The sequence below is a fragment of the Telopea speciosissima genome, chromosome 2 (assembly GCF_018873765.1).
Source record: "Telopea speciosissima isolate NSW1024214 ecotype Mountain lineage chromosome 2, Tspe_v1, whole genome shotgun sequence".
In the NCBI taxonomy this organism is placed as follows: Eukaryota; Viridiplantae; Streptophyta; class Magnoliopsida; order Proteales; family Proteaceae; genus Telopea; species Telopea speciosissima.
Window position 1 is genome coordinate 62,488,095 of NC_057917.1, and position 143,622 is coordinate 62,631,716.

At 37.7% G+C, this 143,622-nt stretch overlaps 9 protein-coding genes and 2 pseudogenes across 13 annotated transcripts; 6 read left to right on the forward strand and 5 right to left on the reverse strand.

Annotated features, from left to right (window-relative positions):
• The first annotated feature begins 2,867 nt into the window (after positions 1-2,867).
• On the forward strand, positions 2,868-17,412 carry LOC122652753 (hydroxyproline O-galactosyltransferase HPGT3-like). Its single transcript, XM_043846595.1, has 12 exons — positions 2,868-3,058; positions 3,197-3,260; positions 3,358-3,407; positions 3,506-3,696; positions 4,751-4,811; positions 5,417-5,489; positions 10,843-10,966; positions 11,074-11,161; positions 15,471-15,521; positions 16,454-16,525; positions 16,737-16,849; positions 17,009-17,412. The coding sequence occupies exons 1-12, from the start codon at positions 2,910-2,912 to the stop codon at positions 17,029-17,031; spliced, it is 1,059 nt and encodes a 352-aa protein (XP_043702530.1). The 5' UTR covers positions 2,868-2,909; the 3' UTR covers positions 17,032-17,412.
• Positions 17,413-19,776: 2,364 nt separating this feature from the next.
• LOC122650969 lies at positions 19,777-48,677 on the forward strand (annotated as a pseudogene).
• A 1,214-nt stretch (positions 48,678-49,891) lies between these two features.
• On the reverse strand, positions 49,892-52,538 carry LOC122653236 (glycerol kinase-like). The gene is made up of 4 exons (XM_043847192.1): positions 52,408-52,538; positions 52,086-52,307; positions 50,856-51,843; positions 49,892-50,251 (listed from the first exon to the last, which is right to left on the reverse strand). The coding sequence occupies exons 1-4, from the start codon at positions 52,536-52,538 to the stop codon at positions 50,006-50,008; spliced, it is 1,587 nt and encodes a 528-aa protein (XP_043703127.1). The 3' UTR covers positions 49,892-50,005.
• Positions 52,539-65,813: 13,275 nt separating this feature from the next.
• LOC122649828 lies at positions 65,814-71,651 on the reverse strand. 3 transcript variants are annotated; one of them, XM_043843074.1, is made up of 5 exons: positions 71,419-71,651; positions 66,892-66,935; positions 66,442-66,754; positions 66,020-66,353; positions 65,814-65,889 (listed from the first exon to the last, which is right to left on the reverse strand). In XM_043843074.1, exons 1-4 carry the CDS (start codon positions 71,477-71,479, stop codon positions 66,049-66,051), a joined length of 723 nt encoding a protein of 240 aa, XP_043699009.1. In that variant the 5' UTR covers positions 71,480-71,651; the 3' UTR covers positions 65,814-65,889; positions 66,020-66,048. The 3 variants fall into 3 exon arrangements, with proteins under 3 accessions (XP_043699009.1, XP_043699008.1, XP_043699007.1); XM_043843073.1 differs by having other exon boundaries at positions 65,814-65,930; XM_043843072.1 differs by having other exon boundaries at positions 65,814-66,353.
• A 16,826-nt stretch (positions 71,652-88,477) lies between these two features.
• On the forward strand, positions 88,478-93,271 carry LOC122652803 (pyrophosphate-energized vacuolar membrane proton pump-like). The gene is made up of 8 exons (XM_043846660.1): positions 88,478-88,809; positions 90,246-90,820; positions 90,911-91,290; positions 91,398-91,484; positions 91,574-91,904; positions 92,020-92,430; positions 92,524-92,583; positions 92,692-93,271. Exons 1-8 carry the CDS (start codon positions 88,569-88,571, stop codon positions 92,896-92,898), a joined length of 2,292 nt encoding a protein of 763 aa, XP_043702595.1. The 5' UTR covers positions 88,478-88,568; the 3' UTR covers positions 92,899-93,271.
• A 7,466-nt stretch (positions 93,272-100,737) lies between these two features.
• LOC122650970 (myb-related protein Pp2-like) lies at positions 100,738-102,213 on the forward strand. Its single transcript, XM_043844322.1, has 3 exons — positions 100,738-100,926; positions 101,488-101,609; positions 101,835-102,213. The coding sequence occupies exons 1-3, from the start codon at positions 100,738-100,740 to the stop codon at positions 102,211-102,213; spliced, it is 690 nt and encodes a 229-aa protein (XP_043700257.1).
• An 858-nt stretch (positions 102,214-103,071) lies between these two features.
• Positions 103,072-111,148, forward strand: LOC122650327 (cysteine--tRNA ligase, chloroplastic/mitochondrial). Of its 3 annotated transcripts, none has more exons than XM_043843721.1 (9): positions 103,072-103,534; positions 103,923-103,986; positions 105,092-105,253; positions 108,514-108,684; positions 108,777-109,058; positions 109,207-109,332; positions 110,020-110,223; positions 110,319-110,420; positions 110,500-111,148. In XM_043843721.1, the coding sequence occupies exons 1-9, from the start codon at positions 103,128-103,130 to the stop codon at positions 110,734-110,736; spliced, it is 1,755 nt and encodes a 584-aa protein (XP_043699656.1). In that variant the 5' UTR covers positions 103,072-103,127; the 3' UTR covers positions 110,737-111,148. The 3 variants fall into 3 exon arrangements, with proteins under 3 accessions (XP_043699656.1, XP_043699657.1, XP_043699658.1); XM_043843723.1 differs by having other exon boundaries at positions 103,394-103,534; positions 103,919-103,986; XM_043843722.1 differs by lacking the exon at positions 109,207-109,332 and having other exon boundaries at positions 103,073-103,534.
• Positions 111,149-119,837: 8,689 nt separating this feature from the next.
• LOC122650330 (calcineurin subunit B-like) lies at positions 119,838-123,851 on the forward strand. Its single transcript, XM_043843725.1, has 6 exons — positions 119,838-120,135; positions 120,255-120,379; positions 120,557-120,653; positions 120,858-120,967; positions 122,416-122,490; positions 123,504-123,851. The coding sequence occupies exons 1-6, from the start codon at positions 120,066-120,068 to the stop codon at positions 123,552-123,554; spliced, it is 528 nt and encodes a 175-aa protein (XP_043699660.1). The 5' UTR covers positions 119,838-120,065; the 3' UTR covers positions 123,555-123,851.
• Positions 123,852-126,510: 2,659 nt separating this feature from the next.
• Positions 126,511-127,056, reverse strand: LOC122650971 (pathogenesis-related leaf protein 6-like). The gene has a single exon (XM_043844323.1). It carries the CDS (start codon positions 127,051-127,053, stop codon positions 126,511-126,513), a length of 543 nt encoding a protein of 180 aa, XP_043700258.1. The 5' UTR covers positions 127,054-127,056.
• Positions 127,057-127,704: 648 nt separating this feature from the next.
• LOC122650329 (heparanase-like protein 3) lies at positions 127,705-131,488 on the reverse strand. The gene is made up of 9 exons (XM_043843724.1): positions 131,004-131,488; positions 130,373-130,409; positions 130,096-130,276; positions 129,792-129,940; positions 129,035-129,265; positions 128,753-128,942; positions 128,543-128,668; positions 128,135-128,234; positions 127,705-128,054 (listed from the first exon to the last, which is right to left on the reverse strand). Exons 1-9 carry the CDS (start codon positions 131,247-131,249, stop codon positions 127,731-127,733), a joined length of 1,584 nt encoding a protein of 527 aa, XP_043699659.1. The 5' UTR covers positions 131,250-131,488; the 3' UTR covers positions 127,705-127,730.
• A 6,213-nt stretch (positions 131,489-137,701) lies between these two features.
• Positions 137,702-139,394, reverse strand: LOC122649471 (annotated as a pseudogene).
• Positions 139,395-143,622: the final 4,228 nt, after the last annotated feature.

The following is a 143,622-nucleotide window of genomic DNA, read 5'->3' on the forward strand; positions in this document are numbered from 1 at the left end:
TCACCACCTACCGCAATAAAACTCTTTGAATGTGGTACGGTGACACCAAGCACCATCATGGTATGAAGAACACCCAAATTCAACACAGACTTTACTGTAGGCATGATGCAAATCTCTCCTGATTGGGAGAACATATCCACCATGGATTGTGAAATAATGTTGTTACGTCGCCTCTCATCAATAATTAATATGGTTGTGCTCCCATTGGTTAGACGAACTCGGGTCTTAAAAACGAATGGAGGTAGGTCTTTCAGGGCTTGGTTGGAGCTTCCCTCAACCATAGATTTGATACCAATTAATGTAGTCCTAGATAGGTAGGAGACGTACTAGGAGCCAAACAACCGGATCAAATAACAAAAGGGGTTGCTGGTTCGAATGGGTAGCACTAGGATTTAGGTCAATTCCTAGGGTTTGGGTTGGATATTGGGAAAGGGGTTTTATAGGGTATTAATGGGTAGGTCTAAGGGGTCAATATGGTATAAAAAGGTTAGGGTTTGGATGAGTTTTGAAATTCGCACTCGGACAAAATTGAGTTGCGGGTTTTGGGCTTTAATGGAGTTAGGGTTTATGGGATTCAAACAAAAATAAAGGGGATCAATTGGGGAAAGGATTAGAGGATTAGAAGAAGAATTTTGGGCGCCAAACTTACTGGAGATTCCACTCGCGCGAAGCTTTGACAGTTGTGAAGGATAAAGCCACCTTCAAATTTGAAGAAGATCCTCCCACCGTCACGGCGTAAGGAGTCAACCGATTCCACCACCCTTTCCACCTTGATAGAACCATAAGGATGCACACTCACAAGGAGCACAGGAGTAGCAACAATGGCGCCAACAAGCAAAAGCTTTTTTCATTAATCAAATTCGTGTACAATCTTGGCCTCCCTTACAAACTTATATAGAAGACTAAAAAATAGACTTAGACACTAAAAAGGAATGACCTAATCCTATCCCTAACCTATTAGGTAATTTAAATTGACTAGGAAACTAAAATACTAAAGGAAATAGACTCAAAACATGGTTGGACTTATAGAGTCCTAATCCAGCCCAACTTACATCACATGACCACTTAAGTTGTCACATGACCACTTGACCAAGTCACATTATCATTTAAATTGAACCAATTGGATGTAACCAATTTGAACCGGTTCAATTAGAAAACATAAAAATAAACTAAGTATTGAGCTAATCCCGTATGCAACCTATGTACCCCTAGTTTAGGCTCATTAAAGTGGCCTAATACATAGAAAACCCTTGGGAACAAAGGCCCAACATGTATATAACCCAACCCTAGGCCTATTTCTAAAGAAATAAGCCAATATCTATGATGAACCTGCATCAGTTAGATTTGTAACAACTCAAACAAGGCCCATTTGATCAAAGGTTTAGGAAACCCTGATGCAGTTGATTATTACCAATGGCAACTGAGCTTCTCTGTATGTGAAAATAGGTAGTTTTTGTTGACCTAGCCATTTCTGGATTGGACAGAAGAGATAATCATTTGAGGGATTTGTTTTTGACGTTAACTTTGATCTCAGAGTAAATCCACCCAAGAAACAGAGAAATTTGAATTTGGATATTCCATTCTCTAGATGGTATGATCAGTTGATGAACACCATGGAGAATTTCTCAAATCTGTTTTGAGATCTTGACTCCATCTAACAGATGAACCCTAGGGTCATACCAAATGTATATAGAGAGCCCATTTCCAACTCTCCAGCAAACCAATTCTCATAAAAGTTCTAAACTTTCATCAAACTTTTCCAAATCAAAGTAGAGTTTGGTCGGTTTTTCGCCCATAGGAAGCTTGAGTTCTTGAAGTACCTTGATTTTAGGATCTGAACCCAAAAGACTTTATGCCTCTTTAATAATCCTCCAACATAGTTTCATAACCTACTATTATGGTCTCTGCTTAATCTAATTCCAAGGCCCCCAAACTTCTTGTGTCTACAGATGGTCTGCCATGACATCAAGTGGATTTCTTTTATTTTCCTTAATTTCTTTTTTAAGTATGGATCTTTTTTATTTCCACAGCTGAAGGATCTCTTTTATTTTCTTTAATTTCTTTTCATTGGCTCTACAAAAGATGAAACTGTGGCAAATAGGTGATGGAAAACTGATAGGGAAGATGAATAAACAAGGGGAATCAGAATCCTGTACCTGTTTTATGGGATGGGGGTGGGGGTGGAGGGAAGATGAGAATCAGGAGGCTTGAACCCAAGACCTCCAGTCCTACCAACTGCGCTAATCAGTTGTTCTCTCCTCAGCTCACATGTTAAAAGTTTCAATTTGAATAGAATTGGCCAACTGGTGTTTTCGCAATATAAAGCATTGAAATAGTATAAAATTTGACTTGTCGGGAAATATGGTTGAAATTGCTACATCAGTTTTCGCATAATAGTATACAAGGCCTAAGCTATGCATGTTTATTTTCACCACTTCTCTCATGATTATTTTAGACCTATGCTATCTCTTTTGGATCTTTCAATCTGAATCAAATCACGCCCGCCAAATAATGGAGTAACTTATTTTAAAAAGAGAAATTGAGATAAAGGGAAACAATTGCAGGTGCCAATGAAACAAGCGAAAAGGGTATCTAAGGGCAATAATACCACCTCACAGCGGTTTATTGTGATAAATGCTTCTAATTGCCTTTTCCCCTCATGTGATCTGATTAATCCCCAAAGGGATATAAATCTGATTTTTCTGTTTTTCTTAGGCAGGTTTTAAATGTGATTTACATAAATGACGTGTACCTGTAAGGAAAAGTCGAATATACAGGAGTAAGCAACCGTAAATTAAATGAGCGTTTCTGTGTAGAACCGGAACTGGAGAGCCTTCCTTCCCCACTGTGAGAATTGCAGCATTCTTCTTCTCCTCTCCTGTTTGTGAGCGAGATTTTTGATTTGTGTTATGGAGCGCGGCTCTACGTTTCGGGAGACCTTAGCAACGACTATGAAGCATGAGAGGAGATGGAAGTCGAAATCGTCATCGCAGACTAGCATTACTTCCCTCATCATGGCCTTGCTCTCCTGTCTCGCTTGTCTCTACGTCGCTGGCCGGTCTGTTTCTTCCCGTCGAATCCCTCATTTCGATCTATTTGAATGCATATGTTTACTTTCACATTTCTCCTCAATTTATTGCATTTCGTTGATCCTTTTGAATGATCTTGTATTTCGTTGATCTTTTTGAATGATCAGATTGTGGCAGGACGCAGAGAACAGGACGTTACTTGCTAACCTTCTTCAGAAGAATACAGGCCAAGTTCGTTTCGATTTCTAGTTTTTATTGTAACTGTTTTTGGAATTTTTTTATTCCATTACTTAATCCCGATCTCAAACTGCCTTCTTTTATTCCTTAGCCGCCGAAAGTACTTACTCTGGAAGATAAGCTTATGGTCCTTGGATGCAAGTACGTAATTTTATTTTCTTTATAAAATTTTAAAATTTTGGGAGGATCTGCTAGTTCGACAAGTGGTTTGTTGGTCTTATAGTTGGGTTGATTTCCAGAGATTTGGAGAGGAGGATTGTGGAAGCTGAGATGGATTTGACACTGGCCAAGAGTCAGGGGTACCTAAAGAAGCAGTTGGAGCGAGGTGGATCTTCTTCTGACAAAAGGTTTCTAGCTGTCATTGGAGTTTTTACGGGATTTGGTAGCCGCTTGAACCGGAATATGTACAGAGGGTCTTGGATGCCCAGAGGTCAGTTGGGGTTCTCAAGTCTCCTCCTTTAGTTTTATTTGTTACTTTTTTCGTGTAGGCTGTATCAGTTTTGAGATTGCGAGTTTTGTTCATTACATTGAATTTGAACTTTGTGATAATTTTTTTTTTCTGGTTTTTGACTGATCAATCTCCTAAAGAAATTTTATGTTGATTGCAACCATTGGAATATTAGAATTTTGTGAATGATTATGATGCATGATCAAATGAACGTGTGCTTCTCCTATTTGTGGTGGGTGATTTATTCTCAGCATCACTTAGTCCGGTAAAAATTAAACCCTCGAATTCCCATTTAATTAACCTTCTCCAAACCTTTACCAACAACCCTACTATTTCTGGGTTCTTGTCTGCAAGAACAGTTGCTATCTTCATTACCTATCCACAAAATTGAACCAGATTGAGGAACCAATAGCAACACAAAATTTTCTTATCAAGAGAAAGAAAAAATAAAAAGAAGAAAGCGTACTAGTAAAAATGCTATATATAGAGCACTGCTTGTCCTGCGTATAACTCTCCTACTTTGGCTCGAAGTCTAGAATTCCAATAATTGGAAGTGAACAAAACAAACGCAACTCCATCCCTGGTTTAGACTCAACATGACAATGCAACAGCTCATCTCTTAAGATACCCCCAGTTCAATTTCTATTATACCTGGTTTCATTACCAGTGATTCCACGAGTGTCTGACCTAGGCATCGACTTGGTTGATTAGGCCTGAATTGGCAGATTTTCACCTCATGGATTTGCTTCTGAATTTTGGTGGCCTGATCTCAGTCATTTATGTCTTCTCTTTTAGTCATAATTTCCTGTGATTTGGAATTTTCCTGTCTTGTTGATTTGGTGCCAAGTTGTTTTCCTTTGCTTTGCTCTCTTTCATATGGAAGCCTTACTGTCCCAATTTAGATTATCAAATTCTTACTTCTAATTCTTCAATTAATTTTTTATATCATTTTAATCTTGATCTTATCCAAAAATTGCTTAAATTATTATTACTGGTATCCATTTTTGAGATTCACTTTGTTGGTTCTTGCATTCAGGTGATGCTTTAAAAAAACTTGAGGATAGAGGAGTGGTCATACGTTTTGTAATTGGTCGGAGGTTATCCCAAACTCTTGAAACTTTGTCTTTCATTTTCCTATATTAAGTATTAATTGGTGTTGTTGTTAGGAAAAATGTTTCCCTATCTGGAAGACCATTACTTGCTTGGTATATTTTTTTTTAAGTCATTTGGAGAGCCAATTAGGTTATTCTTGATCATTGGATAAACGGGGTATCCTTTAGATATGCCACTTGTAAAATTTGGTGGCTCTCCATGTATTAGATTCTTCCCCTTGTATTTTCTGTGGTGTGACAAGCTTTTTTTTTTTTTTTTGAGATGGTGGAGTCCAATTTGTCTGAAACTTGATATGCATAGAAGATGACGTGGACAATATATCCATAAAGCTTGTGCGCCAAATGGATTGCCATATGAGATGTAGATTAGGAGGCTATTCCTCTTCCACTATAGAAAGAAAATCACTCCCGTATTATCATTAGCCTCATTCTCATCATTATTGTCTTTGTTGTTGTTGGTCTTTATTTTGGTTGTCATCATCATCATCAACCAGATTGATTCATAGTTTAACTGTTTTATTTTCTTTGCATTAACTGTAGCTTCTCATTGGTAATCTTGCATAATAAGTTGAATGCATGGAAATTGGCAGTGCTAATCGAGGTGATAGTTTAGACCGTAATATCGACGAGGAGAATCGCCGGACAAAGGATTTCTTGATTCTTGTAAGTAGTTGAATGCAACTGGTTGTCATGGTTTTGATTGAGTTGAACCTTGTACCATAATATGACAAGATTTTGGGTCCATAATTTAATGATATGTTGATACTTCCCTCCGTGCTCCAATTGCTGCAATTGTTTGCATATTATTAATAAGATTATGTCTTCCAATATTGCCCCTTTCTCAATGAATAGAGAGGACTCTCCTGCTTTAATTGGCAGGTGTCTTGAAAAGTATTTTTTATTTTATGAATTTTAGCCTGATTTCTTTTGGTCTTTTTCTTCACTCTTTTTTCTTAGTGAATCAGTATGGTTCATTTTGTTAGAATGTGTGATTTTTTAAAAATAATTTTATTGGTGTTGTTTGAGTATTTCTTTTATCCAATAAGGAGAAAGGACACATATTGAAAATCCCTTTTTCCAAGTACTAGTATTAATGTTCAAATACTTGAATTTCAGTTAGGAATCAAAATCTAATTTAACTTGTAACATGGTTGAGTATTTAGTTAGCTTAATCAAGTTATGCATCTAAATTTGTCAAAAGATTTGAATATTGAAATACTAAGCGTACCATTTTTAAAGGAAACATGTATTGGTTCATACCGTTCAAGTGGAAAAAGATTGAGCTGAGAAAACAATTTTTTTAGGAAGCTGAAAAAAAAGTTACTGAAAGAAATATAAAAATTCGAGCATTCAATACCAAAAAAGTATCTGTGTATGGAGGTGGGTTGAGTGCTGGGGCATTTCAAAGAGTTCAGAAAGCTGGAAAGTTTATCAAGTTCTTCAATATGACGCAAAATGATTTAATTATTTGTTTATATTTTCTACTAGTGTAGTTATTTCACATAGCAATGAGCCTTTTAGTGCTTTCCTTTGCAGAAATTTGGAATATGCATTGATTTGGAAATGGTGAAATCAATGAGCATTGAACAAATTTAAAATGTCATAATTCATGGATTTTTTGAATCTTTGTAGAATCAGTTGATCAAGTAGTTTTTTTTTTGGCTTAAAGAACAATAGGAAGTTAGGATTCATGACTAGTGGAAAAGATATTCATGTGTAAGAACAATAGCTTGGTAGAACATTTCTAATATGAAAACATGTGGTGATTCTGCCATGCGCTTTCATTGTCATGAGTTGAAGTCCTTTTTTTGAGGAGTTAGTAATGGTGTATGGAGGCCATATGATTAATGAAGGTTAGATCCATTAACATGTTAGTGTTGAAGGCATTGAACATAAATTATTATGTAATTTATCAAGGGAAAATTGTATAATATTTTTACTTCAACATCACATTGAAAGAATCTTGTTACTTTGGGTTTAGGGATTCTTGTAGGCATTGAAATTTGTTTTAGAAAGTAGTATTACACTAAATGTCATTAGTCCAAAATTCAACTATACAATCAATGCAAGCTGTGATTTCCTAAATTCACTTATTCAATCATATTTCATGAATTCATTTGGTTGCTAGGATCATCATTCAAATGTCACAAGTCACAGATATGTGATGAATAAAAAGAGCGTCCTAGTACACAAGGCTCCCACTACGGCTGGGTCTGGGAGGGGCAAATGTACACAACCTTTGTTGGATATTTTGACATTTGATGTGTGTCCATCAAATCCAATTTAATTGGATTAAATTAATTAATTATATTTTCATTATGTGCTTGTTATAATTTTATATTTTGTGTAACTGCCCATTATGTACCGTTACTTGTTCTCAACTATGGACAGACTTGGGCACTCTGTTCTAGGGTTGTCATACTGTATTATTCTCCAATGGAGATTGGTTGGAAATATAAATACGGTCACTTTAATGTGTTGAACACTGATCCATAGAAATTACCGAATGGTTCACCGCCAATTGTGTTTGGCAACAGAAATTTCTTTTAGTTACTTTTCCTGTACTTGAGAGGCACTTACCATTACATTTGTTTTGTGCGTCTGTGGTGTGCCAGTGGTTGATGTCTACCACAGGACTAACTACACATCAGCTGCTCAATGTTCACAATATAGATGATGATGGGGGTGTGATGCAGATCAAAGAAGGATCCGCTATGTTGGGATTGAAAGAGAATAATAGAAGAAGAGAAGGGAAGATAAGGGGCTGTTCCAGGGTTGTGAGCAGTACTTAGAAGAAAAGAGAGGACAGAGAAGAGGGGAGGGAGAGGAGATCACAATGTCACTTTAAAAAAAAAAAATTTCTATTCCATCATCACATCGTGGAAGCTGCTAGCTTTTACAATCATTTTATAATGCTGAAAATTGAAGAAAACATAATTAAAACTGAACTCTAAACTACCAATCGATGGGCTGATTTGACTGTCCTTTATTGACTAAAAAACGTATCCTTTATTCCTTCCCATCGACCAGCTGCTATGATAGGAATTTTATCTTCACTCAACCACCTAATAACAACCTAATCAGATAAGGTAATCTCCTATCTTGTGCAGGCTAAAAAAGGAGACTCCTTAATTGTTTCAAACACTAAATAACAAAAGGAATAAAAGTCCTAAACTGAAAGGAAACTATATTCAATTGACCTGTCTATGTAGGTGTCCTAATCTGATCATGAAACTGAATTAAGACAACTTAAAATATGGCTGGACTTACAAAGTCCCTAATTCAGCCAACTACTTGCAATAAAATAAGGTGAAAACAAACTTCTAAGGACTACTCTACGACCTGAACTGCTGACTGGACAGATTAGATAAGATCCCAGGTTCATTGAACCTAGACAATTAATCTAGGATTGAACCAAAAAACTAATTCGGAAGTTAATCGAACTAACCAACCCAAACCAAACCAATTTTGCATTAGGGTGACGCTCAATAAGGTTTCCATTGCCTGTTTAGGGAGAACATCCATGAGTAAGAATTGTCAGACTGTGACTGGTTATAATCCAGGGCTTGATAATTGTTTTGTAAAGAGTTTCCAAATTTTTTTATTTAATTATTATATTAAATAAATTTTATTTAAAAAGTGTTTTCAAATGCTTTTGTGTCCAATCACTAGTCATGGCATTCTCAATTTTGTGTACAATGGATTTGATTACATGGCGGTAATTTTATTCCATGTTTTGCTATGTCCATTGCGGATGTTGGTGTTGTGGGGGAGAAAATGTAATGAAATTTTCTACCCCTCAGGGTTTTCAGGTTACTCCTGTGGTGTCGTCCTTTAGTGCAATTAAGGACAACTTAAAGGCTACCCTTTAGGATCACACCAATTGGTGCGATATAGTCTGTCAGATTGTATTCTCCTAACTTAGCCTTTTCTATTTAAGAGAAGCTTCATTGAAACCCTAATTGCACAACACAATTAAGAGAGAAAAAATTGAAGAGAGAAAAAGAATTCTTCTTTTTAAGCAAGGGTTTTGGCCATTGGAGGTGGTGCACTTGACGGAGATCGTGACCTTGTGTTGCATTTCTTTGGAGGAACATGCCTCTTGTGTGTTCTAGTTAATCAACAATGTTCATATCTTTATCGCATGGGTCCATTGAGATCCTAGCTCTGTTAAACGTTGTAATGGATATTGTATTGTTGCGCTTCCGCCGCTACTTTAAGTGGTATCAGGGCAGGGTTCTTCGATGAATACATCGATCTAATTAAGTTTTTACCATTAAAATTCTGTTTTGGATCTCCGTATGTTCTTCCTCTTCTTCAGAAAACTCTGTTTTGAACATATATTGCAGCCCCATTGTGGGACTGTGTTTTGAAAGAGGAAGAGAGAGAGAATCAGAGGTGGCATGGGAGGATCGTGGGTGGGGGGCGTTGCTCGGCCGCAGGCAGCAAGCCGCATGGCTGCTGCCATGGGCAGTCGGTGATAATTAAAAAAAAAAGGAATCTGGGGGGGGGGGGGGAGGGAAAAGGGAAAGCAGGCCACCTTGACTGAGTGCTCCTTGGAGCGCTTAGCCGGCGGCAGCTCCTGCTCGGTTTGGTCTTTCCATCGACGGTTGATGGCCGGCCTTTGTGGTGGTCATCGGTTTCACTTTGCATCATCTTCTTCCTCCTCCTTTGTAATTATTTCTCCATTTACTTGAAATATTATTCAGAAATAAGCAAACACCCCCAAAATGAGTCTAATAAAAATAATTAAAAATTCAAATTCCTAAAGGACAAAAAGTCAACTTCCCCATTCAAGAACAAAAACTGAATTTTTGATTATAGGGGTAATTTTCAACTTTCAAATGCTCGAGTTTTTCTCAAATCTAAAAATTTCATAAATCTTATTATGATAAAACATCACTAAAAACCAAAAGAGTGTCAAAATCTTTTGTTTTGATGTCTAAAATTTTATTTCCATTCAAGGTGATTTTAAACAGCATTCGCACACACCAAATAAGGTTTGACCAGAACATAACTCCTTCAATATAAATCAGATTTAAGCAACCTTAGATTTGTTGGAAAGCTGGTTTTGTGCTCTACCTGATACCAAAAGTCTCATGTAAAAATAAAATCATTTGATCAGTCAAACTTATTAGATAACAAGAACATTTCTTTAAATCGAGAGCAATTTAATTATTTTCCATAAGATCATATTTTCCAAGAACAGTATAAACCAAATGTGAGACTAGGTATAGCTGGACAATGATCATTTCCTAGAATAGTGTAAACCAAATGTATGTTTTGATTGTTTCAAATTTTCAATAGCTTGCTTCTTCAGTTCTGCTGTCTTCTAATTCTATGTTGATTTTTGATGACTTGATTATATAAGATATATATTGTAGCATACTAAATAATGTTATAAAAGAGGGGAAATATTAATAACACTTGGACACCTTGGTCGCCTAAGCGCTTAGGCACCCCTCCTCCGCGTTGAGTCACCTTGTTGCTTTGACAACTATGATTGCAGCAGAAAATTGCAATAATTGCAATGTCTAGTTGAGTTTCAACTTTCAAGAGATTTTTAGAATTAAAATTGATCATCCATAGTTATAGGACTAATAGAGAAACTCAAAGTGGACTATTTCTAATTTCCGGAATTTCAACTGCTAACACAATGGTATGTGATAAACTTAAACTCCTATTAGCAGATGGAGATTCTTGACAGGAATCTCAAAAAATATTTCAACTCTTTTTCTGATTTTATAGTATATTTGTGATTTTTTAATACCTAATTTTCAGTGATATCTAGTATTGATGCATCAATTTGTTTTTCTACTTTTTTTGGTTGGGACCCTGCTTTGGATGTTAAATTCAACTCTGAATATTTTCTGTTTGAGGCTTAAGCTTAACATTATCAGTTACCATCATCTAATCTGTTTCCAAGAATTTGAGCTTGAAAAATTGAAGCTAAATAGGAACACTTTAGGCAGGGTAGTGAAACAAGGAATTTTGAGATCCTTCTTGTGATTGATAGGATGATCATGAGGAAGCTCAAGAAGAGTCGCCGAAGAAAGCCAAGTTCTTCTTCAGTACAGCAGTTGAAAACTGGGATGCAGAATTCTATGTAAAAGTTGATGATAGTATCAATCTTGAGCTTGGTTAGAATTCAGCATTCTCATGTTGTAAAGAAATGGAATCTATTATAGCACATGCTCTGTCTAGATAGGTTATTCACACATTATTGTACACTTTTATGTTCGATCAGAGGGCTTAATCGAAACTCTTGAAAGCCGTCGTGGCCAAAACAGTGCTTATGTTGGATGCATGAAGTCTGGGGATGTGATAACCGAGGAGTAAGTACTTCTTTCCTTTCTAATCCCAAATTGATAAAGAAAAAGAGGAAGATGATGATGATGAAGAAAATTCTCCCTTATTTTTTTTCTTGATTGTTACTGTATATGTATTGTTGTTTCATCTGTGAAAGACCATTTTTACTTTTGTTTCTTCTGGAATTCTATAGTTGTGGTGCATTGAGGTTTTCTTTCTTGCCATTTCCTCAATTCCTTGTGAAAAGGTTATATTTTTGTTCATTCTAGGCTTACTGATGCAGATCATAAAAGAGGAAAAGGGCCTGGTTCCTTGTTGAACCAATTTTACCCAAACCAGGCCAGATATGTGATCGGGATTCTTTGTAATTTTAATTATCTTATATGGGAGTTTTAGATAGAGTTAGATACCTAGGCGCCTTATTTCAGTCTCGTAATTCGAGTAGTTTCCTTGTTAAATTAATAATGGATATTGGTCTAACCTTACAATAAGCTTCAGAACCAGTCCAAGGTAACAGGATCTCAACACCCAAAAGTGATCAGAATTAAGAGAAACTGCAGATTTAAATAAGAGATCATGCACAAAAAGGAATATCTTCAACTAAACTTTAATTAAATGATAGAACAACTGAACCATTCTAAAACTTACTTGATATTTGCATGGACAGAATGGATGAAATAATATAGAAGAAGAAAGATATGACTTGTGTCTCACCTCAAGCCTAGGCTGGTATCTCGCCAATCATCCCAGCCTCTCACCAGGAATAGAATCTCACTGTAGCTTTCTTTCTCACAGAAGAATTGCATTAACTCAATTTCATTGAAATTCTTAAATTTTTTTTCTTTGAAATGCTTACAAGTTGCCCCTTTTGTAGAGTACCTGGGAGAGTTCTAGACTTTCATTGGGACTTTCTCCTAGACTTAATGCCTTTACATTTCCAAAGACTTATATTTGGAATCTTTGCAAGATATTTAATGAACCTCACATTTTCAAGGTCTTTCACAACCATATTATTTCGGCGGGATTTCGGATATTTTGACTCTAATGAGACAAAAAGCTACTTCGAAATGAAAAAATACAAAATTTCGGTCATTTCGTTTCGACAATTTTGCTCATTTCGGGCTAAAAAATTCACTGTTTTGTTGAAAATTTGGTTCGGTATTTCGCTCATTTCGGCATTTTGCACCCCGAAAGTAAAACTCATATAAAAAATACAATGTTTTGGCGAAATTTCGGTCTGGCCGAAATGGCCCTCCGAGACGAGATTTAGTACTATGTAATCATAACTAACAATGAAACAAACCTATTGACATCCCTAAGCACCTATTGATATCCCCAAGGCTTCACAACTTTAGAGACTAGATACAACAAACTAGTTAAATTCGTATGGGCCACTTAACCCTCATAAATGGGCTTTCAAAATAAGCCATGATAATAGAAAACATAAAAATACTAAGCACATAGCCCTTATAACCCATTAGACTACTTATTTAATCCATTAGACTAGGATTTGGGCTTATTCCAGCGTGAATACTTGTGGTGAAACCTCTCTTGATCTACATCAACTCTCAATGGCTTGAAAAAACTCGACCTCGAGTTTTGTAGAGATGACAGGGTAATAACATGTGAATAGCAGCTTTGACCAACCCCAAACAAAACTCTGGTGATGTAGGGTCTTTTGGAATAAAGTCTTCGACTTTAGGAGCATTTTCTTCAAAATATTCAGGTGGAATGATGAAGTCGATGTGTGCAATGATGCAATCATCATCTAGGGTTAAGGATGTACTCAAGTGGTCTCCCGTAACGGTATCATCGACTTCTTCACCCTCCGCTTCAGCTTCCATTGTAGTAGCAGACGCTGTAGATTTCTCATCACTGTCATCCTCAGTAATCTCTGTTGATGGAACCAAACATAAGACATTAGTGCTATGGGTTATCGAACCGTCCTCATCATCAGTAGGCTGTTCTTCAATCTCCTCCTCAGGAAGCAGTCCATCATAGAACTCCATCTTTGGATTGGGTTGAATGGCTTCCATGATAGCATTCTTTGGGCTTTGGAGGCAGAACTTAGCAAAATGCCCATATTTAGCTTCTAACTTGTACTCGGTAGCAATTATGCGGTTTGATAACTGCCTGATCATGTCAGTGATCTGGTTGAGAATTTTTGTTGGGTAAGAATTCCTTGAACTAGGTTTAGCCATAGCTCTGATTACCAAAATAACGGAGTCTGGTCTAACCTTATAATTAGCGTGGTCTAACCTTATAATAAGCTTTAGAACCAGTCCAAGATGACAAGATCTCAACACCAAAGTAATAGATTTAAGAAAAACTTCAGATTTAAGTAAGAGATGATGCACAAAAGGGAATATCTTCAACTAAACTTTAATTAAAAAACTTCAAAACTTACTTGATCATTGCATGGACAGAATAGAGGAAATAAGATAGAAGAAAGATATGACTTGAAGAGTCTCACCCAAAGCTTAGGCTAGTATCTCACCAACCACCCCGCCTCCCACCAAGAACAAAATCTCACTGTAGTTGTGTTCCTCACTGAAGAATTGTATGAACTCAATTTCATTCAAATTCTTAATTTTTTTTCCCAAAATGGTTACAACAGCCCCTTTTATAGAGTAGCTGGGACTCTTTTCAAGATATTTAATGAACTTTTATTTTCAAGGTCTTTCACAACTAACTATGAAACCAATCTATTGACATCCCAAGAACCTATTGATATCCCCAAGACTTGACAACTTCTCTCTTGATCTACATTAGTTAATTTTCTAGTTCAATTTATTATCTTTAAATGTGTTTTGTAGCCAACCCAACCAGTGGGACAGAAATTATTGAATTGAAGAATTGGCGTTGAGTTGCTGTGGTGTGGTGTGGGCCTGCTGGTGTCGTTTCCTTCTCTCTCTTGTCCGTCTCTCTTCTTCTTTCTTTCCCCTCCCCCATCGATCTATTACTTCTCCCTTCCCTTGCGCAATCTTTGCTACTGCTATTTTCTTCCTCTTTTTCCCAATCTTTTGTCCCTGTTTGTTTTCTATCTCCCATTTTATCTCTTTCCTTTTGCTAAATCTCTTCTCCCCCTTGCAGCGACTCAGTTTCTCCTGATATCTCTTCTTATTCCTTCTTTCTTCCCTGTTTATTGCTGTTTTCCCTACTGTTGGTGGGTAGTTTCTAAGCTGGGAAATTTGTTGGACTTGGCAGTGGTGACTGATCTTGGACTTGGCAGCAACTTGAAATTGATAAGAATACCCAAGAGATTGATGTGAACAACTTGCAGAGAATTTTCCGCAAACTTGAACAGCTTCTTGAGATCGGCTGGGGCAGAATTAGGGTTTGATGATAAAAATCGATAGAAGGGGATGGGGGAATGGAATGGGCATCTCACCCTAGGCCTCTCACCTATCCTATCTCAGGATTTGAACATTGCATAAGCAACATTTCTATTCATTCAAATTCGTGTACAATGCTGGCCTCTCTTACAAACTTATATAGAGACTCAAAAATAGACTTGGACACTAAAAAGGAAGGCCTAACCTTATCCTTAACTAATAAGGTAACCTAAATTGACTAGGAAAGTGAAATAATAAAAAAAACAGAATCAAAACAGGACTATAATTTGCAGAACAGAACAACCACCAAAGTACAGAACCCAACCTTGTCAGGGCCAACACTTAATTGAATTGTTGCATTAAATTTTCTATATGCTATTCTTTAGCCAACTTAGGTAGAGTTGGTAAAATCTAATTAGCTATGACCAGAGGGATGATTATGAGAACTTCATTTCTAGCACATATTATGCACATTATATACAAAGTTTTGCTCTGGTTAATGTGATAGAGGGCTTACGTGTAAGTTACTCTATTTTCTCCAAGGTTTATTAGGGTTGATGTATGGACTTAGTGACTTACGTGCTAATATGAAGAGAATTAGAACAAGTTTCTGCAAGCAAAACAGATTTGCATGTTGTAAACCAACAGCAATCTCCATTTCAAATTATAGCCAATCTAGAATATTTATCCTCTCTTTATTTGATTGCTCCTTCATTGGTCATGGTTCCTTGATCTGGTTTTGTTATGTGTTTGGATATAATGGTTTACATAACCTAAAGTCAAGGCACTTGGCTTGTAACTTTTGGTTGGTGTGGTCTGAGTTTCTTATTTATTCATTTCTGTGGTGTTTTAACCCAGTTCATGATGTCAACAATGAGTATGCATACTAATTTTTGTGAATTGTTTGGCAGATTTTTCTCTTTTACTTTTGCTAGCGCAAAAGCATTTTAAGTAGGTGAATCTGCTTTTTGATCACTAAATTCTTCTATGATTTTTCCAGGGGCAGGGCATGGTATGAACCTGACTGGTGGAAATTTGGGGATGAGAAGTCGTAAGTATCTCTCTGTTGAATGAGATTTATGTATGATGTATTACTGCTTATTTTTGGTTTTTCTTATATGTTATGTATTGTACGCCACAAGGTGTCCCATTTGAGTTCTTTCTGTATCTTCTGAATCTTGAATCTCCTTTTGTAATTGGAAATTGGAATTTTTGCTCAGTATTTTCTTATTGACTTTGTAAGATCAAGTGTTAGGAATATATTATTGTAAGATGAATTCTCAGGAGTTCAATAGTAGGTCTAGCATAACACCAAAAATAGTTGAAATGTTAATGGCTGCTAATTTAAATGAATGTGGTGCTGGTGAACTCATAAAGATATCCAACATTCAAAGTCCCAGGAGATTGGAATTCTAAAACAATTTAAATTTGAAACTTCGAAACCATCAATACTTGAACTAGGTGTTGATTAGACCATCGATACTTGAACTAGATGTAGATTAGATGTTTCTACTGTATTCTATTGATAGATGGCTATCACTGAGGAGGGTGGGGTGAATCAGTGACTGGAAATTCTTCCAATTTCTATTTCACACTGATACTGGTTGCCACTAATGTTGGTCTAATGATCACACATTCATGTCCATGCCCCAGTCTCTACTAGGTATGTACACCCATCCTACAACACACAAACTTCCAAACTCTAATACAGGGACATTACAAACATTCACAGCCACAACACAAAGTATATATGGCTTTGATGGTTAGTGTACTTCTTAAACATTATTTACCATTCAGTCATCCTAATGTGGTTTATTGTACATGTTTGGTCTATTTTGTCTGAATGACAGTTAATGTGCGGGTGGCAACATGGATTTTCTTATAAATTAAGGAATTCAGTTTTTATGTTATACTTGGAGTCAATTGCTCTTGCAGTAACAATTGCTATGATTTCTTAATCGATGACATCATATTTGCTTTCAGGTATTTCCGGCATGCTGCTACTTCGCTGCTTATACTGTCCAAAAATTTGGCTCGATATATCAATATAAACAGGTTTGTATTAAATTTTAAATTCGATATTGCTATCCTAACCAAGGAAATGGCGATTTATGAAACAGATGATACACATCGACATAGGCAGTCCCACTTAGTATCTTAATGCCATATCTTTACTTTCGAAAAATTGTAGCATTTTCGATTGTACCTTCTTTGGGTGACAATTTGTTTGTGATTGTGTTTTCTTTTCCTGTCACTCTATATCCAGTGTGTCTCTTCATGCTTTTGCTCATGATGATATATCTGTGGGATCATGGATGATGGGTGTCAACGCAACTTATATTGATGATACACGTCTTTGCTGCAGCAGCTCTAATAAAGGTGAACTTTCTCTCATGGTGTTATTGTAATGCCGGCATTGGGTTATAGAATATCTTGAATTTTCTTTGTTTCACTTTTTTATTTTGCTGCTCTGCTTGTATGGCAAAAGGTTACATCTTGAGTAATAGCAATAATTAATTTACCTTTGATACCTTGCAGACAAGGTCTGCTCCTTGGCTTAAGCAGCAGAGAATACTTTTTGCAACCTCAGTCTGTATCCTCTTACCCATCAAATGCCTCTTAGGCTCTTTCATGGTGGGTCTGCGACATTGGCATCCGGGAGACATGCATTTTGAAATGGGGTCTTTTTGTGTTTTTGACTGTGTCCAAAAGCCGTGGGTGGATATTGAACTGCGATGGAGTATTCTTTTTTCCTTGGAGTGAGCAGAGACAGATTTGTTACATGGATTCTGAAGATATTTGTGTTTTCACCTACTGAAATGTGCTCAAATTTTGCTGAGATAGACGCAGAGGCTAAACCATGAATCTTGGCTTGTGGGATTTGTTTTAATTCATGTTAGAAACAATAGGGACTCCTACATCATGAAATTAGTGTATCTGTTGAAAAATAATTCCTTTTTCATTTACTGTGTATATTTTATTCTCTTTTGGTGTTTTTTACCATAATAAACTATTGATTAGTGTTAACACAGTTGTCCATTATTGAAAGGTTCTCCTTTTCCTTCCTGGTGACCCCCTAAATTAAGATGTGACTTGGACTTAGTATATTTCATAGTCACTGCTCGCATTATACCATTGACAGGAACAGGATTCAAACGACTGGTTTGAAGGGTACCTGCACAATTATCATAAGCATTTGAGTTCAACTAAAAGGAGTCACCAGTAATCCCTGCAAGAATATGAACCCTTCTTGAAATGGTGGAATCGGCTCCGATCTTTGACGACCATCTCTATCAAAAAAATCATCCAAATGATCTTTATGGCAGAGTGACAATCAACTCACACCCTTAAGTTCTTCACTGCGTAGTGTAATCCCTTATTTCTTTTCCAAGCAAAATTTTATGCAGAAACAAACAGAGCCTTAATGTGTTTTTCAATTGGTCCCTTTTGACCCATAAATTTGATGGTCAGAACTCTTGGAATGGTGAACATCTTTGAAATTTAAATGGATGACATGACCTAGAGATCATGCTTGATCAAGATTGGTGATGATTAATTACATTTCACCTACAAACAGAGACAGAAAAACAAGTGTAAATAGCGGGTCGGTGGGTCCTAGTTGTTTAATGTTGGTCTCTGATTTTCCCAGTATTGAAAGAGATCCTCTTTCAAGCCCAACCAAACCAATTACGTGAAACTACTAACATGCCGCATGGGTTTTTGAATCCAATCCAATGGTCTACGAGTTAAGTCGACATGACTTGGGGTGTATATATAGAAAATGATGAGAGATTTCCCCCTTCCTGCTCCGATCAGTCATCGAACCACTCTTCTAGAGCTTCCCTTGTTATAGGAATCATCTTTTGTCTACGATCATGAAGTGGGAAGAAGATGAAGCTTACCTTCCTTGAAATTTCCATGCCCAAGACTTGTAAGTCATTGTCCTTAGCTACAACTTACAAAGAAGACTTGGAAGTCATGTATCAGAAATTTTTTTTTTTTTTTAAGAGGGGATTGGGGATAGGAAAAAAAAATTAGATACTCTCTCTCTCTTTCTCTCTCTTTTTCTCTCTTTCAAGTAGTTCTGAAAAACTACACAAATATTATCCTTGACTTTGACTTGAGCCTCAAGATCAGTCAATGGCAGTGGAAGTCATTCGGCTGTTATGAGCGTTAAATTAGGTCAGCCTAATATGAGCTAAGTTTAAGGGCTTAATTTAACGCGTTTCATCAGTTCTTATGCTTTTCACGTATCAATGAGATACCTAATTCCGACTTGCTTGAAAAAACAAAACATGGTTTTGGATGGAAATAGGGATGGGCAGAAGTGGCCAACCGGTCTTTTAGGTGTAGATCAATTTGACATCATCAATAAAATCCTGGTACTGAATACTGATCTGATCGGTGGCCACACCCAGTACAGAACGACCTCCATATTCCGATCACAATACATCAAATTCTAGTTTGGCTTCTGATGATGTACATGGATTGGCAGGAAAAAGGAGAGTACTTATAAACAATTAAGTAATAAGGATAATTAAGTATTGGAAACTGATAGAGAGAAAATATTATTAACGAAGGAAGAAATAATAAGTGCAATATACAATGATATTATTACATATCTGAAAAATAGAGACAATTAAAGAAATAAGAGACAAAGTTCAACAATTCATGAAGCATGGTGGGGGGTCATTGTATTTAATTAGCCAAATTAAGGCTGATTGGAAGAAGAAGAAGAAGCCTAACCCACCACGTTGGTAGGTTGGGTTCCAGTCCACCCTCCAGGTTTGAAAATAATTCAATGATAAGATATATATATATACTAAGAATTGATACAATACTGAAGGTCCAAATTAATTATACAAAGTTAACTCCCACACATAGGTGTTGATGTGATGGTTGGTGCAAATGCTCCCTTATTTAAACCTTCATTTAGTGCCGTTAATATGCAGAAGTAATAGAGGTGCGAGAAGATTAATTACTCTTCCTTATTGTAAGTGTTTCTTCATACTTGCTTTCTCGGCAGCATGGAATGGTCTTTGGTGAAGAAGTGGTTGTGGGTTTCTTTGCTGGTGTTATTGTTATTTCAAATTCATGGGTGTTTGGGGTGCTTGGAAGAGGAGAGGATTGCTCTCTTAGAAATTAAGGGTGTTCTAGATTGGAGTCAAGGTGCTCAAGATTATGTCAAAGAGAATGATTGTTGTGTTTGGGAGCCAGCACTCATCAAGTGTAATGCAACCACGGGACGAGTCATTCAACTCTCACTCAGTCTTATGAGTAGGGGATATATATATGAAAATGGTACGATGACTTTCCTAAATGGCACGGATTACCTAAATGTCACCTTGTTTTCTGCCTTTAAAGAATTGCAACACCTCGACTTATCTTCGAACTCATTTGATGGTTGGATAGAAGATGAAGGTACTTTCAATCTCTCTATCTTTAACAACAACTGCTACAACCTGCTTCATTCATTCCTAATTGCTGATTTTTTTTTTCTTCTTTTTTATTGGGTACTTTCTTCCTTGTTAAATTATTCTATTAACTAAGTGGTGGTGGAATGCATATATACTATAGACTTAAATTGAAATGACATTAAGCAAAAGAATGCCTAATTAAGCACTACTCCAAGCACTTGACCAATATCTATCTATCATCTTTCAGGGTTTGAAAGACTGGTTGGATTGAGGAAGCTGGAGATCCTTGACCTAAGTGATAATTTCTTCAACAACACCATCCTTCCATCTCTGGGTGCTCTCACCTCCCTTAGGACTCTATCTCTTGCTATGAATAGGTTGGAAGGATCATCCCATTGGGAAGGTGTGCTGGCTTTTATAGTTGATTAATGTTAGTATTATATATTATGTATGTATTGTTACACTCATGTGCTTCCCTTTCTTAATTTGATGCAGAACTAGCTAATTTGCATAACTTGCAATCGTTGGATTTGAGTTATAACTCAATTGATGCCTCCTTGCAAACAATCCAATGTAAGACTTAATGCACATATATTATTATTATATATACGATTAGATTGGAATATTCTTCTGTTTCTCTCTGTTTTATGATATTGTTTGTTATAAGTAAAACTTAGTCCGGCCCTACTCCTCAGTCTTGCATACCGAGCTAGACTACCTGCCCTGTTGCATCAAACCCAAAGGGAAACATAGGGAAACAACAGAAAGGAAGTTCTCTATTAATGAAAGAAGAAATGAGTGCAACATACAACCATATGAGAAATATCTGAAACAGAGAGCCGAAGAGCCAGATTACTACATTACTTCTCAAGCTCAGAATTCTCAGAGGAAAGTGTGGGAGGATCATTGTTTAATTATTCACTTTATTTCTTCAAGTTGAAGAGTCAAACCATCATCATAAAGTCATCCACTATAACATTCTTGTAGTCACAGTAGTCTTTCAAGATAGAATCACCAACAAGGTTTTAAAACCTGGAACTAGACATGGGATCGGCCTCCATCTATTCCATTTTCGAAATGTCACCATGTTTTCTTCCTTTAAGAAACTGCAACATTGACTTTTCTGATTAGTCGCCAAATGACCAATCATAAGCTTTAATTCGATGCCTATTGATAATGGATAAGGTTACCACTGTCAACAGAATTATGGGGGTGGGGGTGGGGGAGAGGGAAGGAGAAAGGAACACAGTAATAAAGTAGGGAGATAAAATTTCCACAATAGATCACATACTTATTGAGATCAAATGCACAGCCTTGCCTCAAAGGAAAAAAAAAAAATGGTTGTCTTACCCTTTGAATAATTGAATAAACGAACATTCCATTGACCATTTTTCTGTATCTAGCAGGTTTCAAAAGATTTGGTGAATTACAAAGTCTGGAAGTCCTTGACCTAAGCGAAAACCACTTCAATAGCAGCATTCTTCAATCTTTGGGTACTCTTAAATCCCTTGGGAAATTGTCACTTTCTTCCAACTATCTTGATGGATCTTCACATTTTAAAGGTACATTACTTCTAGTACTTCTACCATCCAGGTACTTTTCCTTCTTTTTTCAAGTAAATAACTGTTAAAGGCATATTAATCAAAATCAATTGAGGGTATGCCCTCTGTAGACCAAAGAATGCATTGACATTATTTCCCTGCACAAGTAGCAGTCATTGGATCTTATTAGTTTTAATTCGTCACTCAATGCCTCATCAAGAGAAGTCCAAGGTAACAATGAGTTGGACGATTTGGCTAATGTGCTTTTTTCAACAAGGATTTGATCAGGCCTTCAGTAATCTGTATTGAGATATTTATTGTCTTCATTTTCTTATGCAGACTTGTGTCAATTGAAGCGCCTTCATGAGTTAGATCTTAGTTGGAATAATTTTGAAGGGATTCTTCCTCCATGTCTCAATAATTTAACAGATCTCAGGAAATTAGATCTATCCCATAACCAATTTAAAGGAAATAACCCCTCATCTTTTATCTCCAGCCTTACATCCCTTGTCAACATTTCTTTGAGCTATAATGATTTTGATGGCGTGTTCCCATTCATCTCCTTTGCCAACAATTCCAATCTGGAAGTGATTGACCTTCGTTGTGCTGGAAACAAATTAAAGGTGGAAACTGAATATCCTTCCTGGGTTCCTCCTTTCCAATTGAAGGTGCTCTTGTTATCAAACAACAACCTTAACAATGTTGTTCCAAGATTTCTCAGTAACCAACACAACTTGAGACAAGTTGATCTCTCCAGTAACAACTTGAATGGTATGTTCCCCAATTGGTTGCTAGAGAACAATATAATGTTAAAAGTTCTAATACTGAGAAATAATTCATTGAGTGGTCATTTTGTCCTACCATCCAATATCCATCAGGCTGCATACAAGATAGACATTTCAAGCAATGGCATTGGTGGACTGCTTCAAGCAAACATCGGTAAGATGTTCCCAAATGTGTGGTACTTGAATCTATCACAAAATTACTTTGAGGGTCACATTCCTTCATCCATAGCTGACATGAAAATGTTGTCATTTTTAGATCTGTCCAATAATAATTTCTCAGGAAAAATTCCAGTAGGGATTGCCACAGCTTGCAATAACTTGGTTGTTTTAAGACTTTCGAATAACAGATTGCATGGTCAAATACTTCCTCTGTATTCTAACTGGACACAATTGATTTCATTACGTTTGGACAACAACTTGTTCTCCGGAAATATCATGACTGGATTGTCCAAATGTTCTGGATTAGAAATTCTGGATATTGGAAACAACCAGATAACAGGAAGAATACCTAATTGGATTGGTAACTTCACAGAGCTGAGTGCACTCATCATGCAGGGTAATACTTTACAAGGAAACATCCCAGTTGAGTTTTGTAACCTTCAGCAAGTCTACTTCCTTGACCTTTCCCACAATTTACTCTCGGGTTCAATACCATCATCAATATTGAACTCAACAAGGTTACAATATCTACACTTGCAAGGGAATAGGTTCACAAGGATTCCACCACCACCACCGACTGCACTACTTTTCAATGTTTCATCATCTCTTTTGACATTGGACATCAAAGATAATGAATTATATGGTGTTATCCCAAAATGGATTGGTTCCCTTTCTAATTTGAGAGTTCTTCTCTTGAAGCAAAATCATTTCAATGGTCCAATACCGAATTGCTTCTGCCAATTGGCATTGATAAACATAATGGATCTATCCCATAATGCCCTTTCTGGATCAATACCACGATGTCTGAATAACATATCTTTTGGGAGGATAGTAGCCCTAGATCTTGCATTTGTACAAACTGTTAATTCCTATGAATCTTTAGCTGATCCCAATGAAGATTCAAACCTCTCCTTTGATGAGTACAGTGGCCAGGAAATTGGTAAATCAGAGGAAGTTGATTTCGTTACGAAGAGTATATCTTATTCCTACAAGGGTGAAATCCTTAATTTTGTGTCTGGGTTGGATTTATCCTGCAACAACTTGAGCGATGACATCCCATCTGAAATAGGAGATTTAGATAGAATGTTTGCATTAAACTTGTCACACAATCAGCTTACTGGACCCATTCCAAGAACCTTGTCAAACCTAACCCAAATAGAGAGTTTGGACCTTTCCTACAACAAGCTGAGTGGGGAAATCCCTTCAGAATTGTCCATTCTATACTCATTGGGGGTCTTCACCGTGGCATACAACAACTTATCTGGGAAGACACCAGAGATGGAGGCACAGTTTGCGACATTCACAAGCACAAGTTATGAAGGCAACCCATTCCTTTGTGGTCCACCTTTACCAAGAAAATGTTCATCCAATTCGGAATCAACAAACACATCAGCAACAACACCACCTTCAATCGACATGGGCGTTTTCTTGGCAAGTTTTGTTGGTTCATATGTCATGTTCTTCTTGGGAATTGCAGCAGTTCTATACATCAATCCTTATTGGCGAAGAATGTGGTTTCGTTTCATTGAACAATGTATCGATTCATGTCACGAATTTGTCTGTGATACCTACTGGTACATTAAGCTAGTTATCCGTAGATGTACTGTAACTCCCTTCCTGCTTCTCCCTCTTGTTTTCTTTGCACAATCTTAACTGAATAAGAGTTGGTAAACCCCATGTAATAATAACCTGTGGGAATGGATGTCATCTTGGATCCAATATCTAATTCTCTACATGGATAGAAGATAGAAAATAAATTTATGTGTTGGTCCATCTTCAATTCCTTTTAACCTTGGCTTGTGAATTGTAATTAGCTTCCCACTACTTCCAGGGAGCTATTGTGCAGAAAGAAATATATTCCCCCCTCCCCCCACTACTACTTCCTGGGATCTTTTGACATCTATATATTCCATGTATGAAATGTTGTTGAGGGGATTGGCAAATTCAAATGGCATCACCAAGAAAAGAATTCATAGTGACTATGATGATGGGTCAGGTCATAATTAAATTCTGTATTGACGACCGAGACTCACATTTGATGACAATCAGACCACACTATATTCATTATCATAAGTGCCGGTAATCCACGCACATCGACCATGATCATATATATGACTGCAGATTGCAACATATTAAAAACCAGCCATTCAATTTCAGACTTCTGGAAATGTGGATACCGGTAAGATCGCAGAGATATTGATCTTCTCCTTGGAATAAGATTTATGTAATGATCTTATTGTGATCTTAATTAGGTAATGGCAACCCCTTAGTTTCTTTAAATTTTATGTAGAATTTGTAGTAGTTGGGAATTTACCTTTACCCATTTGAGTCGGTACATTGGATTGTGTTGGTACTCAACAAGAGGAATGCTCTGTCATCAAGGAGCTGAACCTTGACACACAAACACCATACATTCCATTACGAACATGAAAATAAGGGAAATCCTTGAGAAAATGTGGGGCTAAGTAACATTTTGCCCCCTCTCAAGGCAAACTATAGGGTGCAATGCTGTTCTGCCACTCTAGGGATTGCTGGATTGGCCTCAATGCTGGTGCAGGGTTACACAACCAGGCAGCGATGTCTTGCCCTTTTAAATTTTCTTTGCTTAGCACCCATCACAACCTTGCAATCACGATGATGACGTGCCACGTGGGTTTTTTTTAATCCAATCCAATGGTCTACAAGTTAAGTCTATATGAAATGGGTATATAGAAAAGGAGAAGGGTCTTTCCCTTCCTGCTCGATCAGAGTCAGCTAAACAACTCTTGTCTTTGCTTTTTCTTCATCGTGGGCGGTCTAACTCTAAAGACTTTGAGAGAGTTTCTTTTGTTATTGGAAGCATCTGTTGTCTACGATAATGAAGTGGGAAAATCCCCTGAAATTTCCATGCCGCAGACTTTTACATAACGTGTACAAGTAATTAACTCCGCTCTTATTAAGACACGTGTTATTATCCTATTAGTCAGTGATATTTTGACTCATAAGTCATGAAAAGAGAGAATGAAAATCTTTTTTGGTAGAAAAAAATGAAACTTGCTTTCATGACGCAGTCTCGCAGACTTGGAAGTCATTGTCCTTTTTACCAAAAAAAAAAAAAAAGTCATTGCCCTTATCTTCCCATTAATGTTATAGCCATTCCCCTCCAAAACAATGAGCTAACTACTTCCATAAAATTTCCACACGTCAAAGACTTGGAAGTCATGAAGAGAGAAGATGAAGCTTGCTTTCATGAAATTTCCATGGGACTCAATTTCTCTTCAATCATGAGGAAGAGAGAATCATTTCATCAAGAAGATCTTAGATATTTTTCATCTTATACTATAGGGGGTGGGAGTTAATGATGACATAGAAATCTAATCACAGGGTCAAATTAGTAGTGGTGAAGGGTTCGTTCTCCATAGTTGAAGGAAAAGCAGTTAGGGATGTAAACGGATCGGATTCGGCTTGGATAGTGTTATATCCGCATCTGCATCCGTTTAGTTTTTTAGATGGATTTGGATAGTGCTAAATGGATACGAACATGGATACGGATCGGATATTTTATCCGTTTACATGTAAATATAGTTTTTCGGATAGTTATAGTCTATCTATATCTGCATCAATTTAGCTTTCGGACGGATTCAGATAGTGTTAAACGGATATGAACACAGATACGGAAATAGATTTCGGCTATTCATTTACACCCCTATGAGCAGTAAAGAAAGACCCAACTGCAATAAAAAGAGAGAGAGAGTAAATATATCTAGGGTAGACCATGTGAAAATGAGATGTAAGAAAGTAAAATACTTAAGCTATAAAGTCACGCTTAATCATGAATTAATGTCTCTCACTATAAAGAGAGAGAGAGAAAGAGAGCTTTCCTCCACCCATAGAGAACGGTTCACCACCCATCCTAGGGTTTTAGCAGTTTCAAAAATACCCTCTCGATACCTCCATGGCAAATGTATTCCCTTTCACCGTGGGTGGAGGGAAACTCGGTCCAAAGAAGAAAAAAATGTAAATATGATTAACATAACTAGGATACACCCTGTGAAAAGGAGATGCAAGAAAAAAAAAAAATACTTAAGCCATAAAGTCACTCTAAAACATGAATTAGTGTATCTCTCAAGAGGGAGAGAGAGAGAGAGAGTTTTCCTCTACCCATAGAGGATGGTTCACTTCCGATACCTTCTCCCATCTATCACACACCCACGGCGAATGTATTCCCATTCATTGTGGGTGAAGCGAAACTCAGTCCAAAAAAGGAAAAATATACATCCGATTAAATTGGAATCATTTGTTTTCTATAGAATCGGTTCGTGCCGATGTCAATTCAAATCGGTTGAAATGGACTGGTCACGAAACAAAATTGATGGGAATCAACTAGATCAATCATCACCGATTTCGATATGAATCCAAGAATTAACCAATTGAATTTCACAATTTAGGGATATGAAAATTCACTTTCCAGGATCCTATCATGGATTTAGTGCACGCTATTGGATCAGACAAGTATAGATCAGCCTAGATGTGGAGCCTTTGATTTTCCTAACAAAATTGGGGTTTTGGACAGTTTTACCCCTATTTCATATCGTTCCCCATCCATATGGGAACAATCAGGTATTGGGATCAATGGTTAACGATACCAATTCGGATCACCCAACATGTTGATCCGACACCACCGATACCTCAAACTATGATTAAGAATGGATAGGATTGGCCAACCGATCTTTTAGGTGTGGTGGACACAATCACTAATGGCCACACCCCAGTAGATGAACAGGCATTGGCAGGAAAAGGAGAGAGTACTAAACAATTAAGTATGAATGTACGAAGAAATAAGTGCAATTAGCTTGGCTTGTGAATTGTAATTAGCTTCTCACTACTTCCTTGGTGAGGGGATTGGCAAATTCAAATGGCATCACCAAGAATTCATAGTGACTATGATGAGTTATAATTAAATTCTGTATTGACGACAGAGACTCGCATTTGATGACAATCAGACCACACTATATTCATTATCATAAGTGCCGGTAATCCACGCACATCGTCCATGATCATATATGACTGCAGATTGCAACATATTAAAAACCAGCCATTCAATTTCAGTCTTCTGAAAATGTGGATACCAGTAAGATCGCAGAGATATTGATCTTCTCCTTGGAATAAGATTTATGTATGGATCTTATTGTGATCTTAATTAGGTAATGGCAACCCCTTAGTTTCTTTAAATTTTATGTAGAATTTGTAGTAGTTGGGAATTTACCTTTACCCATTTGAGTCTGTATACATAGGATTGTGGTACTCACCAAATGGAATAGAGGAATGCTTTGTCATCAAGGAGCTGAACGTCGACACACAAACACCATACATTGCATCACGAGCATGAAAATAAGGAAAATCCTTGAGAAAATGTCGGGCTAAGTAACATTTTGCCCCTTCTCAAGGCAAACAAACTATAGGGTGCAATGTTGTTCTATCACTCTAGGGATTGCCGGATTGGCTTCAATGTTGGTGTAGGGGTTACACGACTAGGCTGCAACGATGTCTTGCCCTTTTAAATTTTCTTTGCTTAGCACCCATCACAACCCCGCCATCACGATGATGACGTGCCACGTTGGTTTTTTTTTTTTTTTTTTAATCCAATCCAATGGTCTACAAGTTAAGTCTATGTGACATGGGTATATAGAAAAGGAGAAGGATCCTTCCTTTCCTGCTCGATCAGAGTCAGCTAAACCAGTTTTGTCTTTGCTTTGCTCTTTCTTCCACGTGGGCCGTCTAAACTCTAAAGACTTTGAGAGAGTTTCTTTTGTTATCGGAATTATCTGGTGTCTACTAAGATAATGAAGTGGGAAGAATAAGCTTAATTCTGTGAAATTTCCATGCCGAAGATTTTTACATGACGTGTACAAGTAATTAACTCCGCTCTTATTGAGACACGCGTTATTATTCTATTAATCGGTGATATTTTGACTCATAAGTCATGAAAAGAGAAAGTTAAATTTATTTATTTTGGTAGGAAAAAAATGAAACTTACTTTCATCAAATTTAAATGCGTCCAAGACTTCGAAGTCATTGCCCTTGTTTTCCCGTTAATGTTACAAATAAGGACAGCCAAGCCATTCCCCTCCAAAAGAATGAGCTAACTACTTTCATAAAATTTGCACACGTCGAAGACTTGGAAGTCATGAAGAGAGAAGATGAAGCTTACTTCCATGAAATTTCTATGAGACTCAAATTTTCTTCAATCATTAGGAAGAGAGAATAATTTCACCAAGGAGATCTCAGATATTTTTCATTCTATACAATAGGGGGTGGAGTTAAAGATGACATAGAAATAGGGATATAAATGGATATTCGTAAATTCGTATTCGATCCGCGTTCGTATCCGTTTAGGAGAATCTGAATCCGTCTGAAATTAATCGGATACGAATATGATAATCCCCCTATCCGATCGATTATTATCCGATTCGTTTAGTAGTCCGATGGTAATAAAATATCTGAAATATAACTCTATGTTTATCTATCCTTTTAAGTTACCTTATTGGATTTTGTTATCTTATTTTTATAAATTTATCAGTTAAGATAATGTGATTCTTTTTCTAGCTTTGCTATTGGTTTATATATATTGTTTTATGTAATGTGATACATGGAATTACATAGGTAAGGGAATAAAAGACAAAGAAGAGTAAAAGAAAGGGCAGTTACTGAACTCTCATGTCTCAACCCTAACTCTCATCTTAAAAACGGTAAATATGTCAACGGATAGTCGAAAAATCATATTCGATCCGTATTCATATCTATTTAGGAGAAGCTTTATTAAAAAAATCACTATCCGAAAATTATCCGAATCCATCCGAAAATAGATAAGATATTATCCAAATTCGTCCGAATATAATCGGATACGAATATGATAATGCCACTATCCGACCGAATTTAATCCGTTTACATCCCTACATAGAAATCTAATCATAGGGTCAAATTAGTCGTGGTGAAGGGTTCTTTCTCCATGGTTGAAAGAAGAGCAATGAAAAAAGACCCAACAGACAGAGAGAGAGAGAGAGAGAGAGTGTGTGTGTGTGTGTGTGTGTGTGTTGACCCTGTGTGTGTGTTGACCCTGTGAAAAGGAGATGCCAGAGTAAAAATACTTAAGCCATAAAGTCACTCTTAAACATCAATTAGTGTATCCCATTACTAGAGAGAGAGAGTTTCCCTCCACCTATAGAGGATGGTTCAACATCCATCCTAGGGTTTTAACGTGTTTCAAAAATACCCTCCCGATACCTTCTCCCATCTATCACACAGCTTCTCCCATCTATCACACACCCACGATGAATGTATTCCCATTCATCATGTATGAAGGGAAACTCGATCCAAAAAAGGAAAAATATATATCCGATTAAATTGGAATCATTTGTTTTCTATAGAATCGATTAGTGTCGATGTCAATTCAAATCCGTTGAAATGGACAGGAATCAGATGAAAAACGAAACAAAATTGAATGGAATCAACTAGATCAGTCATCACCGATTTCAATATGAATCCAACAATTAATCAATTGAATTACACAATTTTTAAAACATTGGAATATGAAATTCACTTTCTAGGATCCTATCATGGATTTAGTGCATGGTATCGGATCAGGTATCAATACCTCAAAAACTGATATGATACAAGGATAGTTCATTCTGGATGGAACAATTTTGCCTTTGATTTACCTAATAAAATTGGGGTTTTGACAGTTTTACCTCTATTTCATATCTATCGTTCCACCCATATTGGGATTAGTGGTTAGTGATTACCAATTCAGATCATCCAATATGTTGATTTGACACCACCGATACTTCAAAGGTCAAACTATGATAAGAATGGATAGGGTGGTCACTTTACCCCATGTGTCTGGGCACAGCCTGCGCCTCCGACGTAGAAAACATTCTCCCTAAATATTACTCAAGGTCACGTCCATAGTAATCATATAATAGCTTAGCTTCCGTACGAACTACGTCTTTGATGTAATGGTCGGTGCTTTACCAAAAAAAAAAAGATGTAATGGTTGGTGCAAATGCTCCCTTATTTAAACCTTCATTTAATGCCGTTAATATGCAGAAGTAATTGAGGTGGGAGAAGATTAGTCTTCCAAGTCTCTCAGGCTTTCTCATCATGGAATGGTGTTTGGTGAAGAAGTGGTTGTGGGTTTCTTTGCTGATGTTATTTGTATTTCGAATTCATCATGGGTGTTTGGGGTGCTTGGAAGAGGAGAGGATTGCACTCTTAGAAATTAAGGGTTTTCTAGATTGGAGTCAAGGTGTTCAAGATTATGTCAAAGAGAGTGATTGTTGTGATTGGGAGCCAGAAGTTATCAAGTGTAATGCAACCACAGGACGAGTCATTCAACTATCACTCAATTTTATGAGTAGGGGATATAGATATGAAAATGGTAAGTTGACTTACCTAAATGTCACGGATTACCTAAATGTCACCTTGTTTTCTGCCTTTAAAGATCTGCAACACCTCGACTTATCTTCAAACTCGTTTGATGGTTGGATAGAAAATGAAGGTACTTTCAATCTCTATATCTTTAATAACAACTGCTACAACTTGCTTCATTCATTCCTTGTTGCTGGTTTTTTTATTTTCTTTCTTCCCTCTAAATTATTATATTAACCAAGTGGAGGTGGAATGCATGAAATGAAATTAAGCAAAAGAATGCCTATTTAAGCACTACTCCAATCACTTGACCAATATCTATCTATCTATCATCTTTCAGGGTTTGAAAGATTGGTTGGATTGAGGAAACTGGAGGTCCTTGACCTAACTGATAATCGCTTCAACAACACCATCCTTCCATCTCTGGGTGTTCTCACCTCCCTTAGGACTCTATCTCTTGCTGCGAATCGTTTGGATGGATCATCCCATTGGGAAGGTGTGCTGCTGGCTTTATATTTTGATTAATAGTAATATTATATAAATTATGTATGTGTTGTTACACACTTACACTCATGTGCTTCCCTTTCTTAATTTGATGCAGAACTAGCTAATTTGCATAACTTGCAATCATTGGATTTGAGTTATAACTCAATTGAAGCCTCATTCCAAACAATCCAGGGTAAGATTTACTGCACATATATTATTATATATACGATTAGATTGGAATATTCTTCTGTTTCTCTCTGTTTTATGATATTGCTTGCTATAGGTAAAACTTAGCCCCTACTCCTCAGTCTTGCATACCGAGCTAGACTACCTGCCCTGTTGCATCAAACCCAAACGGAAACATGGGGAAACAACAGAAAGGAAATTTTATTAATGAAAGAAGAAATGAGTGCAACATACAACCAACCATATGAGAAATATCTGAAACAGGGAGCCATAGAGCCAGATTATAACTTCATTACTTTTTTCGAGCTCAGAGTTAACTCAGGAAAGTGTGGGAGGGAGGGTCATTGTTTAATTATTCACTTTATTTCTTCAAGTTGAAGACACAAACCATCATCATACATACAGTCATCCACTATAACATTCTTGTAGTCACATTAGTCTTTCACGATAATTCATCGAAATGATCACCAATGAGGTTTTTAAACCTGAAATCAGACATGGGATCGGCTTCCATCTATTCCATTTCGAAATTTCACCATGTTTTCTGCCTTTAAGAAACTGCAACATCTCGACTTATTTGATTAGTCACCAAATGACCAATCATAAGCTTTTTATTCAATGCCTAATTGATAATGGATGAGATTATCACTGTCAAAACAGAATTAGGGGGGGGGGGGGGGAACAGGGGAACAAAGTAACAAAGTAGGGAGATAAAATTGCCCCAATAGATCATATACTTATTGAGATCAAAAGCACAGCCTTGCTTGAAAGGAAAGAAAAATGGTTTTCCTACCCTTTGAATAAACAAACATTCCATTGATCATTTTTCTGTATCTAGCAGGTTTCAAAAGATTTGGTGAATTACAAAGTCTGGAAGTCCTAGACCTAAGCGAAAACCAATTCAATAGCAGCATTCTACAGTCTTTGGATCTGAGTCATAATTCATTGGATGGAAAACTCCAAGGTAAGATTAAATTGATAGAATCTGGTGGCTTTGGCTAACATGGTTTTCAATTGTTCCCTTTTGGCCATAAATTACATGTTTGAGTCACTTTTGAGTATATGGGTTGTTGTACCTTTATTAGGCCTTCATAAATCTATATGTGGATGATTCACTTCGTTTTCTTATGCAGGCTTGTGTCAATTGAAGAGCCTTCATGAGTTGGATCTTAGTTGGAATAATTTTGAAGGGATTCTTCCCCCATGTCTCAATAATTTAACCACTCTTAGGGACTTAGATCTATCACATAACCAATTTAAAGGAAATATCCCCTTATCTCTCATATCCAGCCTTGCATCCCTTGTCAACATTTCTTTGAGGTATAATGATTTTGATGGCCTGTTCCCTTTCATCTCCTTTGCCAACAATTCCAATCTGGAAGTGATTGACCTTCATTGTGCTGGAGACAAATTAAAGGTGGAAACTGACTATCCTTCCTGGGTTCCTCCTTTCCAATTGAAGGTGCTCTTGTTACCAAACAACAACCTTAACAATGTTGTTCCAAGATTTCTCAGTAACCAACACAACTTGAGACAAGTTGATCTCTCCAGTAACAACTTGAATGGAATGTTCCCCAATTGGTTGGTAGAGAATAATATAATGTTAAAAGTTCTAATACTGAGAAATAATTCATTGAGTGGTCATTTTGTCCTACCATCCAATATCCATCAGGCTGCATACAAGATAGACATTTCAAGCAATGGCATTGGTGGACTGCTTCAAGCAAACTTCGGTAAGATGTTCCCAGATGTATGGTACTTGAATCTATCACATAATTACTTTGAGGGTCTCATTCCTTCATCCATAGCTGACATGGAAATATTGACATATTTAGATCTGGCCAATAATAATTTCTCAGGAGAAATTCCATTGCAGATGGCCAAAGCTTGCAATAACCTAAATGTTTTAAGACTTTCGAATAATAGATTGCATGGTCAAATACTTCCTCCGTATTCTAACTGGACACAATTGACTTCATTACGTTTGGACAACAACTTGTTCTCCGGAAATGTCTTGACTGGATTGTCCAAATGCTTTGGATTACAAATTCTGGATATTGGAAACAACCAGATAACAGGAAGAATACCTAATTGGATTGGTAACTTGACAGAGCTGAGTGCACTCATCATGCAGGGTAATACTTTACAAGGAAACATCCCAGTTGAGTTTTGTAACCTTCAGCAAGTCTACTTCCTTGACCTTTCCCACAATTTACTTTCAGGTTCAATACCATCAATATTGAACTCAACAAGTTTACAATATCTACACCTGCAAGGGAATAGGTTAACAAGGACTCCACCACCACCACCACCGACTGCACTACTTTTCAATGGTTCATCTTCTCTTTTGACATTGGACATCAAAGATAATGAATTCTATGGTGTTATCCCAGAGTGGATCGGTGGCCTTTCTGATTTGAGACTTCTTCTCTTGAAACAAAATCATTTCAATGGTCCAATACCGAATTGCTTCTGCCAATTGACATTGATAAACATTATGGATCTATCCCATAATGCCCTTTCTGGATCAATACCACGATGTTTGAATAACATATCTTTTGGGAGGATAGTAGACCTAGATCTTGCATTTGTACAAACTGTTAATGGCTATGCATTTACCTCTGATCCCAATGAAGATTTAAACCTCCTTTTTGATGACAACAATGACCCGGAACTTGGTAAATCAGAGGAAGTTGATTTCGTTACGAAGAGTATTTCTTATTCCTACAAGGGTGAAGTCCTTAATTTTGTGTCTGGTTTGGATTTATCCTGCAACAGCTTAAGCGATGACATCCCATCTGAGATAGGAGATTTAAATAGAATGTTTGCATTAAACTTGTCACACAATCAGCTAACTGGACCCATTCCAAGAACCTTGTCAAACCTAACCCAAATAGAGAGTTTGGATCTTTCCTACAACAAGCTGAGTGGGGAAATCCCTTCAGAATTGTCCATACTATACTCATTGGCGGTCTTCACTGTGGCACACAACAACTTATCTGGAAAGACACCAGAGATGAAGTCACAGTTTTCGACGTTCAATAGCACAAGTTATGAAGGCAACCCATTCCTTTGTGGTCCACCTTTACCAAGAAACTGTTCTTCCAATTCGGAATCAACAAACACATCAGCAACAACACCACCTTCAATCGACATGGGCGTTTTCTTGGCAAGTTTTGCTGGTTCATATGTCATGTTCTTCTTGGGAATTGCAGCAGTTCTATACATCAATCCTTATTGGCGAAGAATGTGGTTTCGTTTCATTGAACAATGTATCGATTCATGTCACGAATTTGTCTTGGATACCTGGTACAAGCTAGTAATCCGTTGATGTACTTTAACTCCCTTCCTGCTTCTTCCTCTGTTTTCTTTGCACAATCTTAACTGAATAAGAGTTAGTAAACCCCATGTAATAATAACCTGTGGGAATGGATGTCATCTGGGATCCAATATCTAATTCTCTACATGAATGGAAGATAGAAAATAAATTAAAGGATGATAGATGGCCTTTCCTTTTGTTAGGTGATGCTTCAAATGATCCTTCCATGATCTATCTAGTGCCTATGATGGGTCCTATATTATTCTGTTTTAAACTTGGGATGAAGGTTGACTTTGATGGTGGTGTAGTCTCCTTGACTTCATGTTGCAGAATTTGCCATTGAGGGAGATGTTTGGCCTTATAGAGGTGAGCAAGACCCACTGCAACTAAAAATGATTTAGGCTTTAAAGCTTACATAGCCACTGTAATGGAATCTTTTAAACCACTAACAAAGCAATTTACTTCTTGTTTAGCTGGCATCTTCTCTGACCAATTGAGTTTGGAATCTCTCATATAGGCTTAGTTTGTTTCAGCTTTGTAAGATCTTTGAAGAAGCTGTTGTAATTGGTAGGCCCATAGTGTGAGTGCATCCTCCCTTCAAAGCTTTCCAGGTAACTGTTGGATTTATTTGTCCATCAAACCCAATTCAAATAATTTAAGTAAATATTGATTTTCATTAATTTAATTTGGACAATTGGTTGTCCTAAGGTTAGTTGCTTGTCTTTTTTTTTTGGTTAAATGATCATTTGTATTAAGAAAAAATAAAATAAAATTACAACCTAGGCAAAAACCATAAAAACAAACTGAAACAGAATGCGAGGTTGAGACTCCCATCTACGGCAAAGCCATCAGCAGGAGAGACAACCCACCAAGAAAAATTAAAAAGTAATCCAATAACGATATCTCCTCACAGCGTCAACCTTCAGCTCTCTAATGATAAAAGGGGGGGAAAAGAGAATTTTTATCCTCTCCTGTTACTGCACGGTGCAGTAATGCATCGTGCGACGGCTGCAGAGGCCATGTGCACCATGTGGGGCCTGCTGTGCCACATGGCCTCTGTAGCGTCGTACGATGCAGTACTGCACCGTGTAGTAACAGGAGGTGATAAAGATCCGGGGAAAAGGTTGCATGACAAATGAAGCACTTCTCTTTGTTGTTTTCGATTGATAATCCGTAATCAGATTAGCCTCTCTGTAGTAGTGAGTGATTTTCCACTCAATGGACACCAAGAAGTCCTGAATAAAGAGCCAATCTTGGTGCACACACCAGTGAATAGACTTATTAGAATAGACATTGGTCACCACTGCTGCTGAATCGTATTCCACCCACAACTTTTGGACTCCCAAATCCTTGGCCAAATTCAGACCATGCATCAAGGCTAAAAATCCTGCTTCAAAATTTGTACGCTGGCCAACAAAAGTTCCAAATGAGTAAATAACTCTAGCGTTACAAATGTGAGTATTCATATTTGTAACTAAGGACAAAACTGGTATTATGTTCATATGATTGTCACATTGAGTATTTTCGCAATGAGATTCCAAATTACAAATGTGAGTATTCATATTGTATGTGTATTGAACAAGATCACTTGAGAATCTTTGTATGGATTATTGTCAGATATTTGAGAAACAAGACTCACTGCAATGGTACATTTTGCTCTCCGAACCCGAGAGGTCCTTACTGTTGTGGTCAAATATTATGTGTTTTGGTGTACCAATATTTGATGCCTCCCTAGCTATATATTGGTTAGTTGGATTCAAAATATTTGTTTGTGAATGTAGAGCTAGATGTTCAATAAGAAATCTATTACCCAAATAAGGTGAATAATTTGAGAAAGATACATGATTGTGATTGGAAGAAATTCTATGATCAATTGCATATTTTGTAAATAGTTTGCAAAAGATTTAAAATATTAATATTATTATTGGGATTTTCTTCTTGACACCATCTTAGGGTGTCAAATAATTTGTAACCTTACTTTTTTACTATTTTAGTATAACACTTTTTTTTTCAATGAGGGTAAAACCTGTCATTTCATATTTGTACTCGAAAAATGTACAAAATAGTGACATCTTTTGATAATGACATAATGATAAGTTACTTTCAAATTATTTTGAAAACTTTGTTTCAGTCCTGACCTAAAGAACTTTTGAGAATAAAACAAAAGGCAAACAAAAGATGTCAAGTTCTAAATATACTTTTAGAAGTGTCATTTAGATAGTCCCTTTATTGATAATTATATTTGACAAGTGTTTTATGTCCAATCAACAATCAAGATTCTCTGAATAATCTATTTCGACGAACTAGAGTAGTGACAGTAATTAATTCCATATCCTAAGGTTTGTCACTCACTATTGTTCAGTAGAGGGACTAAAATGCAATAAAACTATTTATTTGGGGGTTTATTATTTGTATCCATCTAAAGGTGCACTTATGAGTAAATATATTATTTATTAAGATTGAGTTAGATTCTTAAGTAAATAGTTCAAGTTTGACTCACATAAGGCTACCTTGATAGAATCACTTAATAGAATTCCACCACTTGGAATATAGATTTATCACATAAATTAGTATTTGGTATCCTATAATTAACACCAATAAGGGAAGGGGAAGTAGTAGTGGTCAACCAGAACAAAAGAGAAGTTTTAATTTTGATATCTTTTGCGATTTATCCAGTTAATCTCCTCCACTTATCATCTTCTTTCGTCTTCTTCTACTCCATCTATTGGTGAGTTAGGATTTTGAACCAGAGAGAGTGAAAGAAACATCCTACGTATTCTTTTCTACATCAAGTGTTAATTAAGGAATATGAGGAGTCTCCAGTTCAAGTGTTGTATTCCTTTGGAGATATCATTTAGTTCTTCCAAATTTAGATTTGGACAAGATTAGCTTGCAAACATTAGGTCAAAGTGATAATTTACTTAAGTATATCCTCACACATTCAAGGTAACAATGAGTAAGTATGATTTTCCCACCTCATCTTTTAACCTTAATTTTCCATACAAAGGGAGAAGACTAAGCTTGCTTCCATGAAATTTCTGTGTTGAAGATTTGGAAGTCCTGAAAAGAGAACATGAAGTTTACTTTCATGAAATTTAAATGCGTCAAAGAATTGGAAGCATGGATTTAGTAATTGGTATCAAAATGGTATCAGTCTCAGTTGATACCGATCCGATATTGATATGGAACGACTAATATTAGTTTAGATCAGGCAATTTTGCCCCTCTTTTTCATTAAAAATTGAATTTTTTACATTTTTTACCCTTAGTTTGATATCAATTCCTGATCAGAGATTGGCTAAGATTCACCAAGTGGAACAGAGGAATGCTCTGTCATCAAGGAGCTAAACGTCGACACACAAACACCATACATTGCATCACGAACATGAAAATAAGGGAAATCCTTGAGAAAATGTGGGGCTAAGTAACATTTTGCCCCTCTCAAGGCAAATAAACTATAGGGTGCAATGTTGTTCTGCCACTCTAGGGATTGCCGGATTAGCCTCATTGCTGGTGCAGGGGTTACACGATCAGGCAGCGATGTCTTGCCCTTATAAATTTTCTTTGCTTAGCACCCATCACAACCCCGCAATCACGTTGATGACGTGCCACGTGGGTTTTTTTTTAATCCAATCCAATGGTCTACAAGTTAAGTCATGGGTATATAGAAAAGGAGAAGGGTCTTTCCCTTCCTGCTCCATCAGTCAGCTAAACAACTCTTGTCTTTGCTTTGCTCTTTCTTCCTCGTGGGCCGTCTAACTCTAAAGACTTTGAGAGAGTTTCTTTTGTTATTGGGACCATCTGTTGTCTACGATAATGAAGTGGGAAGAATAAGTTTAGTTCCGTGAAATTTCCATGCCTAAGACTTTACATGACGTGTACAAGTAATTAACTCTGCTCTTATTGGGACACGTGTTATTATCTTATTAGTCGGTGATATTTTGACTCATAAGTTATGAAAGAGAAAATGAAATTTTTTTTTTTTGAGTTCGGTTCCTTTGCACGTACTATCAGGTGAACGTACATGTGAGAGCCAATCACATTTTAATTTTGTTTTCATATAAACCCCTCCTCCCATTGTAAATGGCAAAAATAGAACAAGTAGTTGGCTCTCATATGCATGTTCGCCTGTTGGTACATGCAAATGATCCATTCTCTTTTTTGTTTTTTTGGTAGAAAAAAAATAAAACTTATTTTCATGAAATTTAAACGCGTCGAGGACTTGGAAGTCATTGCCCTTATCTTCCCATTAATGTTACAAATAAGGACAGCCAAGCCATTCTCCTCCAAAAGAATGAGCTAACTACTTCCATAAAATTTCCACACGTCGAAGACTTGGAAGTCATGAAGATTGAAGATGAAGCTTACTTTCATGGAATTTCCAAGGGACCTAATTTCTCTTCTCTTCTATCATGAGGAAGAAGAGATAATCATTTCACCAAGGAGATCTCAGATATTTTCCATCCCATACAATAAGGGTGGGAGTGAAGGATGACATAGAAATCTAATCACAGGGTCAAATTAGCAATGGTGAAGGGTTCGTTCTCCATGGTTGAAGGAAGAGCAGTTAGGGATGTAAACGGATCGGATTCGGCTTGGATAGTGCTATATCCGCATCTGCATCCGTTTAGTTTTTAGACCGATTCAGATAGTGCTAAACGGATACGAACACTGATACGGATCGGATATTTTATCCGTTTACATGTAAATATAGCTTTTCAGATTGTTATAGCCTATCTGTATCTGCATCCGTTTAGCTTTCGGACGGATTCGGATAGTGTTAAACAGATACGAACACGGATACGGAAACATATTTCGGCTATACATTTACACCCCTATGAGCAATGAAGAAAGACCCAACTGCTATAAAAAGAGAAAGAGAGAGATAGAGAGTAAATATATCTAGGGTAGATCATGTGAAAATGAGATGTAAGAAAGTAAAATACTTAAGCTATAAAGTCACGCTTAATCATGAATTAGTGTCTCTCACTATAAAGAGTGAGAGAAAGAGAGCTTTCCTCACCCATAGAGGACGGTTCACCACCCATCCTAGGGTTTTAGCAGTTTCAAAAATACCCTCACGATACCTCCACGGCAAATGTATTCCCTTTCACCGTGGGTGGAGGGAAACTCGGTCCAAAGAAGAAAAAATGTAAATATGATTAATATAACTAGGATAGACCCTGTGAAAAGGAGATGCAAGAAAAAAATATATATACTTAAGCCATAAAGTCACTCTTAAACATGAATTAGTGTATCTCTCAAGAGAGAGAGAGAGAGAGAGAGTTTTCCCCTACCCATAGAGGCTGGTTCACTTCCGATACCTTCTCCCATCTATCACACACCCACGACGAATGTATTCCCATTCATTGTGGGTGAAGCAAAACTCAGTCCAAAAAAGGAAAAATATATTCATCCGATTAAATTGGAATCATCTGTTTTCTATAGAATCGGTTAGTGCTGATGTCAATTCAAATCGATTGAAATGGACTGGAATCAGCTGAAAAACGAAACAAAATTGATGGGAATCAACTAGATCAGTCATCACCGATTTCGATATGAATCCAAGAATTAACCAATTGAATTACACAATTTAGGGATATGAAAATTCACTTTCCAGGATCCTATCATGGATTTAGTGCATACTATTGGATTAGACAAGTATAGATCAGCCTAGATGTGGAGCCTTTGATTTTCCTAACAAAATTGGGGTTTTGACAATTTTACCCCTATTTCATATCGTTCCCCACCCATATGGGAACAATCAGGTATTGGGATCAATCATCAATGGTCAACAATACCAATTCGAATCACCCAATATGTTGATCCGACACCACCGATACCTCAAACTATGATAAGAATGGATAGGATTGGCCAACCAATCTTTTAGGTGTGGTGGACACAATCAATAATGGCCACACCCCAGTAGATGAACAGGCATTGGCAGGAAAAAGAGAGAGTACTAAACAATTAAGTATGAATGTACGAAGAAATAAGTGCAATACACAAAAGAGCAAGAGCAATAATTTGTAATTATACCATTAATATTGGTTATACATTCCAGTGACACCTAGTTGGACCAAGAAACCTAACCCACCACGTTGATTGGTCAGGTTCAGTCAAACCTCCAGGTTTGGAAATAATTGAATAGTAACATATATAAATGGGCTGATGTTCTCTGTGCCGTAGCGCAACCTGCGCCCAGATACATGGGCTTGCCATTCAGGGGGGCAAGGTGGTCATTTCACTCACTCCCATGTGTCTTGGCGCAGCCTGCTCGCCGGCACAGAAAACATTCTCCCTAAATATTACTGAAGGTCACGTCCATAGTAATCATATAGTAGCTTAGCTCCCGTACAAACTACGTCTTTGATGGAAAAAAAATTTGCTGCTACGCCCATAGCAGGAATGTTCCTGCTACAAGGCTAGCAGCCAAGGAAATAGAATAATTCACTTCCCTTTTGGGTTCATAAATACCCCCTTAGGTTTTGATATTTTCTAAAATACCCCTTAAGATCCCATTTCCTTGAACTTGTTATATTAAAATAGTAAAAAAAGTAAGGTTACAAATTATTTGACACCCTAAGATGGTGTTTATTATTTGATACCAAAAAAAAAAGTGTACCAATATTTGATGCCTCCCTAGCTATATATTGGTTAGTTGGATTCATAATATTTGTTTGTGAATGTAGAGCTAGATGCTCAATAAGAAATCTACTTCCCAAATAGGGTGAATAATTTGAAAAAGATACATGATTGTGATTGAAAGAAAGTCTATGATCAATTGCATATTTTGTAAATAGTTTGCAAAAGATTTAAAATATTAATTTTATTATTGGGATTTTCTTATTGACTCCATCTTAGGGTGTCAAATAATTTGTAACCTTATTTTTTTACTATTTTAGTATAATATATATTTTTTTAAATAGCGTAAATCCTGTCATTTCATATATGTACTCGAAAAATGTGCAAAACAGTGACATCTTTTGATAATGATATAATGATAAGTCACTTTAAAATTATTTTGAAAATGTCTATTTTACTCTTGACTTAAAGAACTTTTAAGAATAAAACAAAGGGCAAACAAAAGATGTCAAGTTCTAAATATACTTTTAGAAGTGTCATTTAGACAGTTCCTTTATTGATAATTACATTTGACAAGTGTTTTATGTCCAACCAACAATCAAGATTCTCTGAATAATCTATTTCGACGAACTAGAGTAGTGACAATAATTAATTCCATATCCTAAGGCTTGTCACTCACTATTGTTAAGTGGAGGGCCTAAAAAATGCAACAAAACTATTTATTTGGGGGTTTATTATTTATATCCATCTAAAGGTGCACTTATGAGTAAATATATTATTTATTAAGATTGAGTTAGATTCTTAAGTAAATAGTTCAAGTTTGACTCACATACGACGACCTTGGTAGAATCACTTAATAGAATTCCACCACTTAGAATATAAATTTATCTCATAAATTAGTATTTAGTATCATATAATAAACACCAATAAGGGAAGGGGAAGTAGTAGTGGTCAACCATAACAAAAGAGAAGTTTTAATTTTGATATCTTCTGCGATTTATCCGGTTAATCTACACCAATAAGAGAAGGGGAAGTAGCAGTGGTCAACCATAACAAAAGAGAAGTTTTAATTTTGATATCTTCTGCGATTTATCCGGTTAATCTCCTCCACTCATCATCTTCTCTCGTCTTCTTCTTCTCCATCTTTTGGCGAGTTAGGATTTTGAACCAGAGAAAGTGAAAGAAACATCCTACATATTCTTTTCTACATCAAGTGTTAATTAAGGAATATGAGGAGTCTCCAGTTCAAGTGTTGTATCCCTTCGGAGATATCATTTAGGTCTTCCAAATTTAGATTTGGACAAGATTAGCTTGCAAACATTGGGTCTAAGTGATAATTTACTTAGGTATATCCTCACACATTCAAGGTAACAATGAGTAAGTATGATTTTCCCACCTCACTTTTAACCTTACTTTTCCATACAAAGGGAGAAGACTAAGCTTGCTTCCATGAAATTTCTGTGCTGAAGATTTGGAAGTCCTGAAAAGAGAACATGAAGTTTACTTCCATGAAATTTAAATGCGTCAAAGAATTGGAAGCATGGATTTAGTAATCGGTATCAAAAATGGTATCAGTCTCAGTTGATACCGATCCGATATTGATATCGAACGACTAATATCAGTTTGGATCAGGCAATTTTGCCCCTACTTTTCATTAAAAATTGAATTTTTTACATTTTTTACCCTTAATTTGATATCAATTCCTGATTCAAGATTGGCTAAGATTCGATATTGGCCTTTGCCAATATTGATATGGATCGGCCAATCCAATACCAATTCTTAGAACCATGTTTTGAAGTCATTAACTTCTCATTAATATTATAATTTACAAATTAGTGCACCCAAATCATTTCACTCCAAAAGAATGAGCATACTTCCATGAAATTTCCACGTGTCAAAGACTTAGAAGACAGGAAAAGAAAAGATGAAGTTTACTTTTGTGAAATTTCCGTGTCTCCAAAGAATTTTTTTTTTTTTTGGGTAATAATGCCTGAAAGACTTGGAAGTCATGAAAAGAGAAAAATTCTTAACCTATGAAAGTCACTCTTAATGATGGAATTATTGTCTCTCTTTCTCACAATAATAAAGAAACGCACTTACGATTATATTGGAATCACCTCTTTTTTTTTTTTTTCTTTCTCTTATTTATGATTAGATTGGAATCATTATTTTTTTCTATTTCAGGATTAGATTGGAATCATCACCCTACTTTAGACCCTACTTGTTCATACCCTACTTTTATAAGTTGGGATTCGATTATTCTTCACACCCCACTTTTACAAATTGGGATTCGATTATGCATGCTTTAAGGTCGTGCACTCTACGTTGCTATCAAAGAGTTATCCATTTGAATTTGAATAACAAAATGAAAAGGTGGGGCAGGAAATTGTGGATAATTATGGAAATTGCTGGAACTACCACAACCGTCAAGAGAGTAATTATAAAAAAACAGAGTACGAAGAAGAAGGGACAGCGAAAACAACACAACACTCTACAACAGAGTTTTATTCTTCTATCTTTTTTTTTTTATCTTTCAAGATGTAGATCTCTCATCTTTCCCTGTAATTTTTGTTGGAGTTGGTTTTCAGCCATAGATGTCTCATTGGCTCGTGTTTCAAGGGACATTTAAGTAAGTCTTGCTTAGAGAATAACTCCAGCAATCTTGTCTTGTGACCCGTGTTTCAGAAGACAACCATCATCATCAAGTTGCAAGTTTCATTAGTCTGTGGCTGATAGAGTTGTAGAAGCTTCATCAAAATCGTTTTTGGGAGATGCTTGGAGAATAATTCTAGTAATCTTGTCTTTTGACCCATGTTTCACAAGACGACCATTAACATCAAGTTGCAAGCTCTATCAATCCATAGATGACAGAGTTGTGAAAGCTTCATCAAATCCGTTTCTGGGAGATTATGCGATTTGATCGTAGAATAGTTATACCAAGTTGTAAACCTTATCAATGTCGGATTTCACAAGTTATACTGACTCCAATCGGATACAGACTGCAAGTAAACAACTTTGATTTTCAATCTTCTTCCTTTGCTTCGTCCATGGTAATTTTTTTTTTACCCAAAAGACCTTAGAGCTACTCAGGCACGAAAATATCCCCTTTTCGTCTCAGAACAGGCCGTTTCGCCAGTTAGAACATGTCGTTTTGTCTTAGAACAGGTCGTTTAGTCATTTAGAACAGACCGTTTCGTCCTAGTCAAAAGTTAGAACGTGCCGTTTTGTCAATTCGAACAGGTTGTTTCGTCTGGGTTGGAAGCTAAGACAGACCGTTTCCAGCCTCATTTGAGCCTGCGTCAAAGGGTTTGGCATGCCCGTGCTACCTCCACCACGTGTGTTGTGTCATTCTGTGAGACTCTTGAAAAAAATCACTAACACATTTTGGCACGCCAGTGGAACGCTAGAAAGCAAAATCGTGATGGTTTGAGGAAGAATAGATGTTGATTAAGGGAGTCTAGTCCCAAATCAGACAGTGAAAATGTGCTCAATCAAGGACAAATCCTGTTGTAATGAGCACCGGAAAGCCATAACCCATCGTCAAGGGGCACGATTTATGTAACAACCCTTCGGTTAAATTTTTTGATGGCCGATATTCTATTTTTCGGCCATTAATCAGACCTCTTATTGGTTGACATCAAGCAAGGGGCAAGTTTATTTTAGTTTTTCTTGAAGCAAGGGGGAGACCCTCCGACTCGATGACAATATTGCCAATGAAAGAACCCATTCCCGAATCAGGCAAACCAGGGGGCAATAGTACCCTTATAGCAGGGGCAGCAGTACCCTTTTACAGAGATCCTCGCCGATGAAAGAGCCGTTTATTTTCCTAACTAGACTGATTTTATTCCGGCGAAAATGAGCATTTTTGGGTCGGAAGTCGGTAACTAATGTTGCACTGTTGCTGTTACTTGACAACGAGACGCCGATGACGAGTTGTTGAAGTTTGCCGATGAATTCCACCAGCATTGGTACAAGACGATATAGCCGTTTATTTACGAAAAATAAGATTTTACAAATCACCGCACGGCCCTGGAGTTGCAGCCGAACTTCACAGCAATTTCCGATCAAAATGGATATTGCGGTTGCATCTTGGAAAAGGATTTCTTTTGCCAAAGACTGCACGGGTTCTTCCCACGTGTTGACTCTTAAAAACCGTTTTGGTTGCCACGAAAGTCCACATGCAATACGGTGATGTTGCACTAACCGCCAAAGTTGCGTTGTTGGAGCAAATCTCTTTCCAGTGGGATATGGAGTATGCAATCATTGGATTTGAGCTGGAATATAATCGAAGCCTCCTTGCAAACAATCCAATCCAAGGTAGGTACCTAACAATGAGAATATATGTTATGTGTTTAATGGGGTTCGATCTAGTGTATGGACATTAGATTAGTTCAATCCTAGCATGGGATAGACTAAAGGACTTGATTTAACGCGTTCCATCAGTTCTAAAACTTTTAACGTATCAATCAAGAACCTAATAGAATAGGGATATGTTGCAGCTGCTTCCAATACAAAGTTCTTTCAGATTAATTTGTGCCCCTCGATCTCTTTGATCTCTCTTCTTGCATTTGATTAAACCAACATCTCATTCATCATTCTTTGTCTATAATATAATATTGATTGCAGTTTTCACAAGATTTGGTGGATTGCAAATACTAGAGTTCCTAGACCTAAATGGTAACAATTTGAATAACAGTATTCTCCCAATTTTGGGTACGATTAAGTCCCTTAGGAAATTGTCCCTTCGTTTCAACTATCTTGATGGATCTTCACATTTTGAAGGTATGGTACAAGAAATGTTATTTATGCCCTCTTTAGAACAAAGTATGCATTGACATTATTTCCTTCCTTTTGCTTTTAATATTGGGTGCAGAATTATCAAATATGCATATGTTGCAGTCATTGGATCTGAGTCATAATTCAATGGATGGAAAACTCCAAGGTAAGAATGAATTGATAGATCGAATTTGGTGGCTTTGGCTAATGTCTGTCAAAATCTATATGTATATGATTGAGTACTTCATTTTCTTAATGCAGGTTTGTGTCAATTGAAGAGCCTTCATGAGTTAGATCTTAGTGTGAATGATTTTGAAGGGATTGTTCCTACATGTCTCAAAAATTTAACATCTCTCAGGAAGTTAGGTCTATCAGACAACCTATTTACAGGAAATTTCTCCTCATCTCTCCTTTCCAGCCTTACATCCCTGATTTCCATTTTTTTGAGCAATAATGAGTTTGATGGCCTGTTTCCAATCATCTCCTCTGCTAACAATTCCAATCTTGAATCAATTGACCTCCATAGTGCTGGAGACAACTTAAAGGTTGAAACTGAATATCCATCTTGGGTTCCTGCTTTCCAATTGAAGACACTCTTGTTATCAAACAACAACCTTAACAATGCTGTTCCAAGATTTCTCACTTACCAACACAACTTGAGACAGCTTGATCTCTCCAGTAACAACTTCAAGGGAACGTTCCTCACTTGGTTGTTGGAGAAGAATAAAATGTTAAGAGTTTTAATACTGAGAAATAATTCATTAAGTGGTCAATTTGTCCTACAATCCAATGTCCATAATCTAATGCTGCTGAGATTATAGACATTTCGCGCAATGGATTCAATGGATTGCTTCAAGCAAACATCGGTAAGATGTTGCCAAACATTGTGTCTTTGAATCTATCAAAAAATCATTTTGAGGGTCACATTCCATCATCTATAGCTAACATGAAAATGTTATCAGTTTTTGATCTGTCCAATAATAATTTCTCAGGAAACATTCCAATACAGATGGCCATAGGTTGCAATGAACTATTTGTTCTGAGACTTTCAAATAATAGATTGCAGGGTCAAATACTTCCTCCATTCTTCAACTTGACTCGATTAGCTTCATTACATTTGGACAACAACTTGTTTTCAGGAAATATTTTAACTGGATTATCCAAATGTTCTGAATTGCAAATTCTGGATATCAGAAACGATCGGATAACAGGAAGAATTCCAAATTGGATTGGTAATAACTTCACAAAACTGGATACACTCATCATGAGGGGGAATTTGTTACAAGGAAACATCCCAGTTGAGTTTTGTAAACTTGAAAGCATTACATTTCTTGACCTTTCCCAAAATGTACTTTCGGGTTCAATACCATCAATATTGAATCAACAAGTTTAGTTTATCTACGCTTGAAAGGGAATAGGTTCACAAGGACTCCACTAACCAACTGCAAGTTTCAATGATACATCTCTTTTCATATTGGACATCAGAGATAATGAGCTTTATGGTGTTATCCCACAGTGGATTGCTGTCCTTTCTAATTTGAGAATCCTTCTCTTGAAACAAAATCATTTCACTGGTCCAATACCCAATTACTTCAGCCTCTTGGAATGGATAAACATAATGGATCTTTCTCATAATGCCCTTTCTGGATCAATACCAAAATGTTTGAATAACATTTCATTTGGGAGGACAGTTGGCCCAATGTTCAAATTGGAACCTGTAGGTAGTCCTTCAAGTAGTGGTCTGGTTAATGGACAGATCACTCCCTACTCTCATGGGGATTTAGACCTCCTTCGTGATGATTCCCTCAATCTAATGGAATTCGGTGAATCAGATGAAGTTGACGATTTCTTTATGAAGAGTAGGTCTAATTCTTACAAGGGTGAGATCATTTTCTTTGTGTCTGGGTTGGATTTATCCTGCAACAATTTAAGAAATAACATCCCATGTGAAATAGGAGATTTAAATGACATTCTCACATTAAACTTGTCTCACAATCAGCTAACTGGACCCATTCCAAGAACCTTGTCAAACCTAACCCAAATAGAGAGTTTGGACCTTTCCTACAATAAGCTGAGTGGGGAAATCCCTTCAGAATTGTTCATACTATACTCATTGGAGGTCTTCACTTTGGCACACAACAACTTATCTGGAAAGACACCAGAGATGAAGTCACAGTTTTCGACGTTCAGTAACACCAGTTATGAAGGCAACCCATTCCTTTGTGGTCCACCTTTAACAAGAGACTACTGTTCGTCCAATTCGGATTCAACAAACGCATCAGCAACACCACCTTCTTCAAGTGGTGTGAAAGGTGATGATGATGATGATATCGACATGGGCATTTTCTACGCAAATTTTGCTGGTTTGTATGTCATGTTCTTCTTAGGAATTGCAGCAGTTCTATACATCAATCCTTATTGGCGAAGAATGTGGTTTCGTTTCATTGAGCAATGTATCGATTCATGTCATGAATTTGTCTGTGATGCCTGGTACAAGTTTGTTATCCATGCATGTACTTACTAGCTTCCTCCCTCTTGTTTCTTTGCATGTACACTCCCACGGTCTGTGTTTGCATGGTCTTTCCTCTTGTGTGTTGTGTGTGGTCCGTCTTTAGTTCCTTTAGCCTTGGCTTGTAAGTTGTAATTAGCTTCCTACTTCCAGGGAGCTATTGCACATAGTGAAATGTATCTTTGAATCCAAATCAAAATGGTCTTTGAGTTCAATTTACATGACGTCGGAACAGAGAAAAGGAGGAGTGCCTTCTTCCTTTTGCTGCTCCGGTGCAGTCAGTAATCAACACAAGACCACTCTTCTTCGTTGTTTTCTGTATTGTGGAATTTTCCAAGAAAACTTTGAGATTTCAGCTTGGAGATTGACTAGATCTGAATAGCGAAGGAATTTATTAGACAGAGAGGAGCAAAAAGAATGGAAGAAGTTACCAACACTTACCTGGAGAAGCTGAACAATAGGAGCATGATACTAGTAGTAAATAAAGAACACTCTCTTCAGTTTGGAATAAATAATACACAACTATATTTTTCAAGTCTCAATAATAATTGCTTAGGAGTGATATTACTGTCATTCTCTTGCTGCATTCTCTTAGTACCCCAACCATCAGGACAGAACTTTAATCATAAGAGAAGAATATGATGGAATCCTTTATTTAATAGTTAGACGGAATGAAACTAGTTTGGTAACTGCATCTCGGTTTACAGGGAAGACATCTTTCTTATCATTTAAATACACTGGTTGACACATTCATGCAATTGGCGGTGTTCAACCATGAAATTTATTTACAATTTTAGGATATAATTTGAAGTGGAGAAATGCCAGTAACACATGCCACAAATGTCTACAGATATCCTTTAGCCCCAAAACATGGTAACACATTATGTCCAACTGAGAATGCCAGTAGATGCATATTGGCCATATGGCTAGCATTCCTATTTCATGAATATCTCCTGCTCTAGCATCTGCCAGTTCATATGATTATCTAACGAGAACGAGAGCAGCAAAGCAGCTAGTTTAATTTAAGAATGTATTGTACATGCACTATACGGCTGATCAACAATTTTCCTGTTCTGAGAATAAAAACAGATCAAAGTGTGTGTTCCAGTGAGTGGGGTATCATGTAGTTTTTCTAAAAGAGACTTGGGAAGGACTTTGAAGATCACATAAGCCTATATCAGCCTAAACAAGATGTTATTACACCTGAAAGAATATAACAGTTTTTTATTCCAATGTTATTACTGAAATCAAAATTAAATACATAAAATTATTGATCCATTAACAAGATCTACATAAGAATTTGGAACATTATTCAGAATAAAATCACTAAAATGGGGGAAATATGAGAAGGCGGGTAATGCTAGGAGCTAAAGGGAAAGGCTTGCCAAATCAAAACTTCTTGTCACAGCCTTGCACCAGGACTCAGACTTCTTCTTCCTCTCTTCCCCTTGGAGTTTCGGGTGGAAAGTGGTTGCTTTTGCTTGCCGCTTTTCTGTGGAGAAAATTTCATCTTCTGTCCAAACACCCACAGCCAAGCCTGCTGCATAGGCTGCCCCTAGAGCAGTTGTCTCTATATCACTCGGTCGTACCACTGAACTCCCCAATAAATCCGCCTGCCAATCAGTAAGACATCAAAAATAACTATTAAATTTTAACATTTATAACTAAGGACAAAAAAGTTGTGCTTGACTTCCCACAGAACAATTTTGAGATGGTTGCTTTGAGACCTCGACTGTAGAAGAAACTATTACATGTTGTTGCTCATAACCACATGAAATAGCAACAATGCAGATGAGTAAAATTAATGACATTTGATCCTTCCCGATCTATAACTGATATTCTATTATTCTTTCCTGCTTACACGGATGCTTCAAAACAAACCAACTAGTAGCCAAAGGCTGATATCAACAGACAAATTCAATAACCTCTTTACTAGCGACCCATCAGTCCTAGTATCCCACTTCAGTTTATTGTAGCTTTCATTGAAACACTACAATTAGAGGGTCACAATCAAAAGAAATAGTAGACAGTGCAGTAATGTCACCGCCTGGTTTGGTGAAATTAAAAACAAGGCAGTAAGGTCAAAATCAAAAGAAATAGTAGTATCACTACAAAGGAATTCATACATAGATGAATCAGTAAAAAGCAACTACAATGGTAAGTTAATCAGAAAATTTGCAGAAACTAGAAAAACTTCCCCTAAAAAAAAAGACATACCTGAATCTGCATCAGGAGGTTGTTGGCAGATGCACCACCATCAACCCTGAGCAAAAATTCCCCATCATTAGCTCCAGCCTTCTCCTTTGAATCCTTGTGCATTGATTCCAACACATCATTCACCTGAAAACATATACTCTCAAGCACAGCTCGAGCAATATGTGAATTGTTTGTGAACCTTGTGATCCCAACCAGTACACCTCTCGCATCATCTTTCCACCACGGAGCAAACAACCCATTGAACGCTGGCACAAAATAGATCCCACCTGAATTCTCAACTTTCTTTGCCAAATCTTCAACTTCTGGGGCAGTCTTAATAATGCCAAGGCTGTCTCTGAGCCACTGAACTGCTGCTCCGGCAATCGCAATGGAGCCTTCCAATGCATAATTCGTCGGCGCTTTAGGACCAAGTTTGAATGCAACAGTGCTCAGGAGACCATGATTCGATTTAATAATCTCTTCACCAGTGTTAAGAAGTATGAAGGCACCAGTTCCAAAGGTGCTCTTTGCCTCCCCTTTCCGGCAGGCCTGACCCATCATTGCTGCATGTTGGTCACCGAGGCAGCCTGCAATTGGAACACCGGCAGTTGCCCATCCGTTCGCAACATTTCCAATAATTTCGGAATTGCTGACAATCTTGGGAAGTACTCCAATGGGTATCCCAAATGCCTCTAATGTGGGTTTATCCCATTCAAGAGTCTGGAGGTTCATGAGCATTGTTCGAGATGCATTTGATACATCAGTGACATGCACACCAGTCACCGAATTCTTGGATGGGTCTACACTACCAGAACCCCCAGTGAGGTTCCAGATCAACCAAGTGTCAATTGTCCCAAACAGAGCATCCCCTGAGTCCATAGCTTTCTTAACAGCATCAACATTTTCTAACAGCCATAGAAATTTAACTGCACTGAAATAAGTGCTAATAGGCAAGCCACATGTCCCCACGAAATGGTTTCTCCCCTCTGGAAATTGTTCCTCTAATCTCCTGTGAGATATCAAAGATGACATCAAAATTGCCAAAATTACGAAACCCAGATTTCAATCTTCGTAAAAATAAAGATATGGTGTTTGCTTAAAACCCAGATTTCAATCGTAAAATCGAAGATATGGTTTTTGCTTAATTAAAATCCCAAAGTAGCAAGACCCAGATCTGATTAAACAAAAGCCAACATAAGAGAAAGAGCAAACGCATCTTTCAGAAGAACCCAAAAGCGAGAAAAGCCAAACCTGCAGATAGGACTGGTTCGAACATCCATCCAAACAATAGCATTATAAAGAGGTAGACCAGTGGATTTACTCCAGACAACCGCCGTCTCTCTCTGGTTCGTAACGCCAATCGCTTTTAATCCACTATCCACGTTGTGTCCATCTGCTGTCGCCTTGTCAATAGCCTTCGCCATACAAAACCGCACGCTCTCCAGAATCTCCATCGGATTATGTTCAACCCATCTGACCCAAAAACCAGAAAGAAAAAAAAAAAAGACATAGGGTACATCTCTAATCCAAAAAAAGAGAACGATAGTAAAAACGAAGCTATTATGATGATTACCCTGCTTGAGGAAATATCTGAGAGAACTCAGCCTGGTGAGAACTAACAGCCTTACAAGACTGATCATAGATTATGAATCTCGTACTGGTCGTTCCTTGATCAATCGATCCTATAAAGGCTTCTTTAGACATCTCGAGTCTTCTGCTTAAGCTCCAAAAGGGGGTCTTTTAAGCCAAAAAAACAAAAACACAGAGAAGAGCTGAAACCAGAGGAAGAATACGAAGATAGAAACAAGGGAGACAGATCGTTTGATTTATATATAAATCCGATCCCAATAATGGGGGAAGGTTTTACGTTGGAAATGTGGTCCAAGTTTATCCAAATAAACGGGAATTACGTTACCCATATATAGAAGCTTTGAATTTCTATTTATTTTTTCTCTTCATCGCTCACGTGTATTCCAAGTTTTGATCGTTAATTTTCGAAGATCTTGGTTTGGTAAATCCAGATCCGAAGATATCAAACGTCTATAGAAATGACACGTGGACGACATTTTGTATACGATTGCCACTTGGCTTCCCTTTACGGCTTTTTATCATACCATTATAGTTAGTTAGTTAGTTATGAACAGAACAAAACGAAAAAGGAGGTCGTTAATAAAAGGCGTTTTGTGACTTTTTTGTATTCTGAGCTGTCGAAGTTGGTTGGATGGATATTAAAATGAGGCCCACCTTTAGAACTGAAGGGAGTCGTTAACAAGTTTTATATTATTAACAAAAAAACTTGTTTAGAATGTGAGAAATGCCTAATTATAATATCGGATTCTAATCACACAAACACATCACTAGTGATGAAGAGATTTACTCTTCTCTGCGTGCCCGTGAAGGAATACTTAATTTTTTTTTTTTAAAAAAAAGGTTCCTTATCCTGGAATTGGTCAAGGCCAAAATTGATCTGATACTAGTATGTATTAATCAAAATTGGACAAGATCAGACAGATTTACCCTCGTTTTTTTACCAAAAAAAATCAGTGTTTTTTTTTAGAGTAAATTACTTCCCCCTCCCCTCGATTATGCCCGAATGACAAACCCCTCCCCTGGGTTTTGAGTAATGACTCTCCCCTCTTCTACATTCCCAAGATTCTATCAACCGTATCCATTCCGTTAAAAAGGATTGTTAAGTGATGACATCACTCAAAATATTTTCATTTAAACCCCAAAATGACTTTATTATTCTGATATACCAATAATACCCCCTAATAACAATAGACAAAATTTCTTCTTCTTCTTCATTTCGTTCGAACATTCCAGCGGAAGTCTCCCTTTCGTTCGAACACTCCGGCAGAACTAGCGAAGATATTCTACATTTCATTCGACCACTCCAACGATATCAGAGATTACGAATCTTATTTCTTTCGTTCAAAGTTCAAACACTCCGGCGGAACCAGAGAACTTCAAGAAGTTCAGTTCTCCTCTTTTTCCTCTCGTTGAACACTCCGGCAGAACCAAAGAGCTTCTTCTTCTTTTCGGTCGAACACTCCCACCAAGTTGTTGAAGGTAAGGTGTTTCATCATCATATCCAGTCCATAAGAAGAAGCAGTTCAAACAAAGTTGGCAGCTTTGGTGCAATCACCCACTATAGGTGGGTTAAGTTTGAACCCGATTGGAATTGACCATGTGTAAGAGGATAAAGGTTTGAAAATTGATCAAAGAGTTAATTTCTCTGAAGAAAAAAAATACAGACAAATAGAAATTCAAGGGGAGGTTAACTATGGTAAGAACAACAATAGTTGCCAGTGAAATAAACGAGGATGCTTTGCCACCATTAAAATTGAATTGTTCTTAGACAATAAACACAAAATTCATTTTTTAAAGAAGGTGAATTATTTTCTGCAATTATATCCATAAGTTTTAATCCCCAATTGAACTGTAAACTATTAATGGTAAACCATACGACCTTAAGAAAATTTAATTCATCAAAACTTCTTGTAACCTATCAGGGATACAGTCTGCACTTTCTTCAGATTGAAGAGATTTAGCACACTGAGCTTCATTTCAGTAACAGTAGAGGTGCAATTAAAGTGTGTCCCACAGAAGATTGTGGAGACACTGTGCCCTGTGCCATATGCCATGTGCACACAGAAACGAGTGGCTAGCTAATGGCTAATGGGTATGAGCCAGAATTTCTTAATACAGTTTTGTCTTATTTGAAAGAGAGAGAACGATGAGTTATTATTCATTAATCAGAGAAGCAGGATCATATCAATCTTCATTCTGAATTTGTGAAAAGATTATGGATTTCCAATTAGGATAACTCCAAAGAACAGAGGAATTGAACTACTGGAGTCATGAGCATCATAGTTATCGTTTGCTACTCTGTTTGGACAGAAATGATAAAATCTTCTTCCCCAAAAAACCCACATTAAACCCACTTGTGATCATTCATAGAATCAAAACTGTGTGTGGAGAAGTAAGAGGGTTTTTGAAAAAATCATCACAAATGGGGCAAATAGATATGAGAGCAGTTCAGAACTTCAAACCAGATCTTCTAAAGTTGGATAGAGACCAATCAAAGATGCAAATAAAAAGTCAGAAATCTGATTTCAAGGAAATCCGCCAATTTGGCTCCCAACTAACTTCTCAAGTGTTTTTTTCTGAATCTTCAATAAACGACGAATCTAAGAGGTTATCTGAATCGGGTTTTGATCCATTTACTGTACTCAAACAATAGAAATGGTGGCCATGGCTTTAAATTCATTCTCCCATAAAAATGAAGAGTTTACTGTAAATTTCTTACCTCCAGTACATGCATGGAATGGAAACTCTAATCGTCTGGCATTAATTTGTTAATTTTCTGCGTCTGGCCTTCTAAAAGAAACATTTTTGACAGTGATGGTGAGAAAGAGACGCTCTCAAAATAGTCATAAACGTATCTTTTATCTGTCTTTGAGCAGGTGGATGTGGTGGAGTGCCATTTTCACCAATAAATTTCCACTTTCCACTCATCTTTTTTGGTCCAAGCCGTGAGAGAATAATCGAGATGGGAGTTGGTTGCAGGTCCAAGCGGAGATGGAAGATGCACGTCCAAGCAGTTGCAGAGAGAGATGAGTTGCAGGTTGTTGCGGCAATGGTTGTTTCAGCAGGTGGAAGATGTACTCTCCATCTTCACTTTCTCGTTTCCACAGGTGGGAGACGATAGAGTTAGGAGAGAGAAGTTAGAATAGGGTTTTTAGATAAACTGTAAAAGGGTAATATAGTCTTTTTCTATCAATTAACAACCTTTTTTAACGGAATGGATACAGTTTATAGAATCTTGAGAATGCAGGGGAGGGGAGAGTCATTACTCAAAACCCAGGGGAGGGGGGAGTAATTTACTCTCTCTTTTTAACTTTTCTACATTTTGACCGTACCATTGGATTGGTATTGGACTCAATAAAGATTTTTGATCGATCTTGGTCAATACTGATTCAATTCGATCTAAGATTACGAAGAGTTTTTTTATTAGGAGTATAGCCCCTACGTCAGTGTGGGCGGCAATGAGATTACGTACAAAAGCATCAATAGAAACGAAACTTCCACCTTTCATGAGTGTTTAATGACCTCAACGGTGGTAATATCAACTGCCAAGAATATCTATCAAACCCTAATCCAATCAAGTCAGCAAATTCGGTAGCTAATTAATTAAGAGTGCATGGGGGGATGATTAAAAAAAGATAAGATCTCCCTAGAGGGTTTTTTGTTCGGATTGGGTTATTGTTACTTGTTGCTTCTTCCTTCTTTTTGTCTTATATTTTAAAACTTAATCAAGGGATCTCGTGAGGGAGAGTAGAATGATCGTCACAAGATATGAGAGGAGAGCTGCGAGGTCATAAATGGATTTACTTTCCCTTATCTCTTGTTAATGGTTTCTTCTAATTTACATTCTTTGAATCTGAATTGGATATTGGACTTAATAAACGATTTTTCTAGCAATAAGAATATTTTCTTGTTTGAAAAGATTTGGGAGCTTAAAGATCGAGTCTTAATAGGAAACTCAATATTCTTAAGTCTTTTATCCTGCTAATTTGAGAGTATGAAATTACATAATATATTTAATATATTATACAACCCAAAAAGCCATACTCTTGAAATTATGAATTAATTTATGTATGGGGTCAATTAGTTTTTTCGATATGATTGGCTTGTGATGCTGACAAGCCTCACATGCATATTGTGTGAGGTTAGAGGATGAAGGCTGAAATAAGTAAGTAGAGTCCAGTAATATTCCATCCCAAGCCTTGTGGATGACAACTTGCAGACATAATTTATCACAATGTGATTGGGTCTACAAGACAGTGTTTTACCACTTTGCACAATACCGATTTCAAATATATGTTGAAAATAAATGCAAGACAGTAACACCAGATATATATGGTTTGGCCAGAATATCTACATCCAAAAAGAAATACACATATAGGGTTTATATTTTTCCAATACACTATTCAAATTCTAATTGCTGCAACGATCTAGGTGCAGCTACATTTGCTTCTAAATATATTTTTACACAATCTAAGGCTACAACCCCAAATCCAATCAAACCCCAACTTGATTGATATTACAATATCAAATAGGAAAATCAACTTCAAGCTCTTTCCCCCTAGTACATGAACAAACTGAGGTTTCTTCAAACACATAAACAAACCCTAGATCAAAAATAAGACTTGTACAATAAAATAATACATCTTTCCTGTGTATTATGGTTACAATGCAATATCGATTCACACTTGTGAAAGAGAAAGTATAGTCATGAGATCAACACAGAAGACTAAGCAATAAAAACATAAAATATGCTAATCAACTTCAATCTCCTTGTTACAAAAATTGCAATATGGGTTAATATTAGGAACTTGAATACTTAGAATAGCCTTAGCAATATCTATACTATTCCTGATTATTATGTATCTCCTATTTAAAACTAAGGGAAGAAAAAAATTGCTATCATGAAAAATTTTCCCCTTTAACAACTGAACCCAAAGGCTACTAGGTAGGGGTGTAAATGAATAGCCGAAATCCGTTTCCGAATCTGTGTCCATATCCATTTAGCACTATCTGAATTTGTTCGAAAGCTAAACCGATGCAGATATGGATAGACTGTAGCTATCTGAAAAACTATATTTGCATGCAAACGGATAAAATATCTGATCCGTATCCATTTAGCACTATCTGAATCCGTCCGAAAGCTAATCGGATGCGGATGCGGATATAGCACTATCCGAGCCGAATCCAATCCGTTTACATCCCCACTACTAGGTTGGTTAGTATTCGTCATGCCAATTTTCGTAATACAGCCTTGTTAAGAGTCTCCATCATTCTAAACCCTAACTCCCCTAATGATTTTGGTTTACAAATCTATTTCCATCCTATAACACTCTATTTGTGCTTTGATTCTCCTTTTCCAAAATCTTGAGTTAATGGAGTCAAAGAGGATACATATTCTCTTTGGAATACCAAAGCACGCAATCCAATATATGGGTATAGAACTTAGAACAAATTGAAATAATACAGATCGACCCGCTTGAGACAACAAAGGCACTTTCCATCATCTTAGTATTTTTCTCTACTTTTTGTGTAGGGCTCCTCTGTAGCGCGACAGGGAGTGTAGCGCACATCCAACGGCCTGTAGTGTTTGGGCACGCAGCCGAACACCCCACCTGTGTGTTGGGTTGCATGTCCAAGCACTACAGGCCGTCGGCTGGTGCGCTACACTTCTTTTACGTGCTACAGAGGACCCAAATCCCTACGTTTTGGACAAGGATGGTCCACAAAAAAGTCCTGTTTCGAGTAATGAACATAGGGGTCCCAAGATAAAATGAGTTCTGCTTAATTTCTTTAATGCCCATGCTAGACACCACCATACTCGCAACAGTCTTACTAAACATGAGCCCACTCTTCTTAAAGTTTATTTGCTGTCACACAAATTTAAAATTGAATGCAAGGTAGATATGTCATCTTGGGTAACTCTACAAAAAAAAATGAATGTAGTATCAACAAATAAAAGATAGGGAATTTCTGGGTAGTACCGATCAATTTTAATATTCTTAAAAGTCCATCTTTCTATATACTCTAATTAGCCTGGATAACTCTTTCGTAGCAATGATATAAAGATATGGACTTAAGGGACATCCCTAAGAATGCCACACAATGGATTAAAAAAAACCAAAACTACTTCCTTCTATCTTTATAGAGAAAGAGATTGAGGACAAAATATAACATATGAGATCATATACCACCTTTGACTAAATCCTAAAAATTTAAGAATTTTCCTAAAGTGACCCCACTCAATCACTCAACTTTATCGTACGCCTTAGATATATCAAGTTTGAATGTTGTCCATCCCTTCTTCCCTATATGGTGTTTAAGATGGTGAAAAACCTCATGAGAAATTGTGACATTATCAATGATCTGCCTATCTTTTATAAAAGTAGTTTGAAAGTGAAAAATAAATCTAAGCATAAAAAATTTAAGTCTAGTAGCTAAAAATTTTGCAAGGATTTTATAAGCAAAACTACTTTAATTAATAAGTTCAAAATCCTCGACTAAAAAGTTTTACCCCAAAAAAAAATCCTCAACTAAACAAGCTTTACCAAAACATTCCTTAAATGCTTCTTTCATTTCCCCATGATAGGAGATTGGATAATGGGCACTGCTAGATTCAATATCTCATCTGTTTGGTTCGATTCCTCTTCCCAATCCTGATAAAAAATCTGATCTTCAAGGGTGTTCTGAAACAGTGAAACATCTACATGCCCTGTTTCTCAAGATTGAATAGAATCATGTTAAGAATCCATTGATGATTAAGGTTAGAAGTTGTGTTCTTGACAAACAATGTCAAAAGTGACCAGCCTCACTGATGTTCTCAAGTACTTGTTTTGTGTTTGAGAGCAAAGTTCAACAACTAGAGGGTTTCCTTCAAAAATTTGACTGGGAAGAAAAACAACCACTGGAGAAGAGCAGCATCTACAGATAAGTTCCTTTATTTTTCACACTCAATTGCAAGGCAACTACAACAATCAAGAGCCTGGGGTGCTTCCATATGCATTTTATTCATCACCACCATCACTAATGATTAACAGAAATAAATCGAAAGATATAAAACAGAGGGGGAAATTGCAACATCGAGTTATTAAACTTTAATTATTTTCTTTTTACAATTATTAATTACATTGAGGTATAAAACATTTGATTCACTGAAGAGATTTCTCTTGAATCCTGTGTCTCCATACCTGCAGGGGAGAGTAGGACCCACCATATAAGTCCCCCAAATACATCTCATATATAAAAAAGCAGAGCAAATTGATGAGCAGACACAACATGGAATTTATCATATATTCTTTTAATTGCATGAAAGCAATAAAGATCCAAATCAATTTTCGCTGTGCTAGAACTCAAGTGAATCATACATACAATTAATTCAACTATAGAACAAGGAAAAACAAAGATAAATTAACGTTAAAATCTGGCACATCTGCCAAGCTAGGAAAAGTACTAAACAAGCCTGACAAACTCAACCATCCCAAAGAACCAACCCAAATCACATAAATTAAAGGTCCAATTAGGAAGAGAGTTCCCCACAATGCCGGGGGGGAGGGGGGGGAGACTCCGACGCCACGCCAACAGCGGCGTAGAAAACAGTATTATCCACATGGGGCCACACGGTCAGGACAAGAGAGAAAACAATTAAAAAAAACCCATATGAGAGGGCAATAGTACACTGGCTTTGTAGGAAACTTTCCCCATTCAATTAACTCAGATATTCAGTGGATAGAACTTATACATTCACTTTGCTGATAAAATAGCCAATTGTCTGTAACTTGAATATAAAAAGAACCAAAGTATATTTTGTAAGACATGTAACATAATTCCCATTTTCAAACATACATACAGTATGAAACAAGAAGGCATGAATCATACAGTCAAGCTACACATAAGAGTAGACGTTGAAATTTTTTTTAATATTCAAAAGAAGTTGTTAGTATATTTTGTGTTTGTTCCAAAGAGATGTACAGCATTCTAGATGTTATTTTATGTGACTCATTTCTATTCACCAAATATTGTACTATCTTTTTTTTCTTTACTTGTTCTTTTTTTTTTCAAACCCCATACATGGTAATATCTGTATAATATCTGCAGGCTACAATTCATTGATCAGAGTAATTAACCCCAACCCAGAGATCCAGTCTTTGTTTGAACTTGGTAAAGAAGGCTTCTTTTTAATAGATTTTACTTCATTCTTCCTCTTAGTCAATCAATAAAAGAGAGTGAAGTTGATGTGGTGCTTCAACTTTTCTGGTTGGCATTTGGACCATTTGGGAGGAAAGGAACAGTAGGAATGTAGAATGAATATAAGGACTTGATAAGATCCTCGAAGGATGTGATTGATGTAATTGTATTAAGAACCACTTTAGAAACATTCTGTGGAGTGCAGATTGACTCCATCAGACATTGGTCAATGGCAGCAAAGTTCAGCCATTCACCCTCTTCAGATCCATCATATGTGGAAACCCCCTCTCCCCAAAACTACCAAATTAAATGGCGATAAGAATTATTTAGGCAACCCAGGCCATATGGGTGGGGCTTTTAGAATTTAGAAATGCTGAAGGGGAGAGGGTGGTTGAACTCTATCATAGAAGGGGATTCAAGACTGATTGTAGGCTGGATTCAAGCTTCAGCTGGAGGTCCCTGGATCTAGTTACACTTATTTAAGGAGGCCAGCCACTTGTGCACTCAAGCAAACTTCCAGTTCTCTTAGAGAATGCAGTCTGCTAACTCCCTCCCTAGAGGATGAATTTGCTAGGTGTGGGTTTCATAGGGAAGCATTATATGTGGGTCCTTATTCGATTGAGTAGTCCCCTTTGAAGTTGTTGTCTGGGGGTTCCCATCCCTCTCTATTGTTGTTGTTGTGCACTATCTATGCATGCATTTCTCCTTATATGCCAATAAAATTCTTGTTATCTATCAAACAATAAATCCTCCTGTTAGTCAAAAGAAGAGAGTTTTCAGCGTCTTGGAACATTGGATCCTTAATGAGTAAGAGCCTGGAGTTGGTAGATGTTATGAGGATACGTAGGATAAATATCGCATGTATCCAAGAGACATGATGGAAGGGTAACAGAGCTAAGGTGTTGGATGACTTCAAACTTTGGTATTCGGGGGATCATAGTAAGAGAAGCGGAGTGGGCATAATTGTGGACAAAGACCTAAAGAATGATGTAGTAGAGGTCAAAAGACTGGGAGACAAGATTATATCCATCAAATTGGTATTGGAGAAAGAGCTTGTCAATATTGTTAGCACTTATGCACCCTGAGTAGGATTGGATGAAAGTTGTAAGCGTCAATTTTGGGAACACATGGGTGAGTTAATACAGGGTTTTAGTCAGGACGAATCGATTTTTATTGGAGGTAACCTGAACGGACATGTTGGGAGTGCTTGTAGAGGATATGAAGGTGTACATGACGGTTACGGGGTTGGGGAGAGATACAAGGAGGAGACCTCAAACCTAGACTTTGAGGTAGACAGAATGGTGAATACTTCTTTGAAAAAAAGAGCACTTAGTTACCTATAAAAGTGGAATCATACCAGTCAAATAGACTTCTTCCTAACTAGAAAGGCAGACAGAATGGTGTGTAAGGACTATAAGGTTAGTCCTGGAGAGAGCCTAACCACCCAGCATAGATTGGTGGTCCTGGATATGCGCCTCTGTGCACATAAGCATAGGAGGAGGGAACCGATGTACCCTAAGATAAGGTGGTGGAGACTAAAAGAGGAGTCCCTGAGGACATTTTCTTGATAATGTGGTCAAACAAGGAAAGTGGGACTTTGAGGGAGACATATATGCGATGTGGAACGAGATGATGGCTTGTATTAAGAGGGTTGCCAACAATGTGTTAGGGGAAGCTAAAGGCAACCGTCAGGCCCCTAGGGAGACTTGGTGGTGGAACGAAGAGGTCCAAGCAGCTATTAAGACCAAGAAAGATTGTTTTAAGACTTGGCAAAGGACTAAAGAAACAAAGGATAAAAAAAGGTATATAGACGCCAAAATCGAAGCTAAGAAGATTATGATGATGGCTAGGGCGAAGAAATATGAGGATTTCTATATCAACCTAACCACTAAAGAAGGGGAAAAAACTATATATATAAGATAGCTAAGATGAGAGAAAAGAAGAGCAAGATTTCGATCAAGTGCGGTGTATCAAGGGTGATGATGGAAGAGTGTTGGTAAGGAACATAGTACTAAATCTCGCGAAATCTCGGTCGAGATCTCGAATATTTCGAGTATCTCGACCTGACCGAAACGAAACACAAGCTCGAATCAAAGAAATGCAAAAACTCAGTTGAAATTTCGACCATCTCGCGATATCTCGAGACAAAATCAAAATCTCGCGAGATATCGAGATTCTTTTTTCAAAAGTAGCTTTATAAATACCAAAACTTGTTAGTCTTGGTCGAAATTTCGACCGAGACTTAACAAGCTCTGGTTTTTTTCTCCTCGTTAGTCTCGGTTGTTTCTTCTCCCATACTATGACGTGGCATTCATTTGTCCTACAGTCGGAGAACAATGAACTCGACTCCATCGGACTATGAGTGGGGTCGATTCTGGACGTCGGAGTAATTATTATTAGAATATTTGTAAACATTTGAGTCACTAGATGACTACTTGACTTGTATTGGACTATTGGGGATATTGTCATATTGATATCATCTTCTTAACTTGTTATTTACTTATTGTACTTAATATTATGAATTATGAGTCATTCACTTTATGTTTCCAACTTCCAAGTCAATTTACTTGTTTAAATTGCTTATTAATCATTAATTTATTATGTCTGCTAGGACTTAAAGTCTTAAACAATGTGTATGTGTAATTAACTAAGTTATATATTAGGATTCGACCGTACATTGCCAATCAATGGTGCAAATCCAAAACACCACTTTGGGTGACTATATTTGCAATTCGAACATTTAAATGTGTTTATATAGCCTAAAATAGGGTTTCCATGAAATTTCAGGCCTTAACTTGGCCTAAAACCCACCGAAATGACCCACCGAAACACAACAGAAAAATGCAAAATTTCGACCAAAATATATTTTCGGATATTTCGGTCAGCCCGAAACACCGAAACGAAACGAGTTTTCGAACTATGGTAAGGGATGAGGACACTGTGAAGAGATGGGATGAGTATATTTATGACCTACTAAATGGAGATAGGTCAAGTAGAAATGACTCAAACGATAACATTATTTAATAAGACATCTCATGCCATAGATATGTACGAAAGGTTAATGAGGCAGAAATTAAAGAAGCCTTAAGAAAGATGAAAGCATGCAAGACACCAGGCCCAGATGAGATTCCAATAAAAGTGTGGAAATCCTTGGGAGGTTGTGGGATATATTGGTTAATTAATCTGTTTAACAGGATTATGAGCACAAGGAAGATGCCAGATCAATGGAAGAGAAGCATTGTAGTCCTGATCTACAGAAATAAAGGTGATATCCAAAGCTTCAATAACTATAGAAGCATAAAAGCTAATGAGTCATACTATGAAACTTAAGGAGAAGGTTATTGAAGCTCGTTTGAGAAGAGAGACTCATATCTTGAGGAACCAATTTGACTTTATGCCAGGTGGAGGCTCATGGAAAGATACAGAGAGATAGCAAGAAGGATCTCTATATGGTCTTTATTGACCAGGAAAGAGCCTACGATCGAGTCCCTAAAGATTTAATCCGGCATTTTCTAGTGAAGAGAGGGGTATCGATTAAATATGTGGATGAAATTAAAGATATGTCTGATGGAGTGGTGACTAGTGTGAGATTTGTGGGAGGTCAGGGCAAGGAATTCCCAATTACGATAGGGTTACATCGAGGATCAGCCTTAAGCGCTTATCTTTTTGCGCTTATCATGGGCGACCTAACCAAGGGCATCCAAGATGAGGTCCCGTGGTGTATGCTCTTCACCAATGATATCGTTTTGGTGGATGAGACAAAAGCAGGAATCAATGCTAAGTTAGAGCTATGGAGATCAACCTTAGAAACAAGAGGTTTTAAGATTAGTAGATCGACGACGAAGTATATGGCGTATAATTTTAGTCACACTATGATGGATACCGACATAGTGTGAATTGGGAAAGAGAGATACCACAAAGGGACTATTTTAGATATCTGGGATCAATCATAAATAAAGAAGATGACATAGAGGATGATATTTCACACAGAATTAAAGTGGGATGGATGAAGTGGAGAGGTGCATCTGGTGTGCTATGTGACCGACGGGATTCCTTTAAAGCTTAAAGAAAAGTTCTATAGGACTGTTGTACGACCGGCTATGATGTATGCGGCAGAATGTTGGGCAGTTAAAAAGTGTCATATTGATAAGCTATGTGTAGCGGAGATGAGGATGTTAAGATAGATGGGCAGAAAAACTAGGAAGGATAGGTAAAGAATAAGTGTATTAGAGTTGACTTGGGAGTTGGGAATTGCCTTGATCAATGACAAGCTCCGAGAGAGTCGTTTGAGGTGGTATGGTCATGTTCAACAGAGGCCTAGGGATGCCCCAGTAAGGAGGAATGATATGATCCAATAAGCTATGTGTCATAGGAGAAGTTGTGAGGAAGGAAATGCATAGTCTATGTCTTGTACCAAGTATGACCTCGGATAGAGCCTATTGGAGGGCAAAGATCCATGTAGAAGACACCATTTAGCTGAGATTCTCCTGGCTAATTGGGATGTGCCTCTTTCCTTTTACTTACATCTTTCATCGTTTATCCTTTTTGTTTTATTTTCCATATTTCATTTGTCATCTCTCATCTCTTTTTCCATCCCTTTTTGGTGCTGAACTCTACTTTCTCTACTTTGTTTTGTTTGGATCCATGTAGCCGACCCCATTAAGTTGGGATAAGGCTGAGTTTGTTGTTGTTGTTGTTTTTGGCACGATAAAAGGTAGCAACGTTAGCACCAGAAGCATCTATTTTCAGAAAAGCTTATGCATTTTTCATGATTATTGCACAAAAAGTTTTTTTTTTCTAAGTTGAGATTTGATAGTGATGTTTTATATCCATTTGGAATATATAATGACTACTCAATCATAAAGTTGAAAGGATGCCTTCCTGTCATAATTTATAACAATGACCAAAATTATTTATGTTCAAAATGAAAGGGGTACATACAAACAAATGAAAAAATAAATAAAATAAATAAATAAATATATATAATATATATATATATATATATATATATATATATATATATAAGAATATCATACTGAGTTGAGAATATAAAATATCATACATTATGAAAATACAGCTGTAGATGATGAAGAGAAATTGAAGCTTTATATCATAATAATAATTATTATTATTATTATTATTTTGGTGCACAAAGATTCTGATTGAAGATTTCACCCAAGAAAATTACCTGAAAAAATCAGCCTTCAATCATATTAAGGTGCCACTGCCAGCACAATAATTGAAGTTATTATAGAACATTTGAAAACATCTTCTCCAAGTGAACCCCGAGATAGGTAGCATTGTAACAATCTAAGAATCAGAAACCTGGCAATAGAATAAAATTCCAAAAAATATTAGCCTGTAAAACCTTCCGCTTGAAATGTAAGAATTGCTTATTTTGTTCTGGATCTGACCTGAATAAAGAAAGAGTCATCTGTACAATTCACTCTTGTCCTCCTAAGGCATCGACCTTCGATGACCATTCAACACACAATGGACATGGGGGATCCCGTTTGTCTGCCTCAGATGTTCTCTGCTCCAAGCAGTCTGCATGATAAACGTGGCCACAAACTAAAATTGCAACAACAGCCAGATCACTAGACGGCATTGTGTTTCCCAAAGCATAAGTTTTACGTCTTAACAGCTTCATACATAAGCCACACGCCATCTTAGCAGCATCGGGTGATGTTGCTTCCCTTACCAAGGGACTGCACCTTATTCTGTCTGGCCCGTGGAAAGGCCTTCTCTCTGGGGAAAGAAAGAAAGAAAAAGGAAAGATAACATAAGAAAATGTGAGAAAACTAATAAATTCAGCTTAGATGAATATTTAGGTTACCTCCATGATATCCAGACTCTGAGCTGCACCGACTAGCCAACTTGAAAGGGAGTTTCTCATCACACAATGGAGAAGCTCCCTTGCAAAGTGAGCTGAATGTATCAGCGTGGCTACCTGAGTTTCGCTGAGAGTAATGATTGTTATAGTTATGACGTGAGCGTCTTAAGAACATTGCACGACTAACATTGTAATGGTGATGTGCATGTGAAGGGGGTAAATTTTGCAGCTTAATGGAACTATCTGTGGTATCAATTACAGATGATAGGGGATGTACTACGGCAGAATCAACTGAAGAAACACAAGAGGAAGATTTCTGCAGGTAGAAAACAGGTTAATTAGTGGGAAAATGTAAGGCTCAGTCCACTTTCAATTAATATTAAGAGAAAAACAATGACAACTGGGATGAGAAACATAAAATTGCAATAAACAGGATTAATCAAGTAAACTAACCACTTCTGATGACAAATCCATTCCAGTGGAACATGGCATGATATCTGCAGTTTAAAAAAAATCAATCACCTTGATATCATATTGAAGGTGCATATATTTTTATCTCATATTATTCATATACCTAATATATAAACACTACAAATTCAAACATCAATATTTTGAACCTTCAATATGGTCAGAAACTGAGTGCTGAATCAGAAGTCCTATATTGACCATCCCAAGCATAACATGTAGAACACAAATTTCAGATAAGATTTCAACCTCCAGGAATTAAGAATAGTCAAGCGTAAACAAATGGCCTTGCAGACTGAGCAGTATCCACCACCATGATGAAAAAGGCAACTGAATGGAGTGGCAGATGCGACCAATGCAGCAGTAGAAAGATTATCCAAAAGTAAAATATTCAGGTTGATACAAGCTATGATGGTTCAGAATCAATATGTTGGGAGAGAGCTGTTTCAAGTTAAATTCAATGGAAGTATAGAGAACTGAGCTCAAATTAGAGAGGATCAGCATCAACATGTGCAGGGGAAAATATAGTAATGCCGAACACATGAGAATAGAAAATGAGTAACAAAAGTGCTGCAGACTTGAAAGGAGATCTGATCATCAAGCATGGTACAAGATCTTGGCGAGATCTCAAAATTATCTCGGTTTCACCAGGTCTCGAGACTAGACCAGTGGCAATACAGAAAAATGACAATATCTCAGTCGAGATCTCAGTATCTCGGCACTTATCTCGGTCTCGATTCGACTCGAGACCAAGCCAAGCTATAAAAAGGCACCCTCTCAGTGAGATTTCGACCTCAACTCGAAATCTTGCCTCTCTCACTTTGCTGTGAAGGAAAAACACTTGGAGGTGAGGGTTTCTGTGCTTTTTTTTTGGCAAATCTCACCCCAACTGAAGATTAAAGCTTCAACATCAGGAGAGGGAGCTGCATTGCATCTCAAGAACAGTTTTAAGTATACTTGTATTTGTTTAATCTATGTCTCTTTCCAAGTTTCTTACAATTATTAACAAACCGTTAAACCCTCACCATCTATGATTATGAATATGATGCCTAACAAGGAACTAAAACTCGTCTCAAGTACAGGTTTCGAGCTGACCAAATTGCGAGTTGGGGTTTCCCCCCCCCCCAACTCGATGGCTGGTTTTGTTGGGTTTTAGACCTATTTTGGGGCTGAAACTTGGTACTCAGCCTATTTTAGGCCATTTAAACACAATGGCACTATCAAATTTTGCAAAAACAAAGTCCAAATAGGAGTTTCACATCGGACCCTAGGTTGGTAGGCAACAACGTACTAATAGGCCCTATTCTACACGTAAATTTAGTAATTAAAAGCAATCAAATCATACAATTAATATAAAACAACTTAAATAAACATTACAAATGCTAAAGTGTACAATACATCAATCTGTTTAATATATTACATCTATCATCATCCCATAAAATGTGACTGAATCACGTATTCAGTCCCATATTGTTCCACAAAATCCTCCCATGTTATAGTATTGTTGAAATGTTGCACATAGGTTGCCACAGAACTCATATAAGCGTTGTCATCAACATATTCCTAATCCCCTATCTTAGGGTATAGAAGAGCCGGTTGTGATGAGGGCCATGAGGCGTGAGATCCACTGCTACTGTCAAAATTGAGCTAAAGAACCACAAATCTTGCACCACAGTAGCTGAATGATGTCTCCGGCAGCTTCTACGACGAAATCCAAGTGAAAAATGGCTAGCAGCGGCTTGGGAGCAAGGTCTGAGCACCTCTCGGTCGAGATAGAGTCGAGATCTGGAACTATTGGGTCGAGATCTCAACTCGACCCGAAATCTCGCCAAGATGGGGTAATAAATGGTATCGCCTAAGATCTCATCTTGAGCTCATGAAAAAGCGAGATTTTCGTTGAGATCTCGCGAGTTTTAGTTCCATGATGCCTAATGCTTAAATGGCTTATAGTTTGATGTTTTTTAATTCCTAATGCCTATTTAAGTTGTTTTATACCTCTACTTCAATTATGTGTTCTAAATATTGTGTGGAATAGCCTAGGGTAGACCTCGCATACGTCGTAGACTACAAACCTAGGGTCTGAAGTCAAAGTACTATTTTGGGTTTGAATTTGTAAAAACTAATGATTCCACTGTGTTTAGAAGGCCTAAAATAGGGTAGATGTCAAGTTTCAAGACCTATCTTGGCCATATGGCCACCGAAACCAACCATCGAGTTGAGCCCAAAAAAAAAAATGCAAGATCTCGCCGAGATCTCAGTATATCTTGGTTTCGTGACCTGATGAAACCGAGACCTTAAACCTTGTCATCAAGGAGTAAACAGAAATATAGATTTATTTGACATAATCAGGCCACTGTCCAATCAAATTAGAAGTGAAGTGAAATTGATCCTACCATAATCCAACAAGTAATCACAAGTGTGCACCACACTTTCAAATCTACATATTAGTTGATCAGGCAAAATCAGATTGGTCATATTGGATAGCCTCTTAAAGGCATTTGAGGCTTATTCTTTGAGCTTAAAAGACAATTAGCCTTAGTCACCACGTTTTATGCCATAAATGTGTGAGATGCCTGATGGCCATCAATAAACCATGTCGTGATGGCCATCACTCACTACATGAAAACCATGTCCCTTGTACATGTGGGAACTTATGGATAAAACTGTCAGTTCTAGTAGATTATGGTTCATTCTGATTTTAGAGAACTACTTCGAAAGAAAATTACTAATTTCAGTCAATTGTTTCTGCCTGCTGTTTTGAGGACGACTAATTCAACTCAGTTATAATATGGTCATCTTTAGGAAGCTCCTAAAAATCTTTAATATTGTACCTTTGGTGTATCCCGCAATTTGATCTAATTATGAACTTGAGAAAGGCCCAAGTCCATGGCATGAAGGAAGATATAATCTTTTCTGTATATACCCTTCTTTGTTGGCTTGCTTAGATCTATTTCCAACATAACATATCAATCTTTCCATTTAAATGTGACAATTTTGAAAGAGATTGGGGAACTGAACCATAGAAACATTAGAGAAAGCTCAATCCATTGAATTTTCTCTCTTTGAGGACAACAAGGCAATAAGAGACAAAGTGTAAGTAGCAAAAATCAGTTGGGTTCCCTTTTACATTGTGAAGTTCCAGTGACCACCGGCTTACCACATTCTCAATCATATGCTCCACCCAATTAATGTACTTTGTTTTCTATATGTATATATTGCATATATGCATATGCTACTATCATCAAGTTCCCAGTATGGGTGGTTCTGTTTCAATTTCTTCTTTAGTTAACTATATATGTTTTGAAAACATCATCTCACACTAAATTGATTCTTTAACTTTACCTAGAGATACCGCAAAGTGACCGTCGTATTCCTTTAAAGCTTAAAGGAAAGTTCTATAGGACTGTTGTACGATCGGCTATGATGTATGGGGCAAAGTGTTGGCCATTTAAGGAAGTGTCATATTGAGAAGCTATGTGCAGCAGAGATGAGGATGTTAAGAAGGATGTGTGGAAAAACTAGGAAGGATAAAGTAAGGAATGAGCATATTAGAGCTGACTTGGGAGTTGCCCCGATCAATAACAAGCTCCGAGAGAGACGTTTGAGGTGGTATGGTCATGTTCAACGGAGGCCTAGAGACGCCCCAATAAAGAGGCGTGATATGATCCCGATTGAAGGAGTAAAAAAGAACTAGGGGCAGGCCTAAAATGACCATAGGAGAAGGTGTGAGGAAGGACATACAAAGTCTAGGACTTGCACCAAGTATGACCTCGGATAGAGCCTATTGGAGGGCAAGGATCCATGTAGCAGACCCCATTTAGCTGAGATTCTCCTAACTTACTAGGTTGTGCATCTTTCCTCTCACTTCCATCTTTCATTTTTCTCTTTATTTTCCATCCTTCATTTGTCATTTTCCATGTTTGCATTTCTCATCTCATTCCCCATCCTTCTTTTCCCCATCTCTTCATCCCCCTTTTTTGGTTTAGACATCAGTTTTCCCTACTTTGTTTTGTTTGGATCCATGTAGCCGACCCCATTAAGTTGGAATAAGGCTAAGTTTGTTGTTGTAGTTGTTGTTGTAGTACCTAGAGAACATAAACAAAACTATATCTGTTACCAATCAAAACCCATATCCCCTAGTTCTAGGAACCAAGTTATATATTCAAGAAATTAGAGCCATCCAGACCAATAAAGAAACAATCAAACAATTCTTCACCATGCCTGACATTAACACATTTAGAGTTTTTGATTGAATCTGGAAGAAAAGAAAAGGATCCCACTGTCAATTAAACATCAACCAAGATAATTAAGGGAACATCATAAAAAAGAGAAAATTGAAACAGGTACAATACGCAGAACAGGAAAGTAACCCAGCAAAAGAAAATAATAATAATAATAATCTACAATGTGGAAGAAAAACCCCAGAAAATTGAAGAAGAGAAAACCCTAAAGCTCAAGCCATGAACTGCCAAAAGATGCAGAGGAGACCCAATTGGGGAAGAGAAGAAGACATACCAGAAGTTAAAGAAGAAACGGAAGGTTTGTTGTGGTCAGCTCTTCGCTTCCTCCTCCCCATAATAATATTATGTTAAGAAGAATAGCAATAATCAAAGAGACCACCCTTTTCTTTTCTCTTTGAACTCAACGGCTAGAAAACCGCCATTTCTAAAACTTCTGTTACTATGGAGTTGAGCGGCCACGCAGTGTTAAAGCAGTGGAGAGCGGACCCCCACTCCTTCTATGTACGGCCAATATCAAAAGCCACCCAAACCACCACCCAAACAACACCCTCCCCCCCCCCCCCAAAACAAAATTCTCTTCCCACAGTTCGGCTTCCGCCACGCGACAGAGACAGAGAGTGGCCATTTTAACGCTCCTCCACGTCATCGCTTTCGAATCATGCCGCGGCCCGCGAAGCATGTCCCAAACTAGAATGGAAGGAAGCAGCGACATTGGCATCGCCCAGGCCCATGATGAGGCCCAGCCCAGAGGCGTTTTATTGTACTTTTCCATTGGAAGCGTAGGAATGTCATGGCCTTTACTCTTTAGAGGGGATAGGACAGTCCCAGGCTCCCAGCCTTTCACCCTTGAATAGATATGGTTTGGCTAAGACTATTTCAGCAATACAGATCTTCTACAGCGTACTACCCTGTCCTGCCTATGCTGTGCAGACACAGGGCCATGTGCAATGACTGCCTTACCCCTGTTCGGGCAAGGCGCTTGGCAGGGATAAGGCGATCAATGCGCGCTGCCTGTGCAGCACGGCAGGACGGGCAGCCCCACCGTAGAAGATCTGGATCCCTATTTCAGCACTTGCCCCTTCCCTTCCTTTCCTATAACCTTATCTCTCCCTTTGGCCTTCTCTTTCCTTGAGACCTTGGTCTATGGATTTGGAATCCATTGTGCTTGATGATTATGGTCATCGCTATATGGTGACCACCGACCATGCTTTCCTTAGTAGGACAGTTGTTGGGAAGCCATGGCTATTAGATTGGAGTTTGGAACTAAGACGCTATTGATGACGAGCTACATCAGGTATTGGGATTGCCAAGTGTTGATCAAACGCCTATTGGATGAGTCGATCCCACTGCCTGTTGAGGTCTCCACTATTTCATTAGATGTTAGGCTCATCTTGCCTTGCCCCTTGCCTAGAGTTCTACTGATTTTTTTCATGTTTTTGTAGAGATGACAATGGTTGTGCTCATGTTATTTCAAAGTGGGTATTATGTAGGGGTGCAAGTTTGGCCCTGACGGCCCGAGCCTGACCTGAGCCCAAATAGGACTTGGGTTGAGATACCCTGACCCTGAGGGCGGGTCAAGGTTGGGAACTTCTGACTTTGATTCAAGGTTGGGCAATGCCAGGGTTGAGGCCTTAGGTTGAGCCTGGCCCGGCCCAACCCGACCTTATCTTCTTCTTCCCATTCTTTCTTTGTTTTTTTTTTTTTTTCTTCTTCTTCTTCTAGCTCTTTCTCTTCTTTCTTCTTCATCTAGTGCCAACTCGATTCAGGATGTTAGAACACCAATCGAATCAGAAATTTCTTCTCTTTTTCTTCTTCTTCTTCTTCTTCCCAACCTAGCCAGCCCATGCATCTCCCTCCCCAACCTCCATGATCAGGGACTAAGGATCAATCAGTTCAGCCTGGCCTAACCTTGAGGACGGGTCAGGGCCTGGTCGAGCTTGGGCCTAACTAAGGGGACTCAGGTTTAGACTAAAGTTATAAAAAGCTCGGCCCAAACCGACCCTATTGCACCCTTAGCATTATGTTACCCTCACTTGGATTCGTGGAAGCTCCTCCCTTGAGTATCTCTTCAAGACTATATTTACTTTCTTACCCAATGAGGCTTTAAAAATCTTCCTGCTTGTGGGGTTCAATGTCAAAAAAAATTTCTTATAGTATTGGCCAAGTGGCCCAATCTATCATAATTTGGAAAAAAACTATATATCATGTCGTACACATCAAGAAGACCTTCCTACATGGACCACGTAGCATACCAAAGCCCAATCTCTTGATGAGTGACTCACACTTGGGGGGCATATCTGGACCATGAAGCATCAGGTTGTTGTTCATTGTCTTGAAATCTTCAAATGAATAAGATAAGCCAAAAAGTGCTATAAGAGATTGACACAGTGGCTGATCGAAGCCTCTGTTCTCCTTCCAAAGATTTTTTGTTTTGTAAGTTTTTGGATAAAATTTCCTTCCAGAACTTTGATGTGATCTTTATCCACTTCATGGTACGTACTAAGGATTAATCTATATATCTAACATTCCTAGTTCCCTCTAGAATAAGACTTTGTATTTTGGGAATCATTTGACTTCAATGAGACTCCTTCATATCAATCTATCTAACATTCCTGGTTCCCTCTAGACTAAGACTCTGTAGCTCCAATTGGATTAAAAGAGACTCTCTATGAAATCGGTCTGATCTGATATCAATTTAGATCAGACAGATTTGCCCTTAATTTCCATTTTAAAAACTGGTTTTTTTTTTAAAAATCTTTTTAAACTTGGTTTGTACCGATCTATTGATACTGGATTGCTCTTAGATTGGGATCGGAGATTGTCGATATCAATACGGATTAGGCGATTCCACCAATCCCTAAAACCATGCTTGAAATAGAATTGAAGGCTTTGTAAGTTCAGATCATCACTAATTGAGGGACAATTATATCAATATTCACTTGGAATTCATGATACTTTATTAACAAGCATCAACAGGGTGGAGCATTTCTGCCTTTCATGAGGATTGAGGCCGTCGTTTCACCTCATATGGGTGTAGGGCCATGCTCCCCCATAGAAACCATTTCGCCATCATTTAATTAGTATTATCTTTTTACTTTGTTAACTTGGATATTTCTTCCCTATTGTGGATTGCTGTCTCTATGTAAAAAGTTATTATTCATAAAAAAAAATAGGAACAATTATTTAAGGATAACTTTCGTCATATTCTAATCTAATAATCTCTACACCATGCCTGAAGATCATGGTTTTAGTGCATGATATCGGAACAGCTATCAGTCAGACAAATATGCCATTGATTATCTTTTAAAAATTGTTTTTTTTTACCATTTTACCCCTTCTCAGTACCATGTCACCGATAAGGTAGCAGCATGGTATCAGAATCAATCACTTACAAAACCGATACATATTGCTCGATGCAGGCGATACGATACCTGATACCTCAAACCATGATTATGATCATGGTATTGGATCTGGGATCGGTCACCCAGGAAATCAATATGGGATTGGATAAAGATGATTTTACCCTTGATAATGAAGGGTCTGGTCAATTCTATCGGTCCCACATACCAAAGATTTTTTTTTTTAATCAGAAAATTCCAAAGATTCCAAAGCAGTAGCTTTTCCATAATGTCTAGAGTCTCTCTAAACTCTCTAGAGCCTTGAAGATACCCAGAATGGTGGTTGGAATGATTTTTTAAGGAGACTGTGTGAGTGTGTGTGTGTGTATGAGTCACGGGACCTGATTCCTTCATTAGTAAATAGACATCATTCCCAATCTTTCCAAAACTAACGCTCAAAGGAATATTTTTCTCCTCCAACTCTCTCTCTCTCTCTCTCTCTAACTTTTTGTCATTTTGAAAACGATGGGTAGGGGACTAGGGGGAGAAGAAAAGATGGATACAACATACAAGATGATAAGGCTTGTTTTTTTTTTTTTTAGGATAACTTGTATTTTGGTCATACCTAGATGGTCCACCCCAGGATTGGCTTAGTTGAGTCAGTTTTGGTTAATTAATTGGATTAAGTTTTCATTAATCTGAGGGCAAAAAAGAGAATCTCTTCATCTATGGTGATGCGACACTATGATTAAACCTTATGTAATAAAAGGAAAAAGAACGTTTCTTGTCGCTTGGCCCTGTGAATAGACACATCCCCTTAAAATGACTGTTCCTTCCTACCTCTTACAAAATAAAAAATTCCCCTAATCGATACATGTCATTGTGTGTACTTCTATTGGCCTTTGCGTTGGTGCAAGGGCCACACAATCATTCTTCTTTCTGAAAGGACAAGTGTTGGAGATTTTGGATGAGGATGAGAAATGTTATTATGGCATTATATGGCACTGAGAGTTTGGAAGCATTTCAATTTCTATTCATCTCTTTCTATGATTTTAGAACTTGGAATAGAACCAATTAAATCAACTTGGTCGATTCTGATTAAACCTAACTCTAAATATATTGAGTATTGTTGCCATAGAGTCTGAACTGCTATGTAAGGGGGAGACCTATACACCACAAGTTAAGAGTTGAACAAGAGATAATGTCAAAGTTGCCTCCGAGGTGGGACGATCTGATGCTAAAGTCAGTAATTCAAGCAACAATAGGAAAAACTAGGAATTGAATGAGTAGTTATGTGAGAGTAATAAATTCAATTAAGCATCATGTTACATTGTACAGTACCGTAATATTTTTAAGATGTATGATGGTAGAATTAGGTATCTTGTTAATAAGATAAATTCTCCCCAAGAAGGTCCTCTATCACAAAGGCGGTTATGTGATTAGAGGGTAGTATTCACCTCAATCTTCCACCATGACTCGATTTTATGTCACGTGTCAATCAATCATAGGTGTATCATTTTTATGCATGTCAAGTATGATTAAATTAAGCAGACTAGTCCAGGCAAATCCACAAATTCTCAATTGATTTTGAGACGACTTAATACAAAATCGAATTGAAATCAATGGAGAGTCCAAATTTCGACAATCTGCCTCTTTCCTTATCTTCCTTTCTCCTAGACATCACATTATCCATGAAAGCAAGCCAAATACAAATGACATTAGATGGAATCAGAGAGATATGACTCAAATCGGTTTGGCCATATCAGGATCAGATCGGCCAGTCACATTATCCTTGGTCCGAATTGATAATAGTCACAATAGAGATGAACTAATTAATAATCTATGAGGCCCATCTTTGCCAAAGCATCAAGTTCTATTATCACGGAATTGGTTCTCCTCCAGCCGTAGCGGGAGCTCGAGGGTCCAGCCCAGCAAAGCAAGGTGAGTTTTGGTCATTTCACAGGTGGGACCCAAGTGGGCCCCTTGTTTTGCTGGGCTGGACCCTCCAACTCCCGCCATGGCTGGAGGAGAGCCAAATCCTCTTATCACATGTACAAGGATTTTAAACGCGGGGTATTGAGTCGGTCCTTATATCCAGATCCAATCGGAATCAACTGAATCAATTTCATGGAGGACGGTAATTTTGCATGCTCCTGTGTCTGGCATAGGATCCACACGACCAATAGCTTCTTTTTCCCAAAATATGACTATAGAAAAAAGTTTCCCACATTGCCTATGGGGGAAATCTCCCACACCGTATCAATTATAGGAATCTATTTCATAAATGAGGGACCCACAAAGTCGAGAGAGAGAGAACATGGGAAAGAATATCCACTCCCTTAGCGTGGGAATCTTCTTCCCTATAATTATATATATAGGGAAAAAGAATGTTACCTTGACGTGTGGATTTCCTGTACCAAACATATGAGCGTGCAAAATTATCGTTCCGACCTCTATGAAATCAAAAATCTCATCTATATTGATTCCTCTATGCATTCTTATTGGTCTCCACAACAATTAGGTTATATTGATCGTCAATGTAACAACCCACAAGGATGATAGAGGAGCTAAAATATCAACCATTTTGGAATTGGAAGATGGATGAGTGGAGGAGTGACTGACATGTTTTAACGTGATTGATTATAACAGCCTACCTACCTACTAAATAATCTACTAATAATAAATTGTACATATTGGTGTTACAAAATTTTTATGGCCAGCACTGACAAAGACTAGCATGGTTTCATCGGTTCACAAGGGAAAATCTATAAACTGCAAGATTTAGCTGGCAATTCTAGACCGCATCTTAGGTTAAAAATCTACTTAATAATCTGGGCAATATGGTTCTAAAATATTTTATTTGAAAATTTTGTATCTTTACTTGGAAACAAACATAATTAAAAGAGAAATCTGATACAAGTCTTGTCATTTTGTAATCAATGTAGATGACAATGATTTCATAATATTTCTGTTTTTTTTTTATCATTATTTATTTTGTATCGAGGGGTTTGTGAATCCTAAGATGGTGGTTTTCCATTCATCGGGTAGTGAAGAGAAACTTATTAGTCTTTTTTATTTTAATAATAAAGTTTAAAACTTAGAATTGAGTAAAGAATTAATCTCTGTTGATTCCAATTCAAAGTATTTATGAAGTGGTTGGACTCAGGAAGAATCAATCGAAATTGGTGAGATTCGTTAGACTCAATCGGAACAGAATTAGTTAGACTCAATCGGAACAGAATAGGCCAACATAGAATTGAAATTAGGGTTGATCGATTATGTTGATTTCGATTCAATTATTAAAACCATGTTTTATAGTGGTTTGACCTCTCCCCCCCTACAAAATGAAAAATCCCCCTAATCGATGTCCCTACACGTCCCCTTATTGGCCCCGCACTTGTTGCAACGGGCAGCATTATTCTTCCCTTTAATTTAATCGAAGGAAGAAAGAAAAAAAACCATTAAAATGGGCACATTGGCAAACAAAATAAATTATTGGTTAATAATAACTAACCTTGTGTACAGTTAAACTATAATATTAAAATAGGAGAATGTTCCTCACGATGCTGGTGTGGGGAGGAATCTGCACGTCACACCAATGATAGTCTTGAAAAAGATACGACCTACGACAAACCCACATATTCAGTGCAAGAGAGAAAGACAATGAAAAAATTCCACTGTGAAATTGCACTCTGGCATTTGGGAAAGTTTTTTCCCTATTAAAATTAAAAAAGAAATAATAAAAAAAAAGACTTCCATTACTATTGGGTCTTTTTTTTTTTATAAATAGAAAATTCTATTCAAGTTGACGTGAAGAACTCATGGATAAAGAACAACACCAAGATTACATCCATGGGTTGGAGATGGGCCAAACTACACGACACGTCAGGGAGAGTGCCCTCCTTGCTAGGGAGCCAACTAAATTGTTGAGCTCCTTTGGAACAGAAAGAAGATTATAAGATACAAGGAATGTTTGCAGAAGCAAAATGTCATCCAATATTGATCTAAGCAACAGTGGTGAGGCCTTGGAGTTGTCTTGAAGATATGAAACAACTTCGTTGCAATATGATTCAATAATGATATGATCAACACCTTCAGAGATAGCTTCAAGCATACCCGTGCGGATGGATAATGCTTCACCAACCATAGGAGATTGGAAAGAGACTAGTTTAGACACAACAAAGCATGGTAAGGCCAATATAACCAACTCCTTTTGCTAAGTCAGGTATAAGACTCGCATTACAGTTGAGCTTCAGAATATTTTGAGGTGGCCGGAGGAGTCCAGATTGGGGCGTTTGTAGTGTAATCTAGAGTGGTGGTTGGAAGTTGGAACCATTAATAGAAAACATTGCTTGCTTGAAATTTGAGAGAGCCCTTTCTTGAATAACGTCAATTGGTGTCCAACATTTCTTGCAAAGAGGAGACCATTGCGAGAAATCAATAGATACTGGCCAAGGCGCATAAAGATATAAGATTAAGGCTGACTTGCTTTCTTTTATCATTGAACATTGTCTGTCCTTGAATCCAATCTTGTATTGTAGGTTCAAAATTGTTTGGGACATTGCAAGACAAGCTGTTCCTGATCCAAATAGCAGGAGCAAGAGCACGATTATGGAGAGAAGGATAACAAATCCAAATCCACCTTTCTCTTTTGAGAGGCACAGTCTTTCCAAGAAATCCAATGAAGCTTTGATTTGCTCTCTTAATTTCCACAAAACAAATTTGTCGCAGTCTAACAGAGATAGTTATGATGGGATACTGGGAGTTTGAAATGTAAAAATTCAAAAGTAGATACCAAGAAAACAACAAATTTAAGCATTACATCATTCGGATCAGGATCGTCTCTAAGGAACCCAGCGCCCAGGATGTTGCCAGGGGGCATCCAACGGTTGAGCTGTGCCGCACACATCTTAGCGCACGCCTGAAGATGTATGTGGCACACCCCAACGTCTGGCAACACCCTGGGCGTGCTGGGCTCCCTAGAGATGAACTAAATTCACATCATTCCCTGCATGAGAATGCAATTTTGTCTTCCACCCTCCTATCTTGTGAGCAACTTTATCTGAGAAGTCATGAAATAAGTAAGCCTTATGATGAGCACATTTATGTGTGAAATTTTAGGGCATAAATTATACATTTTACCACATTGGACAGAGTTACTCGGTGCTTTCTTGTGCTTTTCAGGGTTTAGGTGAATTCTTGTGAAAATGAAGGAGATGATGCTAAGGAGATGTTTTTAAGCTTTTTAGAAGTGTAAATGGATGCATAGCCCATCGAGTCAGCTTCGCAACTGTTCAAACGACACTTGATTCCGAGTTGAAACGAAGAAGTTACGGCCGTTTCCATAACGAAGTGCAAAAATGGTCTATAGGGGTTTATTTGTAATTATTGACAGTCGGACAGAGACAAAATGAAGCAAAAGTTCAGATGCCAGGGGTCTTAACGAATAATCAGAAGTTATATTTCTTGTAGCCGAAAGATTCCATTTGGAGGGCTCTGGACAGTCCAACTTCAACTTGAGATATCTTGGGCTCCCGAACTCCAAATTGGACGAAATTTGGGTCTATTTTGGGTGATTTTTCGCAAGGAACACAATGGTGAGGCCTATATAAGCACCCCATGCTCCACATTTGCTAAAGGACAGAATTGATATTTTATTTATTCTTGAAGGAATCCTAGTCATCACCCTTACTCTCTCTCTCCTCCAACTTCTCAAGGGCACTTTTGGAATTCTACTTGGGATAGATTTATTTTGAAAGATATTCTCTCACCTATGGAAAGTTGAAAAATCAAAGATGCTTTGATTTTATTGCTTGGAGAAGATATCTACAACGAAAAGGAAGCACTTGTTAGGAATTGGAAGTTTACTTTTCTGAAATAGCGCCTACATGTAAACAATCTTTCTTCTTCTTCTTTCTATTTTTTTCTTTTTCTTAGGATTCAAGGCATTGTAAAAGAAGAAGGAGAAGAGAATATTCTCTTTTCTTAGGGAATATTTCTCCTACACTTTCCTCTTCTCTCTTCTCCTCTCTTCCCCTTATAAATACCCCTTGCCCTCTTTAGTTCAGTTTTTTAGTTCAGTTTCTAGTTCAATTTTAATTCAGTTTTTTTAGTGTAATTTTTATTTCATTCACTTAGTGAAATTTTCTCTTCTTTTCCTATTTTTGGCTTAAGTTCTTAGTTTTGATTTCAAGTTCTTAGTTTTGATTTCATAAGTCTAGTTTAATGGTTGTAATAGTTTTAGTTTAAAGCTTCCTAGTCTAAGTTCCTATGTTGATGACAAGACATGGAGATTTAGAAGAGGAAGCCATGGTGAGTTTATTCAAGTATTCAAGCACATCAAGGTATCTCATTCTCTAGACCCTTAATCTCATTCTCCCTCTCCTCTATCTCTCTCTATCTTCTTCTTCTTCTCCCTCTATTTCTTTTATTTTTTTTATATGGTTGTGATTTGTGGATGCACTTTTATTTCCTTATTCCTTTTTATGTGGTTATAATGTGTGGCTGTATTTTTATTCCTTTCAATTTGCTTTAGTTTGATAGGTTAGATGCTCATGTGTTAGGACGCCAATTTAATCCCTTAATTTTGTTAGATGCTTATGAGTTAGGATGCATTAATTTTCATTAATTTAATTAGTTTAAGTTAACACTTTAATTTGGTTCACTTTGCATTACTTTTAAGTTAGTTAAATAGAGTGGCGTATATCTCTTCGTGTTCGACCCGTAGCTACGATTGACCCGTACGCTTGCGGTTTTATTTTAACTCAAACACCTTAAATGCTCCAAATTCTATGGGTAGGCCAAGGTACTTCTTAGGACTTGAACCATGCGACACCTTAAGAATATGAGAAAACCATTGTTTCAGCTTTGGGTGAGTATTGGGACTGAAAGCCATAGTAACTTCTAGAGAATATTAGCCTATCCAGATGCAATGCAGTAAGTGTTTAAACATTCCTTAAGAGAGGATATTTCTGAGAGCCAAACTTTCGAAAATTGTAGGCAATCATTTGCAGAAGCAGATGAGATATAGTTGGGGCTATGTTGCAGACTCGTATACCATGTATTAAACCATTAGATTTCACCTTTGCCAATTCACAACTCAAAGCCTGAGAGCACAAGATGAAAAGGGTTGGTGATAGAGGGCAAACCACCATTTATAAAGATGTTATGTTTCACTATTTTTAAACAGGACATGACCGCATCCTTACCCACTTATCAACAAAAGTAAATCGGAGCAGCATTTGTTCAATAAACTACCATTTTAGTCTATCATAAACCTTCTTCACATCAAGGTTTAAAGCTATAAATGTACTTTGGCTCTTCTTCATGTGCTTAATGTAATGAAAAAGTTTGTGAACTATGAGAATATTGTCAGAAATGGCACGCTTTGAAATAAAGCTGATTGATTGGTTGGGTGAGAATGTGAGATAATATCATCAAGAATTGTTCTAAAGCATGTATCTATAATCTTTATCATTACCTTAAACACCACAACACACAAAGCTATAAGACAAAATTGATCACTGCTCTCCGAATTTGAAATTTTGAGCAACAGACATATAAGAGTTTCATTTAGCTTTGGTGACTCATTTCCGATGGCAAAGAATTTAGGTACAAAGGCAAATAAATCAACATGTATAATATCCCAATACCTTTGAAGGCCATACCAAATGATTTAGAACCTGATCATACTTTTCTTGTTCTAATTGGGTCCAGCCTTCAGATGTAAGTTTAATCAAGTTTGGGGATTTTGATGGCCTATTTTCTTTTCTTTTTTGGTTTTTCCCCCTAAAGGGATGTATGATGACCTAATTCCTTGAAAGCAAACTTACCAAAATTGAAGAAAATCGACAACAAAAATATTTATGGTTGTCGATATAAGTGGACACCATATTTGCTATGGTGGTTTGAGCTTAAGGAGTGCATAGTAGCCAATTGGCCCCTCTCCTGGATCTTTATCACCTTTAGTTCTTTGTCCGGCCCAGTTTCTTAGTTCTTCTAACAAGAGAGGACTGGAATGACCACCCTACCTCTGCCCAAACACTGTACCTGAGTGGGGTCCACCACCCCCTATTAGAGGAACTGAGAACTGGGCTGGGCAGAAAACTAGAGGAGATACTTTGCCCCCCCCCTCCCCCCTCCCCCCACCACCACTACCACCACCACCACCACCACCACGTCCGGCTGTCCCCTCGTTACCAGGTAATGAATGGCATGTGGTCCTTCATCTAGGCTTAAAAAAAAAAAAATTTGTCAATATGTTTTTTTAAGGTAAACAATGGTTGTCAATATCTACGTAAACAATTCCATAACTCAAATTATTAAAATGGTTTGTGAATTAGCAAATAATTGAAGGGGAGATACCTCATGGATGGAGAATCTCTTGATGAAGGATACTAGCCAAGTAGGCACTTCAGTTAAAGAAACGAGTGCAAAACAATTAGGACCCACCCTCAATTGGCCAGCTGGGAAGTTTTGCGAGTAGAGGACCCACCCCATATGGCTTAGAATTAGAATACGTTCATTTTTTTCCCCTTCATATAACATATGGTCATAAGTGCTAGTCTTTCCATCTACTAATGTAAAAACTATACACTTTTATGAGCACACTCTCTATAATAGGGTACAAGTGCTCTCCATAGCCGGTGGGCCCTATTGGAAATACTAAGCATGGGCCTAGACTTTGGTCAAGGGGAAAATTATCTCTTCCAGTTCCCTGTTCGGCTTAATTCCCCCAGTGTCTATAATAAAGGGGGATGGACTCCACCCGGGCAGAGTGTTCGGGCAGGAGCAGGGTGGTCATTGTGCCCCCCTTATTGCAGGCACTAGAGGAAATGGGCCAGACAGGGAACTGGAGGGGACAAAGATCCCTGTTCAAGGTGGTGGCTTGACTTTGTTGCGCCCTATAGCAAAAAGGGTGGAAAGAGGATGACACATTTTGAACACCTTGGTGGTGTGCATAGACTTTTTATTTTATTTTGCAGGCATCAAAATATTTCTTTTGTCTCTTGTCTGGGTTTACATTTCAGGAATTTATAAAGGAGAAATGTCTTTGAAATCCATCAATAACATAAGGGAATATTGCTGTCATTTTGGTTGGACCCAAAATTTTTAGACAATTAGATCCTTATGTCCTTTGTTCACATTTAAGTTTTGATCAAATGATATCTAGGACTATGGGAATATTCTTAAAAGTCGATTAACCTTTTAGGATTGGTGTGTGGTTTGCGTAATTACACTTTCATCAAAAAAAGGACTATGGGAATATTGCTTGTAGGACTTAAAAAAAAGAGTTGTGAAACATATCTGTAGGTCCCAAGCCAAGGGCAGCTAAAAGCTTCCATGGCTTGTATCATATACAAGTCCAAGTTAGTCATTATCAGCATAATTAGGGATCGGCAAATCACTTCAATGGTATCAAGTCGTTTGCAAGTCATATAATTTATTCACATTTACCCAGCCCATGTATAGATTCCTTTATACTCCCCACATATAATAAGCAATGGGACTTACACTGGTATTCTCTCTCTTATCTGGATGATATTATTTTTCAGCCCTTCATTGGTTGTTGTGTGTACAGATTCCTTCTTATATTGCTTTTGTAGGAAACTCTCTCCTTTTTCTAATTAACTATTATGAGGCCTGATTTGGTATGATTTTAGTTTCAATTTCATAGGGTGATTTCTATTTCGAAAATTGTTTGGTTTGATTTTGCACCTTGTTTTAGTGAAATATAATTTCTAAAACAGTTGAATAGTTGTTTTAGAATTTCTATCTCATTTGATTTCACTCTTGCTCTTTAATGAGCACATGGTTAATTTGATGGGTAGAATAGTAATTTCATATTAAAAACAAAACACTGCCCTTCTTTTTTTTCTCCTAATAGCCTTACCACCACCACCCACCGCTACCATTGCCACCGTCGCTACTGCTAGCCCCGTCCCGCCCCACCTGTCCCCACCACCACCTCCTTCCTAACGAAATATAAAATCTATTCTCAAAAATTGAACTACCAAATGACTTTTTTTTTTTTTAAATATTTCACATTGATACAATCAAAACAATTTCAATTTCTTGTTTTTATTAAATCAATCTGAAATTGAAATTGAAACACACCAAATCTGGCAAGAGTTTTATAAAATGGTGCATTTTGTTGTCACCAAAAGGGTGAAGTGATTATACCCAAAAATTATTTAATGTAGAGGTAAAAAAGAGTTTTCAAAATTATTTGAAAGTGATGTCATTATTAATTATTAAAAATTGCACATTGTTTGAGTAACCATGTGAAATGACAAGAATTACCCTCATTGTAATAAATAAAAATATGTTATAAGACAAAAAATACGGTTACAAATGTATTTTCACCAAGCTTGATTACAACAAGATTTGACACTTAACTATTAACTATGTGTAAACCTACTTTCCAAACCAATAATTAAATCGTATTACCATTTGATAATTGGGTTGTGTGCACACAAATCGTATGAAGCACTTTGCAGTATACGAAATTCATGTAGAAGAAATGTCAATGTCAGATTTAATTGATTTATATTATTAATGAGATAATTTCATGTAAAATAAAGATTTTGATCTACCATCTTTCTCTAAATATTATAATTTTCATATCGGAAGTTTTCATTCAAATTGCACATTAGTTAGTGGGTCATTGTTTGTTTAGTATATTTGCAACAACCTCAAATTGAATCTCCAACCTATATATACTCGGTTGGTAATGCATCACTTGCGCTATTCATAATATTGGACTTACTTTACTCCGTTGAAGCTTACATCGTATGTTTTTTTTTATACTCAAAATAGAGGTTGAGTCCATGATATTGTCATACCATTTGTTTATGTTAAAAGATTGCATCCTATGAATACGGTTAGGGTGTTATCGATGATAGGAATGTAATGAAAATAAATTACCAATGGGTTGTAATTGTTACAAGCTTTTCGATCTTCTTCAATTTCTAGATATCATGAAAGGCTTCTCTATAAAGAAATCCACATGACAAAAACTTGGGATAGATGAAACCTCATAGAAAACACGAACAAGAATGAGAGTGAGAGAGATAATTTTCAAGCTTAGGGTTTTGGGGAGCTAAGATTAAGTGTGTATATATAATCAACCCTATCCGGCCTCCCTCTCATGGTATCCCACTAGGAATAGGACACAAGAGGGGGGGGGGGAAGGCCACTTAGAGTGATCGACCTTCCTTCTTGTGGGCCGTGGTTTGCGGGGTTGCACCCATAGATGGGCGCCATCCCGAACCAAGTACGCTGTTTGGTTAATAGTTTACTAAGGCTATGTTTGGATGTTAGGAAAAGAAAATAAAAAATATAATAAGACAAATTCATCTCTCTCTCTCTCTCTCTCTCTCTCTCTCCTTAAATTTACTTTAAACATCTTTTGCCTTTGTAAAAAAAATAGAAATGAAAGTGGTGTATTTGTTCACCTTAGTGCATAAATATATTCTTGTTAGATTATTATTTATTATATTTTCTAATATCTTTGTCTCGTTTTAATTTTTTTTTATATTTGTTATATACTTGTATGAGACTTTCTTCATTCCTTTGAAGCTTCCATCATATAAAGGTTTCATTTTTGTTTTTTCAATACTACAACCAAAGGTTCAGGGTAATTTATTTATTTATTTGGTACAAGGTTCACGGTAAACTTCATACCATGTGTTTGCTAAACGTGTGAATGATTTAATATTGAAATGATTTTCGTTTATGAAAAGAGGAAAATGTGTGTTTTTCACCTTAGTCCATACGTATATTTCTATTAGCTAGATTATTACTACAGATTGACAATTTGTATGAGATAAGGTAATCTATCGTATAGTGATCATAATTGATTAACCAAGTCAATCCTCCAAATGGTTGGAATACAATTGTTAATCCTCTTAATTCTTATGATTGTGTTAGAAATTTTTTTTTATTAAATTTGAGTTAAAAAATATTGAAAATTATATTTAATTTTTTTAAAAACAATTTGTTGACATTTACATCACTAATTTTCCACCCTAAGGGGAAGGTATTCATACGAATCGTTATTCTCTGTTGTCTGCAGACAGCAGAGTGCTATCCCCTCACATGGGCGCAAAATGACGATTTAATTACCCTGCCCGAGGGGTGGTTAAATCGTTATTTCGCACCCATGTGAAGGGATAGCACTCTGCTGTTCGGGCAGCAGACAACAGAGGATAAAAATTCGTATTCATATACGGGAGATCCTCCTCCCATCAATTCTATCAAACAAGGGGTGTAGGAACTTTTATGTCAATCTAACTGCATTTAATACAGATTGGGCACATGCACAGCCGTGCATAAAAAATGTTACCAAAACAAAATTTCAAAAACTTTAAAAAAAATTTTAAGTAAGAAAATTTGTTTCCTCCCTAGAATAAGGTCGTGGCCTAGTTGTCCAACATATGTATAGAACTGGCATGCCAACCCCACTAGGGTTGTTTACTAACAAAAAAAAAAACCCACTAGGGTCGGACTGAAGCGTCTGAAGTTTTATTTGTTAGACCAGTAAGTTTCTGGTCAATAGAGTTTGGATCAACTGCAACACATTAAGGAGCGGTTCGGTCCGAGTCTGCAATTGAGTTCTTCTCCAGAGAGTCCAGTATGCCCAAGAGCGGCTGTGCTACATATATTCTTAGACATGCATCAAGATGTGTATGGCACAGTCCAACCTTTGGATGCCCTGTGGAGAGGAGCCGGATCCCCGAGTCAGTGACATTGCCCTCGTGGAAGTCAAGTCGATCTTATTGACTATCTCAGGACATAAAATCTCAATTATACCCCTACACCTTCACCTCGAGCACATAAAAATTCTCACACATCTATGGAATCGTTCTCGTTGGTTGCTGAGGACCAACAGCAGCGAAATCCAGAAAAGGGTGAGTCAGCCTCAGATAAGATCGAAGTACGACTTTTTAGTTTTTACATTAGAAGGGCTTTTCTGTCATTACGTACGGTTACAACCTACCCCATATGATATTTTCCCGAGAGAAGAATCTACCCGACGATTCCTTGCCTGAAAACCTAAAGTCCTAAACCTAAAACGAAAATATTAAAACGGGTTTTGCGTGTATAATAATGGACCACACGTGTCAGTAGTGCAACTGAATTCAATCCCACGTGCCCAATAATTTCAATTTATCATTAGAGGAGAAAATGGGATCTGAGAAATTGGAATCGTAATCGTTAGGGTTGGGTGGACTTGGGTCCGTAAGTTAGCAGGTCCAGTAACCAACGGTCTGTGGACCCAGCCCATGAGAACCGAGTCTGAACCCTCTAACCTAACTCATCAGCTTGTTGTACTTCAAGATAAAGGTCACAAAAACTAGAATTAGTAAAATTACAGAGAGGACCAAAACAAACGTTAAAATTAGCGCAAAATATTTTAATTTCTTTTTTTATAAAAAAAAAAAGGATTATCCGTTTTGGGGTACTGCACGCCATTCAATACACGCCAGCAACGTTAAGCCATTCAAAAGCTCCCCAATATCCGCAAGTAATTAATTATACAATACTTCTAGTAGCACCGAAGATTATGCACCCCATGTTGGGTGGGGTCATCAAGACCGTTTGATCAGTTCTACAATTATGTTGATGTAGATTAACGGTGGAGATTTATTGATCAGGCTCGCAAGCAGTAGGGAGCACCAACTTCAAATGCAATTTGAATCTCATGTTAATTTCTCAAAAGGAAAAATCGAAAAAAGTGAAAAAATTTGAGCGAAAGGCAAAAAGCCGATTCGGAGTCTGACACGCTGTGCGCCAATATTTATCCGAATATGCCCCGCCAGCTGGAAATTGTTTTTTTAAAATTTTTTCTCACATAATAATGCAATTTTATTTTTATCCCACTTCGTTGCCGGCTTAGATCTCTTTCTCTCTGAGTGGTCATATATATATATGAAACCAAAGCGAGAGAAAAGAGCGAAGAGCATACACGCAAACCCTCGTTCGTAACAGGGTTTCTTAGTTTTCTTGTAGCCTTCCGTTCTTCTTTCTCGTCGGCAGGTTTCTGACCGGAAATTGCCGTTTATTGGTGGCATTTAGGTGTATAATGGCGATTATCTCAGATCTCACGACGGAGATTTTGATCCCGGTGTGTGCGGTCATCGGGCTTGTGTTTTCTGTGGTTCAATGGTTTCTCGTCTCTCTTGTAAAGGTCTCCCCTGACACACAGGGTTCTTCGAAAAACAGCAAGAATGGTTACAATGATTACCTTATCGAAGAAGAGGAAGGTCTCAACGATCACAACGTTGTCCTTAAATGCGCTGAAATACAAACTGCCATATCTGAAGGTGAGATTTTCAGCCTTAGATCTCCAGTATCTTCTACGTCTCTTTATGGATCTAACTGTGGTGTTCCCTTTATTTTTCGGTTTTCATTAGCGTGGCGGCTTTATACGGATCTTTGTTGTGTATATTTTTAACGGTTTTATTAGCTTGCCTGCTTATGCTTATCTTTTTTGTGTATATTTCTTCTTCTTCTTCTTGGTTTCTTCGAGGTGCTTTTGTTTTTGAAATCTTGAATGAATCTCGTCATCTGTTATGCTCGCTCTCTCTGTTGTACTCTGTTTTCTTATAGTTTCAGAATGTAGTTTTTGTTTAGGAGCTTCTTATTATTCTGGAATGAACTATAGTTTAGGCCGTTTAGGGCAGTAGGATCATATACGAGATTCCAACTGTAAGAATTTTTTTTTGCTGTATTGTTCCCAATAAAAAAAAAATTTGTTGATGAAGATTTAATTTTTCGAAAATTGATCTGTGAGAAGGTGTTTGCTTTAGTTGGATTTTTCCACCTGTTGGTGCTTTGAGATCTTGGTGAGCTTATCTGAAGAAAGATGCTTCTTTGGGATCATGTAAGCTCGATGGAGGTTCGTGGGACATGACAACAAATATATGCAGTTTTACTTCTTATGAATCCAAATTTTCGTGTTTCATTTATTATTGTATGTTGCTATTAGTTTTGCTACTACAGACAAGTTATGTTAGTCTGTGACTGTGTCCTATAGATGTCAGGTGGCCATTTTTTCCGTCTTTTATTGCAATAGTTTTTTCGGGTTGTTTCTTGTTCGGTTGCTCTGGAGTTCGCCTTTATGCTCCAGTTTAAATAAAATTTTCTGTTTTTACTAATTGAAGAATTTGGAACTGGGTTTAAAATTTCCTCTTCATTCTGTTTCCTGTACTTTTTGGCGAGGCTATATGGATCACTCGTTTTGTTTGGTGACTTCAAGGAGTTGGATCCACCAACTACCCCCTTGCAATTATTTATCAAAGGGTGGACTGGAATTACCTTCTGTTTGAGATGTAGATCTTTTACGTTTACAACATGATTTATTTGGGGATTTGTGAGGTAATGAGGAATGTTGCCGTGCACAGCCAACTGTCATGGTGCCTCCGATATCTCAATCGGCTTCTGTGTGTTGCTAATTTATCCGGGTTATCCTCTCAGTTGGCTTCCCAGAGCCCATACTCTTGGAACTCTTTAAATATTATGAGACCATGACAAACTCTGAACGATAGCATGAATTTTGACAGATTGTCATCAGTATTTTCTAGGAATTAGTTGGTTAAATTAAGGGATTTCAGCTTCTGATTTTGGTGTGGAGTTCTTAATCATTTTGCATTTACTACGTTAATTTGTGCTTGGTGTATAAATCTATTTTAAGATTATTCTAGATCTATGCTGAACTTTGAAATTTCTCTAACGTCAAACATGTTCATGAATGTGACAGGAGCAACTTCTTTCCTTTTCACTGAATATCAGTACGTTGGGGTGTTCATGATTGCCTTTGCAATTCTTATCTTCCTCTTCCTTGGCTCGGTGGAAGGATTCAGTACCCAAAGCCAGCCTTGCACTTACAACATTGAAAAGCTCTGCAAACCTGCTCTTGCCACTGCCATTTTCAGTACTGTAGCCTTCATCCTTGGTGCTATCACCTCAGTGGTGTCTGGCTTCCTTGGAATGAAAATTGCTACCTATGCAAATGCTAGAACAACCCTAGAAGCAAGGAAGGGTGTTGGGAAGGCTTTCATTGTTGCTTTCAGATCAGGTGCAGTCATGGGTTTCCTCCTCACTGCCAGTGGTCTTTTGGTACTTTACATTACAATCAACCTCTTCAAGCTGTACTATGGTGATGACTGGGAAGGGCTTTTTGAGGCTATAACGGGCTATGGTCTTGGTGGATCTTCCATGGCCCTTTTTGGTAGAGTTGGCGGAGGTATCTACACAAAGGCAGCTGATGTTGGTGCTGATCTTGTTGGCAAAGTAGAGAGGAACATTCCCGAGGATGACCCGAGAAACCCAGCTGTAAGAAATCTTATCCAGTGTTGATGTTTACTTACTTGATGCTATGTTTCTTTTCTTGTCTCTCATTTTGTTATTCCTATATTCTTTCAGGTCATCGCTGACAATGTTGGTGATAATGTTGGGGATATTGCTGGAATGGGATCTGATCTTTTTGGCTCATATGCTGAGTCTTCCTGCGCTGCACTTGTTGTTGCTTCTATATCCTCGTTTGGGATCAACCATGACTTTACCGCAATGTGTTATCCATTGCTTGTTAGCTCTATTGGTATTCTTGTGTGCTTGATCACCACTCTCTTTGCGACTGATTTCTTTGAAATCAAAGCTGTCAAGGAAATTGAACCTGCATTGAAGAAGCAACTTATTATTTCAACTGTTCTGATGACTATTGGAGTTGCACTCATTACTTGGCTTGCACTCCCATCATCCTTCACAATCTTCAATTTTGGAACTCAAAAGGATGTGAAGAACTGGTAAGCCACATCACTTATTCTGCTCCCATGATTCTTGAATTAACAACTGACATGTTCTTAATGCTAATTGAAGTTTGTTTAGTATTGACATTGATTTTGGTTTGCAGGCATATATTCCTTTGCGTTGCTGCTGGTCTATGGGCTGGACTCGCTATTGGTTTCGTAACTGAGTATTACACCAGCAATGCATACAGGTTTGTGGTTGTTTGCATTTCAATCTGTACTCTGTATTTCTTTTAGGTAGTTTTTGTTATAACACTAATGTCTAATCATGTTTTTGCAGCCCCGTGCAAGATGTGGCGGATGCCTGCAAAACTGGGGCTGCTACTAATGTCATTTTTGGGCTTGCTTTGGGATACAAATCTGTCATCATTCCCATTTTTGCCATTGCAGTCTGTATATTTGTAGGTTTCAGCTTTGCTGCCATGTATGGTGTAGCAGTCGCTGCTCTAGGAATGCTGGGCACCATTGCTACTGGATTGGCCATTGATGCTTATGGTCCCATCAGTGACAATGCTGGAGGCATTGCTGAGATGGCCGGCATGAGTCACAGGATCAGGGAGAGAACTGATGCTCTTGATGCTGCAGGGAACACCACTGCTGCTATAGGGAAGGTTGTTTACTTTAATTCTGCCTATATAAACCTTAGTGTTTCATTTAATTGTAGTTTTTTTTTTTTTTTTGTATATTATTTATTTGATACTGATATCATTTCCAATCTCTTTGTAGGGCTTTGCTATTGGGTCAGCTGCCCTTGTGTCACTCGCACTCTTTGGTGCCTTCGTTAGCCGTGCAGCTATTTCAACCGTAGATGTGCTCTCCCCAAAGGTCTTCATTGGCTTGATTGTTGGAGCAATGCTTCCATATTGGTTCTCAGCCATGACCATGAAGAGTGTTGGAAAAGCAGCTTTGAAGATGGTTGAGGAGGTGCGCAGACAGTTCAATACCATTCCAGGTCTGATGGAGGGCACTGCTAAGCCTGATTACGCCACTTGCGTGAAGATCTCCACAGATGCCTCTATCAAGGAAATGATCCCACCCGGTGCCTTGGTCATGTTGACACCCCTCATTGTTGGCACAATCTTCGGTGTGGAGACTCTGTCAGGTGTCTTGGCTGGTTCTCTTGTTTCTGGTGTGCAGGTAAAATTGGAAAAACTTGCTTACTCCTCTCTCTGCTTCTCATTGGATGATCCCTTGGACTGAAGTTGTTTCTTATTTTACCCTGATGATCAGATTGCGATCTCTGCATCCAACACTGGAGGTGCATGGGATAATGCCAAGAAATACATTGAGGTAAAAATTCTCTTGGAAGATGTCTCCCCATCTAATCTTTCATGAGTTAATAATTGTGATTTCATATTAAACTATTTGTCTTACTCCTATTGCTCCTGGTTGAGATAGGCTGGTGCTTCAGAGCACGCAAGGAGCCTTGGTCCCAAGGGATCAGATGCACACAAGGCAGCTGTTATCGGTGACACCATTGGGGATCCACTAAAGGACACATCTGGCCCATCACTTAACATCCTCATCAAGCTCATGGCTGTGGAGTCACTTGTGTTTGCTCCATTCTTCGCCACACACGGTGGCCTCATCTTCAAGTTATTTTAAGGGATGACATGGGTAACAACCGAATAGGTGGCTCGAGATCACCGCCTATTTATCTGTTGAGTTCCACCTCTATTTTTCATTTCCCTCCACTTGCTCCGCAGAACCTTCCCTGTCTTGTTCTCTTCCAAGGAGGAACTTATATTCTGATTTCTGTAATTGGTAGTGGGTATATTATTCTTAAAACACAATACCATCTAAGCATTGAGTCTGGGGGACGTGTTCCCCTGTTTTTGAGTGATGATGATGATGATGATGATGATGGTCTTTCTTCTAAATGCAGAGTAGTGCAGTTGACTTACTTTTCCTTGGATTATCAGGTGCCCAAATTCCTATGTAACCTCTTAAGTTGTGAAAATAGATGACATTGTGGAAAGTTATTTTCTTGGCTCTTGGAGTTCATGCTACAATGTGCTGTTTGCCTTGTTCAATGAGTCTGGGATCCTATGTTCTATGTGGTGCCTAGTGCCTAAAGCTCTGAAACCCCCCTAAAACCCCCCTAACTACTTGGGCAAGTCTCATCTGGTGGGCCCTCACTACCACGGTATAAGAACAAGAACTTGTGCCATGATTTTGCTTCTCGTGGGGTATTAAATTTTTGGTGTACGGCAATTGGACTCCTTGGGGGTTTTGGTTGTCCAGGCTTTTGGTCGGAGACCCCGAAGATTGAACGCTGATTTGGTTTTGGGACTTTTAGTTCGATTCTTTCATGTGAAATGAAAATTATTTTTTAGGAAAAAACAATGCTGCTCGGCAGTGCCCTCCCTTTGAATGCCCGTGTGTGTGAACTTCAATTGGCATCCATGTTGATGCAAGGGTCACATAGCCTGACAGCAAGCCCCTTATTTGCTATTGAGGTCTGAACCTTGAGATATAGACTCGCATGCATAAGGGAGATGGATGGATAACACCGTTCCTTTACAATGGCATCCATCGGTAGGTGAGTACACTATACCTGAAGGATTGCATTCCCTCATTAATCCTTACATGTATGTAGATGGCCTGCACAACAATAAATTTTACTTTGGAAAAAAACTGCAATTGTAGAGCTCGTTATGCTGTTGGTTTTGGCTTTTAACAAAGGATAGTTTTCCTCTTGACTGTACGATGAAGGAAAACCCACCCCGTCTTAAGATCTTAAAACATTTTCCTATTTACGAATGATTGAACATACACTCTTAGATTCCATTAATCAAAGAATTCTCCATTGACCATTTGTTAAAGGAAAACTGTGTCTTATGCCGATAGATGATGGTATTCTATCCTGTACACAGTTTGCTTATTTCCAAAGTTCCAACTGAGGATAAATAAGCTTTTCTTGAGATTTTCTATGTACTACTATTCTTTCTTCCTTGTCAACCTAAATCAAATAAATGATTTCTATCACGTAACTTGTTCAGACTTTTCTAAGACCCTTACTTCATCCACATGATATTATATGTGTAGAGTTCCAATTTCAACCTTTCACGTATCCTTTTGTTTCCACAAATGAAATGTTTGTGGGAAAATAAAAGGATACATATTGTTATGAAACCATACCTAAATAATAAAGGCATGGATAGTTTTCTTTTAATAGTAAAAAGCATCCATAGGGTTGCCTCTAGATACGAAAAGGATAACATTTTTTATATTTTCAACTTTAATCACCTTTAGGAGTAAACTTAAAGATATTTCTTTCCCTGAACCTTCTAGATTCGAGTAATTCCAAACCAAGGTTTGAAATCAGGATTGAGGGGTTCTGTTTCATGGGTGGGTAGGAGTTGTTAGGATAGAATATATTCTAGAACTCCTTACCACCGTTAATTTACCATCCTATCATTGTCAGTAGTTTTGTCACTACTTGTCATTGTAATGGATGATGATGTTAGATTTAGAACTTTAGTCACCATCACAATCATCCTTTCTCATTCCATGAGAATCATCCTCATCACCAAGTCAGTTAACCACCACCACAAACGCATGATCTTCCCAACAAAACCCTCAATACACTACTGGGCCTGGGCTTTATCCAATAAAAATAGGGCCCATCGGTTGATTGGATGACCCAAGTCACCCAACTAAGCCCATTTATATAACCCATTAAATTTTTATTTTTTTTGGGAGACAAGAGGGGTATCAGACTTTAGGCCTACTAAATCCCCCCTAGGCTCGTACATGACCCCCGCACCACGCACGAACCGAGAGCTTCTAGACCCTAGTTAGCCTCAGGCGGGTGGCCCCAAGAAATTATGCAGTCCAACCAAAAGCTTTCTAAGTAGTAGATATGACCCTTAATCACAAGGATTTTCTATCTTAAATTATTTTTCACAACTTCATGTCATGCCCATTTTAATGTGCAATCCTTACTATGTATTTTGTGCTAAAATCATTGTGAATCAGCTTATTTCAGTGATGTTTCTACTTAATGGACTTGAATGTACTTGGATCACAAGGTGCAGAGCCTTTTCGGAGAGGAGAAACAAGTGGGTAAGTGTTGTGTGGTGTGGTTGGGTTGAAGGACAGCCCAAGCCCAACATAAAGTTAGTTTTGGTTTGAATAACTTTCTGAGATTTGTGGCTCTACCATAACCTAGGGCTTCTCACTTTGGCCAAAGAAATATATTAGAGCAATACACAAGTAAGTTATGATTTATACCTGATCTACTAAAATAGGATAAAATTTTTTAGAACTACCTAACTTGGTTAGCTTACCAGGCAGCCTAAATATCTATCATGTGATAAATTGGATGGGCCCAAGTGTTATGGGCAGGTAGACCCGAAAGTCCCCTGGTAAAATTTTAGTCTAAACAAAATTTATCAAATGATAAAATAGAGGTTTGAAAATTCAAGACAATGAGAGAGTGTACGATAGTGGTCAGAGTTTCATGCATGGAGATGCATACCAATACACAGGAGGGTGTTTGATTGAATTAAAAAACTCCAAAATATGAATGTAGTTAATCATACCATGTCCTATCTATCCAACGGTCATTTGACAAGTGTAGAGAAACTTATCACAACAGCGATGAATAAGACATTTTACACTTTTATGTATATTTTGTTGGAAACCTTCTCACCTATCTAGAAAAATGGGAGAGGATTTCCATCGATGCTAGTTTGGGTAATAATCCACATGCCACATCAATGGTGATGTAGAGAATGGGATCATTCATATAGGATCCACATGGGCCAGAACAGTCGAGAGTCTAGGCCCCATAATTTTTTATTTCGGAGGGCATATGACGAAATTTACACTCTAGTGACATATGCTTCTTTTTTTTTTTAGAAAATAATTCCTATATTCACAACTAAGAATAATAATTAAGAGAAATTATTTAATACCATGATGACCGGCATGATGCTATTGAGGTAAATTTTGATGAGAAACGTTAGCACTACGAATCACAATTTTAGGTATCAAGATTGGATTGGTCGTATAGATCGATCCATATTGGTATCGACCATACTGTATCAATGGTATCAAATATGGGAGGGCAAAATGGTTCAAAAAACCCAGTACAATATTTTGAGGGGCAACATGATATGATACAGTCTGATCTGATCGATCCATATTAGTATTAATATCAATAACGACAGTGATCGCCTAACACCAACTGGTGCCATGCTCTAAAGCCTTGTTATGATTTTTATTTTTTTTTGGAGGGCACAAAGCCCCCTCAAGACTGAGAAAAACATTATATATAAATACGCAAAAACAACTTTATAATATCCAAAAGGTTTTCCGGAAAAGAGGATACCCAAACGTCCATGATGGGGGAAAAAAGGGCCACTTAGAGATAGCATGGGCCAGTCCATTCTCAGGCTAGCCAATATGCACAAATCTGCAAAAAGCAAAGGTAGAGCGATGTGTAAGGCTTATATGAATAACTAAGGAGAGAGCCAAACGAACAATAATGCTTCATCCACCACAATCGACAAAAAGACCCAGGTGATTTGAAGCGATCAATCCAATCTGCTTCCTTTGGTCTAGTATAATACAACCAATACCTATAGTCGTAGACCTAGAGGCTGTTGTTGCATCTGTGAAGATAGATATGGCCTCAATGGGAGGAGGAGAAGGAGACATACCTGAATGCAATGGGAACTTGGAATGAGTGAGAGAACCTCATCAATATTTCGATCAACCATACCTACTTAGGATCGAAAGGAGGGAAGGGAAGCTTTGTATAGTTTTGAGTTCCTGAGCTTCCAAATTTCCCAAACTGTGATAGCATGGGAGGCAAAGAAGCATTGCTACTCCTTTTTTGTAGAGCCCAATACTCTATCCCACTTAATCATCTAGTCAGGTAGTAACAAATTTGGATTAGTTGCAGACCTCATAAACATAGTAGAAGCGAACCATGCCTGTTGAGCCAATGTACAGTAAAGGAGGGTTTGCTCAACGAACTCGGACTCTAGGCCACACCCCAGATAGATATTTGACTGAACTATTCACTTCTGCTTTAGGTTCGTCAATGCCCCAATAGCCCCTAGGCAAGCCTTCCACAAAAAAGATTTTACCTTAGAAGGGATCTTTGAGTTCCAAATAATTGTCAAACCACCTTAGGAGTAGACAATGCTTTACCTGCAAATTTGGAGGTTTAGGGGGAAAGTTGAGCACCAAGTCAGTATGTAAATATGACAAAGAAGACCCCATTTGGGTGGGGACCCCAGCATAGACGTTCAGGAGAGCCCTCAGAACTGATGAGAATTTTTAGTATACTCTCAATCTTAACAGGTAAGAAATAATCCCTCAATATTGAGAGGTTCCACTATGCGAATTAAACAGGTCCGAAACTCAAAGGAGGGGGCAATCTGGAGGCCTAGGTAGGTGGAACCGGTATCCGTCAAACATAAGAATCCACAGGTCCTCCTAGATCTGTATAGAACGATCATTCTCAGTAACCCACAAGAGCCCACTATGTAAAAGGGTTCTTCCATGCAAAATACTTCTCTAAGCTCATGAAGGCCTATGCCCAACTTGAGCCTGAGAAAAAGAACCAATATGGAAGTAAATACTTCCAATCAGTCATGTCATAAGGAGTTATTGTTAGACATTAGTTATCACCCCAGATTTGCAAGTAAGGCATGGTTTTAAATGTTTAGATCTTTTAGCCTCAAACCTCCTTCAAGTTTAGTGAGGCACAGAGAGACATTGCCGACCCAATGAATTTTTCTTTCCTTCTTTTTTTGCCCCCATAAAAAATTGCACCCAGCCTTGTTAATATCCTCAAAAAATCCCTTGAAGTAACTTAAAGTGAGATATATGGTAGGAGGGAGTACTTGCAACCATTGATTTTAGAAGGATCTCTCTTCCCGCCGGAGATAATAAAACCTCCTTCCATCCTACAATCTTGTTGATGGTTCTATCTTTTATTTCCTATTCTTACTCCTTCCCAGTCTCTGTAGGCAACCCCAAGTACTTCCCTGGATGCATAAGCCCATCCACCTTAACAATTTTTGCGTAAATTCTAAGAATCCTGATAGGGTTATTGGGGCTAAAAGATACAGAGGATTTCAGCTCATTGATTGCTTTGACCCGAAGCCCCATAATAGAGAGATATGACATCCCTAAGGCTTTTGAGAGATCCGTGGTTGGCTTAGAGGAGGATGAGACGGTCGTATACAAAAAAGGAATGAGTAATTAGTGGATTAAATTGCTTAATCCTTACCCTTTGTAGGTTCCCAGAAACAGTTACCTCGCACATTAGAGTGGTGAGACATTCAGTGCACAAAATAAACAAACTTGGGGATAAGGGATCTCCCTATTTGAGGCCTCTAGACAGAGTAACCAACCCTTTCTGCACACCACTTAAGAGGAAAGAATACGTCACTGTGCTAACACACTGGTGAAGTAGGTGAACCCACCTCTCACACAATCCTAGCTTTGCGAGGATATGTGAGAGAAAACTCCACTCAATCCTATCGTATGCTTCCTCATATCAAGCTTGACCATTGGTTGGTATTTCTTTTTGTTCTTCTTATCCTCATATGGTGGAAAACTTCATGAGCAATCAACACATTCTCAGAGATGCTCCCCCCTTCAAGTCTTTAACAAAAGCAGTTTGTTGAGGGGGCACTATATGTCAAGACACTTCTTTAGCCTCTTGGCAAGAACTGTGGCAAAACTTCTGTACACCACATTACAAAGATTGATAGGCCAATACTGACCCACTCTGTCCACTCACGCCACCTTTGGAATAAGAGAATTTGGGTTTGATTCAAGTCCTTTAGAATGAATCCCGACTCAAAGAAGGACTTCATAGCCATATAAATCTCAGGGTCAGCAATATTCCCATAGGATTGAAAGAACACAGGCAATAGCCCATCGGGGCTTGAAGCCTTTAAGGGCTTCATATTGAATACTGCCTCACAAACTTCATCATTTAAAATAGGTAAACAAAGCTCTCTATTCATATCCTCTGTGAACTTGGGCGAGATATATTGGTGGGTAAAGTCTAAATCTGATGATCCTTCAGAAGTGTAGAGATTATGAAAGAAGCCTAATATTTCTCTATCAATGTCATATTCTTTCTCAAGCCTCCTTCCTCTAAGGGATTTCAATCTCACAATTTTGTTTCTATTTCTTCTTTGTTGGGTAGAAGAATGGAAAAATTTTGTATTTCTGCCCCCGGTTCAACCATAGGATTCTTGACTTTTGTTTCCAGTCAACCTCTTGTTGATCAAGCATAAACTTTAGCTCCCCTTGGACAGTAACTTCCATCTCAACTAAGTCCGGATGCCAGACCATGTTTTGAATACTTTTTAGTTTTTTTTCATTTTCTTGATGACCTCTTCATCAACATTCTTCACATAAAATCCTCTTCCATCTCGCTAACCTAGATCTAACATACTTAATTTTTTGTGAACTTTAAACATAGCAGAGCCCTGCCAATCTTATCACAGCTTTTGTTATGAATTCCTAAGTGACATATTTTATGAATCATCCCTTCCTATTTTTTTAAGGGTAATGTATACGTACCCCCCTGTAATGCACCCAATATTCCTCGTACCCCCTAAGCTTCTAATAAGTCCACGTACCACCCCTACTTTACCCCCTAATGCCATTTAAGTCCACACTAAGTGTTAAATGCTAAAAAATGACCAAACTACCCTTTCTTTTATCTTTTCTAAAATTTGAAAAGACCTAATTGCCCTGACCTGTTTGCTAAATTTTGAAAATACCAAAATGCCCTCATCTTCCCCAAATCATTATCTTCTTTTACATACCCAATACCACCACCGTGAAGCCCCACCTTCAACACCACCGCCACCCACCACTATTAATACCACCAACCTTCTGGGGATAATGTTGGTATTCCAAAATCCTCCCTTAAATAAGCAGGCAGGCAGTCAGGCAGCTCAGGTCCTCTTAAAAAATTAATGGGTTTTTTACAATTACCACCTCAAAAACTTTGATATCTACTATTACCCCCTTAAAAACTTTCAAACAACTATTACCCTCCCCTGTTGCATACTAATAACTAACTGGCCCCCACTGTTACATTTCCGTAACGGAGAGGGTTAGTCGTGACAGTGTGTCGTTGTCGCGGATTTTCTAAGACCAAAATACCCTTTTGGGGTGGTAATTGTAAAAAAAACCCCACCCCATCACTGTCCCTTCTCCTCCTCCTCCTTCAAACTCAAAGGTGCAAAATTATTAGGAGAGATTATTGTACGAATTGGTGAATCGAAGACCGATAAATCGGTTTTATAATTCATCTGAGCTTTACTGATTCAGAGTTTCTGGAAGAAGAAGAGGTTCAGAAACCCTACAAATCTCTGAAATTTATCATTTTAATCATTTTCATTTACGTTCTGATCAAAACCCTAGGGTTTTTTCGGGTACTAGGGTTTGGTGGCGATGTCTGCTGGTGTTTGCGGTAAGCGGCTGGGGTTCGAAGAAATCTTCGAATCTTCTACGCCGTCTTCCTTAGCTAAGAGAGCTAGGTGTTCGACTTTTGGTTCTCCGATCCGTTCTTCTGATTTCGGGTTAGGATCTGAAGATAAGGTCTCCATCTTACTGCGGATGTTCCCTGCCATGAATCGGGAGGTACGTTCCTTGAATCTGATTTTCTCTTATCCTAAATTTGCTGAATTCTATGTTTGAGAAAAATTGAAATTTCTGCTTTTACATTTTATCCCCATCTTATTCAATTCGAAAAAACTCTGTTTCGTGTTTTCATTTTAGCTTTCCCGTAGGATTTTTCTTCATTAAACATTTATCACCATATCCTTTAATGTATACAGTTTTGTTTACGTTCTAGTTTTTGTAGGGAGTGACTTAATAACAGTTTTTTCTGGCTTTGGATAATCTATTCTATATGGAAGAAGAATCAAGTGGAAAAAACAAGGTTTGGGTTGCAGAGGAGGAAGAAGAAGAAGGAGAAGGGACGGTGATGGGCAGGTTTTTTTTTTTACAATTACCACCCCAAAAGGGCATTTTGGTCCTAGAAAATCCATGACGTGGGGGCCAATTTGTTATTAGTATGCAACAGGGGAGGGTAATAGTTGTTTGAACATTTTTAGAGGGGTAATAGTAGATATCAAAGTTTTTGGGATGATAATTGTAAAAATCCCAAAATTAATTTACTTTTTTTTTGCAGGTTTGCAGAGGTGTGGGAAGAGCTGCCGATTGAGGTGGATAAACTATCTAAGGCTTGATTTGAATCGAGGCACATTCTCACAGCAGGAAGAAAACCTTATAATTGAACTCCATGAAGTTCTTGGCAACAGGTAAATTAATATCTCTCTCCCCTCCTCTCCCCTTCCACCCAAAGAAAAAAAAACCCCTTCTTCTGAGAGGTGAGAGAGAGAGAGAGAGAGAGAGGTAACAACCGAAATAGCTATAGATAATCTTCCTGCGCTGCTTTTTTGACTTTTCTCGAGGTATCTCTCAACTCAAATATAAAAAAATTTCAATTGTTGAGCCTTTCAGGCTCCGAAACTTTTTTGCATAAGGTGGTCACAGATTGCAGCACAGTTACCGGAAAGAACTGATAACGAAATTAAAAGTCTGTGGAGCTCGTGCATTAAGAAGAAGCTCCGACAGAAAGGCATTGACCCAAACACCCATAAACCACTCTCTCAGGTCGAGAATGCAAAAGAAAAAGCAACCACCACCACTGTCGCTGCCGCCGACAGCAACAATAACAAATCCTGGGGAAATTCCAACGAACTGCACCTCCTCAACATAGAGAATTTGAAACCCAGTTTGACAGTTGAAGCACCGGAGCCGGAGCCGGAGCCGCCTTCAATGGCTGAGGATGAGTACCCACTCGAAGGTTGTTTGAATTGCAGAGTAGCAGCAGTGCAACGTTCTTGTTTGATAAATCAATAGCTCTGAGACGGGAGAAACTGATTAATTCTCCGGAATAGGTCCAGAAAAGGAATTAGAAGACAAATTAAGAAGTCTAAAAGAAGAGAGATATCTCATTTGATCAGGAATCCGTCCGGAGAATGGATTCATGGGTTCCGACACCGTCGACGTCACAATCCAACGGAACTGGCGGATCTCAGAATTTCTGCAATGGAGGTGGTGCTGGAGGTGGGGCTTCACGGTGGTGGTGGTATTGGGTAGGTAAAAGAAGATAATGATTTGGGGAAGATTAGGGCATTTTGGTATTTTTAAATTTTAACAAATAGATCAAGGCAATTAGGTCTTTTCAAATTTAAGAACAGATAGAAGAAAGGATAGTTTGATCATTTTTTAACATTTAACATTCGGTGAGAACTTAAATGGCATTAGGAGATAAAGGAGGGGTGGTACGTGGAATATTAAGAGTGGTACATGGACTTATTAGAAGCTTACTGGGTACAAGGAGTATTGGGTGCATTAGAGGAGGATACGTGTACTTTACCCAATAAAAAATCATAACAAGTAAAACTATAGAAGGAATGAAAAGGTTTATTGATATAATACTAGTACTCAACATGAGATGACTCATCTGTATTCCTTTGAAATGGAATACCAAATCATGGTTTCATAACTTCATATGCCAACCTTAGACTCTTTACCGTAGAATATTAAATAGTTTCAATTTGTGAATCTTTTAAATATTTGAAAATTTTAGACAAAAACTCTTTACGGTGGAATGTTAAATAGTTTCTTGTGAACCCTTTTAATATTCAAATTAAAAAAAAAACAAAAAAACATCTTTTGCATATCCAAATCCAATGCTCACCAAAAGGGTCGAATGAATGAATGTATCCTTTGAGGCCTGAGTGACTGAGAGTTTCAGAAGGGAAGGTCATATGGGAACACTGCTAAATTGTTCCCGGCCCTTCCTCTCCCCCAATCTCTCTCGACTTTCTCTGTCTAAGAGGAGGATTCAGCTCCAAAACCACCATTATAACCACCTTAAGAGACTACCCTTCAGTGGTTTCTCCTTCACCAACTATGACACCGATTACAAACTCTGCGGGTTCAGTTCCCTTGCATCTCAACCTTCTGTTGATAGCAATCAGCGCAACGGCAATGGAGAGAAACTCCGGAAGCCCATTTCGGAGCTTTGGCTGCACAACACAATGACCAGACAGAAAGAGCTTTTCAAGCCGAAGATTCCTGGTAAAGTCGGTATGTACGTCTGCGGCGTCACCACCTACGACCTCAGTCACATCGGCCATGCTCGCGTTTATGTCACCTTCGATGTACTCTACAGGTCGCTTCCCTTCAATCTAGAATCCCTAATCGAGACTGTTTTTAATCAAAATCCCTTGTTGAGATTAGCTAACCAGAATTTGTTACAAAGTTTCTTTTTTCCCCCTCTCCCCTCCCCCGCGCGCGCCCAAAAAAAAAAAAAAAAAAACTTCTTTTGCATATCAACATGACTGCTTTGTTCCTTTTGTTCGCCTTCTGCTGAAATATTGATGTTTCGGAACCTGTTATGGGTATATTGCAGTTCCATGTATGCTTCCTTGCGAAGATATGTTTCTTACTGTCAAGATTTGAGTTTCTGCTTTATTTCTTGGTTCTTATTTCCCCCTCCTTCTCTCCTGTTTCTTTGAATGATAGTATTCTCTCTGTACTTCTGTTTGAAAATTAGGCAGATATCTGAAGTATTTGGGATACGAAGTCTGTTACGTGCGCAACTTCACCGATGTTGATGACAAGGTGTGCTGCTCCTTCTCTCTCTCTCTGTCCCCCCCCCCCCCCCAAAAAAAAACATAAATTCATATCTCGTGGACAATCTGAAAGGTGGCTTGCTGTACAGATGTCTTTTTTTTTTTTTTTAATCTTCGAAATCACATTGTTTTGCTTGCTGAATTTTGAATTTTAGGGAATTTTTAAGAATCGGGGGAAGAACATATTAGGGAATTCTGATTAGAGAATATCTATTCATTAATCACATGCCTTGCACTTATTTATGTTTTCTGCTGGTTGCTGACATGGTGTTGTGTGTTGGTTTTTATATGACTATTAATGATTATGCTGATAGCAGACAATTAAACTCCTTCTATGAGTCCTTTTGGATTTAGTGTAACCAACAACATTCTCCAAAGACATTAATATGCCAATACGCAGTAATAATGCCATAAAATATGATGGTTGTCCATGATAGGTTTGTTTCTACCCGTAGAAGAGAATGACAGCCAATTCAGGGAGAGAGATGGAGCAAAAAAAGTTATTATATGTATTTTTCAGGGTAAGGCAAGAGGGTGGTAGAGCCTTGAAAATATAATTTTGGGTCTTCCTTTTTCTTTTTATTGATGAAATAGGCATTCACATTGCTAATTAAATCATCCTACATCAATGTTCCAGGAGGACCGTAGATATAATTTTGGGGTTTATTAGCTGTACATTTTCCCATTTTGAAGATCTGAAACATGGAAATTGATGCCTTCGGTGTAAAATATTTCACCCTTCTCTAATTTTGTAATCCCTACATTCAAGCTTTTATGAAGCTGAATTTATGCTCTTTACTTCTTGATGCATTGGAACTTCTATTCTCTACATCCCCAACTGTATATGTGAAAGTGTGTGCTCTGTATCATTTACGCATGCATATTCTGATTTATTCTTTGATTGTCATGTTGTGGATCATTTTCTGTTGTATCAACTTTATATCGTTGTCTTTTAAGTTTTTCTTTAGTTTGCTAATTTTTATTTTCAGCAGCTTCTGAGTTGTTATTTTTTTAGGATAGCACTTTTAGTATGGCTACACTGTTATTATGCTGCAGGATTTGAGTGCAAACTAAAAAAAACTGAAATTATGTAGATCATAACTAGAGCAAATGAACTGGGGGAGGATCCATTAAGTTTAAGCAGACGTTTCTGCGAAGAGTTCCGTCATGATATGGCCTATCTTCACTGCCTTCATCCTTCTGTGGAACCATGCGTCTCAGATCACATGCCTCAAATCATTGATATGATTAAACAGGTACTATGTTAATCATTCAAATGTGTATAGCGGTTATGTATGCTTGGAAACAGATGTACAGAAACCAAACACTTAAGTAATGCTGGTTATAAATCCACTGTGATTAATATATTTACTTCTCTCTCTCTCTGGTTTGTGTATGTACTGTTAGGATTGTTCTATGGAGCTTCTTATATTCATATCATTGCATACAAGAACAAGAAACTTATAATCCAAAAGTGTACTTTGTTCCCAACTTGATGGTTATCATGCTCATGTGTTTCCAAGATCCTGAATTTGTTTCAACTACCTCCCCCCCCCCCTCCTTGTGATAGATCTCAGTTTGTTTAAACTTTGTGAGGAGTATTTGCTTTCAGGTAGGTCTTGGAATGATCTAGTTGCTACACAAGGTATTAAGTATCAAGAGAAGCCTAAATGTCTCCATTGGAGATGGTATATGACCAAAGAGTTTGAAAGATGAGATTGAAGGCTTTGGCAAGGATCAGTAGAACTTTCTAGTGTTAAAAAAAAGGGGCATCCCCAGTGCACGAGTCTCCCACCACTGCGGGGTTTGGGGAGGGTCATAATGTACGCAGCCTTACCCCTACTTCACGGAGAGGCTGTTTCCCGACTCGATCCTGTGACCACTAGATCGCAATGGAGCTACCTTACCATTGCGCCGAGGTCCGCCCTCTATTTATAATGAATAGGTTTTAATATACATATTAAAACAAATTATAATAAAATTAGTTTTGAACCGTTTTGTGGTCTTTGGAACATATGACCGTACAACTATGGGCCCACCATCCCTTGCTTTACTTATTCCCATAGTGACTATCATAGTGATTCTGCTCCCTCCCCAACCCAAGAGATCTCCTTGGTGGTACCCATTCAGTGTTGAGTTTAATCCTTTATTAGATGTCAAGGTGTGATGGTGTAGCCCTGAAGGAATGACGTGTTGGTGCTCCAGCCACCGTGCCTGTGGTGACAACATGTGGTGCAAATCCCACTTTTAAAGTGGGCCAAAATAGTGAGGTTGGTTGGATCCATCTATAATGTCCGATCTCTATGGTGCACTGTATCTATGCACATTGTTCATAGATTTTTGATGGACTGAACCTCAAGCAAATGAGAATATGAATGATGAAAACTTTAACAACTTTTGATTCAGTCCAACAGATTTCTATTGCCAAAATCCATTTGCTGAAATTGTAGAAGCTGTAAATTAGGACATGCACTAATTGCTCATTGGGGCATTCTGACCTACTAATCATTTACCAGACTGCTGACAGCCCCTGCAGGGTGGAGAAATAAAAAATCGAGAATCAAAGATGTAAAACCATTATTGTGCTGTTAAATGGAACAACGAGAAAATGTTCAGTGTAGCTGAAGTAAATGTTTACAATGTATTCCTTCTCCATGACTCCATTGCCTCCAAAACAAGAGAAGGGAATAGTTTGTTACACCATTGGGGGATGCACGTTACATGACAGAAGCAAAACAGTAGGGGGACATCAGCCATTTCCTACTGGCGATATCCTTCAGTGGCATCGGTTGCATCATTTTAGTGCCTGTAGGAGTAGGGGAATGCCATGTTATTGAAGATTGTTATTCTGATTTTATGGAAGTTATTAACTAAATCAGATGTCAAGTAGCACATGGAGCACTAGAGATGAACATTTTACAGGTACCCAGCTAATCAGTTATTTAGGTATTGGGGTCTTCTGAATTTTTTTTACGGAATCAGTGGAAAGGATGGTAGTCCATTGGAAACTTCCTCTGAAGGGATTGGCTAAATTTATAGTTGATGGCTGTACTTGAGGCAATCCAGCGCAGTCAGGTATTGGAGTTGTTTTATTAGACTTTAAGATAGTACCATTTAGGGTTTTTCATTTTAGCCCAATAGGTGAAGGTGACTCTGCAAGAGCAGAATTATTGACTGAGCTATAGTTGAAGGAGATTCAACAAATGTCACCCAGTCACCGGATGGATCAGGAATTCAAAGGAAGAACCTTGGCACTATACTCAGCGTATATGGCCCATTCTGCAGCTCTCTATTTTGCTCAATATTATTGTTCAACGAATGCCAAGGTCTGCAAATTGTACTGCTGCAGAATCAGCAAGTCAAGGGGTGGTACAATATAGGCTATGTTTACACTCTGCTAAAAAAATTTCTCCTAAGTTGCAGCAAAATGCTCTTTTTCATTTATTTATTTTTAATAAAAACATATAGTTTTTTATTACTTAACTTATAGGAGGAAAAAGTTCTAATAAATGGCGAGCTATAAAGTTTAGGTGGAACTGTCATCTCCTTAGTTCCATCTATGGGTTTTCATGTGATTATTTGCTGTGTGCATGGAAAAATGGTGCTAGCATGATATTCCATCAGCCGAAAACATGCCAATGAGGTAAGTTAGAATAATTTCTTTATCTTTTTTTTTGGTAGAAGAATCAATTCTTTATCAAAATAGAAAGGTAGAGATGATAAGTTGAATCATATTCACTGCTGTGGCAGTACTGGACCACTGGGTTGATCCAAAATCTTATTTTAAGAGATGCAAGGCAAATTCTGTACTAAGTTGACTCTGTTCTTAGTTTCCTCACATTCTATGTGATGCAGGATAAGAGAGAACTCTACCAAATGAAACCCATGTAAGAACTAAGTAGTAGTTAAGAAATGTAAGAGAGTCCAGGTTTGATCCAGAATCTCAGTAAGAAGAGGTTACATAAGAAACCTTATGGTAAAGTTAGACCTTATCACCAGTTCCCCACACAAGTTCCTAAACAATTAACCAACTAAAGGGTGGTTAAGCTACAAAAGCATGAGGTGGGCACAAGGGTGTGCAATAGCTACATCTTATACAAGAGTAATCTGCACAGAGATAAGTTTCTGTCGTATGCATTCTTGTAAAGCTTTCTGAAAGCTGTTTTTTTTTCCAATCCCTTTCTTGTTTTGCTGATGGCAAATTTTAGAAAGGAAGAGTTTAACGTTGAGACATTGGGTAACAGGAATTAGGAAGAACAAACTGAAGTTCCTCTCATTTAGGTGTTTCTGCAAGCTTATGGTTATAAGGATGAGAGCCTTTGGTGAAGCTAATGCTTTTTAGGTTTCAACTAAAGTTTTATTCCCTGAGAGCCTTTGGTGAAGCTAATGCTCTTTAGGTTTCAACTAAAGTTTTATTCCCTCCTATATTTGTATTCAGAATGAGAGGTGTCAGTTTTTAGTCGTTGATGTCAACAAATGTTTAACATTGACTTTGGTTGACTATATTTCTTCACAGATTCTTGATAATGGTTGTGCCTACAGAGTTGATGGAGATGTATACTTTTCCGTAGACAAATTCCCTGGATATGGACGATTATCTGGCAGGAAATTGGAAGATAATCGAGCAGGTGAAAGGGTAGCAGTGGACTCCAGGAAACAAAATCCTGCTGATTTTGCTTTATGGAAAGTGAGTAGTTGGAGCACTGATCTTTCTATTTATGTATATATGTATAAAAATGTATTTGAAATTAGTGATAACTTGTTTTCTGTTTATTGCAGTCAGCAAAGGAAGGGGAGCCGTCCTGGGAGAGTCCGTGGGGGCCTGGTAGGCCAGGCTGGCATATTGAGTGCAGTGCAATGAGTGCTGCTTATCTTGGTTACTCTTTTGATATTCATGGTGGAGGAATGGACCTTGTATTCCCCCATCATGAAAATGAAATTGCTCAAAGTTGTGCAGCTTGTAGCCAAAGCAATATAAGCTTTTGGATACATAATGGCTTTGTCACCATTGACTCAGAGAAAATGTCCAAGTCACTTGGTAACTTCTTCACAATTCGGCAGGTAATTATGGAATTTGTTCCCTGAAGAATTTCTTGTGTTGTTCCTGTGACGACTGGCTCTACTTTACATTGAATTCTTAGTTTGTAATTTTACCTCAACTTGCAATTTAAATAATTTGTTTTATTTGAAAATGTGGGATCCTTCTCAGGTAATAGACCTATACCATCCACTGGCTTTGCGGCTTTTTTTGATGGGGACTCACTATCGGTCTCCAATAAACTATTCTGACTCTCAGCTTGAAAGCGCTTCAGACCGGCTCTTCTACATCTATCAGGTAATACAAGCTTCAGTTATTAACACATTTAGTCAAGTTCTTCAAGAATTAGTTGTAATAAGTTCAGTCTCTCTCTCCCCCTCCCCCCGAAAGAAAAAAAAACCAACATTGTGTTTCTTTGTAATTTAAAAGTAATGTTTTGGCCAAGGCTCTGCCAATTTGAGCCAGGTGGACCCCTGCCGTGGACAATTCAACCGTTGGATGAATAATCCAACTCTTCATATAATTGCCCACTTGACTTTGTTCATCCAATGTATTAAATTTCTGCTTGTATTTTGCAGCTGTTAAATTAAATTCCCCCAAAGTTGACTTTTTGACCACTTTTAAAAGCTTTTGATACCTTCATTGCAAAATGTATTCTGGCTATAACAGTACATGAGTCATGGTGATGTGAATGTGTCCATAAAATTGGAGTGTCACAATATTGTGGCTGTCAAGGAAAAGCTGTGAGCCTGTGAAGGAGTCACTATATTTAATGAAGTAGGGATTCTATTTTTGTTTCAATTAATGAGTGATATACAAAGTTATTTTCACAAACAATATTACCCTATGCATTAATAAGCATGATGAGGAGATTTATCATACAAATGATATATGAGTACAGAACTGTTATTGTGATTCTACGATTATTAATTAAAGACACCAGTTTGGTACTGGGACAATTTCATGATATTCCAATGGTTGCAGACACTTCATGATTGTCAAGAGACTTTGTTCCAGCATGATGGAGCAAACCTGAAGGACTCCATTCCATCTGAGATATTGAATTGTGTCAATAAGTTCTATGATGATTTCAAGACCTCTATGTCAGATGACCTTCACACTCCTGTTGTTTTTGCTGCATTATCTGACCCATTGAAAACCATCAATGATCTCCTACATACTCGTAAGGTGTCATAGCTCTCTCCTATTTCTCATTCATTTATAATTATTTTTGTTTTCTTTGTACATTTATTTTTTGCTTTCTAATGTCATAACTCATGCAGGGGAAGAAGCAGGAGTGCCGTATCAATTCACTGTGTGCTCTGGAGAAGGAAATTAGAAGAGTTTTGACTGTTCTTGGACTGATGCCCACGAGTTATTCTGACGTATGTGAAGTTAAAATTTGGTCAGGCAAATGATTTGCTTTTCTATGTTCATCTGTTAAGTTCCAATTATTTCTCTCAGGTTTTGCAGCAGTTGAAAGAGAAGGCCCTGAAACGGGCAGGGTTGACAGAAGATCAAGTTTTGCAGAAAATTGTTGAAAGAACTGCAGCAAGGAAAAATAAGGAGTTTGAGAAATCAGATGCAATCAGAAAAGACTTGGCTGCTGTGGGAATTGCACTGATGGACAGCCCTAATGGGACAGTTTGGAGACCAGCAGTACCTCTTGCATTGCAAGAGCATCAGCAGGTCATTTCTTGAATTGCTACTGAGCTCAAGATCTTCAGAACTTAAATGGAGTATAGCAAGTGTTTTGCTGAAGCAGAACGAGAAGTTAATTTCGGAGTTTTCTCAAGTTAGATGAAGGTATTAGAGGGGTAACTTGTTTCTAATCTATATTTGTAAAATCCAATTTTGGGGGGAAAATTACGGATGGAACGGCAAGAGTATGCATAAAGCCCAGTGTTCCGCACACAATTTTAAATGTATTGCTAGAGAGGTGATGATGATGTCTCATTCTTTTGATAGTTAAAGTCAGTTTCAGTTTACAATATGTGTTCTGTGTCTTATGAATTTGGCATAAAGGTTGAACAGCCATTGATAATAATCTATTTTGCATTCAGTAGTAATGAACATTGTTGGAGAGGTAATGTTCTGAACATTAAGGATTTCAGTAATATTTTGTTGGGAACTATTTTTGTTTCTGTTGTTGAAATCACCGATTCATTTGATTAATAAACTCTGGCCCATTTATTTGTTGAAGTTTTTATGTACATTTCCTAATAGCAATTGGAAGATCTGCCATTGATGATAAGTTTACCATTCTGATGTAACAAACTGGTCTTGTCGTTCTGCCTCTGTTTGATGCAGAAGCCGAAACCATGATTAATTTGGCTGTTCTTTGATTTTTTCGTTGGAGCCTTTTTATTTGTTTGTTCTTTTAGCCTAGGGTTAAAACAGTCTTTTTCATGGTTTATCTTCTTAGTTCCCCTCCACGATTTTAGAGGGATTAGTATTTTATTTTATTTGTTTTAGTTGTTTACACTTATACTCCTATTTAGAGTATAAGTCTATTCTATGTTTTATAATTAGGATTCAGATTAGGAATCCCAACTCCTAATCTGATTAGGATTGCTTTAGATTGATTATTTGTAAGGCCTTTAGGCCCCCCTTTATTATTATAAATAGTAGAATCGTGGGAGGCTCCCCCACCTATTATGTTTGAAATTTTGTTTCTTCTTGCTGCTGCCGCCATGACTGCTGCTGCTTCTCTGTCTTGTGTGTCATATCAAGGTCCCTTGTGAGTAATATCAAGGGCTAGGGCTGGAGTAATCCGGCGACTCCTTGCATCTTGCGAGATCGGAGCTTCGCTTCTTCGCTTCCTTCAAGTTCTTCAAGGTTTTCTGCTGCTGAAATTCTGCAATTCCAGGTAAGAGTTACAATTTCCTGCAACTTTATCATCTCTTCTTCTTACTTCCATCTAACCTAATCTACTTCCCCAAACCCTAGCTTCATCTACATTCATCACAGCCCTATTCCCTCATCAGATTACACTCAAAACCTAACCACAGGTCCATCACAGTAACCCTCCCACTCGATCTCGTTGCAGCCTCACCTATCCACTACAAACCCTAAATCCCTCCCTCAACATAAAAACCCGAAACCCTAAGATCCGCCTAGACCTAACCAGCCATCAAAACCCCACCAAAGTCCGCCAGAACCACCCCCTCTCGCTAGGAAAACTCGACCTAAAGCCCAGCCCCTAAATCTGCTCCTAACCCTAGTTTCAGCTTAGATCCTAAATCTGGAAACCCAAAACCCTAACCGTAATATTTCTGAATTTCTATTTCTTATCCAAACCTCATTAAAACCTATTCTAATAGACTCCTAAAATTCTGCAGACCATTACCCAATAAAACCCTAACTCAATCTCCCATTCCTAACCCTAATTTTGCCCTAGTTACCCTAAACTGCCCATTCGGCCAACCCTAAAACAGAACCTGGTCCTAAGTGAGATTTATTTCACCTAGGCTACATCACTGTTACAGACGTGGCCTTCCGGGCAGTGTAAAGTATTAAAAATGTGACAAAAGCCAAGGATTTTTTTTTGTTTGGTAAGAACAAAAGCCAAGTTGACATCATCTAAAAATTAAAAACAAAATAAATAGATCTGTAATCAAAACAAGGTTATTATATATGTATATGATCACAATTAGTACCCTAGTTATTCTAGTTTCACACTATTACACGTAGGGAAAGTTAAGTCGAAGCAAGTTGGCTTGATTTTAAATGGAATAAATCAGGCATTATCTGAGCCATCATTTTAGAAAATAGAACCTAACCGGTAACAAGCAACATCTCCTTCCTAGAAGATTGCGGGTTGTCAAGCCAATTAATGGATGGTTTAGGTTTGATTGGTTCAACCAATTGTCTCACTTTAAATCTTGTGCAAGGATGGACTAGGCTTCAGTAATTTAATAGATTTTTTGTTTCTTTCAAAACTGAATTGTTTGAAGAGGTTTTCTAAGCAGATCATTTATTTCTATTACGTTGGGGGTGATGTGGCAATTATAACCATCAGATATATCCAAAATGGTCTATTCTCACCATCACGTGTCAAATTTCAAACTTAAATTAATACTCCCATATATGTGCATGCATCCTTATATGCATTAATAATTGTCCATTTTGTGGTATGCACGATCTCCATGGTCTTTAATTTTTCATATTTGATTTTGCCACTTGACCAACCCTAATTGAGTTAAACTTGACACATGAACAATGGACCCTAGAAGCATATGACCTGTCATGTGGTATAACCAAAGCTCTCCCAAAGAAACTCCTTCTGATTGGCTGACTAGAAATACCACGTTGGATTTGAGAATCAAATATTATAGTCTTGAATATAAGGTTGCTTCTTTTTGTAATCAAATTGGTGAACTGAGAAATTGTAATCTTATTGATCGATACCAGTTGTTGAGCACCTGGTAACCCGAGTGAAAGGTGACCTGACAAAGCCCATCAGAGATAACAGATTTAAGACCCAAACAAAGAGAAAACTCTTCCCCCCCCCCCCCCCCCCCACCCCTCCTCCCCATGAGAAAAGCTAGAAGTAGTTATGTTGTTCATACTTCACTGATTAGCTTCAACTTATATCATAGTTTGATTTCCTCGATTCATAATTGTCAAGTTTCTATCAATCAGGAGGGAAGTGATTTTTGGAGATGAGTTTCTAACTTAGTGGCAGACAGCTAAATAGTTGGGTCTAAACATCTTGTGTAAGTTCAGGGAAATTTGAAAGTTCGACCCTCTTAGCCCCACCTTTCTTAAAGTAATAGTAGTAGTATAATAGTCTAGTAATAAGTGTGGCCCAATAGAACCCCCTTTCTGGTTCCTTGTGGGTCCTTATCTTGCTCCTTATGGTTCCCTGTCAAGCCTCAATGTGGGGCCTAGAACCCCCGCCCCCCCCCCCCCCCTCCATCCCAAAAAAAAAAAAAACACAAAAAAAGATAAGAAAAGGAAGGAGGTGATTTAGGTAAGTAATAATAAAAGAAAGATGAGAGCACCATCATCCCTTTGATATCCCTATATTCAAGTGGAGAACAAAGTAGTGTTGTAGGGCTTCCTTCAGGGTTGGAATTCTTTACTCAAAGTAACCTCAACAAAACATCTCAAAGCCATCTAATTGGCCTTGGGGTAAAAAATACTTTAAAAAAAAAAGCATCTGCAGTACTTCAGGTGACCATATAAACCAAAATGAAGTCTACAAAAATAAAATACAAACTCAAATCTTTCAAAAGTTTAACAAAGGGGTTTTCTTAATTGAATCAAGATATTTATAATGAGTTATGTTGTAGTGACCCCTTCTATGCATTTTGGGTTCCAGCATTTTAGATTTTAAATAATAAATAAATAATTTATCTTTGTAGTGAGGAAAAAGCTAAATATAAATAAAGAAAGACTAAAATAATTTCCTTGATGCCATGGTATCGACTATCGACAGCTTTATGGTCATATAACATCGTATATATATTGGTTTATCGAAAAAAAAAACATTATATATATATATTTTGTGCATGACATCTTATTCAATTCTCTTCAGTTATTTCAAATATTAATGAAAGAACATTGCCATCATTTTATAATAGGATAATAAATTTTGGGAAAAAGATCTCTATCCAGGAGTGTGGCCTACGCCAGCACTCTCATGTGTCTATTTCTCTCCTCTTTAAAACAAGGGGGTAGAGATGTCTTTCACATGGGGAGGAGAGAGATAGACTTATGGGAGTGCTGGCGTAGGCCACATTCCTGGATAGAAAACTGCTTCCCATAAAATTTTTATGGGCTGTTGTTCTCTGTCTGAGAGTGCATCTGGGCACTGACTGCACCCAGACACATGGGGCAGGATTACAACCATTCATACGGGGTGGGCCGGTCATTTCACCCACCCCCCATGTGTCTGGGTACATCCTACGCCCCAGTGAAGAGAATATTATCCCATTTTTTTATAATAGAAGAAGAATAAAATCTTTAAACATTTGGAGAAAGAGAGGAAGAAATTTCCATAAATTCAATGAGATTATTCTCTATATGTTTTGTAGCTCTGTACCTATGTTGTGTACCTCTCTTATAGCATTCTTAGTGGTAAGTTATTATAAATGTTGAAAAAAACCAAGTTGACATCATCCAAAAATTAAAAAGAAAATAAAAAATATGTATCAAAACTGGGTTGTTAAGTTGTATATGACTTAATTTTAAATGGAATAAATCAGGCATTATCTCAGACATCTTTTTAGAAACTAGAATCTAACCAGTTGTTTGTCTTTCCTAGAAGATTGCAGTTGTCAAGTCAATTGGATGGTTTATGTTTGATTGGTTCAACCAATTGTCTCACTAAAACATGTGCAAGGCTGGACTAGGTTTTAGAATATTGACATCAATTTTTTGTCTACTTTTTTGTCTTCTGTAATTTAATAGGTAAATATTTTTTTCCCTCAAAACCGGTTTGCTTGGAGAGGTTTTTTAAGGGCGTTTTTGATATAGTTTTTTTTTTTTTTTTTTTTTTTTTTTTTTTTTTTTGTAACAACAAATGTTTTTGGTTACGTTTGGTATCATTTATGGAGTCTATTTCTATTTTAAAAAGAGTGAAAAAAATAAAAAACCAAAAATAGATCGAAAGCCGTTTATGGTTTTTGGCCAAAAATCACTTTTGACCATTTATGCGGGACTTTAATGAGCATGTGCTCATAGGTCTCAAAATCGAAGGGTGAAAATGTCTTTTCATCGTTTAATTAGAATTATCGAACTTCCCGCTCCTTTTCCTCCTCCTCTTTCTTCTTCTTCTTCTTTTTGCAATCCATCCGCCACCAGTACTCAGTAGTTGTTTACCTTTTTACGATGACGGATACGACGGAGGATTTGATCTTTGCTGAGGGTCTCTAAAATTTGAGTTTCAATTTTAAATACTAAAAGAAAGCATCTTTAGTACTTTAGGTAGCCATATAAACTAAATGAAGTCTAAAAAAAATTAATACTAAGAATAAAATACAATTTAAATATTTCAAAAGTTTAACAAAGGGCTTTTCTTAATTGAATGAAGATATTTTTAATAAAATGTAGTAACAAAATTATATTGGAATGATCCTTTCTATGGATTTTGGGTTGCATCATTTTAGATTTTAAAAGATAAAATGAATATATTTTATCTTGTAATGAATAAAAAAGTAAATAAAAATAAAGAGAAATTAAATAGTTCCCTTGATGCGAGGATATTGACATCTTTATGTCATCTAGCATTGTATCTATATTGTGCATTACATCTTACTCAAATTCCTTAGGTTTGTTCAAATATTAATGAAAGAAAGAAAAGTAATGTTGAATTAGTTGATCTCATGTTTTACTTAAAAGAGAAAAATTCAAAGTATCCATCAATCTCCTATTGGTTTCCTTTTGGTGATTGAAAAATAAATTAATTTATTTTTCAAATATTAATTAAAAAAATAAATTTGAAACAAATGGTTGTACTCTTTAAAGAATTTACAGAAGAAAAAAAAAAAAAAAAAAAAAGATCTGACACTTTAAAATGTACTGAACAAACTATACCCATCATCTCCTTTCTCCTTTTGGTTTTCATTCTAGTAAGAGGAAAATATTCTCTTCTTATATACTTTTTTTTTAATGAAAATTTTCATCCACCCATAGAGGACGGTTCACCCATCATTCTAGGGTTTACAAACCCCTATAAGATTTTAGTATCTTCCCAAACTACCCTATCAATACCCTTTTGTATCTTCTCTATGGGTTAAGGAAAACTAGGTCCTTTTTTTATTTGTATATTTCTTTTCCATCTCTTCAATTTTGATTGTTGGACCTGCAGCTCCTTTCGTCAACATGTGAGGTAGAATATTGAGAATTATCTCACTTTGGTTAAGTATAAGGCAATGGATGTCTCCACATATCTATTGACCCTAGCTAAGTAACCTAACAACTTTTAGCTTTTGAGTTGGACTTCTTTAACATTAGATGAGAAGAAAGACCATTCTATCCAAAGTCAGATGAAAATAGCAAGTCTACTTGAATTAGGCAACATATATATATATATATATATATATATATATATATATATATATATATATATATATATATATATATAGAGAGAGAGAGAGAGAGAGAGAGAGAGAGAGAGAGAGTTTTCAACCCAATTTACCAAGTCTACTTGAACCTGTCCATTCTAGTTGTTGTTTTATTTAGAACACGAAAATTTATAGATAATGGTGATGGACTAAACATAATCAAGGTAAGCTTGTATTTGGAGGGCATGTATTTAAAACAATTATTTGGGTTTCGTCCTCTTATTTCGTCATAAATCAAGTTTTACTGTCCAAATGAACTATATGACTCACATTGTATTAGACTTTCAATGTATAATTTGAATAGCTTATTTTCATTTTTACCATTCATTATCTGATTAGTCCACAATTTTGAGTCATGCAATGGGATGACCTAAATAACTCCAACCGTTGGAGATACAATTAAGTCAAATTTTGGATAAGTTACATGTCAAACTTCGTAATCAAATTCAATCAAATACCCACCAATTTATGACCATGCATCCATGTTTTTTATCAGCTGGGTGTATACGTACATACATCCTATTGTAGTCCCTAGTTTTGTTTTGTCACTTAGCAAACTCCATTTAAGTTGAAACTTGACATGTAGGCAAAAGACTTGAAGGAATATTGCCCATAAATTTGGACCATCCAATCTACCAAGTGATATATATTTGGGCCATTTTGATGGCTTACCAGAATGGTTTGTTCTAAAAACATTAGCCTATTTTGAGTAGTTGAACTGTGTCACTCCTATATATTTAAATTTTTAACCAAGCTTCGATCATGAGTTTTACCATGTGTAACACTGTAAGCATTCATTTGTATTAAAATTTTACACAAGGAGAAGATGGAGGAACTCTACCCGAAGTTAAAATTTGGACATAATATGTTGCCATATGGTAGTTATAGCTTAAGTTTGTGATAATTGCTTGCAAAACAAGCTTTCAATCAGACATAGACGCACGACATGATCACCCCATCCCTCTAAAATGAAAAAATCACCCTCGTTAATGCTATGTGCATGTTCTCATTGACCCCACACTTATGCACGGGCATATAGTTTGATAACAATATTTTGCCCTTGATTAAATTTTAAATATAACAAGATTGCCAGTTAAGAGAACAATGGGAGGGTGTTCACTTGCCCATAAAAAATAACCCCTTAATATTATAAGTTAATATTGCAAGGAATTCTATTTGTATTATTATTTAGAATGAAATAGCCAAGAAAAAAAACGTGGGTTTACCATAGATATATCAAAAAATTAATGTAAAATTTCCATTCACACGAAGAAGAAAGAGGGATGCAAGATTCCTATTTGGATTAAAAAAGCAAAACAAAATCATAGAAAAATTTTGTAAGAACCAATGAGAATGTTATAATCTCCATTAAAGAAAGATTTGCCCAAGAATCTTTCAAATAAAATTACCCAATAATCCAATAGTCAACACTTATCAGTGGATATGCCATCTGTATTTATTTGTTTTATTTTTAGAATTTAAAAATACCATAGGGAAACTTAATGCAAGCCAGCAAGCAAGCACCACTCTCCTTCCTGCTTTCAGTACACATTAGGAATACTTCTAATTTCAATTCAATCGGCATGAGGCCTGGTCAACACTATATTATTGATTCTTTGAAAAGTCTTCCATTGGGTAGATCTTTATTTTTGACCATCCGATTGAATCTTCATAACAATCTTTGGAATATCCTCCATAATCCTAAGGACTTGTTTGTTTGGTGGGAAAAAAGGGTGGCATAATAAGAGAGGCGAGACTCATGTGTAGTTGTGTAGGAAAGAGACGTAAACGAAAGGATGAGAAAAATGATTTTTCTAGGTCCCATATTAATAAAATAACCAATTCACTCTTTTCCCTACAAAATCCTACTTAAAAGGATGGGATTTTGGAGAGGGATGGGATGAGAAAATTTGATTGTCATGTCAGCTGACAAGGAAAATTATCCTCTCCAATTCCCTAGAGCTCGGTAGTGCTAGGTGGAGATGTAGACATGTGGTAGTTTGGACATCCAATGGTCTGAGCTCAACATAGTCAATGAGCTCGTACCGTTAGATGTTCGAGCTGTCACATGTTAGCATCTCTACCTAGTACTGTCGAGCTTTAGGAATTGGAGAGGATAATAATCTTGCTGACAATCCCTTCATTTCTACCACCCTAACAACCAAATAAACATGGGTTTTGGTGTTTTATGAAAAAATTACCTTTTTTCCCACGGTTTTTAATCCTTCAATTCCCTAAACTATGCAGTGCGATAGTTCGGAGTGCAGATTTCGATATGTAGTAGCTCGGGCATCCAACAATCCAAGCTCATTGACTTCCATATTTTTATTTTTTTTTCTTGTGTTGAGCTCGGCACTGTTGGATGTTCGAGAAGTGTCGACTTTTCCACCCCGAACTGCCGCACTGCACAATTTTAGAGAATTGAAGAGGATTATTTTCCTTTTCCCATCCTATTTTTTTTCGCCAAACAAACAGATCCTAAAAAAAACAGAGATGGGCCCACAGTATGTCACTGAAAGGCTAGGATCAATCTTTAGGCCATTTCACACATGGATGGTGGTGATCAGAAAAACACAAACAAACACACAAAAAAAATGCTATTTTGTGTTACACGGTTTTCACGATTGAGTGTTACAGAGAGATTTCGTAACTCAACTCCCCAAGTTACCGGCCCATGGTCTGCGGGTCTCGGTTTCAAAATCCAAACGCTGCTAGTAATATATATTATTTCAATTCTGGTCTTTGGGTTCTTCGATGATCACAAAGCCGCCAATCTGGAATCTTATGCCTATTTAAATCCTACCCAGCTTTCTCTCGAGGAGTCTCAGCTCCTCCCTTCTGAAGAAATCTTGGCCTTTATTTCTTCTTCTTCTATCAGTTACCAAAACCCACTTCTTATCTTTCTCTAATTTGATTTAGTGGGCAATTCAAATCTGCTCACAGAGAAAGATAGAAGAGATGGGTGGTGCATATTCGATGCTTACTCAGTACGATATCGAGGAAGTTCAGGAATACTGCGACAATTTATGTATAAACCTCTTCAATTTTTTCCTTTTTTTCTGGACTTATCTTTATTAGGTTCTTAATTAATTGTTGTGTTCTTGTGGGTACTCAATTGTGTCTTTCTGTTTTGTTTGCTAATTTCAGTCTCTCAGCAAGAAATTGTATCTCTGTACGAGAGGTTCTGTCAGCTTGACCGGAATTCTAAGGGTTTTATTTCTGCAGATGAGTTCTTATCCGTGCCTGAGTTCTTCATGGACCCCCTTTCTCAGGTAACATCTTATATTGGTTTTCAACTTTTGTACTCTATATTTATTTATGGGTTAATAAATTCTCCTTTGATGCTTTAGATTCGAATATCAATGAACTTCACAGTGTTAGTTCAAGTGTATGTCTTTGCAGAGGGTGCCCTTGTTTCTAATAACTTATTTTGTTGATAATAATTGCAGAGACTGCTTAAGATGGTGGACAGTTTGAATTTCAAGGACTTCGTCGCCTTCTTGTCAGCTTTCAGTTCTAAAGCCAGTATTAAACAGAAAATTGAACGTAGGTTTGCTTCTCTCTGCTGTTGTGTTTTTTTTTTTTTTCTGCATTTCTATAATGCATTTTATGTTTTTTAGAAATTATAACTGGCATGAACTTATGTATTCACTTTTCCTGCTCCTAGAGCTTCAGCCCATATGTAAAAAATTCTTTCATTGCTGAACTTCAGACATTGATGTCAACATACTCATTGTCCATGTGTTTCAGTTATCTTCAAAGTATATGATCTAGATGGCGATGGCAAGGTGACTTTCAATGACATATTAGATGTCTTGCGGGATTTGACGGGTTCATATATGTCGGAGGAGCAAAGAGAGGTAATTTTGTTATTCGTCCTTGTTTTTCGACTCCAATTAACAGTCAATTTGATTTTTAGCTTTCATTGTATCAATGTGCACCACTCTTCTGCCCAACAGCAGGTTTGGTTGGAGGATAGGATGATAAAAGATATGGAAACTCTTTTTTTTTTTTTTTCTTTTCTTTTTTTTTGGGGGGGTGTGTTGGGGGTTGGGGGTGGGGGTTACTGAAAGATTTGGTAGTGTACTGTTTTATGGTGGGTTTCTAGAATTTTAAACTTTAAAATGTCAACTAATGATGCAGACAAGAGTTTTTTTAATCATGTTTAACTACATGGGGTTGTGGGTAGTGATTGGTTCTAAATCTCTTAAACTCATTCTGTATAATACCAAGGCAAATATGGTTTGACCTTAAGACATGTCTCTTTACAGTATTCAGTATGAGGTTCCATAAATAATGCAATACTGCAATCATTGAGTTGCCTTCTATTGATCAATGTCTTCTGTTTAATTGAAAATGTTTTGAGAAAACACTGGATACAGACCAAAGCTCTGTATTAATATGTTTAATGGGCACTTCTTGAACTATGCACTATCCCACTACCTTGTGTCAGTTACATGCATCCTGTATAGACCAAAAACCAAAAAATGGAAAACATAAGTAGGGCCTTTAAACAACTGATACTGGAAAGAAGAATAAGGGTGCATACTCAACCAAGCCATTGTCCTTGCATAAGGGTTTCAATTGATTATTTATCTCTATGTTTGTTTCTAAACTCAAGTATGAAGGTCAAGGATGTGAACCTTAAATAAGGGTCACAATAATTCAATAAAAGGGTTAAAAGGTGATGTTCTTGCATTGTTCTTTTATACTTGAAGATATCAAACAGATTAAATATTCATCTCCTTAGGCTACATGGGAGGTATTTTGCATATTGACAGTGATACTTAAAAATAAGGCATGTTTGCAGAATTTGTGTCATAGAACTGATGAATTCATGAAATGATTTACCCTCTCTTGTAAATCTTACTTTTGTATTTTGTTCATGCTTTGGAAAACCTTAATATTACTTGACCAAGTAGGAAGAAAATTCTACATGAATAATTTGGCTGGGGGGGAAAAATGTCTTGTGATTGATTCCGCGTGCTTGATAAAATCTATTGCCTTATGATATAGTGGGTTGGGGGTTGGATGGGATATTTTGGTTTCAGAACTGTTATATATGTTAATTTGGTTTTTGTTCATCATTGGGTAGTAGTTATCTGTTCATTTTCACATATATGGATATTATGTGCCTTTTTTTTTTGCATTTTTTTTTATTGACTTATAAACTTTAATGAACAATCTCAAGTGATAAGTAATTTCCTCTTACGATGCAGTCATAAAGATTAAAGTTGGCTTGTGCTTGGATTTGTTGTTACAATCTATATGAAGTCTAATTCCCTTTGTTATGCTCATATTTTTTCAGGAAGTAATGACCCATTTATTGGAGGAAGCTGGTTACAGGAGGACTTCTTCTTTATTGTTGGATGACTTCGTCAAGGTATTCACCTTTTATTTTAGAGTTCTCTTCCAAGCTATCTTTGGATTGGTTGTGTTTATTGAGCCCCTCCAACTTTATAGTGGAAGGCTCAACAAGCACAAGGATTGAAGTAGGAATACCATCATTTATTACCCCTGCTTACCATATTTCTCCAATCCCTTCTTCCCTTCCAGTCTCACTTTCCCTTTTTTTCCCTTTACAATGAGTCATAAAATTCTAAACTTAATCTTAAAAATTATATTCATTTAGCCCAACCACTTGGCAAACTCCACAAATGTAGAGTAACTCTCAATAACATCAGAGAGTTCTTATCCTCTCAAGGTTTTTCTGTAATTTCCTCAAGAGAATCATGTGAATAACAGGGAGGCTGAGGCTTGCCATTTGACTTGCATATAATGTTCACACTGCATGCTATACACCAAGTTGCAATTATCTTAATGATCCCAACCATCTAGGGGTGTAAATGAATAGCCGAAATCCGTGTCCGTATCCGTTTAGCACTATCCGAATCCGTCCGAAAGCTAAACGGATGCGGATACTGATAGGCTATAGCTATCCAAAAAGCTATATTTACATGTAAACGGATAAAATATCCGATCCGTATCCATGTCCGTATCCGTTTAGCACTATCCGAATCCATCCGATAGCTAATCGGATGCGGATGCGGATATAGCACTATCCGAGTCGAATCCGATCCGTTTACAGCCCTACAACCATCTAAGTTCTCACTGGCATTTTTTCTTTTCTCTTTACTCAACTTCATGTGGATGGTCCACCATATTAATTCCTTAACCATCTAAAGAATGGCGTGGGTTAAGTACATAAAATCATCATCTGACTGATTAAGTATTCCAGCCTTCCATTAATGTGTTGTTCTGTCTTGGGAATCATGGTTTCTTTCAAACATAAAAAATGTAGATGTTAGGCCCAGATTTAATTGGATTCTCTGAATAGTTATATTCCATATTATTTTAACATTATATTCATTGCTGTTGCTTTACATCCTTTTTCAGATTCTTGACTATCCTGGACTGAAGATGGAGGTTGAAGTTCCTGTCGAATAAATCAACTTAGAGAAGCTCTGCCTCACCTTTATTCAGCATGAGTTAACCCAGAAAGGAGACTCAATGGCAACTTAGTAACATGGCTTGAAGCAACTGTCTATAATCTCTTCTTTATTTCTTTCTTTCTTTTTTTCCCCCCTTCCCCTGAACAATAATGAATAAGCTATTCATGTATCACAGGGAAATTAAAGATTCAGATTTTTTTTTTGTAAATTTTCCCTAGTATATCTATCCATTTATCTGACTCTTGCGTCTCTGAAACGTATTTTAGTCAATCCAGCTTATCTTTGTAATCAAGTTCTTAGTAGAAGGTATATAGATTATGAGGCCATTGCTCTCGTCAGGATCAACAACACGTGAAATATCATGTTGTGGAAACTTCCAAAAGGGTGTACCCAGTGCACGAGGTTCCCACCACTGCGGTGTCTGGGGAGGGTCATAATGTACGCAGCCTTACCCCTGCTTTCACAAAGAGACTGTTTCCATACTCAAACCCATGACCGCTTGGTCGCAATGGAGCAACCTTGCCGTTGCACCAAAGCCATGATCGGCTAATAACGTTGGATTTGGACTCTTTAACATCCCAGGGTTGCTTATCATACGATGGCTCCCAAAACCTATATATTTTGAGATGAATTGATACCCACTTCCGCCATGTCAGTCATTTTGCTCTCCTTGATCATTTTGATTATTATACTTCAATTCAATATTTTGGATATATGCTGGATGCAATAATCTTCCATTAGAACATTTGAAGGAATTTTGTATGGAAAGTAATGAACGGTGCTGCTTCTGAGTTACAACAACTAAGGGTATAGGCCGAAGTTATCTTTATTTTTTGCCCTGAATTGAAATAGTCATGACTCTTGCTAATGAATACTTAATAGAGAATAGCATCTTGATTCTTGGGAATACAGCATTAAATTTTGAGCCTCCTTTTGCAGTCCTGCAAATCCCAATCTTACTTCAAAGTTCAAAAGGTCTCCTCATTGCTTTCGAATTCATGATAAAGCTTAAAATTTTGAGTTCTTGGAGAACAATGTATGAGCATGAAAGGATCCTAATCTTCCACAATCAGAGAGGGAAACCTTAAAATAAAACAGAAAAGCAATTGAAGAACAGCTGCAATTTCAGCCTCTTCCTCTTCTTCTTTATACTCTTTTGAACTGGTAGATTGATTAACAAGTTTCATGATGAAAGCTATAGTCCAGGTGCTGCACTATTAGGAGTGTGTAACCTCCATCAGCTTTCGAAGCAGGTGGAGCTAGCACTCCTCTATAAAGCCTTAATTCACAGATAAAATTTTATCTGAAAACCTCTCTTCAAGGATAAAATCTCTTCCTGCAAAAGAATTTAATTTATCATAACATTACCAAGTCAATTTCTCCTGCCACACTTTCATCTGGAGCTGTCCTGAACAATGAACTCTTAAATCTCATTTGAATACTCTCTGCTTCTTTTAGTACTCTGGTGCATGCACTTCTTCTAATATTTCCTCAATTTAAGAGTTACTAACCCAGCTTGAAAGAGTAATGAAACTGGAATACACAATATAAAGAAAAGGCATTGATCATTTGTCCATCCTACATTTGGTTTAGAAGCTCTTCAAGTTCTGCAAGTGTTAAATAAAGAAACCAATGTTTCATCCACAATTGATAGAATGAACTAAATTACTTTGATTTCACAAACAAGTTACAAGGCGAACTGATGCTGTTCAAAGTGAAAAGACACAATAAGGCAGAAAATGAAGAAGAATTCTATTGCAAATGAAGAATCAAGTACATGATAGCAAAAGTCGTCAAAAAGGATTCACTTAGCTCTGGAGGTTTCTTAGGACTCACTAACCCAAGTGTGAAACTCTCTTACTGTAAGAGGACCTCAAACTCATAATGAAACTTTTTAAAACACAACCAAAGATAGAAAATAGAAATCAATCAGGAAGCTCTTCTACAAGCCAACACATACATATATAAGGGAGGTTGTAGCTTTGAGGAGAGGAGTTGTTGGAGTGCCTTGAAAAGTGTGAGAGAGTTGGGGGGGATGTACCGGCATGAACAGCGCAGCTCCCATTGGAGCTCATAAACAATGCCATTAAAGCGATCGAACCCCTAAATTGTACATTAGTAGCACTATCCCAAAAATCACCATTGACCACCACCTGGGCACCATGGACAGCAGTGATGGTGGTGGGATTGACGACAGTAGTAGAAGAAAAAAGGGTGCACCCAATGCTCCCACCATTGCGGGGACTGAGGAAGGTCATAATGTACGCAGTCTTACCCCTGCTTTCCCTAAGAGACTGTAATGAAGCGTTCTTCGACCACGAAGCTGCCACGAGTCAGGCCGCACCGATGTTGCTACAATTCCTCCCGACTTAAGTGCTGAGCTGCGAACAAAAAATGGAAGGGAACTTGTGAATGAGAGAAGACAGGCGAACGGAAGAAAAGGGAGAGGAAGGCAATAATCCTCTACAGATGGGAAGCGAGAGGGCCTTGCCTTGCCAGAAGAGGAGGACATTTCAATTTTCAAGGCGAGAGTTGCCAGTGAAATGGGGATCTGTACGCAGTCAAAAGAACAAGGTAAAACCCTAGCATAGCTGAAGAGGATCATAAATGGTATCAGGCAATCAAAAGCTTCATAACTCGAATATCAATCGTAGAAGAAATATTTTATTTGTTTTCTCAGAGTGGATTATATGGATTGGGAAGGAAGAACACCAGATTTGATAATTGGGTCTTTGTTGACGGCCTGCTCGATCTTACTCCATTTTCCATGTGGTTCTTCATTGAGTACAGAAGAAACTTCCTCACATAAGTCCATGATTTTGATCTTAAGGGGATGGATAACTTTTGCTTGTTTAGGATTGTAAAGTGGTGAGAAAAGAAAATTTTGCCATAAAAAATCTAAATTTTCTCTATTATTGGAGAAAGTTTTTCAAGTTATACAAGTGGATCTTTTACATGTAAAGATTTATATGGAAACAAGCGGAGGGTTCTCTCATATAAGGACGTTCCCCAATATAGTTTCCATGAGGATAATAATTACATATGAAGAAGGTCCCTCCATTGTTGCACTGAGCTCTACCACAACCAAGGCGAAGGGATTTGCTCCAAACCACCTGGATGTAGTGCCGGCACAGTTGGCCTTCGATACAAGAATTGTTATTGTAATCATAGTATTCTTTCTCAGAGACCCACAACTCCACAGCTTCTGCGGCCGACATGTTACCGGAACTCCAAGCAATGTTCTCACCAGAGGCGGGTAGTGCGGTGGAGTGCACGAGATTACAATCTCTGGCTCTCTCCTGAGCGTAGTTTCCAGCATACGAAGCTAATATGTCGTCCCATGTCATTGGTCCAACACCTACATCTGCACGGGCGGCATTGTGGGCTGCTAGGAAATCCTGTGGAGAATTTTGGGCTTGATAGACCTGGAAGAAGAAGGTTAAGCCAATGAGGCTGCAAAGAAGAGCTAACAGGTCAAGTTTATATGATCCCATCTTCTTAATTGCAATCCAAGAATGATCCTCCTTGATAGTTATTCTATTATTTACTTATTTATATTCCAAGATATCAACTTGCAAGAATTTTCAATCCACTGATGATATCAAATTAATCACCCCACCTAGACCGCCAAGACTTTCCTTGAGAGTTATTCTATTATTTATTTATTTATATTCCAAGATATCAACTTGCAAGAATTTTCAATCCACTGATGATATCAAATTAATCACCCCACCTAGACCGCCAAGACTTTTCTTTCTTTTTAGATTCCCAGTTCCACCGACAAAATCTAAATTAGCACCTCTATCACTGGTCCTCTTGTTCAACGTCGACCACGAAAATGCCCTAACTAATGCAGTGGAGATGGCCATTAAAGCAAATGATAATTTTTCTAGTAAGTAGTTTTGTTGGGTTTGGGTCATGGGTGTGTATTGTATCTTGCGGGTCCACATAATTGTGGTCTGTATTTGTAATTGGGATGGGTTTTTGTCATTGTGTAATAATTGTTTGCTTGGATTTCTTCCTGGTGGTTGCACAATCGTCCCCAACACGTTTGTCATTTACCCAATACCAATGGAAAGACAAAGCAAAAGCAGGGGGGAGAAAACTAAAACAGAAACACTTACAATAATTTCTTTGTAAAACAGAACCAATTTGGTTCCATTTGGTCAAATTACCTACAAGCTGGAACAGAAATATTAGGAATATGAGCAAATACAATTGAGTAAGGGGCAACTGTTATTGGCCCAGATGAATTTACACTTAAAGGTATCAAAGTAGGTATATCCCCAGATGAATTTACAGTCAATATTTTCCCATTTAGAAGCATTGTTTGGCTCTGCAAGTTTCCATCCTTAGCTGTTAGGTGATACTCCTCCCTTGTGATTCCATTATGTTCCAAAGTCCAAGTCTTATTAAGGACAGCATCTTCAGTTGCAACACTGAAAACAACTGTGGTGTTACTGTCGAGGTTGATCAGTAGCAATGTGATTCCTTGCTGTAAGATTGCATTCAAATCAATGATTCAGGAAAGAGGATATTAAGATGATTCATTTAGATAACTGTGTTAAAACTTACAGATTGTTTTGCACAATGTGAATATGCTCTTATGTTCTTTGTTCCTGTAAAATTTGCCGATAGGACCGTTCTTCCCATTAACCGGTGCCAAAGGAGAGCACTGCACAGATAGAAAGCACAATATCAATCAGCTGGTTCATTCTGGGACATTTTCTAATATAAATCTCATACAAAAAAAAAAAAAAACTGTCTTAGAGTTTAATTTTGCTTAATGAACTGAAAGGGAGCAGTCTTCATACTAGACACAACTTGTATAGGAAAGTCTTTTTAATGGGTGAAGTATTCGATCTTGTAAAAATTGTAGTTTTCTGAGAGCATATAAGACATTTTTTACTGAATTCAGTTGAAAATACTAGCTCTGACCACCAACAGTTATGAAGCTAAGAATTTCAAAGTTCAAAAAATAACCTGTAGTAATCAGGATTTGGAACAAAGGTGGTTGTGTTGAGTAACCCATAGTTTCCACCAATCAATGTTTGTCTGCAGTATGTTTTAGTATCATAAGATGCTGCCATGCCTAGCTGATCCAGGTACCTATTTTGGTGATCAGAAACAAGTCAATTCTGGAAGAAATATCTAAGAAGTGAAAGCTTTCAGAGTAACTCATAAGTAATTTACCAGAAACTAAACACAAATGCATTGGTGACAAGGTTATGGCCACTGTTATATGCTCCTCCTGCTTCCCCAACCCAAGCAGTTGCTGAACTTGCAGCATTTTTTAGCAACCTCTGGAGGCTGCTGAATGTCTGCGCCTCACCATCAAGATAGGATGGATCGAGGATCTTGTCAATCAGATGGGTATCGACACCTAAATTCCGGAAAAGGAAATGTTTAAAGGTAACATTTAAGTTTTAAGGCATGGATATTAAGTGAAATTTGTCTACATTCTGAGTAAGATACCTGGGCCAAGATTATATATGTGATGCGTGACAACATCGAGCGATCTGGGTGTTTTATTTACTAGTTTTGTGAACCAGTTTGCATCAAAGAATCCCCCTGGTGTTATGATTAATGGCTTTACATGAAAACCCCTGTAGATATTATGCACTATTTTTTTGAGAGAGATCACATCAGATGCGTACTGGTCGGCTGCAACGCTTGTACCAACTCCATTCCCACTCAATTCATTTCCTGACAAGTGAAAAGAATTTTAATAGATTTCCAACATAATAGACGAGTGAGAAGAAAATTGTGACATGTAGACTCTTTGACTAGTGCTACTTGTTCTATGTGGCTAGGGCAGAGCAAGATTTTGTGTGCGTGTGTGCGTGTTTTTTTTTTGGGGGGGGGGGGGTGAGTAGTGTAAAACTATCCTGTTTGTTCCTTTCTGCAGTGTTTCTGTTTTCCATGTTTCTTTTTTAATGGAAGTTTCTGTTTTCCATGTTGTCATTAGTCCCACAGACGCTTTCCATAGAAAATTTTCTATTCAATAAATTCAAAGAAACTTGTAAACTGATTTTAATCATAGTGCAGAAGTGTAATACAATGAGAGTCCAGAGGCTGACATTAAAAGTGTCTATATATTTAACTGGTTCAGATGATCTGTGTTATCTGGAGAATTTGGATCCACGAGGCAGAACCCCCACCCCCCTCTTCTAACTTTAAAACCAAGAATCATTGTAGTTAACCTTTGGTCTAATAACATATGCATTCTTACCAAGCTCCCAACCATGTATTGTATAATTCTTGTTGACGGTATAGCGTATAAGGGATTCTGCATTTGTAGAATTCCAAGGTCCTACTGCAGAGCCATCAGATGCCAGAGTCCTTCCACTTAGTGCATTTAATCCGAAGATAACTACGGCCCTGAATAAGGTGAACAGAGTGAGAGAAATGTAGAAGAAAATAGACTTGAAATGTATCAACAAATGCTTCAGCCCAGTTCATATCATTGTTTGAAAGAAAAAAAAAAACAGTTCGTATATACAAAACAGAAAAAAATTATGAGAAATTTCTGTTACCCAGCCTTTTTGAAGAAAGTGTTAAGTTCATCCCATCTAGACATTGGTAGACAGCCTTCAGAGAAGCCAAACATCTCAGAGTTTTTAACAAATTGGGGACAGGGTTGCTGTGGATTTCCAGTCTCATATATAACCTTATCTTGCAATGTTCCACCCAATCTAATTTTCAAGGGCTTAAAAGCTGCAAAATTTTCCGAGTAAGGAATTATCTCTTTGATAGTAGTAAAAGATGAGTGCCCAAACTAATGAATCCAATTAAGAGTAAGAGAGGCTGTACCTTTAACAGCATTTAACAAAATTGTGTTGTTTAGATCCTGCATGAAAAGCAAAAGAATAAACATATGAATTACAGAATTAGCATGAATCAATTGTTTGAATCACTTTAAACCAATGTTTTCGGAATTTAACTTTACTCAAAGCAGAGTACATACCCACCCAAAAGATCACAGATCATAGCACCAGCAGAAGCATGAAATTATTACAAAGAAACTGAACAATTTTCTACCAGACGAGGGGGAAATTGAATTGAAGATTGAGTACCCATGAAACAAAAGGTCAAAATATCATTGTGTTTCCTCTTACGTATAAGATCAACTAATTCAAACAAAAAAGAGAGAATGGAAGAGAAGCTTCTGCAGAGACAGAGTATTGCCAAATTATTATCTCCATACTCTACAGCATCTAAAGACATTAGAGCATAATTCCCTTTTTGCATCTCTTGGCACTTTGGGTTTAAACAAACAGAAGAATTTTCAAGATACAAAGAAGGGATTGAGACCATTATGCAGGAGGATGAGAAAACACCAGAGCAAGTACAGAATTTTGTATAGGAAATGAGAGAGAGATTAAATTGAAACCCCAAAAGAAAATTAAACAAACACCAATACAATAGAAGAGAAACCACTTACCAGATTGAGCATAGAAGCAAGGCCCCAGCTACAAGTTCCATAGTCACATTTTTCAGGTGGCCACCAATCCAATGTAGTACAGATGAAATCTTCATCCGTCCTTCCAATGCCTCCGCTTCCATTAATCAAAACAATCCCTTGAACAGTTCCACCTCCGACTGACTTCTGAGAAACTACAGTAATGGAGTTTTGAAAGATGAAAATCACCGAAAAGACAAAGCCCAGAAGATGAACCGAAGAACCCATTTCGGGATTCAAAGAAATGAGCTGGAACTCAGTCTGTCTGAATGGCTGGGAAAACCTTGAATGTGCCGAAACAGGTTAAAAGAAAACCCACCCATTGGAGGATATCAATAGCATTAAATAAGAAAAGCAGACACAGTTCAGTCGGGGCGCGGGAAGCGTGATTAAACTTCTCACCATATTCAATGAAGAAGCCATAGGAATCTGCATCGTCTCGAGGAGTGGAAAAAAAAATTCAAATTTATTTGCTTTTCATTGAGTTCAATTATTTTCTATTGACTGACTGTTTTGATTTACACTTTCAGTTTCAAATGCATTGTAGCAGAATCATTCAATGTAAAATTAAAATCCTTTATGCCTTTTCTCAGAGAAAAAGATCATTTTTTTTTGGTAAAGAAACATATAGGTTGGAAGGAAAGTCTCCAGATTTGATAATTGGGATTCTATTGATGGGCTACTTTTATTCCATTTTGGGTTTTTTATTGAGTACAGAAGAAGACTTCCTCACTTAGAGCAGATTTTCCATTTGCATGTCTTTAGTCTGGAATGCCTGAGCTTTTAAGTTTTCTTTCTTTCACCTCTTTTACTCCAATGTGAGGTTGGATCTGGTGGCGCTACATACCAGAAGCTACCAAACCTAATCCTTAATGGATGGTCTAAAGAGGACAGCTTTTGCTTGTTTAACTGAAAATGGGTTTGACTTATAACCATACACCTTGTGATGGAGACATGGTGACTAACACCACCACCCATGCCTGTGAGCCAGTCACCTACTGTGTCCTTTTCTTCTACCAAAAGGAAAGCTTGATTGATCACTCATAGTAGCACTTGGAGGTTGTTGGTCTTCTTGGGTAAACATAAAAACCATCCAGGAGAATATAGAAATCAGAATAATAGATTGGAAAAGGTGACCAGATTACAAAACCAGACTGTCATAGAATCTGATTCTGATGATGTAACAAGAAAGTATGGTGGAGCCGCAATTTTCAATTTTGATGATAATGAATCTGTTAGGTACTAACGCTAAAAACTCCAGAGTTGATGGAACACGTAAAATCAAACGTTTTAACATATCTCATACTAGGTCGGTCTATCTAGCGTCCATACACTAGACCGGACCCCATTAGGCACATGATGGTTTTGCTATTTCATCCAAAGCCCCCATTACTTACTTCTTTATTTTTAAAATTTTCTTTTACAAATTTTAAGTTAAATCGGTTGAAAACCTGGTTAAAGTGTTAAACTAGAATTGAGACCCTTTTTGGTTGGAACCCTACCCAGCTGAATTCCTATACAGTAAGGGAAAATTATCACCTCTAGTTCCTTGCCCGGCCTAGTTTCCCCAATGCCTATAATAAGGGGGGTGGACCCCACCTGAGCAATGTGTTCTGGTAGGGGTAGGGTGGTCATCCTCCTCCCCCCCCCCCCCCTTTTATTAGAGGCATTGGGGGGACTAGGCCAGACAAGAAACTGGAGGGGACAAAGATCCATATTGTAAGGGGGAGTTGGGGAGGATGGGGTTGGGACACCCACACTCTCCATTATTATCACATGACATTTCAGGTAGGGCTGAAATTTTATATATAAATGGACCCAGATGTTTGAGAAATTTCATTTCAAAATCCAAAAAATGAGGATTACCAAGGGTCTACAATGGGTGCATGAACGTACACAAAAGAGTAAAAAACATAGTGTGTGTTGATCTACTTACGGGTGAAGGTATACCTGAATATTTTCCTCTATCGTAGGAACTAGCCAAACCAGTGGTGAAGATATTTGTATCCTAGAAAATTAGTAGATAACCCACTTTGAGCTATATAATGTAGTAGGAATCCTTCCCACATGCCCATTTTAAATGCCAACTACTAGCACATGGTAGATCAGATATGGCCCCAAATTTGGTGGACAAGTAAATCTTTAGTTCCTTTGATCACATATAAAGTTTCAGCCCTATCAGAATTTGTTAAGTGACAAAACAGAGCATTGATAATCTAGGGCTATTGGAGAGTGAGCAACAGTGGTCGGAATACCATAAATGTACATGCATGGACATACATTGAGATGCATTGTGTATTTAATTGAATTAAGTTCTGAAATTTGATATATGGCTTTAGACCATGGCCTCTCTATTCAACAATTATAATAACCACATCATTTGCCCATATGGAGGCGTGAAAGAAAAAAGGTTGCTGCTACGGCGTGTAGGAACCATTTTTTTTAAATTAATATTTGCATAAACAGGCAAAAATGATAACCTTGAAGAAGGATGTTACTTTTTTTTTTTTTTTTGGATGAAGTTGAAGGATGTTATGTCATACTAAAGAAATAGGAAGGATTTTAAACAAGGGATTTTTTTATTAACAAACTTTTAAGTGTCAAATATTTTTTATTCTTATTTTTTTGCCCTCTTAGTATAAAACACATTTTTTTTTCCAATGATAGTAAAATCTTGTCATTTCACATGTGCACACAAACAGCATGCGAGACAATGTGATATCTTGAAAATGACACAATTGTAATTACAATTATCAAATTATTTTGAAAACCCTTTTTTCTACTTTTAAGGAACTTTTAATGAAAATAAGACAAAGGTCAATCAAAAGAAAATTACAAATTATGAATACATTTTATTTTTTTTTTTAGAAATATTATGTTTACATTTATAGAGGCGTTATTTGGATAATCCTAATAAATAATTCTCTGATCTTCACCATTATAGCTATAACAATCATGGGCAAGAGAACGCTATCTGGTTGCATGCTCCCTACATCAGCACGGAGGCCAATGGGAGCATGCGTGCAACTATCACGAGGGATGAAATTTCCGCCTTTCCATAGGGATGGGGTGGGGTTGTCATTTCTCCAACAATAATTTTTAAATCTTATAATTTTGGATATTCCAGTGTGTAAAAGTGCCAAACATCTATGATACCTAGAAGTTTAGATTACACTTTGTCTATGGTTGGTGAGGGAGAGAGAGAGGGAGGGAGGTTAAGTATAATTTGCTTTAAGTTAAACCCCTTTCCAAAGGTTGATCACGGTCTTATCTGAATATATGAGACATCAAGAATAAGTAAAATATGGGGATAAATTATTTTTTTATGGGAAATGTGATTAGAACGTGAAGCTCACAAATCATTGAGATTAGAATCATGCCAAGGGACCCTGGTCTTCCAACCAATTCATGTTAGGGGTGGAAAAATAATATACAAAATTCCCATATAATTAATTAACAACTCCTTAGGGAGTTTGACTTCTCCCTCTAAAGTGTAACCTACCAGAGCTGACAGGCTTATGATCAACAACTCCTATCCTCTCTCTCTCTCTCTCTCTCTCTCTCTCTCTCTCTCATGTTTTGACATTTTGTTCTTCCTAAACCAAACCCATCTCATTGAATTGAATAAACACCTTCACATGCCTTCATACCTAGAGACTGGAAAAAATTCTTCCATATAGCCCTGCTCGGATGAGGATAAACCCACACATTTTTTTTGTATTTTTAGGGGGAAAAGGCTTAAAAAAAAAAAAGCATAGAGAATTGATACAGATCATATTGTGACCTTTCCTATTATATACAGTGGTCCTTACCCAAAACAATTGATTCCCATGTCTCATTATCAAGTAATAATAAAGCAACAAAGAAACAGTATCTACATAAAAATTGGGGGTAAGGCTTTGCTACGCTACGCATGCCCCTCCCCAGACCCTACAATAGCGGGAGCCTCACGCATTGGATATGTTTTTTTTTAATGGTAAAACAACAACCCCAAAACAAAGTTTTAAAACTTAGAATTGGGTATGGATTAGTCTCCATTCATTTGAATTCGATTACAATTTTAAGTTACCATCAATAAGATGGATTCTCCGGCCGTTTGTTTCCTTCCACCATTCCATATTATCAGTTTTCGACCACATATGTAATCCTTTTGCGGTGCTCAACTGAAACGTAGAGCATGGGGTTTCTTTCTCACATATTAAGTTCTAGTCTTGATATTAATGGAGTGTCATAGTGAGAAATAAGGTTTTGAAAATCTATTACATAAAAACTATTTATTTAAAGATTGAAAACAAATAGATGACTTAAACAATACAAGAGAAAATTTCAACACAAGAATCACCACATCACCCTTTCACATGGTACAAGGTGGAATCTGTAGGAAAGCCTTTGGTATGTGGATCATGCAAAGAACCTATAGGTTTTGAGTAATAGCTAATTCAGTTAAAAAAAAGGTTTTAATTGTATATTGGTTGTTTAGCCATGTGGATTGATGATTGGCAACCTAAAGGTTAGTCGGAGATTACATGGATGAGTTATCTAGGAAACTTAATAACCTAATTCAATCATATAGCCCACCTTGTATGAGATTTTCTTCCTTACGTTTTTAACAATGATTTTCCCACATTTAAAATTCTAGGTAGTGGCGAGTAGCAATCTTTCATCCATCAAATAATTTGTAACCTTATTTTTTTTTTACTCTCTTAGTTCAACAATTTTTTTTATTTTTTTTTTATTTTTTTTAGTGTGGGTAAAACCTGTTATTTTACCCGTGTACTTGAAGACATGGAAGATAATGACAAATCTTGAAAATGAAATAATGGTAAGTCACTTTCAGATAATTCTGAAAACTCTTTCACACCTAACTTAAAAGAATTTTTGAAAACAAGACAAGGTGGATCAAAATAATGTTATATGTTCTACATACACCTATAGCAGTGTCATTCATACAATCTCATTAATTAATAACATTCCTTTGTAACATTATTAATAGTCACATAGTATGATTCACTATAAACTCGTTGACACGTGGGTAATTTATGTCATATCTTGGATCTGATCAATCATTTATTCAACATGCATGATCCTCACCATTTGACCTCATACTAAAGCGAAAGGACTACCCATCTAATCCCATCCATAAGAGATGATGAACAAAGAAAAGGGGAAAAACTTCCACCATGCCATTATCTAAAATCTTTATTAACATGCATCATTTATTTTTTCGTAAAGTTAGTTGTTAAATTTAGTGGTTTATCTCAATTGAATGGTCCACCATATATATAAAATTTTCCATACTTTTCAATGATCCTTATTAAATACACTTTCCTTGGTTTTTCAAAAATTGGTCAAACATTTTTTCATAAATCAACTAACACTTGAATATAAATATGTCAGATATGTCAAAACTTCAACCACAAATATATGTTAGTGTGGACAATATGTACCAAATTTGGACCATAACTGAACCATCATGTGCCATTTAAAAAAGATATAGTGGAAAAGACTAATTATGGCCGTTTTATGTCATCCATTAAACATCGTCTGAAAGAGAATTTTTTTCAATAGGTCAAATGTCAAATTTAGTGGTTCATCTCACCCATATGATCCATCATATGGTTTCTGCTATTCAAGTGTCATTGTTTTCAAAACAAGCCAAAACAAAAAAGAGTATTATAGATTTCTCTAAACAATTTCCAAAGCATCACATTAACACATTGTGATGATCAATTGGTCTGAAAATCAAACAATGACAAGTGGATGGTGCTGGATTGGGTTCCATCGCATTTTTGGGAAGCCTAACTCTCAAGGCTTGAGCTTGGGCTTGTAGTGTACAGAAGTGGAAAGTTTGAATGGCATTGGCTATGAACAAAGATTGATCCAAGACTTCAATTTCTTTTCTTATTTTCCTGGCACTAAAGATCTAAGCTCAGACATAAGATGATAATCGACTGATTGACATGGCATCCTTTTTAGTCCAGGGACAAGCTATAGACAGTACTTAATGGCTGTAGAACCAAGAGGGGCAGGGACACACTGACAGTGTGCTCCACCTGCATTCTTAACCACCAAGCACCACCACCACCTCACAAGATCTCCCGAAAAGTATTTAGTGCCCATTTCGGGCAGCTCTCCATCATCTTTCTTTGGTTGAGCGACATGTAATTCCATGGTGCTCGTTTTTCCAATTATGAAGCATGGCTAAGTGATTCTACTCACATTGGGCCCAGCGCCCAGGTGGTTTGGCCAATAGTGGGCTAAGAAATATTGAACGACCAAAACCAGAAGTGAGCGCAAAGAGAGATACTGATAAGAAAATCAAGCAAGATATGTCAACATTTTATAAAAATTGAGTATAACATCAGTTTTGTGGCAGAGATTGAATTTGTTTCTTGTATTACACTATTATATTTAGTGCTCTGGAACAAGAACACAGTTTTGGGAGCCATTAGAATCTGCGAATCTCTGTTAGATCCTTCAATTTGCAGGTTGTCCCTATCGGCCTGATTTTGTCAGATCGCAGACACATTTAGGGGAAACCAATGCTGCCACACGTAAAAGACTTTGATTGGCTTCAAGCTTTGGAAAAGTGCTGATGGTTGACTCCCTTAAGAGCAAGGGCTTCCATATGCCCAGCAGGTGCATGCTCTTTGTGAAGCAGAGGAAGAAACTGCTATCCATCTTTAAATGTTCGAGCACCTCATCAGATCCCATGCCAAGATCTGTTTCAAACAAGCTATTTCCCATTTTAACACTCCCAAGTCTGTCCGCAGATGGAAGTATTGGGTTGCTCAATATTTGAAGGAAGAAGTGATGATTAGAGTACACAATTGAGTGCAAGATTTTCCAAGAGGAAGATCCCCAGAAAAAAGTATCATGTCTTTTATAACCAAACAAGAACTCCCATACCATGCAAGTGAAGATGCACTGTATATTCAAGATGGCATTTCCAAATTCCTAATTGCAGCCGTTTCCATATCCTTCTGAACTGCTTCCTTCCTCAGTTTCTGTTGTTCTGCTCTTTCAAGGCGCCCTTCAGCCAACAGTTCAATGAACTTATCTTTAATAACAAGTAAAGGGTCGAGATCGACTAGCTCCGAATTCCGGTAGGCTTCCCTAAGCATAGCAGTTTTGATTCCACCTTTTAGGGACATGTAGAAGATTCCCGAGTGCCTGGTGAAAACACCAGCAAATGCATTGGAGAACCGATACTCCTCGCTGAACTTGCCCAATATTGGCACAGGCATCCTTTTGAGGATGGACAATGAAAGTAACTCATGGAAAAGTCCCACTGTCCTCTTCTCCATCTCCGGCGAAGCCTGATCCAACTGTGAAGCATCAGCATAAGGAGATATATAGGGAAGCTCAATCCAGTCTCTGGTCCATTCCCTCATTTCTTTTCTGAGGAAGAAGCCTTTAGGGAGCTTAACATTAAAGGCAGGCCTGACTCGGATCCCTGTTAACCTGGACTCTTCCTCTGCTCTTTGTTCTATAACCGACTGAGAGAAGTCTGGGTTCCAGGAGACCAATTCCAAGAATGATTTTCCCTCACCAGGGCTCCCAACCAACCTAAAGAACTGTGGGTATTTGGGCACCATACTACACAAGAAATCATCAAGGAACCCAAATTCCCTCTTGACGTGAACCAATTTATCGGCGCTGACCACTCTGTCTCTGGACATCATGAGCAATTTACTCAACTTTGCCACCAAGAAATGCTCATCCTCAGCTTTGATATGCTTCTCTTCATCAATAAACTGGCAGAGGCGATTGCTGGCACGGAGGAATGGGACAGGCTCAGTTTTAGGTTTGACCCGATCAAGGTAGATATCGAAGAGTCCAGGGTATCTACTGGAATGTCTTGACCTTGACCTGGAGACGCAGCCTTTCTCTTCGCTTCTCCAGGTAACGAAGTGGAATAACCTGTCCAGGTTCATTCAAGACCTCCTTCACAACCTTGGTACAGAGCCTCCATTCCTTATCATTCTCAATTACCTTGTCCAAATCATGATCCTTACGCCACACGACCTTAAGGCTTGAAATGGAAACAGAAAATTGGGTCCAAACCCTTACCTTACAATTCACATCTACTAAGAGAGATGGCAAGCTTCTTGCAGAAATCCAATACCACTGACGAACCCCAACCATTGAGCTCATGAGATAACAGGAAATGGAAGATTGATTGAAGAAACACATTACTCCTCACACTCATTCACCTTAGATAAGATATGAACCAATTCAGCACTGGTACAATTAGAGAACACAAAATATCAAGTTACAAGCAATATTTACTTGTGAAAGAAAGACAAATGCACAGCATATATTCAGTTCATAAACTTTGGAGGCTATTGATGAAACAGATCAAACCCTTTTAAATCCTTCTCATAAAATATAAAAAAAAAAAAACCTTTTAAATCCAGATCCAGATTTTTCTTCTTAACTATATTTTATTTTAGAACACCCTGATTCTGAATTGTATTTGGCACTAGTAACCCTTTTTTCAAATCCACAACCCAGCATATTTCTTGCCCAAGTTTTATTACTTGGGGGCCATCACCCGCAGGTTTTTCAATTGATTTATGTGCATATGAATGTGTGCACACACATTAATAATATTGCAAAGATGTTAAATTGTACACACTAGCCAAATTTTCGACGCCACCCATTGTTATGAATTGAATCTCTAACTTATGGGTTCTTACTTGTGTCATGAACTCCAAAAGTTTTCTACAACAAATAAAAAACTAACCAACGCTTTAGATAATAAGACCCTAACAAAATTAAACAAGAAATTAAGTAGAGCTAAGATAATCTCAAATAGATGTCTCAAAAGAAAGGCTGGGTTAGGCCAATCTTGAATTCACTGACATATAAAGGGAAACAAATTTGTGAGTATTAAATTCTAAAACCATAGGAAGCAAGAAAACCAATACGAGGGATTCATGGGTCAAGGAAAAAACTCACTTGCTGAACTACATTTCGGCTAAGAAGGACAATTAAAGAACTAAATAAATAAGCTATTAACTATCCAATTCTCAACTACCACCGATAAAAGGAAAGTGGAGAACCCGGTTGAACATGAAGGAGAACAATCTCTTGGCAACTAAAACGCTGAAAACAAAAATGAAGCAAAGACAACCTTTTCTCAATGGACTTCCAACTTCAACTGTGACTCTCACTATAGGTACAATCATAGTTGTCATGGCGTCTAGGCGACCCAAGGCGTCTGGACGCCTAGGCGACGCCTTGACAACTATGGGTACAATGGACCTAATTGGGACTACTATATTTCCCACCACTGGCGCATGACAATAGGGAGGTGGGAGAACATCATGAGGAGTCACCACCTAAGGCTCAATCCCTGGTCAAGGGAAGGAGCCGAGCTTGATTCCAATGGTCTGGTCAGAGATTTCAGTAAGGGTCAGGTTTCGGAGGTGGGAAGGTGTTAGGCACCCACCCCGCCCGGCAAAAGCTCTACTAGATGCTGAAGTTTGAACATTCTCCCAAGTAATATGTACTAGATCCATATGTATGGCTATGTTTGGTTGGATACCGTACACTACTACATCAAAAGGAAATTACATATTACCCCTGAACATGCTTGCCAATTACGCTTTATTCTATGCTACACTGCCCCATATCATGTTGTATTATTCTACATTGTACCGAACTAACTAGAGAGGAAGAAATTATACCTGAAATCGACCCTGGATTAGGGTTGAAAAGGGGAGGGACCCGTCGCTCCTAACGCAGACTATTGTTGTCCCCTGACTCAGTGGGAGGGGATCGGCTGCCTCTTTCTCTCTTTTTTGAAAGACTAGTTAGAACAAGGAGGATTTGGGATTTTTCGGTATGAAGGCTGACTTTTCGATGCCTTCCTTGGATGACCTTGGATGCCTTTGGATGAGGAAGGGATGCCCTAAATGGGAAGTGCAAGGCCTCCCAAAGGGGAAAACCTCGGATTTGGTCTGTGCAGCTCCATAGAACCCATTGCCACATTCCATGGCTCCGCAAAGACCACTGTCGAGTTGTCTGTGGTGCTGTGGAGCAAGCCAACGTCCTACGCAGAGCTGCAGAACACCAAGCCAGACAGGGGGTCTGGTGGTTGACAAGGCAGCCTCTAATTGGCCCTCATGGCATCCTTAATGGAATATCTTTTGAAAAAACAGTGGTCGGGGAAAGTGAACAGTGCTTCCTTCAGCATTGGTTAAAGGGTCTTTTATGGTGACTAAATTCAGTGTTCTATCCGATAAAAGCATGCGAGGGCATTTCGGTCATTATTCCATATCCAAGACCTTCCTTGAGAAAGATATCAAGACTGTGGTCATCCGCATCCTGTTGTCATCATCGCCAAAGGGGGTGACAAAATGGGGTGTACAGTCACCACCTTCTTCTGTGAATTCCCAGAAGCCAAGAGCCTCTACGGCAACATCATTGGGAATGGGTTCCCCCATTGGGGGTAATTTCTGAGGTGCAACCCAGACGGTTCTTGAAACCTTGTTGGTAGGGTTTCTAGGGTGCAGAGACAGAAGACGAGGGGCAATGGGGGCTCACAACAGAGGGGTGGTAGTGGCTGCAAAGGAGAGAGTGGAGGTGAGGACAAGGGTGGGGGCAGGGCGGAGCAAGTGGTGGGGGAGACAGAGAGGGGGAGGGGTGTTGCAGGGTCTATAGAGAGAGAGAGAGAGAGGTGAGGCAGCGGTGGAGACTAGGTTTAAAGATATGGAATCAGGATCCAGATCAGCCTCAGTTGATTCCAATCCAAGCTGTATGAGAATCGGTCTAGATCGGCCCCCGCAATCAGTATGTAGATCCGTAACCCTAGTTTCCGAACAAGGAGCTGTCCGAAAAAATTGGGAATTGCCTCTGGCGATTTCGATCCGGATCCGCTTTTTAAATACTTGGTAGCGTGGGGCACCCCATTAGGTGACAGGGGAGAGGGTGCTGCAGGTTTTGCAGAGGAGGAGGGGGCTGCAGGTAGAGGAGACGTGTAGGAGGGAGCAGAGGGTGGGAGAGGGAGCAGAAGGTGAAGGAGATTCCATCTCTGCCATTGGCCAAGAAGTGATAGAGTAATAGGATAGGCCGTTTGTCGTGGGTGGGAGATTCCACTTTTGAAAGCGCTGATCGTTGCTCATTTGCATCCGATAGAGGAGCCAGAGCCAGAGAGGGACAGATAGAGGAGCAATAGAGATTGGGCACAATTGTTTAGTTTGTGAAATTCCTATTAGACCTCAACAAATTGAATAACAATGTATGAAAGACATGGGAAAAAAGTCAGTGTGAAATCAGTGGCACGACATCAAATCCAGTATACCTGGAGTGCGATCAATCACATGGTTTTGTCCAACGCTGCAATCCACTTCACTCCCTATCATTTTCCAGAAGATTATCCAAAGCAGAGATAGAATTATATAGGGGGGAGGGGAAGAAACAGAGCTAATCTCCATCAGACTCGTAATGTTCTCTAGCATTTCATTCAATTCCCCGACAGAGGACAGGAAAAGGAAAAGAGAGGAGTCAAAACAAAGAGGAAGTCAAATTAGACAATTACACTAATAGATATACTTTAATGACTGAGAACATGACGAAATCAGAACAAATACAAGTAGGTTGCAGAGGGGTGGAGTGCTGGCAAGAAGGGATTAAAGTGTGTTTTCTTGGGTGGGTTGGGAGGCTGTTTTGAGAGAGGCAAAGAAAGTGCCTAGATGCGATAAGTGATTTTTTTTTTTTAAATAGTTGAGAAAAAAAGTGACATCATAATTGTGAGCATTATTACTATATTTTATGGCGGCAATATAATTGTGAGCATTACTAAATTTTGTTGCAGACATGGTAAAGCTTGAGTCTTCAACTATCTTTACAACTGATGAGGTGGGTTTTGAACTCTTTTGGACAATGGTTACCAGAAGTAATGTAGTTTTAGATTGGTAGGAGACCAACTAGAGGCCAAATAACCAGGATTTGATCTGAACAGACAGTTCAGTTGGGCTAAAATAGGTGAAAGTGTAAAATAAGGGTTTGGGTTTGATTGTAGGGCTAGGGTAAGTTGATAGAGGGGAGTCTTCCAGTGAAGGTCCTGAGATGTTTTGATGGAGTTAGGTATGTAAACTTGAATGGGTAGCAGGTTAGGTTTAGGTTTTCTGGGTTTTTGAAAAGAGAATAATGGGGGAATCTAGGGTTTAGTATGGGAGTTTAGGGCAGGGGATTGGATCGAGTTTCCCTAAGAGTGAGAGGGAGGTTTGGTCCAAGTTTGGGCTGTTTCTGATGATTGGTTTGGTCTGAGCAGAATTTAGGTTATGGGAATGATGTTCAGAGATAGAGGGGATGCTAGGGTTTAGTTTAGAGGATTAGAAGAAGGGTTTGACTTGGGAATGATGCATTTGTTGTCTGAAAGTATTCTTGACCCTTGCAAAGAATTTCCAGCAGCTGAGTATGTATCTTCAAGAAATCAGCTTAGGGCAGAACTGGAGCTTGAATGGAAATTGATGGAAGGGGATGGGGGAAAGGAATGGGGAAAGGTGGGGAAGGCTATCTCAGCCTGGGCATCTCACCCATCCTATCTCAGGATTTTCACAAAGGCTCAAGCCAATATTTCATTAATCAA

What these genes read in the sequence shown, in the direction of transcription:
- LOC122652753 (XM_043846595.1), top strand. Translation starts at nt 2,910, where the DNA reads ATGGAGCGCGGCTCTACGTTTCGGGAGACCTTAGCAACGACTATGAAG. An exon ending in CAAAGGATTTCTTGATTCTT is followed by an intron (nt 5,490 to 10,842) that starts GTAAGTAGTTGA and finishes TGTGATTGATAG; the next exon opens with GATGATCATGAGGAAGCTCA. An exon ending in CTGCAGCAGCTCTAATAAAG is followed by an intron (nt 16,850 to 17,008) that starts GTGAACTTTCTC and finishes GATACCTTGCAG; the next exon opens with ACAAGGTCTGCTCCTTGGCT.
- LOC122653236 (XM_043847192.1), bottom strand. Translation starts at nt 52,538, where the DNA reads ATGTCTAAAGAAGCCTTTATAGGATCGATTGATCAAGGAACGACCAGT. An exon ending in CAGATATTTCCTCAAGCAGG is followed by an intron (nt 52,308 to 52,407) that starts GTAATCATCATA and finishes TTTTTGGGTCAG; the next exon opens with ATGGGTTGAACATAATCCGA. An exon ending in CGAACCAGTCCTATCTGCAG is followed by an intron (nt 51,844 to 52,085) that starts GTTTGGCTTTTC and finishes GATATCTCACAG; the next exon opens with GAGATTAGAGGAACAATTTC.
- LOC122649828 (XM_043843074.1), bottom strand. Translation starts at nt 71,479, where the DNA reads ATGGGGAGGAGGAAGCGAAGAGCTGACCACAACAAACCTTCCGTTTCT. An exon ending in TGGATTTGTCATCAGAAGTG is followed by an intron (nt 66,755 to 66,891) that starts GTTAGTTTACTT and finishes TTCTACCTGCAG; the next exon opens with AAATCTTCCTCTTGTGTTTC. An exon ending in AGAGTCTGGATATCATGGAG is followed by an intron (nt 66,354 to 66,441) that starts GTAACCTAAATA and finishes TTCTTTCCCCAG; the next exon opens with AGAGAAGGCCTTTCCACGGG.
- LOC122652803 (XM_043846660.1), top strand. Translation starts at nt 88,569, where the DNA reads ATGGCGATTATCTCAGATCTCACGACGGAGATTTTGATCCCGGTGTGT. An exon ending in ATGACCCGAGAAACCCAGCT is followed by an intron (nt 90,821 to 90,910) that starts GTAAGAAATCTT and finishes ATATTCTTTCAG; the next exon opens with GTCATCGCTGACAATGTTGG. An exon ending in TACACCAGCAATGCATACAG is followed by an intron (nt 91,485 to 91,573) that starts GTTTGTGGTTGT and finishes ATGTTTTTGCAG; the next exon opens with CCCCGTGCAAGATGTGGCGG.
- LOC122650970 (XM_043844322.1), top strand. Translation starts at nt 100,738, where the DNA reads ATGTCTGCTGGTGTTTGCGGTAAGCGGCTGGGGTTCGAAGAAATCTTC. An exon ending in TCCCTGCCATGAATCGGGAG is followed by an intron (nt 100,927 to 101,487) that starts GTACGTTCCTTG and finishes GCAGGTTTGCAG; the next exon opens with AGGTGTGGGAAGAGCTGCCG. An exon ending in CATGAAGTTCTTGGCAACAG is followed by an intron (nt 101,610 to 101,834) that starts GTAAATTAATAT and finishes TTTTTGCATAAG; the next exon opens with GTGGTCACAGATTGCAGCAC.
- LOC122650327 (XM_043843721.1), top strand. Translation starts at nt 103,128, where the DNA reads ATGGGAACACTGCTAAATTGTTCCCGGCCCTTCCTCTCCCCCAATCTC. An exon ending in ACCTTCGATGTACTCTACAG is followed by an intron (nt 103,535 to 103,922) that starts GTCGCTTCCCTT and finishes AAAATTAGGCAG; the next exon opens with ATATCTGAAGTATTTGGGAT. An exon ending in TGCCCACGAGTTATTCTGAC is followed by an intron (nt 110,421 to 110,499) that starts GTATGTGAAGTT and finishes TATTTCTCTCAG; the next exon opens with GTTTTGCAGCAGTTGAAAGA.
- LOC122650330 (XM_043843725.1), top strand. Translation starts at nt 120,066, where the DNA reads ATGGGTGGTGCATATTCGATGCTTACTCAGTACGATATCGAGGAAGTT. An exon ending in TGTCGGAGGAGCAAAGAGAG is followed by an intron (nt 120,968 to 122,415) that starts GTAATTTTGTTA and finishes ATATTTTTTCAG; the next exon opens with GAAGTAATGACCCATTTATT. An exon ending in TGTTGGATGACTTCGTCAAG is followed by an intron (nt 122,491 to 123,503) that starts GTATTCACCTTT and finishes ATCCTTTTTCAG; the next exon opens with ATTCTTGACTATCCTGGACT.
- LOC122650971 (XM_043844323.1), bottom strand. Translation starts at nt 127,053, where the DNA reads ATGGGATCATATAAACTTGACCTGTTAGCTCTTCTTTGCAGCCTCATT.
- LOC122650329 (XM_043843724.1), bottom strand. Translation starts at nt 131,249, where the DNA reads ATGGGTTCTTCGGTTCATCTTCTGGGCTTTGTCTTTTCGGTGATTTTC. An exon ending in TTGCTTCTATGCTCAATCTG is followed by an intron (nt 130,410 to 131,003) that starts GTAAGTGGTTTC and finishes CTTTTCATGCAG; the next exon opens with GATCTAAACAACACAATTTT. An exon ending in CCAAATCCTGATTACTACAG is followed by an intron (nt 128,235 to 128,542) that starts GTTATTTTTTGA and finishes CTATCTGTGCAG; the next exon opens with TGCTCTCCTTTGGCACCGGT.